This window comes from Staurois parvus, unplaced genomic scaffold, assembly GCF_062004578.1.
Source record: "Staurois parvus isolate SC_StPar_1 unplaced genomic scaffold, SC_StPar_1.0 ptg002160l, whole genome shotgun sequence".
Classification (NCBI taxonomy): Eukaryota; Metazoa; Chordata; class Amphibia; order Anura; family Ranidae; genus Staurois; species Staurois parvus.
This window is the reverse complement of record NW_028319956.1, coordinates 17,002-161,180: the sequence shown is the minus strand read 5'-3', so window position 1 is coordinate 161,180 and position 144,179 is coordinate 17,002. Positions and strand designations below refer to the sequence as shown.

The following is a 144,179-nucleotide window of genomic DNA, read 5'->3' as shown; positions in this document are numbered from 1 at the left end:
CGGGCACTTCTACCCCCTTCCTGCCTACAGGACACTTCTACCCCCTTCCTGCCTACCGGACACTTCTACCCCCTTCCTGCCTACCGGGCACTTCTACCCCCTTCCTGTCTACCGGGCACTTCTACCCCCTTCCTGCCTACCGACACTTCTACCCCCTTCCTGCCTACCGGGCACTTCTACCCCCTTCCTGCCTACCGGGCACTTCTACCCCCTTCCTGTCTACCGGGCACTTCTACCCCCTTCCTGCCTACAGGACACTTCTACCCCCTTCCTGCCTACCGGGCACTTCTACCCCCTTCCTGCCTACAGGGCACTTCTACCCCCTTCCTGCCTACCGGGCACTTCTACCCCCTTCCTGTCTACCGGGCACTTCTACCCCCTTCCTGCCTACAGGACACTTCTACCCCCTTCCTGCCTACAGGACACTTCTACCCCCTTCCTGCCTACAGGACACTTCTACCCCCTTCCTGCCTACCGGACACTTCTACCCCCTTCCTGCCTACCGGACACTTCTACCCCCTTCCTGCCTACCGGGCACTTCTACCCCCTTCCTGTCTAGGCCAATTTCCAGCTTTCAGCGCTGTCAGGCATCACTGATGGGCACTGATAGGTGGGACTGATGTGCACTGATGAGGAGGCACTGATGGGCATTGACAGGCATCACTGATGGGCACTGACAGGCAAAACTCATATATGGCACTGATAGGTGGCACTGATAGGCAGCACTGATAGGTGGCACTGATTGGCAGCACTGATAGGCAGCACTGACTGGCATTGATAGGTGGCACTGAAAAGGCAGCTCAGATGGGCACTGATATGTGGCATTGATGGACACTGACAGGTGGCACTGCTGGGGCTACACTGAACATCAGGGCACACTGATCATGAGTGCCCTGATGATCAGTGTAGATGTCCCCTCTGAGGAATGCCGAACACCGTCTCTCCTCTCCTCTGTCAGCGTGACAACTCGTGGGGAGAGAAATGCAGATAACTGGCATTTCCTTATTTACATGCAATCAGCTGTGATTGATCACATGACCAAGCCGACGTCTTCGACTCTTTACGTTGACCGGTGATCCGCTGTACCCTAGGAACACAGCGCACCACCGATCGCTGCGCACCCCCGGATCCTTGCATGCGCGGTCAGAGAGGGAGGACGTCATATGACGTCCTCCCAGAACAAGAAAAGCGCCTTGCGCCCGTCATTTCCTTATATGGCTTGCGGGAGGCGGTTAAAGTAACTTCAGACCAGGCTCAGGAAACAGTTAATGAACTTTATAAAACTTTCGTAGTGCAAATACGTAGTGTTAACAGTACAGTTCAATGGATCTCGTCCCTAACTTACCACTCTAGTCTGTGGCTGCCCAGGCATACCTTGTATGGTCTTACATTAGGACTAGAGATGAGCGAATTTCTCAAAAATTCGATTCGGCTGATTCGGCGAATTCCAGTATGAAATTCGATTCGATGCGAATTAATTCGCTACGAATTTAACTTATTAAAAGGGTTTCTAGGCTTCAGAGAGCCTTTAAATTAGTGCAGAACACTGTACCTTTAATTTAAATGCCCTTGGAGATGAAAACAAATGGAAACAAATACATACAATGTTTCAACCGCTGTATGGAGTGAGTGTCCCAGAACTGTTAGAAATAGTCTATTTCTGACAGTTCTATGACATTCCCTCCATACAGCGGTTTCAACCACTGTATGGAGTGAATGTCCCAGAACTGTCATAAATAGTCTATTTCTGAAAGTTATGGGACATTCACTCCATACAGCGGTTTCAACCGCTGTATGGAGGGAATGTCATAGAACTGTCAGAAATAGACTATTTCTAACAGTTCTGGGACACTCACTCCATACAGTGGTTGAAACATTGTATGTATTTGTTTCCATAAATGGATCCATTTATGGAAACAAATAGATACAATGTTTCAACCGCTGTATGGAAGGAATGTCCCAGAACTGTCAGAAATAGTCTATTTCTGACAGTTCTGGGACATTCCCTCCATACAGCTGTTTCCGGCAAAAAGTGTATGTGCAGAGTTCCTCTATTCTGCAGATACACTTAGAGGAGCTCTGCAGATACACTTTTTGCCGGCTTGGAATTAATCTTATTTTCATCCTACTTCTTCTTCTTCTTCTTCATCCTCATCCTCTTCTTCTTCTTCTGAGGATGAGGATGAGGATGAAGAAGAAGAAGAAGAAGAAGAAGTAGGATGAAAATAAGATTAATTCCAAGCCGGCAAAAAGTGTATCTGCAGAGCTCCTCTAAGTGTATCTGCAGAATAGAGGAACTCTGCACATACACTTTTTGCCGGAAACAGCTGTATGGAGGGAATGTCCCAGAACTGTCAGAAATAGACTATTTCTGACAGTTCTGGGACATTCCTTCCATACAGCGGTTGAAACATTGTATCTATTTGTTTCCATAAATGGATCCATTTATGGAAACAAATACATACAATGTTTCAACCACTGTATGGAGTGAGTGTCCCAGAACTGTTAGAAATAGTCTATTTCTGACAGTTCTATGACATTCCCTCCATACAGCGGTTTCCGGCAAAAAGTGTATGTGCAGAGCTCCTCTAAGTGTATCTGCAGAGCTCCTCTAAGTGTATCTGCAGAATAGAGGAACTCTGCACATACACTTTTTGCCGGCTTGGAATTATTCTTATTTTCATCCTACTTCTTCTTCTTCTTCTTCATCCTCATCCTCTTCTTCTTCTTCTGAGGATGAGGATGAAGAAGAAGAAGAAGTAGGATGAAAATAAGAATAATTCCAAGCCGGCAAAAAGTGTATGTGCAGAGTTCCTCTATTTCTGACAGTTCTCTGACAGCTTCTTCACATGTACAGCGGTTGAAACATCTGTATCCTAAATGGAAACTAATAGATACAATGTTTCAACCGCTAAACATGTGTTCCTTCTGTCAGAGAACTGTCAGAAATAGCGGAGCTCACTGCAGGGACACTTTTGCCGGCTGATCGGGAAATATTCGATTCGTGCACCCGAAGTAGGCAAAATTTCGGATTCGACGCGAATCGAATATTTCCTGAAATTCGACTCGAATTCCGGTTCGCCTGGTTCGATTCGCTCATCTCTAATTAGGACAGCATAGATGAGGGGTTCTCATTAGAGACTATCGGCTCATTTGGATTTGCTGTTGGTGGGACAAAAAATCTGGAAGTTGAGCTGCATTTGTACTTCCCCTATCCGCCTGTAGGCAGGTGCAGTCTGCTTTCTTTGCTGTTGATAGCGCCCGATCGGAGCGGTATCACAGCCTGGAGAGGAAGTCAAGGGAAACTCATTTTCTCTGTGGTTTCCTGGTCCCTGGAGGCAGCATTCCGGTTGGCTACATTGCATCCAAGTGATCTTTGGCAGCCATCTTTGGGTCAGCAGAGTCTTTATAAGTCCCTACCTTCAGGTTTTGGCGCAGTGTTTAGAAGAGGGAAAGAGCACCCGCCTGTCAGGGAAAGTGATAGCAGCAGGCAGAGGTTCCTGACAAGTAGGGACAGCCTATGGACTCACAAGCCTGTATTGTAGCTTCCCTCTTGAGGGCCACTTTCTGCCCTCTGAAGACAGATGCTGCTGGTGCATCGTTACCCGCTGTCCCACTGCCAAGAACTGAACTGTGAGTGCGGCGCTCTCCCGCTGGAGTTGTTTGTAGTTGGTATTCTCTGCAAAACAAGTCCTGAGTTTATATGCAACCTAACTCTATGTCTTTATTGCCACCGCATCCCGACGCACCCTCCCCACACCCCCCTCTTAAAGTGATTGTGAACCTCAGACATGAAATATGAACAAAGCACATCCCTCTCTAGTGTATATTTGTCTCAGTCCATAGCACTAGGTATCATTTCTGTCTGCTGCCTCTGCTATCTGCATAAGTCACTTCTGACCCTAAGGAATAAAATGGTGACAGGGGAGGGAGCTGCAGCACACAGCCTATGATTGACAGTCTCTGCTTCGTTCCTGTGTGCGGTGTAAACGGGGTGTGTCCCTTCCCTCCAATCGGCTCTCACTGAGCTCTGCAGAGTGTAATTTCAGTTCCCCGCCCCTCTGCTTTCTTGGGTGCAGGCACAACCCTTCTGTGCTCCCAATCCAAGGTACTGATAAATACGAACTGATATCAGCTCCTCCAAACTCCTTCAGTATGACAACCTATGAAACATTTCATATGTCATGCCACTTGTGGTCAAATATAAGCGTTTGGAGGCGCTTGTAGGCAGCTTCAGTCTCCTCCTTCACTGTTGGTGGCGCCCGACCAAAGCGGCATTATAGCCTGGAGAGGAAGTCATGGGGAAACTTGGGTTCTCTGTGGTTTCCTGGTTCCTGGAGACAGTGTTCCAGTTGGAGATGATGAATCTAGGTGACCCTTAGTGGCCATCTTGGGTCAGCAGAGTCTTTTTCGGCGCCTTGAAAAAGTATTCATACCCCTTGAAATTTTCCACATTTTGTCATGTTACAACCAAAAACATAAATGTATTTATTGGATTGGATGTGATGGACCGACACAAAGTGGCACATAATTGTGAAGTGGAAGGAAAATGAGAAATGGTTTCCATTATTTGTGACCCATAAATCTGTGAAGAGTGTGGCGGCATTTGTATTCAGCCACCCGGAGTCAATACTTTGTAGGACCCTCAATTCCAGCTGCAAGTCTTTTTGGGGATGTCTCTTTGCACATCTAGAGAGGGACATTTCTGCCCATTCTTCTTTGCAGAATCCCTCAAGCTCTGTCAGATTGGATAGAGAGCATCTGGGAACAGCAGTTTTCAGGTCTGGCCACAGATTCTCCATTGGATTTGGGTCTGGACTGTGACTGCGCCATTCTAACACATGAAGATGCTTTGATCGGAACCATTCCATTGTAGCTCTGGCTGGATGTTTCGGGTCGTTGTCCTGCTGGAAGGGGAACCTCCGCCCCGGTCTCAAGTCTTCTGCAGAGTCTAACAGGTTTTCTTCTAAGATTGCCCTGTATTTGGCTCCAGCCATCTTCCCATCAACTCTGACCAGCTTCCCTGTCCCTGCTGAAGAAAAGCATCCCCACCACATGATGCTGCCACCACCATGTTTCACGGTGGGGATGGTGAGTTTAGGGTGATGTGCAGTGTTAGTTTTCCCCCACACATAGCATTTTTCTTTTAGGACAAAAAGTTCAAGTTTGGTCTTCTCTGACCAGAGCCCCTTCTTCCACATGTTTGCTGTGTCCCCCACATGGCTTCTCACAAACTGCAAACGGGACTTCTTATGGCTTTCCTCCAACAATGGCTTTCTTCTTGTCACTCTTCCATAAAGGCCAGATTTGTGGAGTGCACGACTAATAGTTGTCCTGTGGACAGATTCTACCTCCTGAGCTGTGGATCTCTGCAGCTCCTCCAGAGTTCCCATGGGCCTCTTGGCTGCTTCTCTGATGAATGCTCTCCTTGCCCGGCCAGTCAGTTTAGGTGGATGGCCATGTCTTGGAAGGTTTTCAGTTGTGCTGTACTCTTTCCATTTTCGGTTGATGGATTGAACAGTGCTGCATGAGATATTCAAAGCTTGGGAGGTTGTTTTATAACCTAACCCTGCTTTAAACTTCTCCACAACTTTATCCCTGACCTATCTGGTGTGTTTCTTGGCCTTCATGATGCTGTTTGTTCACTAATGTCCTCCAACAAACCTCTGAGGGCTTCGCAGAACAGCTGGATTTATACTGAGATCACATGACACACAGGGGGACTCTGTTTACTAATTAGGTGACTTCTGAAGGCATTTGGTTCCACTAGATTTTAGTGAGGGGTATCAGAGTAAAGGGGGCTGAATACAAATGCCACCACACTTTTCACATATTTATTTGTAAAATATTGTGAAAACCATTTCTCATTTTCCTTCCACTTCACAATTATGTGCCACTTTGTGTTGATCGATCACATCCAATCCCAATAAAATACATTGACGGTTTTGGTTGTCACATGACAACATGGGGAAAATCTCAAGGGGTAGGAATACTTTTTCAAGGCACTGTAAGTCTCTCCTCCCCAGGTTTTGGCATTATGTGTCAGTAAAAATACCTCCCCCTTCCCTCTTCTCCCAGAACAGATCCACCACTCTGCTGAAATCCCCCCTCCATGCACAAATCTTTGCCCCCCATCCCCCTCTCAGCTCAAATCCTCTCTTTCTCCAAATTCCCCCAGCACAAATCTCATTCCCCCCAAAAAAATCATCCCTCCTAGCACAGATCCTCTACCCCTCAAATTTCCCCTCCAAGTACACAGCCCCCCCCCCCCCCAGCATGAATCCCCACCCCCAAATTCCTCCCCAGCATGAATACAACCAATCATCCTCACTAGCACAATTCCCCCCATCATATCACCTCTTCTAGCACAACCTCCCCCCCAATCCGCTCTCCTAGCACAAATCTCTTCCCCTTTTCCCCTTCAACACAAATTGTTACCCCCTGCCACTCCCCACATTTTCCCTCCCAATACGAATCCCCTCCCACATCACATGATACCACAGTGCCCAGAACAGCAGTCCCTCCTGCCCCCCCCCCCCCCTTGTCCCAGTCCTGCACACTGGTACTGACTTTTCTGGTATAGCACTCACCCCCAGAGGGGCCGGTAAGAATAGACAGGTTCTCTGTAAGTAGTACAGGAGCATTCAGCCACAGACACGGCTCCAGGCAAACCAATAATACAGGCTCAGTCAATGTGACGTCTTTTAGAATTTATTGCTGAATAGCTTGAAACAAGAGGGGATCAGGGATCAGGATACCCCAAATGATAGCAAAAATCACTGGAGGACAGCTTTTCACCAATCTTCTCTAAATTGATATCCTACAGGAAAGTCCTAACCCAGCTCCTACTTGCAGTGTCCCAGGAGCCATACACCACTCAGCTTCCAACTGGAGATCCTCAGTGACGGAGGTAAAAGATTCTTCTCCAGACCAGGACTTTTAGCAGTGCCTCCAGCCCTGATCCTTTACCAGTCTTCCCCTAGGCCCTCAGCTCCTTAGGAGGCTCAGACTGTAGCAAAGATCCTCCTTTGCAATCTTCTCCAAGTCCTCAACCTATCTCCTCCTGAGGCCCAGACTGCAATCCCTGACTCAGTAATGGTGTCTCCAGTGGCAGCATCCCCAAGAGAAGACAAGCCGGCGGAGGCAGTGTGATGCTTTGGGCAATGTTCTGCTGGGAAACCTTGGGTCCTGCCATTCACGTGGATGTTACTTTACACGTACCACCTACCTAAACATTGTTGGTGACCAAGTATACCCCTTCATGGTATTCTCTGATGGCAGTAGCCTCTTTCAGCAGGATAATGCTCCCTGCCACACTGCAAACATGGTTCAATAATAGTTTGAGGAACACAACAATAAGTTTGAGATGTGGATTTGGCCTCCAGAGTCTCTAATTTCTCCTTCCCAGCACCACTACGCAGCCAATGCCGGCTTTGAGTGGTTTTCCTGCCCCTCCCCCTCATACCTGAGGGACTGGAGCCTTTACAAATGAGTGGAGAGGACTGGATCCTGTGCCTGTTCACCCACATCAGTAAGAGGGGTCAGACCTGCACCCGAGCCTGCTAGAGCTGCCTTCAGATACTGAGTTTGAGAGAGAGATAGTCACTGCGCCTTCAGGATTGGAGCTGAGAGACCTTGGCCTGTGTGAGGGACTAAGATCTGATCGCTGGGGACTGCTGATTTCCAACCCCTTGGGACCAGACTAGCTGCCTGCCAGGAGTTGGAGAGCTGAACTACACATCCTAAACACCAGCCACTCACTGTTAGTCCAAATACAGACTTCTATTTACAGTAACAACCAATCTCCTATCGTACAGCCACATTAGTAAAGAGACAGTGCACCGCCTACGGAAAGGCCCCACCGAAAGCGAACCAACATTAATTACTAGGTGCCAAGAACATTATACCACCTCTAGGGTTATACTAGAAATGCATACACCCACCCGCTGTTGGAGTTGTATGCAAAAGGTATACACCAGGACTAGAGATGAGCGAATCGAACTTGGCGAAGTGGAATTCGTTTTGAATTTTAGGAAAAATTCGATTCGCACCGAATCCGAAAATTAACAAACTTCGGATGCGCGAATCAAAATTTTTCCTAAAATGGCGGCGACATGTGCGGCGACGGAGCGGGGATCTCTGGGAAGGCGCGCAGACAAGGCGCGCTGACCCATTATGCATTCATTCATGACATGTGATCGCATTAGCCAATCAGCAGCCAGCCAGCCAGCACTGTGTAATGGTCGAGCTATAAATTGCGGCCATTTTAGAATTCTGCATTAGCCTCCAGTCATTCAAGAGAGGCAGAGCTGTCTGTATTCAGGGAGAGAGTTAGGGCCACAGAATCGTTACTTAGGGACACAGAATCGTTACTTAGGGACACAGAACCGTTACTTAGGGACACAGAACCGTTACTTAGGGCCACAGAACCGTTACTTAGGGCCACAGAAACGTTACTTAGGGACACAGAACCGTTACTTAGGGCCACAGAATCGTTACTTAGGGCCACAGAACCGTTACTTAGGGCCACAGAAACGTTACTTAGGAACACAGAACCGTTACTTAGGGCCACAGAACCGTTACTTAGGGCCACAAAACCGTTACTTAGGGACACAAAATTGTTACTTAGGGACACAGAACCGTTACTTAGGGCCACAGAATCGTTACTTAGGGCCACAGAACCGTTACTTAGGGCCACAGAACCGTTACTTAGGGACACAGAATTGTTACTTAGGGACACAGAATTGTTACTTAGGGACACAGAATTGTTACTCAGGGACAGACACAGAATTGTTACTGAGGGAAACAGAATTGTTACTGAGGGACACAGAATTGTTACTGAGGGACACAGAATTGTTACTCAGGGACACAGAATTGTTACTCAGGGACAGACACAGAATTGTTACTGAGGGACACAGAATTGTTACTGAGGGACACAGAATTGTTACTCAGGGACACAGAATTGTTACTCAGGGACACAGAATTGTTACTCAGGGACAGACACAGAATTGTTACTGAGGGACACAGAATTGTTACTGAGGGACACAGAATTGTTACTCAGGGACACAGAATTGTTACTCAGGGACACAGAATTGTTACTGAGGGACACAGAATTGTTACTCAGGGACACAGAATTGTTAGTCAGGGACAGACACAGAATTGTTACTGAGGGACACAGAATTGTTACTGAGGGACACAGAATTGTTACTCAGGGACAGACACAGAATTGTTACTCAGGGACAGACACAGAATTGTTACTGAGGGACACAGAATTGTTACTGAGGGACACAGAATTGTTACTGAGGGACACAGAATTGTTACTCAGGGACAGACACAGAATTGTTACTGAGGGACACAGAATTGTTACTGAGGGACACAGAATTGTTACTCAGGGACACAGAATTGTTACTCAGGGACACAGAATTGTTACTCAGGGACAGACACAGAATTGTTACTGAGGGACACAGAATTGTTACTCAGGGACACAGAATTGTTACTCAGGGACACAGAATTGTTACTGAGGGACACAGAATTGTTACTCAGGGACACAGAATTGTTACTCAGGGACAGACACAGAATTGTTACTGAGGGACACAGAATTGTTACTGAGGGACACAGAATTGTTACTCAGGGACACAGAATTGTTACTCAGGGACAGACACAGAATTGTTACTGAGGGACACAGAATTGTTACTGAGGGACACAGAATTGTTACTGAGGGACACAGAATTGTTACTCATGGACACAGAATTTTTTCTGAGGGACACAGAATTGTTACTCAGGGACACAGAATTGTTACTCAGGGACAGACACAGAATTGTTACTGAGGGACACAGAATTGTTACTGAGGGACACAGAATTGTTACTGAGGGACACAGAATTGTTACTCAGGGACAGACACAGAATTGTTACTCAGGGACAGACACAGAATTGTTACTGAGGGACACAGAATTGTTACTGAGGGACACAGAATTGTTACTGAGGAACACAGAATTGTTACTCAGGGACAGACACAGAATTGTTACTGAGGGCCACAGAATTGTTACTCAGGGACAGACACAGAATTGTTACTGAGGGACACAGAATTGTTACTCAGGGACACAGAATTGTTACTCAAGGACAGACACAGAATTGTTACTGAGGGACACAGAATTGTTACTGAGGGACACAGAATTGTTACTGAGGGACACAGAATTGTTACTCAGGGACACAGAATTGATACTCAGGGACACAGAATTGTTACTCAGGGACAGACACAGAATTGTTACTGAGGGACACAGAATTGTTACTGAGGGACACAGAATTGTTACTGAGGGACACAGAATTGTTACTCAGGGACAGACACAGAATTGTTACTGAGGGACACAGAATTGTTACTGAGGGACACAGAATTGTTACTGAGGGACACAGAATTGTTACTCAGGGACACAGAATTGTTACTCAGGGACACAGAATTGTTGCTCAGGGACAGACACAGAATTGTTACTGAGGGACACAGAATTGTTACTGAGGGACACAGAATTGTTACTCAGGTACACAGAATTGTTACTCAGGGACACAGAATCGTTTAATTAAAGAGTATGTCAGACAACACGCAGAGGAGTGGCAGAGGAGGCCATGTTTTAGGAGCGAGCAGACGTGGCAGCAGAGGAAGGGGTGGAGGCAGCACTAGTCGCAGCCAGAGGCCAGTGCTCCTGGTGTCATCCAGCGGTCGTGTCTCCACCGACAACCCTGCCGTCATCGATTGGTTGGCTCGGTCGTCTTCATCTTCCCAGGTCACCTCTGACACCTACAGCCAACGGTCGGTGGGTACGTCAGACACAACCGTTAGTTGGCATGGCCCGGGAGCAAGCCCACTGAAATCACGTGTCCTCTACCTGCCCCTGTCCTTTGGTGTTCCCTCACCAAGCGAAGTATCGCATGCTGTGGGCTCAGCCCCACTGTACAGTGAGGAAGAGCTAACAGAGGGCGGTCAGGAACGGGGGGAGACATCCGCCTCTTCAGCAGCCAGGCGAAGAAGTACTGGCGAGGAGAGTGGCTCGGTAGCCGGTCTAGAGACAGGTCTGTCTCCTGACCCACATGCAGCCGAGGGGGCTAGTAGTGAGGCGGAGACCCTAATTGATGATGAGGAGGTTGATCGCACTTGGCAGCCTCGTCGTCATCAGGCTATTTCTTCCGCATCATCAGGAGAAGAGGGTGCCAGCTTGGCAGCGAGCAAAACAGTCGGTGGGTTGCCCAGGAGGCAGCAGGGTCGCAGCAGTGTCAGTGGAGGCAAACGGCCACGGAGTAGAGCACCAGCTCCACTGCAGCCTACCACCACGGCCAGTAGTGGTGCCGGTGTGCACGGAGGAAGCAGCAGTCAGCCAGTGAGGAGTATCGGGGGCAAAGTTTCCTACTCGGCGGTGTGGCAATTTTTTGTCAAGCCGCCCGAGGAAGTAAACGTAGCCGTATGTTGACTATGTGGCCAGAAAGTCAAGCGTGGCCAGGGGGCCCATGTTGGGACTACAGCGTTGCGGCAGCATATGCAGCGTCGCCATTTGGTGGCCTGGGAAAACCGTGATAAAGATACGGCGGTTCTGCCTGCCCCAGCCCCCGCTCCGTTACTTGCTCCGTCACCCGACGTCAATCGCCCTCTATCAGCCAGTCAAGGCTCCAACACCTCTGCTGAGGGGAGTTGTCGCTCGTTGGCATCTTCCGCTCGTTCTGATGCTCCTTCTCCTGCTACTCCTCTTCACGGATTCCGTCAGCAGTCTTTCTTGGAATCCGTTTCCAAGAGACAACAGTTTGCGAGCACGCACCCGACGGTGCAAAAGCTGAACGTCCTCCTGTCCAAGTTGCTGGTGCTGCAGTCCCTCCCTTTCCAAGTGGTGGACTCAGCACCTTTCCGAGAAATGATGGCTTGTGCCGCGCCGCGGTGGAGAGTGCCAAGCCGTCATTTCTTCGCCAAAAAGGCAGTGCCAGCCCTGCATTCACATGTAGAAGAGATGGTGGGCCAGTCTTTGAGCATGTCGGTCTCTGCCAAAGTGCACGGCAGCGCCGACGTGTGGAGCTGTAACTACGGTCAGGGACAGTACATGTCATTTACGGCCCACTGGGTGAACGTGGTGCCGGCACAGCCGCACCAGCAACTTGGACAGGTCACGCCGCTTTTGCCTCCACGTTTGCACGTCCTTGGTCCGGCAAAGATGTCCGCCTCTACCACCTCTTCTTCCGCCGTGTCCTCAGCCGCCACCCCCGTGCCAAGTCCCATTACCCGACCGGCATATCACATGTGCAGGGCGCAACGGTGTCACGCTGTGCTGCACCTGGTATGCCTTGGCGAACGTAGTCACACAGGGGAGGAACTTCTGAGTGTAATGAACAGAGAAATCGACAGATGGCTGTCTCCGCGCAAACTGAAAATCGGAACCATGTTGACCGACAACGGAAAGAACATGGTGTCTGCTCTGCGTCAAGGAAGGTTGTGCCATGCGCCATGCATGGCTCACGTGTTCAATCTGGTTGTCAAGCGGTTCCTAAAATCCACCATCCCACTGCAAGACATCCTTAAAATGTCACGTAAACTTTGCATGCATTTCAGCCATTCCTACAGCGCAAAGCACACCCTCCTTGAGCTGCAGCGGCAGAACGGAATTCCACAGCATCGCCTGATCTGCGACGTTGCAACAAGGTGGAATTCAACCCTACACATGTTAGACCGCCTTTACGAACAGCGAAAGGCCATCACCGATTTCCTGATGTTACAAGCGGATAAAGGTACTCCCCTGTGTAACTTCGATGTCAGCCATTGGCAGCTCATGCGTGACACCTGCCGCTTGCTCAGGCCCTTTGAGGAGGCCACGCTATTCGTGAGTCGGCAGGACTATGGGATGAACGACGTCATTCCTCTGTTGCACGTCCTGGAACAAATGCTGTTAACAATGGCTGGTCAGGGTGCGGTAGACGTGGCGCACAGATCTCAACGCCACATGACCCCTGTGGGGGCAGGACAGGAAGAAGAGGAGGAGGTAGAGGAGGACATTTGTGCTCAGGAATTATTGAGTGAAATGGGTGGTTTTTCCACTCAGCGGACAGGAGTGGAGGAGCAGGAGCATCTGGTAGAGGAGGAGGAGGAGACAGAGGACCCAGACGCACCGTGGCAGTATGCTGTGGAGATGGAGGCAGGGAGTCCCTCGCATTCCTTGGCACAAATGGCCCATAGCATGCTCGGTTGCTTGCGTAGCGACAGCCGAATAATAACCATCAGACAGAGGGATGACTTTTGGCTGTCCACCTTGTTGGACCCTCGCTACCGTTGAAAAATGGTGGCCTTTTTCACACCTGCTGAGAGGGAGGCCAAAATAACGTACTATAAAAACCACCTATGTAGTCAGTTGGTCTCTGCCTTTCTGCGCCAACGTCCATCCTCAGACACTGTGGGCCCTGTGCGCTCGCGTTCCGCTGCCATGGCAGCAGGGGAGGGGTGGGGTGGTAGGAGCAGTGGCAGCTCCACCAGCAGCGGCTGCCTCAGTCTGCAGTCGATGATGAGTAGCTTTCTTCACCAGCGCAGTGAGGAAACTACTAACCAGCCGCAGCAGCAGCAGCAGCATCAGGTGGACCTGGAGCAGGACCTCAAACAACAGGCTTGGGCCTACTTGGACAGCACCCTGCCATCCGAGGTAGACAATCCCCTTGACTACTGGGCAACGAAACTTGACCTTTGGCCCCAACTAGCTGAATTTGCCCTTGAAAGGCTGTCATGCCCGGCCAGTAGCGTAGCATCGGAGCGCGTGTTTAGTGCGGCAGGAGGTATTGTAACTCCGCGGAGGACACGACTGTCCACCCAAAGTGTGGAGAGACTCACGTTTGTGAAAATGAATCAGGCGTGGATTAGTCTGGATTTCAAACCACCAGTTCCTGACACAACTGACTAAATCCACCATGAATCATGCCCCAAACATGTTAACTCTGCCATGTGCCACTTTCAGGTCTCCTCACACTGCTGGTGTGTTCCATTTTGTCATAGGGTGCTGGCAGATTACAGGCCTCCCATTGCTGCTGCCAGGCCCGTAATCTGCCATGGGCCCCCGTACCGCCTCCTCATGCTGCTGCCAGGTCCACAGTCTCTCATGGGCCCCTGTACCGCCTCCTCATGCTGCTGCCAGGTACAGAGTGTCTAACTGGTCCCTGTACGGCCTCCCATTGCTGCTGTCTCCATCGCCACACTCTGCCATGTGCCACTTTCAGGTCTCCTCACACTGCTGGTGTGTTCCATTTTGTCATAGGGTGCTGGCAGATTACGGGCCTCCTATAGCTGCTGCCAGGCCCCTAATCTGCCATGGGCCCTTGTACCGCCTCCTCATGCTGCTTCCAGGTCCAGAGTCTCTCATGGGTCCCTGTACGGCCTCCCATTGCTGCTGCCTCTATCGCCACACTCTGCCATATGCCACTTTCAGGTCTCCTCACACTGCTGGTGTGTTCCATTTTGTCATAGGGTGCTGGCAGATTACGGGCCTCCCATTGCTGCTGCCAGGCCTGTAATCTGCCATGGGCCCCTGTACCGCCTCCTCATGCTGCTGCCAAGTCCAGAGTCTCTCATGGGTCCCTGTACGGCCTCCCATTGCTGCTGCCTCCATCGCCACACTCTGCCATGTGCCACTTTCAGGTCTCCTCACACTGCTGGTGTGTTCCATTTTGTCATAGGGTGCTGGCAGATTAAGGGCCTCCCATTGCTGCTGCCAGGCCCGTAATCTGCCATGGGCCCCCGTACCGCCTCCTCATGCTGCTGCCAGGTCCAGAGTCTCTCATGGGTCCCTGTACGGCCTCCCATTGCTGCTGCCTCCATCGCCACACTCTGCCATGTGCCACTTTCAGGTCTCCTCATACTGCTGGTGTGTTCCATTTTGTCATAGGGTGCTGGCAGATTACGGGCCTCCCATTGCTGCTGCCAGGCCCGTAATCTGCCATGGGCCCCTGTACCACCTCCTCATGCTGCTGCCAGGTCCAGAGTCTCTCATGGGTCCCTGTACGGCCTCCCATTGCTGATGCCTCCATCGCCACACTCTGCCATGTGCCACTTTCAGGTCTCCTCACACTGCTGGTGTGTTCCATTTTGTCATAGGGTGCTGGCAGATTACGGGCCTCCCATTGCTGCTGCCAGGCCTGTAATCTGCCATGGGCCCCTGTACCGCCTCCTCATGCTGCTGCCAGGTACAGAGTGTCTAATGGGTCCCTGTACGGCCTCCCATTGCTGCTGTCTCCATCGCCACACTCTGCCATGTGCCACTTTCAGGTCTCCTCACACTGCTGGTGTGTTCCATTTTGTCATAGGGTGCTGGCAGATTACGGGCCTCCCATTGCTGCTGCCAGGTCCAGAGTCTCTCATGGGTCCCTGTACGGCCTCCCATTGCTGCTGTCTCCATCGCCACACTCTGCCATGTGCCACTTTCAGGTCTCCTCACACTGCTGGTGTGTTCCATTTTGTCATAGGGTGCTGGCAGATTACGGGCCTCCCATTGCTGCTGCCAGGCCCGTAATCTGCTATGGGCCCCCGTACCGACTCCTCATGCTGTGACGTTGCAACAAGGTGGAATTCAACCCTACATATGTTAACCGCCTTTACGAACAGTGAAAGGCCATCACCGATTTCCTGATGTTACAAGCGGATAAAGGTACTCCCCTGTGTAACTTAGATGTCAGCCATTGGCAGCTCATGCGTGACACCTGCCGCTTGCTCAGGCCCTTTGAGGAGGCCACGCTATTCGTGAGTCGGCAGGACTATGGGATGAACGACGTCATTCCTCTGTTGCACGTCCTGGAACAAATGCTGTTAACAATGGCTGGTCAGGGTGCGGTAGACGTGGCGCACAGATCTCAACGCCACATGACCCCTGTGGGGGCAGGACAGGAAGAAGAGGAGGAGGTAGAGGAGGACATTGGTGCTCAGGAATTATTGAGTGAAATGGGTGGTTTTTCCACTCAGCGGACAGGAGTGGAGGAGCACGAGCATCTGGTAGAGGAGGAGGAGGAGGAGACAGAGGACCCAGACGCACCGTGGCAGTATGCTGTGGAGATGGAGGCAGGGAGTCCCTCGCATTCCTTGGCACAAATGGCCCATAGCATGCTCGGTTGCTTGCGTAGCGACAGCCGAATAATAACCATCAGACAGAGGGATGACTTTTGGCTGTCCACCTTGTTGGACCCTCGCTACCGTTCAAAAATGGTGGCCTTTTTCACACCTGCTGAGAGGGAGGCCAAAATAACGTACTATAAAAACCACCTATGTAGTCAGTTGGTCTCTGCCTTTCTGCACCAACGTCCATCCTCAGACACTGTGGGCCCTGTGCGCTCGCGTTCCGCTGCCATGGCAGCAGGGGAGGGGTGGGGTGGTAGGAGCAGTGGCAGCTCCACCAGCAGCGGCTGCCTCAGTCTGCAGTTGATGATGAGTAGCTTTCTTCACCAGCGCAGTGAGGAAACTACTAACCAGCCGCAGCAGCAGCAGCATCAGGTGGACCTGGAGCAGGACCTCAAACAACAGGCTCGGGCCTACTTGGACAGCACCCTGCCAACCGAGGTAGACAATCCCCTTGACTACTGGGCAACGAAACTTGACCTTTGGCCCCAACTAGCTGAATTTGCCCTTGAAAGGCTGTCATGCCCGGCCAGTAGCGTGGCATCGGAGCGCGTGTTTAGTGCGGCAGGAGGTATTGTAACTCCGCGGAGGACACGACTGTCCACCCAAAGTGTGGAGAGACTCACGTTTGTGAAAATGAATCAGGCGTGGATTAGTCTGGATTTCAAACCACCAGTTCCTGACACAACTGACTAAATCCGCCATGAATCATGCCCCAAACATGTTATTATTTTTAACATAGGCCTCTGTATGGCCTTCAATTTAAGCTGCTTACGCTTCGCCACTCTGCCATGGGCCCCTGTACCGCCTCTTCTTGCTGCTGCCAGGTCCAGAGTGTCTCATGGGTCCCTGTACGGCCTCCCATTGCTGCTGACTTCATCGCCACACTCTGCCATGTGCCACTTTCAGGTCTCCTTACACTGTTGGTGGGTTCCATTTTGTCATAGGGTGCTGGCAGATTACGGGCCTCCCATTGCTGCTGCCAGGCCCGTAATCTGTCATGGGCCCCTGTACCACCTCCTCATGCTGCTGCCAGGCCCGTAATCTGTCATGGGTCCCTGTACCGCCTCCTCATGCTGCTGCCAGGTCCAGAGTGTGTCATGGGTCCCTGTACGGCCTCCCATTGCTGCTGTCTCCATCGCCACACTCTGCCATGTGCCACTTTCAGGTCTCCTCACACTGCTGGTGGGTTCCATTTTGTCATAGGGTGCTGTATGGCCTCCCATTGCTGCTGCCTCCACCGCCACACTGTGGCTCCACACTCTGGTTTTGGCCCCGTGACTGCCCAAATGAGTGAAGTGTGCGGTGATTCTAAGATCGACGGCACTCATCTGCATGTCATACTGACTGACAGTATTATTTCTCTTCCCCAGCAGACTCCAAGGGCATTTAAATTAAAGGTACAGTGTTCTGCACTAATATAAAGGCTCTCTGAAGCCTAGAAACACCTTTTTATAAGTTAAATTCGCAGCGAATATATTCGCATCGAATCGAATTTATTCCTCGAATTCGCTGAATCAGCCGAATCGAATTTTTGAATACTTCGCTCATCTCTAACCAGGACCCTTCAGATTTTCCTTAACTGGCTAAGGTTGTTTAGAGACTCTAGTTACCCGGTTGTAGGTTAATTTAGTCTTGCTATAACCCATCAGTGCCAGTTAGTGAGTACTAGACCATTTCACCCTTTATAGTACTCCTAAGTCTGTGTAGCTACCTGTTTATTTATTTACCATTTTGTTTGTTTGCTTTAATGCATTTAGTTAGTTATCCCCAAGCTCTTTGGTGGCTTTATTCCTGTGTATTCTTAGAGTGGTAGCCTACTAGCCCTTAAGTCCATAGGTGTAAAGGACTTTGAATCTAAGACCAAGCGTGTCAGTGGGGACCGAGTGATAAAGAGAGTCGGCAGAACAGAGGACCCATCATCACCAGCGGCTCTTGCAGAGGTAAGTGCTGCATATACAGTTTTCAGGGCTGTGAAAAAGTATTTACCCCTCCCTGATTTTTTTTTTTTGCGTATTTGTCACACTTAAATGATTCAGATCATCAACAAATTTTAATATTACACAACGATAACCCAGGTAAATACAAAATGCAGTTTTTAAATGATGATTTCATTTATTAATCAAAAAAGCTGTCCAAACTTGCCTGGCTCTGTGTGAAAAAGTAATTGCCCTTAACCTAAGAACTGGTTGGTCCACCCTTGGTGGCAATAACTGCGATCCAGCGTTTGCGATAACCGGCGATGAGTCTTTCCCATCACTGTGGAGGAATTTCGGCCCGCTCTTCTTTGCAGAGTTGTTTTCATTCAGCCACATTGGAGGGTTTTCCAGCCTGTTTAAGGTCATGCCACAGCATCTCAATCAGATTTAAGTCCGGACTTTGACTAGGCCACTCCAAAACCTCATTTTGTTTTTTTTGAGGTGGACTTGTTGGTGTGTTTCAGATCATTGTCCTGCTGCATAACCCAAGAGGCCAGGAACTGAAGGCCGGACATTCTCCTTCGGGATTTTCTGGTAGAGCGCAGAATTCACAGTTCCATCAATTATGGCAAGTCGTCCAGATCCTGAACCCAGGCCATCACACTACCACCATCATGTATCACAGTTGATGTTCTTTTTATGAAATGCTATGTTAGTTTTACATCAGTTTAATGGGACGCACACCTTCCAAAAAGTTCAACTTTTGTCTCATCAGTCCACAGAATATTTGCCCAAAAGTCTTGAGGATAATCAAGGTGTCTTTTAGCAAATGTAATACGAGCTTTTGTGTTCTTTTTGGTCAGCAGTGGCCTTGGCCAAACTCTCCCATGGCGGCCATGTTTGCCCCAACTCTTATTGTTGAATCATAAACACCGAGCTTACCTGAGGCAAGTGAGGCCTGCAGTTTTTTTATGTCCTGGGTTCTTTTATGACTTCCTGGATGAGTCATCGTTGTGCTCTTGGAGTAATTTTGGTAAACAGGTCAGTTCTGGGAAGGTTCAGCACTGTTCCAAGTTTTTTCCATGTGTGCATCATGGCTCTCACCGTGGTTTGCTGGAGTCCCAAAGCCTTGGAAATGGCTTTGTAACCCTTTCCAGACTGATACATGTCAAAGACTTTGATTTTCATCTGTTTTTGAATTTCCTTAGATGGCGGCATGATGTGTTGCTTTTTGAGATCTTTTTGGCTACGTTCTCATTAGCTTTGTCAGCAGGCTTCAGACAGGCGTTTGGGAAGTGTTTTTAACGCTCCTCAAATGCCTATGAAAATTCTGCACATGGCAGCACACAGTGCTGTTCACACTAAAGCGTTAGCGTTGCGTCACGGCAAAAATTAACGCCTCATGTTGAGTCAGGAGGAGTTGAAGCCTCCCATTCAAGTCTATGGTTCCGCTCTTCAAACGCCTGGCAGGCGGTTGTGAGGCGGTTGCGAGGCGTTTGCGGAGCGTTAATACAATTTAACTTCATTATAGGCATTTGTGGTGCGGTTTTAACGCTTGGCAAATGCCTATCAACCGCCTCAAAACCGCGCATAGGGCATTTGGGGAGCGTTTGAAGAGCATTACAAACGCTTCCCAAATGCCTGTAACGCCTGTCTAACGCTATAGGGGCATTTGGCAAGAGTTAGAAATAAAGTCAAGTGTGAACGAGCCCTTAGAGTGCTTCACTTTGTTAGACAGCTTCTATTTAAGAGATTTCTTGATTCAACAGGTCTGGCAGTAATCAGGTCTGGGGTGTGGCAAATTAAATTTAACTCAGCTTTCTAAAAAGTGTGGTTAATCACAGTTCATTTATGATTTAGCAAGGAATGGGGAGGGGGATGGGGTTATCTTTGTGTAATAAATGTGATGATCTGAATCATTTAAGTGTTACGAATATGTAAAAAAAAAATCAGGAAAGGGGCAAATACTTTTTCACAGCACTTTAAATACACACACACACACATACATACTGTATATTTTTTTTTTGGCAGTTTATATTTTTCATGTTTTTTGCCATTTTGTAATAGGATGTTAATTATTGGCTTTGCACATTATATTGAAGTGGATGCGTTGAGTTTTCTATGTGAAATTAATTAAATTCAGAAACACCGTACTGTGGAGGATACAGCCGTCCACGTTGTAGACTCTTCATCACCCTTAGTTATCTTTTACCGTTAGTGCAATTCTTTTCCTTGCACCTTCTTCTCTCCTATACAATGAATAGTTTATTCCCTCTACAAGAAGAATATTAACAGATAAGAGTCTGGAGGACTATTTGTACAAAGCCTGGTTGCCAAGAAGCCAAGAGCACAAACCTAGCAATTCCGGTGATGTACAACAAAGGGGGCAAAGCGCTTTAATATTTAAGCACGGGAAGGGATTGTACTTCTAAGGATATAAGTGTATTGTTGCGAATTTATCTGTAATTACATTTTGTAAAGAATTGATGAACTGTTACTTTGCAATTAGAGTGCCTTGTGTTTCTCACGTGCGAGTGCTTCATGCAGAGAGCTATACCGAGCCGATACCAGATTCATCGGCACGGCGTACGGTGCATGCTGAGATCTTCAGCCTAGATTATGAGAACTTGTACTTTTCCATGTGAGATCTGGCTAGCCATAGACCCATAGACAACAAATTACTGTATTCCTTTCACTGCCAGGTCCATATGTCTGACCTGACGGCAGGGGGTTTTGCACAGGTCAGCTCTCCTCCCCTCCTTTTTGCTAACCCGGAAAGCGTGTTTAACATAATTTACGGGCATATGTTATATGAGAATAATGATGGAACATGTATTTTATATGGAAAATGAATAAATATTTAAATAAAAAAAAAAATACAAGGAAAAGAAAGGAAAGGCAAGACACGGCAAGGCAATACAAGGAAAAGAAAGGAAAGGCAAGACACGGCAAGGCAAGGCAATACAAGGAAAAGAAAGGCAAGGCATGGCAATACAAGGAAAATAAAGGCAAGGCAAGGTAACACAAGGAAAAGAAAGGCAAGGCAATACAAGGAAAATAAAGGCAAGGCAATACAAGGAAAAGAAAGGCAAGGCAAGGCAATACAAGGAAAAGAAAGGCAAGGCACGGTAACACAAGGAAAAGAAAGGCAAGGCAATACAAGGAAAAGAAAGGAAAGGCAAGACACGGCAAGGCAATACAAGGAAAAGAAAGGAAAGGCAAGACACGGCAAGGCAAGGCAATACAAGGAAAAGAAAGGCAAGGCACGGTAACACAAGGAAAAGAAAGGCAAGGCAATACAAGGAAAAGAAAGGAAAGGCAAGACACGGCAAGGCAAGGCAATACAAGGAAAAGAAAGGCAAGGCAATACAAGGAAAAGAAAGGCAAGGCAAGACACGGCAAGGCAAGGCAATACAAGGAAAAGAAAGGCAAGGCAATACAACGAAAAGAAAGGCAAGGCAATACAAGGAAAAGAAAGGCAAGGCAATACAAGGAAAAGAAAGGCAAGGCAATACAAGGAAAAGAAAGGCAACGCAAGACACGGCAAGGCGATACAAGGAAAAGAAAGGCAAGGCAATACAAGGAAAAGAAAGGCAAGACAAGGCAATACAAGGGAAAGAAAGGCAAGGCAATAGAAGGAAAAGAAAGGCAAGGAAATACAAACAAAAGAAAGTCAAGGCCAGGCAGTACAAGGAAAAGGAAGGCAAGGCACGGCAATACAAGGAAAGGAAAGGCACGGCAATACAAGGAAAAGAAAAGAAAGGCAAGGCAATAGAAGGAAAAGAAAGGCAAGACACTGCAAGGCAATAGAAGGAAAAGAAAGGCAAGGCAATAGAAGGAAAAGAAAGGCAAGGAAATACAAAGAAAAGAAAGTCAAGGCACGGCAGTCCAAGGAAAAGAAAGGCATGGCAATGCACAGCAATACAAGGAAAATAAAGGAAAGGCAAGGCACGACAATACAAGGAAAAGAAAGGCAAGGCACGGCAATACAAGGAAAAGAAAGGAAAGGCAAGGCACTGCAATACAAGGGAAAGAAAGGCAAGGCACTGCAATACAAGGAAAAGAAAGGAAAGGCAAGACACGGCAAGGCATGGCATTACAAGGAAAATAAAGGAAAGGCAAGACACGGCAAGGCATGGCAATACAAGGAAAAGAAAGGCAAGGCACAGCAATACAAGGAAAAAAAAGGAAAGGCAAGGCACGGCAATACAAGGAAAAGAAAGGCAAGGCACTGCAATACAAGGAAAGGAAAGGCAAGACACGGCAAGGCATGGCAATACAAGGAAAAGAAAGGCAAGGCATGGCAAGGCACGGCAGTACAAGGAAAAGAAAGGCAAGGCACAGCAATACAAGGAAAATAAAGGAAAGGCAAGGCACGGCAATACAAGGAAAAAAAAGGAAAAGCAAGGCACGGCAATACAAGGAAAAGAAAGGCATGGCATGGCAATACAAGAAAAAAAAGGAAAGGCAAGGCACGGCAATACAAGGAAAAGAAAGGAAAGGCAAGACATGGCAATACAAGGAAAAAGGCAAGGCACGGCAATACAAGGAAAAGAAAGGCAAGGCACGGCAATACAAGGAAAAGAAAGGAAAGGCAAGGCACTGCAATACAAGGAAAAGAAAGGCAAGGCACAGCAATACAAGGAAAAGAAAGGCAAGGCACGGCAATACAACGAAAAGAAAGGAAAGGCAAGGCACTGCAATACAAGGAAAAGAAAGGCAAGGCAATACAAGGAAAAGAAAGGAAAGGCAAGACACGGCAAGGCATGGCAATACAAGGAAAAGAAAGGAAAGGCAAGACACAGCAATACAAGGAAAAGAAAGGCAAGGCATGGCAATACAAGGAAAATAAAGGAAAGGCAAGGCACGGCAATACAAGGAAAAGAAAGGAAAGGCAATACAAGGAAAAGAAAGGAAAGGCAAGACACAGCAATACAAGGAAAAGAAAGGCAAGGCACAGCAATACAAGGAAAAGAAAGGCAAGGCACGGCAATACAAGGAAAAGAAAGGAAAGGCAAGGCACTGCAATACAAGGAAAAGAAAGGCAAGGCACTGCAATACAAGGAAAAGAAAGGCAAGGCAATACAAGGAAAAGAAAGGAAAGGCAAGACACGGCAAGGCATGGCAATACAAGGAAAAGAAAGGAAAGGCAAGGCACAGCAATACAAGGAAAATAAAGGAAAGGCAATACAAGGAAAAGAAAGGAAAGGCAAGGCACTGCAATACAAGGAAAAGAAAGGAAAGGCAAGGCAATACAAGGAAAGGAGAGGCAAGGCACGGCAATACAAGGAAAATAAAGGAAAGGCAATACAAGGAAAGGAAAGGCAAGGCACGGCAATACAAGGAAAGGAAAGGAAAGGCATGTCAAGGTATGGCAATACAAGGAAAAGAGCCCTAGTAGTATCTGCTTTCATTTTAACACACTGCATGCAGGGGGTTGTGGCCTGTCCATAGCGGCGTGGGAGAGCACAATGTAGATGCTCTCCGATACCTCTGACTCAAACCTCCCCTGATCTCTATGCTCTAGACCCGCCGTTGAGTAACTACCTTCCCGGGACCTACCTGTGAGAGAGGTGGCCGGGGCTCTGGTGGTGAGGGGGTGGCCCTGCGGGATGAAAGCGGGTTCGGCTGTCATTCTCCCCGAGCCCTGCAGCTGTGATCCCGGAAGGAGTGTCGGGTTTCCGGGGAAACAGAACAACGAGGCGGAACCACGTGGGTAGCCGTAAGGGAGCACTGGAAGGAGGAGAAGCCGGACGGCGTCCAGAGGAGAGAGAGAGAGAAGCGGTCTGTTCCCCAGATTACTCCCTAGTCCGTTCCTTGGAGTATCCGGAGGGATGAGGAACTTGACGTCCTGCCTGAGCCCTAGTTGAACGAACTGAGATACCCCAAGGAACCCCCCTAGGGTAGGAAAAACTATTTGGAGAGACTAAGACAGCAGCCTGGAGCGCCTCGCAGGAAAAATAAGAGAGAGGAGGGTGAGTGAAAGCGGCTCTGAATAATTGTATAATGCTTGGTATGGCATACCAAGCATTATACAATTGCTTGGTATGCCATACCAAGCAATTGGTATGGCATACCAAGCAATGTAGGTTCCAAAGGTATGTAAAGAAGATTAAATTAAATGACCCTAGAAATGGAAATGAAAGATCAAGCGGACAATTAAATAGTGGGTCAAATCCGGGTCCCTAATGTCTATTTAGAGTCTTTACCTGGTGTCTATAGAGGAGGTCAGAAGATATGAAGAATAAAAGTGTTAAAGGAAGTGGGCCCAAGGGAGCCCAATCCGGTTCGATCAAAAAGTATGCGTCTAAGGGGAACGCGACCCTAGAAAGACCCCTGGGAATAAATGAAAAGAGCGAATTGCAAATTAGCTTGGAAAAAAGTCCTAGACTATCCCTAGGAATGGACAATAGCAGTCAACACATGTTAGAAAATATATGGAGGGACGAGAACATGAAAGGGAATTGCAAGTGCCAAACAAGAAAGAGATGGCAGAAATGTGGAAAAGTCAATAAAGCAAGAAATAGCAATGATACGGAATGATCTTGGGCAATTATTAAGCAGAGTGGAAGAAACGGAGGAAAAACTTAAAAATCATGCCCAAGATATCTCAGAACTTAAGAAACGGACACTGGAAATCAGGAAAGATCAAAAAAAATTGCTCTACAAAATAGAGGTTCAAGAAAATAGGGATAGAAGGAATAATCTCAGGATGCGAGGAGTCCCAGAGAGTTCACAGGGGGAGGACTTTAAAGGGTTAATGAGTAAAATCTTAATCTCCATAATGGACAGACCTGCTTCAGAAATGTTTAAATTGGACGGTGCATTTAGAATAGGAAAAGTCCAACAAAGAAATGGTAGAGAAAGATCGAGAGACATAATTATCCAATTTAATAGGCAGAGTGATAAAGAAGAGATTTGGAAGAAAATTAAGGGAAGAACAAGTATCAAGTATGAAGAAATAAATATTCAAATTTTTGCGGAGACATTATAGAGAAAGAGATCTTTAAAACCCCTGGTAGATCAGCTGAGAAAACAGAATGTGCATTATAGATGGCGAGCTTAATTGGATGGAAAAATGGACTTATGGCTATTCTGAGATTTCCTGAGGACTTAAGAGACTTTTGTGATAGACTTGACTTACAGAGAATAAAGATACCAGGGTGGGATGAGGAAGAAGGAGATATAGAGGTTATGGGGAAAGAGGACTGGCAGCTAGTGGGAGGGGGAAGGTAGGGAGGGGAGTGGAGGAGAAGAGTGAGGTGTTTTCTTTTTTTTTCTTTTTTTTCCCTCCTTCTCTCTCCCTTTTCCTCTCTCCCTCTCTCTCTCTCTACTATGGTTTCTCTGTCCGAATGCTGTTCTTATTTTTAAGTGCCTGTGAGAGGTCACTGAATTAGATAGAGGGAGAGGGGAGGTTGGGTAAAGGGGAGCCGTATATGGACGGAGTTCAACCCCAAGGTTTTAAATCAAAGGTGGGTTTTGGCCCACAAATGATTAGTAGGCAAACTTTAAGCCTAAAAAGGGGGAGGGCAGGGGTCGTGAGGAGGATGGAGGGGTGGGTGTGGGTGGGCTGGGTGGGAGGGGGGTGTGAGGAGAGGGAGGAGGGTGCGGAGGGTGGTCGGGAAGGGAGCAACAAGGGAGGATGGGTAGGAAGGAAGGGGGAGGGGGTATTAAAACTAACACTCTGCATAAGGAAGGGATGTACAAGGGAATTGAGGGAGGAAAAGAGGAGAAAAAGGTACAAGAAATATGGAAGAGCTACGGTTTATAACATATAATGTAAAAGGGTTGAATTGTCCTGGGAAAAGATTTAAGTTATGCAAGAAGTTGCAACACAGAGAAGCTTCGGTGGTCTTTTTGCAGGAGACACATCTTGAGATTAAGTCAAATATTAAGTTGAACTCTAGAAACTATCCAACATGGTTTTATGCAGATTCCCCAATTAAGAGAGCAAAGGGGGTAGCAATAGGGTTTGCAAAAAACATAAGGCTTGATCTTGAGGAAAGAGTAATAGATCCACAGGGGAGATTTTTGTTTTTGAGAGGTAGGTTGCTAGAAATGGAATGTACAATTGCGAATATTTATTTCCCAAATAAGAGATCGGCGCTATACTTGAAAGGTGTTTTGAGAAAATTGATGGCCTTTAAAAAGGGGTCTTTGATAGTGGCAGGGGACTTGAATTTTTGTATGGACCCACAAATAGATACGACCTCTCTTGTGCAGCGAGAGGGGGGTAGGTCTCTGAGAACTTTAAAGAAGGTGATGCACGAGTGCCAACTGGTGGATATTTGGAGAATAGTGCATGGAAAAGAGAGAGACTATACCTTCTTCTCTAATGCACACGAGATGTACTCAAGATTGGACTATATATTGGTGAAGCATCAACTTATTGAGATGGTGGCTAAAGTAGAGATAGAGGCAATGTCTCTCTCGGACCATCCCCCTGTTACATTGAAATTAAGGTGGAGGAGGCAGCGGACAGGCGGTATTGGATGGAAGTTGAGGCTCTTCTTCTGGATCCGGAGATTGATCAGAAGATTAGGGAAGAGATTGAAAGATTTTTTCAGGAGAATGAGACAGGGGAAGTGTCAGTAGCCACAGTATGGGAGTCCCACAAGGCCTACATAAGAGGTATACTGATTGCATCCGGGGCAAAAAAGAAGAGGGAAAGAAGAGAGAAACTTACAGGGCTGTTAAAAGAAACATTTGAACTGGAGCAGATAAATAAAAACAGATTAACAAAAGAGATAACACAGAGGATAACAAAAAAGAAAGAAGAACTAGAGATACTGATGGAAGAGGAGAGGAGAAGAGTTTTTAATAAAGTCGCAAGTGAGAGATATAGATGGGGAGATAGACCAGGAAAATATTTAATGAGAGCCTTGAGGAAAAAGAAAAACAGAAATTATATAGAAAAAATAAGAAACCCCAAGGGAGAAATGGTTTATTCTACTAAAGAGATCGCCAAGGTGTTTGAGGAATATTATGGCAAGTTGTTTAATATTATGTCCCAGGATTCAATAAATAAAAGTGGAAATGTGAGCAGAGAAAAAAGAGGGATATATTTAAAAAACGCTGGACTACCGAAGTTAAGAACAATTGAACTCCCTAGATTTAGAAATTACGCAGGAGGAAATAAACATAGCATTAAAAAGTACCATGACGGGGAAAAGCCCAGGCCCAGATGGTTATACTGTGAGGTAATATAAAAAATATAGTGAATTGTTAATACCGAAATTGAAGAAATATATGAACGCTTTAGTTGGGGAGATGGAGATGAGGCAAGAATCTTTACAGGCCCATGTGGTGCTTATTCAAAAGGAAGGGAAGGATGCTTCTCAGTGTTCTAGTTATAGACCAATCTCACTTTTGAACATAGACACTAAGTTAAATGCAAAGGTTTTAGCGAATAGGTTGAAAGATTTAATGCCAGAATGGATCCAGTTAGACCAAGTGGGATTTGTACCAGGGAGGGAGGGTAGAGACAATGGGTTGAGAACTCTGTTGCTTATCCAGAAAGCTAGGAAGGGGAAAACTCCAGCGGTGGTGCTTTCAATCGAGGCTGAAAAGGTATTCGTTAGAGTAAATTGGGGCTTTATAATGGACACACTGTAGACCCTAAGACTGGGACCTAGAATGAGAGAGTGGATAGGAAAATTGTATACAGAGCCCTCCGCGGTTATTTTGGTTAACGGAGAGATGTCGGAACCTATTGGAATGTCAAATAGAACAAGACAGGGATGCCCACTGTCCCCATTGTTGTATGTATTGTCATTGGAACCTTTACTGGCAACAATTAGGAAAAATATGGATATAAAAGGAATACAGATAGGAAGAATTAAAAATAAAGTGGCTGCCTTTGCGGACGATTTTTTGTTCTATGTGGGAAATCCTAGGATAACACTCCCAAATTTAATGAAGAGCTTAAAGGATTATGGGGAGTTATCAAATTTGAAATTTAACCCAACAAAAACTGAGATCTTAAATGTAAATCTTCCAAGTAGCGAAAAAGAGAGAATGCAAAAAATTTCCTTTTATATGGAAAGATAGAGAGATAAAATATTTAGGGGTTAACCACTTGAGCTCCAGAGGATTTACCCCCCTTAATGACCACGCCTCTTTTTGCTACTCGGCGCTGCACTATCTCAACTGATAATTGCGCGGTCATGCAATGCTGCACCCAAACGAAATTTACGTCCTTTTTTTCACACAAATAGAGATTTCTTACGGTGGTATTTGATCACCTGTGCGCTTTTTATTTTTCATGCTATAAACAAAAAAAGGCCAAAAATTTTGAAGAAAAACAATATTTTTTACTTTCAGCTATAAAAAATATATAGTAAACTCAAAGTTGGTTATAAATTTAGGCCAAAATGTATTCTGCTCCATGTTTTTGGTAAAAAAATCCCAATAAGTGTATATTGATTGCTTTGTGTGGAAGTTATAGCGTCTACAAACTATGATATAAATACTGCAATTTACGTCATTTTTCTGCTATACAGCGCTGCACTAGTTTAACGGACAATTGCGCGGTCATGCAATATGGTATATAAATGAAACTTACATCCTTTTTTTCCCCACTAATTGAGCTTTCATTTGGTGGTATTTGATTGCCTGTGCGGTTTTTATTTTTTGCGCTATAAAAAAAAAGGCTGACAATTTTGAGGAAAAAAAAACAATATTTTGGACTTTTTGCTATAAAACATGTCCAGTAAAAAAAAAATGCAAAAATCAAATTTAGTCATAAATGTCTGCCAAAATGTATTCTGCGACATGTCTTTGCTAAAAAAAAAAACAATACGTGTAAATTATTTGGTTTACGTGAAAGTTATAGCGTTTACAAATGGCGGGAAAGATACTTGGATTTTTAGGTTTTTTTTTATACTAATAATGGCGGCGATCAGGGAATTATGGCAGCGACCAGCGACTAATGGCGGGACTGCGGGACTGTAGCGGACATTCTGACATTGGGGGGTACTGACTTGGGGTCACTGACATCCCCAAAAACACTAATACAGTGATCAGTGCAAAAAAAAAAACACTGACACTGTACTAATGGCACTGGGGAGGAAGGGGTTAACTTTATTTTGCAGGTAAGGGTTATCTGTGTGAGGGGGAGTGTTTTACTAGGGGGCGGGGTGTGTACTGCACGGGACACCGCTGATTGAGAGAGAGAAACTCCTCTTTCTCGATCAGCTCGTCCTCGAGCTGTCAGGGAAATGACAGACAGCACAGCTACTGCAGCTGTGCTCTCTGTCACTGTTTGCTGCCGATCACCGGGAAACAGCCGGTAAGGACCGGCTGTGACCCGGCGACTGACATCCACGGCGGTGATCGGCGGGACAGATAGGGCGGCGGCCCGCCTCACGCGCGCCCCCTATCTGTTTACAAAACACACATTTTAAAATGTGGTTTGGCCTGCCCGTGCCGCCCTGCCGCTGTATTTCTACAGTGGCAGGGCGGCAAGTGGTTAAACTCACTGCTTCACATACGAACTTGTATAAATTAAATTATATCTCTCTTTTAAATGAGATTAGGGAGGAACTAAAGAAATTAGGAGGAGGTAACCCGTCTTGCATACGGCGCATAAATCTGATAAAAATGGTAATTGTACCTAAAATCCTATATACATTTCAGATGATCCCAATTAGACTTCCGGAGGTTTTTTTTAAGGTAATTAAAAAGATGTTAACAAGATATATATGGTAACAATGGTTCGCTTAATTGGGACAATCTCTGGGATAAAGATAGAACTGGATCCAGAGATGTGTCTTTTACATAGTACAGAACTATCTGTCAGGAATGGACTGGCCAGCAATGGTGGGACTCGCCTGCCTTATGGGCTGCAGTACCGGGGCTGGCCAGCGGGTGCTCCCAGCAATCAGAGACTCAACCTTGCAGCCAGTCAAACACCTGAAACTGCTTACACTGGTGTATTTAAGGGATGGCCAGACCTGCAGACTCTGCCTTGGTGTGTGTTTTTCCTGGGCCCTGTATCCTGTTCCTGCATCCTGTTCCTGTTCCTGTCTTGTTGCTGACCCTGCCTGATCTGACCTCTGCTGACTTCTCCTGCTCTGACCCCGGCTCGTTCCTGACCATCCCTCTGCCTGACCCTCTGTACCACTCTGCCCGCTACCTGCTGAACCTGGCTTGTGACCCCGACCATTCTCCGCTTGCTCCCCTTGTACCTACCTGCCCGATTGATATTGACCCGGCCTGCCTGACGACGCTTGCATTGTATGTACTGTTATCTGTGGGTGGTTGGTTGGTTCGTTTGCACTGTGTTATGTTTTAGTATTGCACTGCGTTTATGTTTGTATTGTTAGTGTTAATAAATTACATTGTTTATAACATATCTGAAGCCTGCGTTTCCCTGCGTCAGTCACACACCTCTGGTCATACCCTGGAGCCCTGACATTACACCAAGGCCAATCCTGACCAGAAGTGGCTGCACAGGGAAGCCATCTTGGTTTGTTGCTGGGAAGGATGGATCTTGATGAGGTTGTGTATTTATATCTGCTAGTGTTTGATGACAGGGAGTATGCTTATCAAACTCTGAAGGAGTATACCCGGGATGAACTGCTAGAATGTATACGGATCGCTCATGTTCTAGTAGATCAGGGCACAGAATTCTCTGAGGTGCAGCCATTGATTCAGGTTTGTGCTGAGTTGGCTTCATCTGGTGCCCCCGAATGCAGGGATGAATTTTTGCCGCCATTTAGTGCCGACCAGGTAGAGTCCCTGGTGTGGTTATTAGAGGATGATGTGGATTGCTTCTTGGAGCATTATGCTGCATGTTCACCACAGGTACTAAGAGATTGTATAAACGCAGTGCAGTCTTTGACCAGACAGGCTTTGTGTAAGCTCAGCTTTGTTCAACCCATACTGCAGACATGGACAGACTTGTTGCACCCAGCCTCAGTCAGCTTACAAAAACCCAGTCCTGCTTCTAATCTATTTCCTCAAAGCTCTATTCCTGCATTCCCAACAGCTCCTCCAGTTACAGCCCAGTATACCCTGCTATCTACCCCATGTCAGTACCCTGTTCCCACTCGCTGCACCTATCCTGCCTTTAACCCTGTAAAAAAGCCCTCTGTAGCAACTGTTCCCTCCCCTGTTCCATCCTCCAGCTCTTCTCTGCCTCCAGCTGCTCCATTCGTTTGCAGACCTGCGTTTACTTGCAGTGCTCCAGTAGTTAAAACCAGAAAAAAGCGAAAATTCTTTCCAACCAGTACCATCCTGCCAGTATCCAATCCGGTGAGCCTGCTGTCTGAGAACCTGCCTTCCATGGTTCAGCCTGAAGCCTCTACTCAGCCTGAAGCCTCTACTCAGCCTGATGCCTGTACTCAGCCTGATGCCTCTACTCAGCCTGATGCCTGTACGCAGCCTGATGCCTCTACCCAGCATGATGAACTGATCCAGCCTGATGATCCTATTAGGCCAGTTGACTCGATGCCCGCTGTTGATCCAGACGATCCGGTACCTGATCCGGTGCCCGCTGTCGTGCCAGTTGACTCAGAGCCCGCTGTCGTGCCTGGTGACTCGGTGCCCACTGCCTTGCCAGATGACGCGGTGCCCGCTGGCGAGCCAAATGACCTGATGCCTGGTGACCCAGTGCCCGCTGTCATACCTGGTGACCCGATGCCCGCTGTCGAGCCAGACGATCCAATGCCTGGTGACCCGGTGCCCACTGCCTTGCCATATGACGCGGTGCCCGCTGGCAAGCCAAATGACCTGATGCCTGGTGACCCAGTGCCCGCTGTCATACCTGGTGACCCGATGCCCGCTGTCGAGCCAGACAATCCGGTACCTGATGACCCGATGCCCGCTGTCGTGCCAATTGAGTCAGAGCCCACTGTCGTGCCTGGTGACCCGGTGCCTGTCGCTCCGCCTGGGGGTCCGGCGCCCGCCGCTCCGCCTGGGGGCCCGAGACCTGTCGTTCCGCCTGGGGGCCCGAGACCTGTCGCTCCGCCTGGGGACCCGAGACCTGTCGCTCCGCCTGGGGGCCCGAGACCTGTCTCTCCGCCTGGGGGTTCGGCGCCCGCCGCTCCGCCTGGGGGCCCGAGACCTGTCGCTCCGCCTGGGGGTCCGGCGCCCGCCGCTCCGCCTGGGGGCCCGAGACCTGTCGCTCCGCCTGGGGGTCCGGCGCCCGCCGCTCCGCCTGGGGGCCCGATGCCTGTCGCTTCGCCTGGGGGTCCGGCGCCCGACGCTTCGCCTGGGGGCCCGATGCCTGTCGCCCCGCCTGGGGGCCCGATGCCTGTCGCCCCGCCTAAGGGCCCGATGCCTGTCGCCCCGCCTGGGGGCCCGGTGCCTGTCGCCCTGTCTGGGGGCCTGGTGCCTGTCGCCCCGCCTGGGGGCCCGGTACCTGCTGCTCCGCCTGGGGGCCTGGTGCCTGCTGCTCTGCCTGGGGGCCCGGGACCTGCTGCTCTGCCTGGGGGCCCGGGGCCTGCTGCTCCGCCTGGTGGCCCGCTGCCTGCTGCTCCGCCTGGTGGCCCGCTGCCTGCTGCTTCGCCTGGTGATCCGATGTGCCTCTGCCCGGAGTCCTGCCCGATGTGCCTCTGCCGGGAGTCCTGCCCGATGTGCCTCTGCCCGGAGTCCTGCCCGATGTGCCTCTGCCCGGAGTCCTGCCCGATGTGCCTCTGCCCGGAGTCCTGCCCGATGTGCCTCTGCCCGGAGTCCAGCCCGATGTGCCTCTGCCCGGAGTCCAGCCCGATGTGCCTCTGCCCGGAGTCCAGCCCGATGTGCCTCTGCCCGGAGTCCAGCCCGATGTGCCTCTGCCCGGAGTCAAGCCCGATGTGCCGCTGCCCGGAGTCCAGCCCGATGTGCCGCTGCCCGGAGTCCAGCCCGATGTGCCGCTGCCCGGAGTCCAGCCCGATGTGCCGCTGCCCGGTGTGCCGCTGCCCGATGTGCCTCTGCCCGGAGTTCTGCCCGATGTGCCTCTGCCCAGTGTGCTGCTACCCGGAGTCCTGCCCGGTGTACCAGTCTTTGATATCCCGCCAGTTACCAGACCCGGGCGGTGGAACATTTTGCCTAGCTAGGGCTGTTTGGAGCGTCCTGAGGTCGCTCCTTGAGGGGGGGGTACTGTCAGGAATGGACTGGCCAGCAATGGTGGGACTCGCCTGCCTTATGGGCTGCAGTACCCGGGGCTGGCCAGCGGGTGCTCCCAGCAATCAGAGACTCAACCTTGCAGCCAGCTAAACACCTGAAACTGCTTACACTGGTGTATTTAAGGGATGGCCAGACCTGCAGACTCTGCCTTGGTGTGTGTTTTTCCTGGGCCCTGTATCCTGTTCCTGCATCCTGTTCCTGTTCCTGTCTTGTTGCTGACCCTGCCTGATCTGACCTCTGCTGACTTCTCCTGCTCTGACCCCGGCTCGTTCCTGACCATCCCTCTGCCTGACCCTCTGTACCACTCTGCCCGCTACCTGCTGAACCTGGCTTGTGACCCCGACCATTCTCCGCCTGCTCCCCTTGTACCTACCTGCCCAATTGATATTGACCCGGCCTGCCTGACGACGCTTGCACTGTATGTACTGTTATCTGTGGGTGGTTTGGTTTGGTTCGTTTGCACTGTGTTTATGTTTTAGTATTGCACTGCGTTTTGTATTGTTAGTATTAATAAATTATATTGTTTATAACATATCTGAAGCCTGCGTTTCCCTGCATCAGTTCACATACCTCTGGTCATACCCAGAGCCCTGACAGCAGGAATTGAGAACACTTAAGGATTTGAAACAAGACAAAAGGGAACTTTTTAGTAAGATAGATGAGTGGAGATATCACCAATTGAAACACTTTGTGGGGAGTCTCCCGAAACCTTTGAGATTGAGAAAGGATTGGAACATGTTTGAGAGGTTGTTGGAATCACATGGAGATGGGAAACGGAGCACGGCAAAAGTTTATAAAATTCTCACTGAGTTAGATACACATACAAAGCCAATGTACATAGCAAAATGGGAAAGGGATTTGGGAATAGAGATAGATGGAGACAAACAGAGGGAAATATATAGATTAACACATGAGAACGTAAGCATGAGAGAGGTGGAGGTAAACTATAAGTGTTTAACAAGATGGCACATTGCACCGAACGTAGAATATAAGATGAGTGGGGAGAATGCCCCAGAGTGTTGGCGGGGGTGTGGAAAGATAGGTACGTTATATCACATATGGTGGGAGTGCCCAAAGATTCAAGGATTTTGGGAAACAATGGTTCGCTTAATTGGGACAATCTCTGGGATAAAGATAGAACTGGATCCAGAGATGTGTGTTTTACATAGTACAGAACTATCAGTGAACAAATATAAGGATTCGGGTATATGGTGTTATCTAAAGGCAGCAAAGGGTCTGATACCTACATTTTGGCATAGTTCAGAGGTGCAGAGAGAAGAGGATTGGGTGGAAAGAGTGAATCAGATATGTAGAATGGAGAAATTGTATTATATGGTTTTTTTTGTGGGGGGGAGGGGTAGGTATTCAGGGTGGGTGGGGGTGTTAGATTAGGGTAGGGGGGTAAGGGGGAATAACGATAGAAAGAGATATAATTGATGGTTATGTATGTTATATGAGAATAATGATGGAACATGTATTTTATATGGAAAATTAATAAATATTTAAATTAAAAAAAAAAATACAAGGAAAGGCAAGTCACGGCAAGGCAAGGCAATACAAGGAAAAGAAAGGAAAGGCAAGACACGGCAAGGCATGGCAATACAAGGAAAAGAAAGGCAAGGCAAGGCAATACAAGGAAAAGAAAGGTAAGGCAAGATGCAGCAAGGCAAGGCGATACAAGGAAAAGAAAGGCAAGGCAAGGCAATACAAGGAAAAGAAAGGAAAGGCATTACAAGGAAAAGAAAGGCAATACAAGAAAAAGAAAGGAAAGGCAAGACACGGCAAGGCATGGCAATACAAGGAAAAGAAAGGCAAGGCACAGCAATACAAGGAAAAGAAAGGCAAGGCAAGGCAATACAAGGAAAAGAAAGGCAAGGCAAGGCAATACAAGGAAAAGAAAGGCATGGCATGGCAATACAAGGAAAAGAAAGTCAACGCAAGACATGGCAAGGCAAGGCAATACAAAGGAAAAGAAAGGCAAGGCAAGGCAATACAAGGAAAAGAAAGGAAAGGCAAGACACGGCAAGGCAATACAAGGAAAATAAAGACAGGGCAATACAAGGGAAAGAAATGCAATGCGGGAAATGTTTGCCAGCCCCATCTACATAAATTAAGTTCAGCTTATGGGGAAGTTGCAGACAGGGGTTAGTCCTGGTCACCATGTTTCTTTCTTGAGTGCTTCTTTTACAAGTGTTTTTGCAGTTTTACTGCTGCTTCTATCACTTTCTCATCATCATGCCTTCTCTGCTCTTTCGCAGGTAAATGTCTGTGTGCAATATCCATTTGTACTTATCCACCGGTAAAAAATATACGTCACTGTTGACGAAACATGTTGGGTGGAGCCAGAGTGTGTGACGCCATTACATAACCAGAATGTGGCGGCCATCTTATTGGTTGAAAACAAGTCTTTTTTTGGATATGGTGACATGTTGTTTTAACCATTATATGATGTATGTGTATTACTACATTTGAGGCATTAAAAATCTGATAATTACTGCACTGTGAGGATTTCATTTTCCTTTTAAACTGGATTCTCCTCTATGAGGATAATACTTACTTAGGTCCATCCATAAGCTTTGTATTGAAGAACAGGACCCTTAAGGATTGTATACAAGCCCATTGTTCGTTTCCAGGAAGCACACAGCACATATTGACCTTTCTATTTGGGGGTGAATATTATCTGGTAAGAGGCAGCGTGATTGGTGTTGGTGAAGGATTTTTTCCTCTTGGTGGTTTCCTGGGAACCCGTCGGATATCCGTTGGGTCTTGATTGATGAACTTTTTCTACATACAAAAATGCTTTGGATTGGACGTTTTGTTATATCAAGAATTTTTTAAAAAGTTTGTTTTCAGCGCTGCACTTTTTGTATATACTTATCCATCTGTACCATCTCCATGCCAAGCATGGCTGCTAAATGCACAGTGGCTAATTGGTTAGCACTTCCACCCGGCAGTACTAGGGTTGTTGGTTTGAATCCCAACCATGGCACCACCTGCCTGGAGTTTGCATGTTCTCCCTGTGCCTGCGTGGGTTTCCTCCCACACTCCAAAGACATGCTGGTATGTTAATTGGCTCCTGTCTAAATTGTCCCTAGTATGTGTATGTATGAATGTAAGTTAGGGACCTTAGATTGTACGCTCCTCGGGGGCGGGGACTGATGTGAATGTACAACATATATGTAAAGCGCTGTGTAAATTGATGGTGCTATATAAGTACCTGAAATAAATAAATAAATTGCCACTGCTATGGTAAATGTCTGCGTGCAATATCCCTAAACTTGTCTATATACTTGATGATTCTTGAATCCAAGAATCAATCACCTTTTATGACTTTGGCCTGTGTCTGTGGCTGATCTGTTTTTTTCTTTCCCCTTCCCCTTCCATTCAAGCGTCTGTAATCAGATTCTAATTTCAGTGTTGTCGCAGTTTCCCCTTCCCCTTTCCCCTTCCCCTTCCATTCAAGCGTCTGTAATCAGATTCTAATTTCAGTGTTGTCGCAGTTTTTCGTTAAACCGCAGCTGCGGTTTAACGAAAGCAGGATAACTAATGCTGCCTGAAGGTGCAACAAGAACTCGGCTCCACTCTGGAAGGACGGAAAACAAATCAACATTTGATTTTTCCTTTCCTATGACGTCTGATTCCCACAATATGCTCCCTCTACTCTTCCTTTTCACATGAGTGTTCTCTGTCCTCAAATTGGCTTCTACATATCACCCTCACTCCTACCCTCTCCATTTTACTCTACCCATCATCTCTTTCAAATACTGAACCCACATGCTGACACAAACACCAAGGCAGTGAAATATGTACGTTCATATACATCCCGCTCCCATCTTACTCTCCTCACCCTCCTACTTCTCCTAATCTCTGGGAAGATTTCTCCCAGTGGCCCACCATTTTCTAACCACCCAGCACGCACACTCCGCTCCTCACAAGATCTCCTTCTCTCTAGTTCCCTGGTCTCCTCCTCCCGTGCCCGCCTCCAGGACTTCTCCAGGGTGTCACCCATCCTCTGGAACTCCCTGCCCCAACCCATCAGATTATCACCTACTCTCCTCTCCTTAAGGCGCACCCTGAAAACCCACCTCTTCAGGGAAGCCTACCCCACCCCTTGCTAACTTGCTGATCTCCTCCACTCTTCCTACCACTCCATCCCCCACAGCTATCTCCTCCTGTGCCACCATCCCCTCCCTCCTAGATTGTAAGCTCCAAGAGCAGGGCCCTCGATCCCCTCATGTTTTGCATTGTATTGGTATTGTTCTGTCACATGTTCTGTCCCCCTTTGTAATGTACAGCGCTGAGCGAACTATTGGCGCTTTATAAATACTGTATAATAATAATAATAACTGCAAACCCCATATCCGTCACCCTTCCTCCTCTGGCAACAGTTTCACTTCTGTCCCCCTGCTCTCAAAAACCAGCCTCCCAATCTCATGTGCCCTCTGGAATGCCAGGTCAGTCTGTACCAAGCTCACATCTGTTCATGACCTTTTTATCTCCCAACACTTTAACATACTTGCCATGACTGAGACTTGGCTTCAAGATTCTGACTCGGCCTCTCCTGCTGCCCTCTCCCATGGTGGCCTCCACTGGGCTCACTCACTCAGACTGAGTGGGTGGAAAGGTGGTGGAGTTGGATTCCTTCTATTCCCACAGAGGACCTTCCAAGTCCTTCCTACCCCTCCCTCTCTATCCCCCCCTTCTTTCGAGACGCACTTTATTCGTTTGTTTTCTCCAATTTCTCTGAGGATTGCAGTGATTCATCGGCCTCCTAGACCGGTATCACACTTTTTTGATGATTACTCTGCCTGACTACCCTTATTTGTCTCTTCTGAAATACCCACTATCATTCTTGGAGACTCTAACATCTCTGTTAATGTTATACCTCCCAGCTTCTGCTCATCTTCTCAATGTAACCTCATCTTTTGACCTAATGAAATGGACACACACTTCCACTCACTCCAATGGTAATACCAATGACCTTGTAGGCTCCCATCTCTGCACTCCTGGCAACCTTACCAACACCCCTTTCCTCTCTCTGATTACAACCTCATCACTTTCACAGCATCCTTGTCTTCAACCACTTATCCCTCTAAGCAGCAAATGATTACTTGTAGAAACCTTCACCACTTTAACCCTTTACTTCTCTGTTCTGCTACTGACCACCTCTGACAAAATATCTCCTCTTTCCTGTCCTAACCTGGCCACCTCTGCCTACAACAGTTCACTCTCATCCTCACTGGATGCACTTGCTCCTCTAACTACACGAAGAATCAGGCCTTGATCATTACAACCTTGGCAAACTGACAACACAAGAAATCTCAAGAGACATAGTCGTGCTCTTGAACGACTGTGGCGTAAAACCAAATCCCTTCAGGACTTCACCCTATATAAATCCGCCCTCCTAAAATACCATTCCTCCCTCCATGCTGCCAAACAAACCTACTTTGTCTCTCTTATTAACCTTGTCATCCAGTCCTCGTCGGCTCTTCGCTACCTTTAACTCTCTGCTTTGTCCTCCACCTCCTCACTCCCACTGCCCAAAATATTGCCAATCACTTCAAGGACAAGATTGATGTAATACGTGAGGACACATCCACTTTACAGATATCTTCCCCACTTAACATACCTTGTCCAACAGCAGAGTCAACACTTTCCTCTTTTGACCCGGCTACTACTGAGTGTACCAAACTGCTCTCTGATGCCCACTCAACCAATTGTCCCCTGGATCTTGTTCCCTCATAACTACCACGGTCATCTTCTTGTGGTGGTTTATGTAAGGATTTATTCTACTCGTAAAGGGCGTGTCCCTTTCCCTTAGATGAAATATTACAGTGCCTCCAGCCGTTAAAATACGGCAAATATTTAGTAAACCAATAATTTGGACACCTTGATAATTTGATCACCACTTATTATTAGACCTTGAATTCTTTTAGCCAGTATGATTTCGTACCATACACACAAAATTTGCCTTATAATAGATAAATATAAAAATTTATTTATGTACAAAAATTATATATATATTAACACAAAACGCAAAAGACTGGTGATGAATGAATATTAATACACACGGTCAAAGATATACTATACCAATATCATACACAATAATAATATTTCTAAATAATGAAATAATATAACAATCTTCTAAATGATAATGATATTTAAAAATTAACTTTATTAATAACTAATAATTTAGAGTATCTCAGAGGTTATATTCTCACAAACCGTGGCCATAGGATTGGAAGAAGATATTCTCTGATAAATTATACTCTAATTATTAATATTTAATAATTCAAGAAATGTGAAAAATTTGTAATATGACACCAAACAATTTTAGCAGTAATACAGGATCTCTCTCTATATATATATAACCACCCAATACAGCTGTGATACACTAAGGTAATTCTTATTACTCTACACAACAGATAAAATATGCAATGCAAAATTAAATGGACAGTCTCACCACACCCGGAATTCAGACTATGAAACTTTCCAGTGGATTCAGCTGGCAATGGAACGCCTTCAGAATGATGCCACAGGGGCAAGTGATAGATATGTAGTATAGTAGAGATTCAGAGGTTTAGAAGTTTAGGAGAAAGTTTTTTAAAAGTTTGAAAGGATGGAAGAGGGGTTATTCAGCAGAGTTGTCTCTTCAGATGTCTTCAGATTTTCTTCTAGTGAGGTTTTTCTTAATGAGGTTTTTTTTTTTCAAATAAGGTGCATGGGTTTTTATACCAACTAAACTATTGTTCTAAAATACCCTCCCACCAGGCTTCTTGATTGGCTAGTTGAGAAATGTGTGTACATAAGCTATTTCTCACCTGCCTGCCAGGTGGCAGTCTTGTACCATAGAACAATTTGAGTATTGATGATGACTCATACCTCGGGTGAAACTCCAGGTGATTGTAGGTATTAAATATACGTCTTATCCAGATATATATAGTTGATCATACCTATAATGTTCTAAATAAGAACCATGGAATATATGTGTATATTCGGTTATTCATCTCCCTGAGATACAAGCCTGTGTGAAAGCATTTGTTTCCTGATAAGACATACAACTGATGCTAACTCACAATATATCTTACTTTTCATCATCTCAATACTCAAGTTAGTGATATACAATTCCCATTGCTGAATATTTTGTGGTGTGTGAAACAGATTTTTTATAACATCCATTTGATAGTATGTTTTTTAGTAATATCTCTGTGGGTAGATATATTCAATTCTTAGCCTTAAATGTCCTGAATTCAACCTTTGTTCCAGAATCAAACATTCCCATAGGTGGGAAAGGCCCTCTGTTTACCTGGCTATTGTGTTGGAGTCAGAGTAAACAGACATTTATACTTTCAACCTTAGTGGATAATAGCATATTGTGATAGTTCGAGAGGTTTGTTGTTTCATTACACTTTGCAAAGTTCCGTGCGAGCTCTCAGACAGTCAGTTTGGTTCCTCTATTGTCATGTCTAGACCTTGTATATGTTTACCTGCCATCGAAGTCTAAATAATGGTGTTTGACCACCTGTAGAAATTCAAATAGTATATTGTCTCTTAGGGAAAAAAAAAAATCCCTTCACCCATCATTTACATTTCTTAACTGAATGGTCATTCGACTTTTCAACCAAGACAAGTTAACCCTTAACATACGGCTAGGCTGGGTTGCTGTCAGATAAAGTCATGTTTTTGATACATAATTTCAAAAGGTCCACAACATTCTTCTTCCTATCCTATTGTCTTTCACTCACATCTTCAATCTCTCCCTTTCTACAGGAACCTTCTCCTCCCCTCTAAAGCATGCAAAGATCACTCCCATAGTTAAAAAGTCCACACTGGACCCCAGCAACCTGAAGAACTTAAGACCCATCTCCCTGCTTCCATTCACCTCTAAACTTTTAGACCGTTTAGTCTACAACCATCTTAGCTCCTACCTCACTGAAAACAACCTTCTTGACCCCTTACAATCTGGCTTTTTCTTGCAGCACTCTACAGAAACTGCCCTACTAAAACTCACTAATGATTTACTAACTGCTAAAACCAATGGCCACTACTCCATACGCATCTTAACCGATGACCACTACTCCATACTCATCCCAACCAATGGCCACTACTCCGTACTCATCCTAACCAATGGCCACTACTCCGTACTCATCCCAACCAATGGCCACTACTCCGTACTCATCCTAACCAATGGCCACTACTCCATACTCATCCCAACCAATGGCCGCTACTCCGTACTCATCCCAACCGATGGCCACTACTCCGTACTCATCCCAACCAATGGCCACTACTCCATACTCATCCCAACCAATGGCCACTACTCCGTACTCATCCCGACCAATGGCCACTACTCCGTACTCATCCCAACTACTCCGTACTCATCCCAACCGATGGCCACTACTCCGTACTCATCCTAACCGATGGCCACTACTCCGTAATCATCCCAACCGATGGCAACTACTCCGTACTCATCCTAACCGATGGCAACTACTCCGTACTCATCCCAACCGATGACCACTACTCCGTACTCATCCTAACCAATGGCCACTACTCTATAGTCATCCCAACCAATGGCCACTACTCCGTACTCATCCCAACCGATTGGTCACTACTCCGTACTCATCCTAACCAATGGCCACTACTCTGTACTCATCCCAACCAATGGCCACTAGTCCGTACTCATCCCAACCAATGGCCACCTCTCCGTACTCATCCCAACCGATGGCCACTACTCCGTACTCATTCTAACCAATGGCCACTACTCCTTACTCATCCTAACCAATGGCCACTACTCCATACTCATCCTAACCAATGGCCACTACTCCATAATTTTACTACTAGACCTCTCTGCGCCCTTTGATAATGTTGACCACCTGGTCCTTCTCAATAAACTCCATTGCCCTAGTCTCGGAGATTCAGCTCTCTCCTGGTTCTCCTACTTGTCACAGTGCTTCTTCAGTGTTACCTATAACTCTGTCTCCTCCTCTCCACTTCCTCTTTCTGTAGGGATCCCCCAAGGCTCTGTTCTTGAACCCCTTCTCTTCTCTATCTGCACCTCATCTCTTGATCACCTTATAACCTCCCATTGCTTCCAATACCATCTTGATGCCAATGACACCCAAATCTAGCTCTCTACTCCTCACCTCACTCCTTCAGTCTCCTCTCACATTACCAAAAACGAAATCTCTCTAAAACTGAGCTGATAATTCTCTTCCACACTCGTGCCCTCCTCCATGACTTTTCCATCAAGATCAATAATACAATTATCAGTCCCTTCCCTCAAGCCAGGGTACTAGGTATAATCCAATCCTTTGGGCCCCAAATCCAATCACTGTCAAAAGCTTGTAGACTTCACCTCTGCAACATCTCTAAAATTCGCCCCTTTTTAACTAATGAAACCACCAAGCTACTTGTTCACTCCCTTGTTATCTCTTGCTTTGACTATTGCAACTCCTTTCTCGTTGGCCGACCTCTCCATAAGCTGTCCCCTCTTCAGTCTATCATGAATGCTGCTGCCAGGATCATCCACCTTACCAACTGCTCAGTGTCTGCCACCCCTCTCTGCCAATCCGTCCACTGACCTCCACTCAGTGTCCTCCACCCCTCTCTGCCAATTCCTCCACTCAGTGTCTGCCATCCCTCTCTGCCAATCCGTCCACTGACCTCCACTCAGTGTCCTCCACCCCTCTCTGCCAATTCCTCCACTCAGTGTCTGCCACCCCTCTCTGCCAATCCGTCCACTTCCACTCAGTGTCCTCCACCCCTCTCTGCCAATCCGTCCACTGACCTCCACTCAGTGTCCTCCACCCCTCTCTGCCAATCCCTCCACTCAGTGTCTGCCACCCCTCTCTGCCAATCCGTCCACTGACCTCCACTCAGTGTCCTCCACCCCTCTCTGCCAATCCCTCCACTGACCTCCACTCAGTGTCCTCCACCCCTCTCTTTCAATCCCTCCACTGACTTCCCATTGCCAAGTGAATTCTATTCAAAATACTAACAACATACAAAGCCATCCACAACTCTGCCCCCAGCTACATCACCAATCTTGTCTCCAAATATAAACCAGACCGTCCTCTCCGCTCCTCTCATGATCTCTAGCCCTCAAGCTCCCTTGTCTACTCCTCCCATGCTTGTCTCCAAGACTTTGCCAGAGCCTCTGACATCCTCTGGAGCTCTCTACCTCAGTCTGTCCGGCTATCCCATACTTTGGCTGCCTTTAGGTGATCCCTGAAAACTCATCTCTTCTGGGAAGCCTATCACACCTCCAATTAATCTTTTATCACTTACATCAGCTCATCCCCCCACAGTTATAACCTTTTGTACCACTTGCCCCGCCCTATTAGAGTGTAAACTCCTTTGAGCCGGGCCCTGTTAATCCTCTTGTTTTATTGTAATGTAGCTGTACTGTCTCCCTTTAAATTGTAAAGCATTGTGCAGACTGTTGGTGCTATGTAAGTCCTGTATAATAAGGAGGAAAGAAAGAAAGGAGGAAAGAAAGAAATGAGGAAAGAAAGAAAGAAAGGAGGGAGGAAAGAAAGAAAAGAAAGAAAGGAGGGAGGAAAGAAAGGAGGAGAGAAAGAAAGGAGGGAGGAAAGAAAGAAAGGAGGAAAGAAAGGAGGGAGGAAAGAAAGGAGGAAAGAAAGGAGGAGAGAAAGAAAGGAGGGAGGAAAGAAAGAAAGAAAGCAGGAAAGAAAGGAGGGAGGAAAGAAAGGAGCAAAGAAAGAAATGAAGAAAGAAAGGAGGAAAGAAAGAAAAGAGGAAAGAAAGAAAGGAGGAAAGAAAGAAAGGAGGGAGGAAAGAAAGAAAGGAGGGAGGAAAGAAAGGAGGGAGGATAGAAAGAAAGAAACTTACCCCACAGTACTCACTGGAAGGTAGGAGGAAAATGGGACGGGGAGACTTGATGGATGGACCTTTCCTCTTCTCCCTGGGCTTCACACTTTCTGCCCACACAGTGTGGACACTGGAGGAGAGGGAGGGGAGTGAGGAGGAGGAGCAGAAGCAGCTCTTTCGCTTCTCCTGCTTGCGCCGGGGGGGGGGGGGGGAAACTGTCGGCACTGGTTCTGGGCTGTGAGAGAGAAACTCTCTCAGCTTAGAGCCCTGCAGCCAATGGGGATGGGGGGAAGAGCACCATATCTCCATGTTCATCCTGCCCGCTTCTCCTCTTCACCCTCCTGCAGGCATTCAGTGACTGCAGAAAAAACATGGAGAGATGGATTCCTCTATATGTAGCCGCCCCACCACTCCTCCTATCCAGACATACAACATGGGACTCCCGCATGGAAGAAAAATATATTTTAAATACAGTATATTTTAACAGTATTCTTCCCAAATAAACTGACATGTATTTGAAATACTAAAATTTTGGCCATATTCAATATATTTAAAAAAATAAAAAAATAATAATAATTAAGAAAATTTATATATATATATATATATATATATATATATATATATATATATACATACATACACATACTGTATGCTGAAATGTGTTTTTTATACATTGCAAAATATATGAAAAATATTTTTAAAAATACATTTTCAAATATACTATGTCTTTAAAAATGCAGTTAATCTACATTTTTGGAATGCATTTACAAATATATGTAAAAATATATGTTAAAATGACTTTTTTTATATGTTAAAAAAATCTAAAGTATATTTTTAAAAAATATATATTTTCATATATTTTGTAATATATATATATATATATATATATATATTTTGAAATATATTGAATTTGAATACAGACAAAATTGTAGTTATTTCTTCTCATTATTACTTGGACTTTTATCTGAAAATCTGAAGACTATATTTAAAAAAATATTTTTCATATATTTTGTATTATATGTAAAGAACGCATTTTAATATATATATATATATATATATATATATGAGGGGCGGACTGACCATGTGGGCACTCAAGCACTGCCCGAGGGCCCAGGGCCAGTAGGGGGCCCTGTGAGATGCCCCTAATACCTTTCATAGTTTTTTTTGGGTGTGGTTTGAGTGTGGGCAAGGACCCATGATCCCCTATTGCCCGGGGGCCCCATTCTCATTCCGCCCCTGAGATATATATATATATATTAAAATATATTTTAAAATATATTTTTAAATATATTGAATACGGCCATAATTGCAGTATTTCAAATATATATCAATATATTTGGGAAGAATATTTTAAAAATATATTTAAAATATATTTTTCTTCCATGTGAGCAGGGTTACAATTATGACCTCAATGACCGTTGTAGACACACCCCTGCTTCTGGGTCCCCTACTCAGCTTCCCCACACATGGAAGAATGTATTGTACATGAGATTAGATTCAGTGGAGCACAGAGGAGACATCCGGGGTCTTTTAGACCCCGGATGTCTCATTAAAGAGATCCTGCCACATAGGGTTTTTGTCCCCTATGTGATGAAAAATAAAAGTTAATGGTAAAATTTTTTTATAAATTAAAAAAAAAAATGTAAAACCCAATCACCAAAAAATTTTGAGCCCCCATCCCCCACATATAAGCACATACAAATGTAAACGCACATATTGGGGCGCCTATGCATGAAACCGTTGATTATGATACACGTTACATATTGCTGCATATGCCGGAGTGAGAGAAATGATTCTAAACTGATGACCTATAGGAGGCTTTTAAAGCTTTGCCTATAGAAAATATAGGGTACTGAAGCTTGGTGCAATTTCAAGGGGCGCACACAAATTTAAGGTTTGACATGTTGGGTATCTATTTACTCGGTGCAAACTTGTCTTTCATATTTTACCAAAAATTTGGTAATTTTTTTGCATTTGTGTGCCCTGAAATTAACTTTGTGGGTGTTTTTTTTACTGAAATGATGCCTTTTTTAAACCTTTGTGGTAAAAAGGATCAGGGCCCTCCTATCCCTCTTGTATTGAACTGTATGGTTGATGTACTGTCTCCCGTTATATTGTAAAGTGCTGAGCAAACTGTTGGTGCCATAAATCCTGTATAATAATAATAATAATAATAAAATCCTGTATAATAATAATAATAATAATAATAATAATAATAAATCCTGTATAATAATAATAATAAATCCTGTATAATAATAATAATAATAAAATCCTGTATAATAATAATAACAAATGCTGTATAATAATAATAATAATAAATCCTGTATAATAATAATAATAAAATCCTGTATAATAATAATAATATTGTGTCCCCCCCAGTCTTTGCTTTTGCTGTCTTATCTCTACTCTAATCTTAGTCTTATAACCATTACTGTGTACATTTGCGTGTTTCTTTCTGTTTTTTTTTTTCTCCCCCTTTCAACATCTCTTCTAACATTCTGCTAAAACTTTGTGAAATAGTTCTGCCTGGACCCTGAAGAAGGGGACACTCCCCGAAAACTTGTCCTCAAAAGTGTATGTTAGTGCAAATAAAAAAGTATCAAGTCAGTACTCAATTGTTTCTGTCGCAAATGCACTAATATGGCTACAATCACCTCAATAAAAAATTTAAATTACCACAAAATTATTCTCTAGGGTGTTCTGAAAATACAGTATATAATGTTTTAGGTGTTTTATGTAATCTTCAGGCCTAAATTAATATTCTAATCATGTGTTCAAAAAGTGCAAATATGTCTATGGCAACAAAAGGGTTAAATAATGGATTGGTGGTGTTGGAACCTTGTAATAAAACTAGGAGGTCAATTAATCCAATGTTCCCTGTGCAGATATGGGAAACGTTCACACAATCAGGACAAAAAATTGCTATAGTTTCTCTAATATGTGTAGTTCCTGTTTCAAGAACCTCTTACCTCAGGTAAGGATAGCTGAAGGAACATCCCAGAAATATTGGGTTTTTCCTCTTCTTCTCTCTTTTCACCAGTTTGGTGCAGCTATCCTTTTTCTTACTCTGTTCTGGGTACTGAATTCCGGATAATTTGTTCTCTGCAGGTTCATCCTCTGGAGCTTGAGTTTGGAGCCATATAATTGCGGTCTGCTTTTGGGATCAGTTCAGCGAATGATCATTGTGACGGGAGTGACTTTGGGTAGGGGGCCCATGGAACACAGCTCCCTTTGGAAAGGTGGGGAGACCCCTGTCTCAGCTCCCCATATCCCTATTATATGTAAGTCACCCTGTGCCTGTTAGTGGTACAGGGTGAAATGTTCTAATATTGGTGTGGGGGGTTGTTCATTGTTTACTGCCATGTGGTCCCATTGTTCTATTGTGCGTCTTGCTTGGGAGCAAACTATTATGGGATGTATGTGTTTGTGTATTGGCTTGGTGGGGGGTGTTTCCAGCAGCCCTCCTGATAGGACTGCCTGCTGATGTGTTTCTTGTTACTGGGTGTATATTGCCCCGCCCTGCATTTATATCTTGTGTCTGTGTAAAAATTAGAGCAGTCTATTTCCTGATTTATTTCAAGTCTGGTGGTCTCTAGTCTCGTATGGCCAGCGGTGGTTTCCGTGGATCTGTGTTCAGAAAGGGAAGCGAGAGTCTAACGGAAATACCCAAGTGCAGTCGGGGTCCGGTTCCGTTACATTCATCCACTCAATATTGGGGGACAGCTCGGTCCTTTTTGGAGCCATAAAGCGTCCAGATCTACACCTTGGGTTTTTGGGATTCATATTGCGCCGTTTTACCCTTCCAAAATTGAGGGTCCATTTGGTCTGGTAAGAGGCAGAATTTTTGGGTGTTTGGTGTTGGTTGATTTTTTTCTAATTTTCCTGATCAAATTTGAAGCATATATGACATTATTGATGTCCCAATGAAAAGGGATTTATTTTCATCTTCATCACATGTGAATTGGACTTTTATTTTTATTTGATTATTGATATTTGAAGCACCGCACCCTTATGTTTTTATTAACAGATAACATTGTAAGAGGGTACCTGGCACCACCTGCCTCGCCTGACGTGCACCAAACCGATGATGCAAAGCTGGGTGTTGTTTCACCATTCGCTTGATATACATGACCATTCTGGGCACTAGGGAACCCAATGGGGTCTGTAAGGGAATCCCGGTGAGACGATTGGGAAATAGAAGTGCGCATGCGCAAAGAAATGCACACGCATGGTGTAGATTGGTGCCAGACGGACTATTTACAGTAAAAGGTACCTCTGCCTGTACTGAGTGCTGACTGGTCTTCAGCTGTTCCCCGTTTCCTGCTTGTTCCTGTGTGATTTCCTTGTTGCTGACCAGGCTTGTTCCTGACCTGACCCTGATTACTCTCCTGCTTGATACTGGTTCCTGACTTCGGCTCTGCTCCTGACTTAGGCTTGCTTATGATTTGGTACCTCGCTGTCCGCCCATTGATGACCCCGGCTATTCCTATGACATTGCTCCTGTCTCCCATCCCAGCTTCCTGCCTTGCTCTGGTGCACACCTGGTGACCTACCATACCAGCTCTGCATATTACTACTGTTCCTGAATCGGAGGTTCATCAGTCTTGCAAAGTCTCCAGCTGCAAGAGCTGCAAACAACATCTGCTGGCGCTATTGTCCCCCTGGTCCCTAGACACCCTCTGTTCCACTTCCAGTGGGGTCAGGGCTAGTGACACAAGTGAGGCCGACCTCGTCATTTCAGTCTCCAATCAGGTACGTGACAGGGTCATTCTCTACACTGGGTTCTGGTGGCCATTTGGGTGCAGCCGTGATATCACATTCGGGGAACATAGGGCCACATGGGAAACACAGAGGAGCCAGCACACAACATGTAGTTGATGAAGGAACACAAGGCTGCATTGTGAGGAGCAGGGTTGTTTTCCCCATATCCTAACACTTTACCCCCTTGGGACAGAGAAGCTAGGTGCTTTTTGAAAAGGACGTTGATAAGCACGTGACCAATGGAGAGTGTACTTGCTCTAAACATGGAGCTGCGCAGTTGTTTGGAAACCAATGCAAGAAGCCTTTTCTATCGCCTTCAAAAGAGGGCCTTAACTGTCACCAATTATTTGCACTCTGTGCGTAGTTACTTGTTCAAGTAAACGTTTCAAGCAACCTTTGTCTCTGCTCGTAAAGTTTGACAATGTGAAAAAGGAGAAGCTCAGCTGGGTGAGGAAGTAGGTGGGAACTGTTAAAAATGCCTTCTTATCAATGGAATTAGACAGTCAATACCTAGGGACTAGGGGACATTGAGATCGGCTCAGCTGGGAAACTGGTGGTGGCCAGGAGAAGAAGGCTTGGTGGTGGTGGTGGTGATTCCCTCATCTACCTATAGCTTTTGAGCCTTGTATTCAGACTTGTCCTGTAACCACAGAATTTGAGGCCCCTAGCAACTCAGTCATGAACCACAAAAAGTGTGAATTTCCAAACAAGTCTGTAGGCCGAAGAGAATGAACCTGAGCAATGGGAGAGGTTTCTGACCTTCTTTACTGGTAGGCCTTGGCACAGGAACCGGCTTAACAAACCTTGGTCTTTAGGGGGCACTCTTGCAACAACATAAAGCATAAATTGAGCTTTAGTGCCCTTTATATTGCTTGTCAGTGGACCATAAATACTCGAAATGTCAGTGAGAGATAAAAATACCCCAATATTAAAAAAAATTAACAGATTAAGTAGTAAGAAAAATTCCCCCATTAAAATGGTCAATGAAGGAAAAAAATGTCCTGGTTTGGTGGGTCACTCTCAGGGTATCCCCTTTAAAGGAGAAATGGTGGGCACCCTGGAGAACCCCAACCCAAATAACCTCAGTCAAGACTGGTTCTAATTATTTTATAGTAGTGCAATTACACAGTAAATACCTGGGGAGTAAGGACATTGAGAGTGGTTTGGTTGGGAAACTGGTGGTGACCAGGAGAAGGTGGCTTGATGGTAGTGATGATTCCCTCATATGCATCTTGTATCCTGTTACCCTGTGGTATTTGGGCTGGGTATTTGGAACTGTTTTGTAACAACAGAATTTGAGGCCCCTAGCAACTCTGTCATGAGTTTCCTAACAAGCCTGTAGGCCAAACAGACTGAACCCGAGCAGTGGGAGAAGTTTCTGACCTTCTTTACTGGTAGGCCTTGGCAAGGGACCTGGCTTAACAACCCTTGGCCTAAAGGGGGCACACTTACTACAGCATAATGTATAAATTGAGCTTTCAGGAGTCTTAGTGCCCTTTGTATTGCTGACATTGTTGGCCAAACAATTAGGGTTGCCACCTCATCTCTTGAAAACTGAACACATATTAATTACACAGGTTCTGTGGCTGATTAAAGTGGTAACTAAACTGACTTAGTGCATTATCTGCAATATATAAGCCCCAGAACCCGTGTGATTAATATGTGTTCGGTTTTGAAGGGATGAGATAGAAACCCTACAATGCCTGTATCCTAATTTCCCCAAAGGCAACACAGAAAGCAATGTAAACCTGTTGGGAGGCTCAAAGCCTCCTATTGTAGGCTCCAGTTATAGGGCAACTCCTCCCAGCAGGGCGAGAACAGGGGGAGGGGGGGTCAGTTTAGGAGGGACAGCTGCCCTGGATGTCTTTATGTGTTGGGGGAAGGGGGGGCACCAAGATGTAGCAGCCTGTAAAGTACACAACTGAGCTGAGAGCTTACCCTCACCCCTTCTATCTTTTACTAACCTGCTCTACTGCCTGGGGGCTGCATGACCCAGCAGGAGGAGCTCCAGCAGAGGAGCTGTGATGTCTCCAGTGGTGAGGTCCATTGTGTGATAGGGCATCTCCTCCCAGCAGGGCCGGAATGGGGGGAGGGAGGTCAGGTCAGGAGGGGCAGCTTCCCTGGGTGTCTTTATGTGTTGGGGGAAGGGGGGGCACCAAGAGGCAACACCCTGTAAAGTACACAACTGAGCTGAGAGCTTACCCTCACCCCTTCTATCTTTTACTAACCTGCTCTACTGCATGGGGGCTGCACTACCTAGCAAGAGGAGCTCCAGCAGAAGAGCTGTGATGTCTCCAGTGGTGAGGTCCATTGTGTGCACAGTAGCATACTTGGGCAGGGATGCACAGCGCTGGGATAAGGTCATCCAACATCCGGAGCAAAGATACCGAACTGTGCCACAACCCCCCCCCCCTTCTGTTCATGATGTGCAAGTGTAGGGCATCCTACACCCAGAAATCCCTCACTTGTCAAAACCACTGTCACTGTCACTACTCTTGTTAGGCTTGTAACAGGAGGAAGGTTCCCCCATCCCTACAGTAAACCATTTCGCCCAGGGCAGCTCCCCTCCTGCCCACCCCTTGTCCTGGCCCTGGGGGTGCATTCTACACTGAGTGCCAGCACTCTGGCATTGTAATACTAGTATCATAAATCCCAGATGCAGGGAGTACCCACATCAGGGGGAGAGGGGGGTGCGGGGTCACAATTCGGCATCTTCGCCCTGGACATTGGATGGCCTTATCCCGGCACTGCCTTCCTGTTTAAGGATAACAACATACAGTATCTCCCAGAAGTGAGTCCCCCCTCCCCCGGACTGTATACAATGTGTATATATATATATATATACAGTATCTCCCAGAAGTGAGTCCCCCCTCCCCCGGACTGTATACAATGTGTATATATATACATATATATAAAGTATCTCCCAGAAGTGAGTCCACCCCTCCCCCGGACTGTATACAATGTGTATATATATATATATATATATACACAATATCTCCCAGAAGTGTCCCCCCCCTCCTCCGGACTGTATACAATGTGTATATACAGTTGCAAGAAAAAGTATGTGAACCCCTTGGGATTACGTGGAGTTTTGCATGAATTGGGCATAAAATGTGCTCTGAACGTCATCTAAGTCACAACAATAGAAGAACACAGTCTAATGAACATAATACTACACAAACATTTGATGTTGCCATGGTTTAATTGCACATAACATGTAAACATTCACAGTGCAGGGAGGAAAAAGTATGTGAGGCCCTAGCTTAATGACTTCTCCCAGAGCTAATTGGAGCCAGGAGTGAGCCAACCTTGACTCCAATCAGTGTGATGATATTGGATGTGTTGCTGACAGCTGTCCTGCCCTTAAAAAACACACACCTGTTTTGGGTTTACTGGTTTCAAGAAGCACTCTCTGATGTGAACCATGCCTCGCAGAAAAGAGCTCTCAGAAGACCTACGATCAAGAATTGTTGACTTGCATGAAGCTGGAAAGGGTTACAAAAGTATCTCCAAAAGCCTTGATGTTCATGTGTCCACGGTAAGACAGACTGTCTACAAATGGAGAAAGTTTAGCACTGGTGCTACTCTCCCTAGGCGTGGTCGTCCTGTAAAAATGACTGCAAGAGCCCAGCGCAGAATACTGCATGAGGTAAAGAAGAATCCCAGAGTGTCAGCTAAAGACCTACAGAAATCTCTGGCACATGCTAACATTTTTGTTGACACGTCTACAATAAGGAAAACATTAAACAAGAATGGAGTACATGGGAGGACACCACGGAGGAAGCCGTTGCTGTCCAAAAAGAAGATTGCAGCACGTTTGAAGTTTGCAAAAGAGCACCTGGATGTTCCACAGCACTACTGGCAAAATATACTGCGGACAGATGAAACCAAGATTGAGTTGTTTGGGAAGAACACACAACACTATGTGTGGAGAAAAAAAGGCACAGCACACCGACATCAAAACCTCATCCCCACTGTGAAACATGGCGGAGGGAGCATCATGGTTTGGGGCTGCTTTGCTGCCTCAGGGCCTGGACGGATTGTTGTCATTGATGGGAAAATGAATTCCAGAGTTTATCAAGACATTTTGCAGGAAAACGTACGACCATCTGTCTGCCAAATGAAGCTCAACAGAGGATGGGTGATGCAACAGGACAATGACCCAAAGCATACAAGTCATTCAACAAAACAATGGCTGCAACAGCACAGAATACACCTTCTGCAGTGGCCCAGTCAGAGTCCTGACCTCAACCCGATTGAAATGCTGTGGCATGACCTTAAGAGAGCGATTCACACCAGACATCCCAAGAATATTGCTACACTGAAACAGTTTTGTGAAGAGGAGTGATCCAAAATGACTCCAGATCGTTGTGCAGGTCTGATCTGCAACTACAGGAAACGTTTGGTTGAGGTTATTGCTGCCAAAGGAGGGTCAACCAGTTATTAAGTCCAAAGGTTCACATACTTTTTCCTCCCTGCACTGTGAATGTTTACATGTTATGTGCAATTAAACCATGGCAACATCTAATGCTTGTGTAGTATTATGTTCAGCAGACTGTGTTTTTCTATTGTTGTGACTTAGATGTCGTTCACAGCACATTTTATGCCCAATTCATGCAAAACTCCACGTAATCCCAAGGGGTTCACATACTTTTTCTTGCAACTGTATATATATATATATGTAATATATATATATATAAAGTATCTCCCAGAAGTGAGTCCACCCCTCCCCCCGACTGTATGCAATGTGTATATATATATATATATACAGTATCTCCCAGAAGTGAGTCCCTCCCTCCCCCGGATATATAGTATCTCCCAGAAGTGAGCCCCCCCTTCACATTTGTGTCAATATTTGATTCTCTCTTTTCATGTGACAACACTGAAGAAATGACACTTTGCTACAATGTGACGTAGTCAGTGTACAGCTTGTATAACATGGAAATTTGCTGTCCCCTCAAAATAACTCAACACACCGCCATTAATGTCTAAACCGCTGGCAACAAAAGTGAGTCCACCCCTAAGTGACAAGGTCCAAATTGGGCCCAAAGTGTCAATATTTTGTGTGGCCGCCATTATTTTCCAGCACTGCCTTAACCCTCTTGGGCATGGAGGTCACCAGAACTTCACAGGTTGCCACTGGAGTCCTCTTCCACTCCTCCATGACGACATCACGGAGCTGGTGGATGTTAGAGACCTTGCGCTCCTCCACCTTCCATTTGAGGATGCCCCTCATTTACAAAAATGTGAGGGGTGTACTCACTTCTGTGAGATACTGAACATACAGAAACCAACAGAGTGCATAAGCCAAGGGGTGACAATAAAATCAAAGATACAATCCAAGATCAAATAATTCACACAAGACCAGTTTATTTTTGCAACTTTTATTCTTCAAATTTCATTTATATTTTTGTTCTATGAAAAGCAATCATTTCAGAAAATGGAAAGCTGATATTCACAATAATTGATTGCAGATGGACAGTTAATTAGCACACAACTGCAGCAATGTCTTTAGGTATTAAGATGAGATCATTTGTATTTTGGCTTATGCCATATTGACTGATTCCTACCCATGTGGATCTGCAACCCGTGAAATGTCTCTCTGGCAGCAAAAAAGATTTACAAATAGTAGCAGCCCTTGTGCTAATAATAAGTTAAAATGGTTTCCCACCTCCAACCCTTGAAAATAGTTTCACCGTCCATAGAGAGAAGGACTTCCTTATTAGAAGGCACAATTGTTTATCACTAATCTTCTTCTACATTCTTTGGGATCCTACAGAGAATTGGTCCTTGCAGGATGGGTACATAGAAGTCCAGGCATCCAGGGTTGAGCTGTCTGCCATTTTGTTGCAATAAATTCAAATGTTAATGACCATCATCCTACGAGCAGTTATTTTGCCTTTTGTAAGCTCACAGTCGGGCAATCTGATGTTCTTCACCTGTTGTGGAACCAAGATCTTCCATTATTCTATATGGGATAGCATTAAACGACCTTGCCATTAAAACATTGTTATTAAAGCTTTGTTACCTTGAAATACAGCCCCCAACAACACCGCTCTGATGCTGTAAATCAACACTCAAAGTTCACTGTGACTTGAGGTCAGAGTGTAGGCAGGTGCAATCAAGTTCCTCCACTGTAGGTGGCGCTTATACGGAGTGGCAACGCAGCTAGAGAGGGAAGTCAAGAGAAACTTGTTTTCTCCATGATTTCTTTGGTTCCCTGGAGTAGCGTTATGGTTGATTATGGTGCATTCAGGTTACCCTGGATGCCATAGACCATCGTGACCACGCAGAGTCTTTTCAAGTCCCTGCTCCCAGGTTTTGGTGAACATTAGCAAAAAGGCTACTGTAGGGAGAGCATACCCATCTGTCACGGACAGCATTAGTGGAAGAGAGAGGTTCCAGAGGATTAGGAACAGCTCATGGTGAATGTCTTCACCTCAGAAAACTCCCTTTTGGGTTGGACTGGCAAGGCCGCATTCCACCCCCTCCCTTGGCAAGCACTGTCTTCGGTTTGGGCCTACTACCACTTAATCTCTACTGTATTGGCTGTAAGTCCTGGTGAGGTGACTTCCACGCTGGGCTGCTGTAATGTTTGCAAGTTCTTCAATACATTGGTTACTGCACTCCAGGCTTCTGTGTGTTTTCTACCACTTCATGCTTCACCTACCCCACAAGAGGAAGGAACCAGTGAGACCTGAGGATGGTCTAGGAAATCAACACTACCTGAAGTGTCAGCATCCCAGTGAACTTCGGGAGACCTACCCCACAAGAGGAAGGAACCAGTGAGACCTGAGGATGATCTAGGAGATCAACGCTACCTGAAGTGTCAGCATCCCAGTGAACTTCAGGAGACCTACCCCACATGAGGAAGGAACCAGTGAGACCCGAGGATGGTCTAGGAGATCAACACTACCTGAAGTGTCAGCATCCCAGTGAACTTCGAGAGACCTACCCCACAAGAGGAAGGAACCAGTGAGACCCGAGGATGGTCTAGGAGATCAACACTACCTGAAGTGTCAGCATCCCAGTGAACTTCGAGAGACCTACCCCACAAGAGGAAGGAACCAGTGAGACCCGAGGATGGTCTAGGAGATCAACACTACCTGAAGTGTCAGCATCCCAGTGAACTTCGGGAGACCTACCCCACAAGAGGAAGGAAACAGTGAGACCAGAGGATGGTCTAGGAGATCAACACTACCTGAAGTGTCAGCATCCCAGTGAACTTCGAGAGACCTACCCCACAAGAGGAAGGAACCAATGAGACCTGAGGATGGTATAGGAGATCAACACTACCTGAAGTGTAAGCATCCCAGTGAACTTCAGGAGACAATTTCACTGCATCACAGCAGTGCAGCGGGAATAGTGAATATTCACTGCCTTCTTTCACAGGTAATAAAGCTTTTAATAATGATGCAGATTTAGAAAAATATAGCCCTTTACATGCTCTAAGTCTAGGGCTATTAGAGCTGAAGTGTAGGTATAGCGATTTTTACATAGTTACATTGGACTAGCTTGGATCAATATAAGTATAGTCATTTCATACCTGTGGGATTCCTCTAAAAACTGGAAATCCCTGAAGTAGACATTGTTACTACACCGCTACTACTGTGATCCAGACAAGGTTGCTCACTTGACAAGGGCACTATTCACGAAAAACGTTGCATTTACTCAATATACGCAAAGTCTCTGAATGAGATGAAGAAGGGAAGCAGTGATGTCACAATCTCCTCCTCGTTCAGTGACAGAACACTTTGCATGTTTTGATAAAATGCAAAGTGTGCTCTGAATGGTGCTTGTTCTGAGCAAGTGACCTCCTGTGTTCAGTAAGCAGCAAGGCAGCCACTTAGCACAGGACCCGAAAGCTAGTAGAGATCACTGTAGTAGCAGTGCCTACCTTTCTCAGGTCACGAGAGACAAGAGTAGTTTCAGGAATGACCCTGGTTGCTTGTCTTTCCAGTAAAGTCTGGCCAAAGGAATACTGACCTTCCTACGAAATTATTGAATTCAGCCCCACGAGGCTCAATTCCAAAAGACATGGTTTGAGATGTTTGGTCTGAAGCAAGTGGCCTGTGTGACACAGAGATCTCAACCCTATTGGAAAACTTTGAGATAATTTGATATGCTGACTGTGGGCCAAGTCCACCCATCCACAGACCCTTTTATTCTCAATGGGCACACATTTCCTCAGACACACACTTCAAAATCTTGTGGAAAGCCTTTCCAGAAGAGTGAAATCTGTTATCGGTAGGGATCAGCTTGGGTTTGACTTAGGCTTGGCCAAAACCCATGCCGAACTCAGAAGGAAGCTGTTAGTGCTGGACCAATCAGGTCCATTACTGATAGCTTCCTTCCTTCATCATAGACCTAAAAACCCATGCCGAACCCAGAAGGAAGCTGTTAGGGTTGGGTCAATCAGGTCCACCACTGATAGCTTCCTTCCTTCATCATAGACCTAAAAACCCATGCCGAACCCAGAAGGAAGCTGTTAGTGCTCGGTCAATCAGGTCCACCACTGATAGCTTCCTTCCTTCATCATAGACCTAAAAACCCATGCCGAACCCAGAAGGAAGCTGTTAGTGCTCGGTCAATCAGGTCCACCACTTATAGCTTCCTTCCTTCATCATAGACCTAAAAACCCATGCCGAACCCAGAAGGAAGCTGTTAGTGCTCGGTCAATCAGGTCCACCACTGATAGCTTCCTTCCTTCATCATAGACCTAAAAACCCATGCCGAACCCAGAAGGAAGCTGTTAGTGCTCTGGGTCAATCAGGTCCACCACTGATAGCTTCCTTCCTTCATCATAGACCTAATAAGTTGGCCACCATGTGACCACAATAGGTCAGTGATGTCATGAGCATCCCCACCCTTTTGTGTACATGCAACTGCAGGGCGAGGAATGCCTTGGACTCTGATTGGCACTGACTGTCTTGAGCTGAAAGGGTTCTTTTGGGTGAGGCAGAACATACAGTAGGTTTGGATTGAGCCCAAGCCAAACCCAGGCCCTACGCTAATGTCCAAAGGCTCATAAAGATGTGATGGTCAGGTGTTCAAAAAACCATTGGCCAAATAGTGTATTTGAACCTCTTGCTAAACCTTCACAGTATTGAGCTAAAGTCTCTTATTGGGACTTGTAGGTCACAGCATGGATGAAGAGTCAAATATTTCCTCTCTGTGTTACGTGAATGAAATGAATGGCTTTGGGTACAGGGTATTGAGTGATTAGGACATCAGAGCATCACGCTGACCGCCACACAGTTGTTGGTGGGAATGATTTTACGTTTAAAGGTGAACATCTTCTTGAGCTCACTGCGGAAACGGTCATGAAGCCAGGCATACAAGAAGGGGTTGCAGCAAGAGGAACTCATGGCGAACCAATGACATAGGAGCTGAATAAGCAGGAAATAATGTTTGTTGATGAGGTTGATGTCAATGTCCCGAATGATGTTGAAGACGTGAATGGGAAGCCAACAGATCCCAAAGGCTGTCACCACCAGCACGATGAGCCTGAAGATCTTCCTCTTCCGCAGTCTATCAAACTCTGCCTGGCTCTGAGTAGGATGGCCAGGGACCACTCTGTTCTTCAGCTTGACGGAGATGCAAATATACGACAGGGATACCGCGGACAAGGGCAGGATGTACGTGATGATCAAGGTGCTATAGGCATAGGCCAGCCTCTCTGTCTCTTTGTCAAACCAAAATTCTTCACAAATGGCGAAGCCTTGCTGCTGGAACTCTATGTGGTAAGTATGAGCAATGGCTGGCCCAACTAAGGCAAAGGACAGGAGCCAGATCCCCCCCAGCACGTAGATACAGGTCGTCACAGATATTCTCTTCTTTAAAGGGTGCACTGTTGCATAGTACCTAGCGAGAAACAAAACAGGACACATAATTAGTCTTCAAGTAGCCGCGGTGATGATGCACTTACATGGGCTTTTGAATTGTCTCCTGTTACCTTAATTACTGCTTAGAGTAATGTAGCTGCTAACAAAGAAGGATCGCGGTTATATGTTTGTTACGTGTTTCTTTCACCCACCGCACAGCTGTGGCATAGTAATGTTGTCTGCAGGTTTGACAGAGGACGTCTGTTATGTCTAATTAATGTTTTGTGGTAATGACTGCCTTAATGAGGAAAGATTGGCCTTTTTGCAGGAGAATTAGGAATACTGCCCAGAATAAAATTAGATGTGGATAAACAGAATAGATACTTTTATTTAGGAATATTGAAAAGATTTAAAGTGGTACTGTCAAGGGTGTCCGGCCACCCCTCCACTCCCCGCATTCTTCCACTTCTCCATATTTCTGCGTGCGGGGGGGGTCATGTATCCTGAGCCCATCACATGGCATACAGTGAGATGGGCAGCATAAACCCCTACTGCAGCCGGCATGTGGATTCTATCCTGCTGGCCACAGACTCCCTCCCCCAAGCACCATAGCTCTGGTGGGCATGGCATGCTGTCCTTCCCGCACTGCCAGATACAAAGAGCTTGTAGGTGGGACCAGGGGTGGACTGACAACTCATGGGGCCCCGGAGCAATAGGGGATCATGGGGCCCCTGTGTCCTTCCCCAATCTCAAAAAGGCCCATGAAAAATATACCATGGGCATCTCATGGGGCCCCCCACTGACCCCGGCCCTCGTGCAGTGCCTGAGTTTCCCAATGGTCTGTCCACCCCTGGGTGGGACCCATCCCAGGGTGAGACCCAGTTCTTAATGATATACAGTGAAGGACATAAGTATATAAGGTAAGCCCTGCACCCTTTGAGAATGTGCATCGCACGAAACGCGTCAGGGCTACAGCACATGGACATCTAGCCACCACATGTGGCCAACTATATTTATGGTCAGTAGCATCTTTTATTTTACCCTATTTTGAGAATAAACTTGTTTCAATACAACATTACACTATGTGGCGTCCCTTATTGGGCTCTCTTTGAGAGCACCACCTTCCACAGTGCCTGGTTGGACCAAGGGGAATTCTGACGCCCATACTGAACCATGGTAATTGTTGATTACGGTGAGACGGAGGATGATGTAGAGTGCGACCTGACCAGAACCCTGTTGACTGAGATGTTTTGAAGATTATATATATCTCTCTACATGCGTATTTTATATGCACTTCTGGTGAGTGCGCAATCTATTTGTTTTAAGGACCTTTACCTCTGAACTGCAACACATCCCTTACAGCAATTGACATGGGAATTTGGACTATTGTGTACTTTGACATTATTAACTGAATAGCGGATTGCATTTTATTTTTATTTTTCACTTTTTCTCTTTTTCTGCCTTTGCTTATACGCTTAGGGCATTTACATCGAGTACTTATTTGATGTTTTCATAATTCTAGCGCTGCACTGATCCCTCTCTTTTTTCCATTGTTTACTGAAAGGTTGGTTGGTTACCTTTTTTTGGTGTTCTAGCGGCTCATATAGACACATTTGCGTAGCGCTCGCTTTTCCATTTTACACCTTAAGTATTTTCTCCCCGGCTGATGCTGAATGTTCGCCCCTCACACAGAAATGATCGGTCTAACAATGGAATGTTCGCCCCTCACACAGAAATGATCGGTCTAACAATGGAATGTTCGGTGTAACACTGAGAGACAGAATAGCAACAAAAAATTCAGCAGAAATGCATCTACCAAATGATGACTGATCTGCATGTTCATGAGGGAAAGAAGGATTTGATCCCCTTCACAAAACATGACTTAGTACTTGGTGGCCAATCCCTTGTTGGCAATCACAGAGGTCAGACGTTTCCTGGAGTTGGCCACCAGGTTTGCACACATCTCAGGAGGGATTTTGGCCCACTCCTCTTGGCAGATCCTCTCCAAGTCATTAAGGTTTGGTGGCTGACGTTTGGCAACTCGAACTTTCAGCTCCCTCCACAGATTTTCAATCGGATGAAGGTCTGGAGACTGGCTAGGCCACTCCAGGACCTTAATGTGCTTCTTCTTGAGCCGCTCCTTTGTTGCCTTGGCCGTGTGTTTTGGGTCATTGTCATGCTGGAACACCCATCCACCACCCATTTTCAATGCCCTGGCTGAGGATCATCAGCAAAGGATCAAATACTTATTTCCTTCACTGTAGGTATCTTGTATATTGTAAATAGAATAGCAGTTATGAATAATAACAGTATTTGTAGGCACTGAGCAGCTGGAGTTTACAAAGTGTTAATAGAAACAACACCTCTCAGGGACCCAGATCAAGGGTGGGTGGACCAGTTATGGAAGTTCGTCCACCAAATGGATCAAAGGTTGTGCAGCTCTTAACAAGGCTGGGGAAGCCTGACCAGTACTGAAAAGTGAAACAAAATGCGCACCAACCTTGCATGTTAGCTCAATACAAGACTTGATTTTCTTAAAATGAGATACAGTGAAGGAAATGTGTATTTGCTCCCCGGCTGATGTTGAATGTTCGCCCCTCACACAGAAACGATCGGTCTAACAATGGAATGTTCGCCCCTCACACAGAAATGATCGGTCTAACAATGGAATGTTCGGTGTAACACTGAGAGACAGAATACAACAACAAATTCAGCAGAAATGCGTCTAACAAATGATGACTGATCTGCATGTTCATGAGGGAAAGAAGGATTGGATCCCCTATCATTCAGCAGGATTTCTGGCTCCCAGGTGTCTCTCATACAGGTAACAAGCTGAGATTAGAAGCAGTCTCTTAAAGGGAGTGCTGCTAATCTCATTGTGTTACCTGTATAAAAGACACCTGTCCACAGGAGCCATCAAACCATCAGATTCCAAACTCTCCACCATGGCAAAGACCAAAGAGCTGTCCAAGGAGGTCAGGGACAAGATGGTAGACCTACACAAGGCTGGACTGGGCTACCAAACTATGGCCAAGCAGCTTGGTGAGAAGGTGACAACAGTTGGTGCAATCATTCACAAATGGAAGAAACACAAAACAAGTGTCATTCTCCCTAGGTCTGGTGCACCATGCAAGATCTCCCCTCGTGGAGTGTCAATGATCATGAGAACAGTGAGGAATCATCCCAGAACTACACGTGAGGATCTTGTCAATGATCTCCAGGCAGCTGGGACCACAGTCACCAAGAAAACAATTGGTAACACACTACGCCGACAAGGACTGAAATCCTGCAGTGCCCGCAAGGTCCCTCTGCTCAAGAAAGCACATGTCCAGGCCTGTCTGAAGTCTGCCACTGAACATCTGAATGATGCAGAGGAGGACTGGTGGGAAGTGTTGTGGTCAGATGAGACCAAAATCGAGCTCTTTGGCATCAACTCAACTCGCCGTGTTTGGAGAAGGAGGAGCCTATAACCCCAAGAACATCATCCCAACTGTCAAACATGGTGGTGGAAACATTCTGCTTTGGGGGTGTTTTTCTGCTAAGGGGACAGGACAACTGCACCACATCAAAGGGACGATGGACGGGGCAATGTACCATCAAATCCTGGGTGAGAACCTTCTTCCCTCAGCCAGGGCATTGAAAATGGGTGGTGGATGGGTGTTCCAGCCTGACAATGACCCAAAACACACGGCCAAGGCAACAAAGGAGCGGCTCAAGAAGAAGCACATTAAGGTCCTGGAGTGGCCTAGCCAGTCTCCACACCTTCATCCAATTGAAAATCTGTGGAGGGAGCTGAAAGTTCGAGTTGCCAAACGTCAGCCACCAAACCTTAATGACTTTATATTCTAAAATATATTCTTCAGATTTTTTTTAACATATACAAAAGTTATTTTAACATATATTTTTACATATATTTGTAAATGCATTCCAAAAATGTAGATTTGTATTTTCAAAGACATGCAGTATATTTGAAAATGTATTTTTAAAAATATTTTTCATATATTTTGTAATAAAAACTAATTTCAACATGCAGTGTATATATATATATGGAATATGGCCAAAATTGTAGCATTTCAAATATATGTCAATATATTTGGGAAGAATATTTTTAAAATATATTTCAATTATATTTTTCTTCCATGGGGGTTGGGAAGAAGTCCAGTGTGAACAAGTCCTTAGGATTCCCATTAGGAAAAATACCCCAATATGTCTTTCAGGAATGGTTCCACGTATTGTAGCGGGTTGTGTGAATCACAAGGGCAACCTAACAGATTTCTTTGGTAACCAATTATTTTTTGTATTTTTTTGCAGACCGATCAAGCTGACATGGGCAGCAGATCGGGACACTGCAACCTAAAGGCATGCAGGGCGCCACAGTTAAATGATATACTTTGTGTGAATTACTGCGGGAAATGCCAGCGATGTTTACGAACGTTCCCGTACCGCCACACAAAATGAGATGCTTGACATTTATGTAACGTTAGGCTGAAGCCGGTTCCTCTGTACTAGTTGCTGTTTTCAGGGAAAAGGACTCAGCAAAATGACCGTAATTTCCCTCTCTGGCTGGTGCAGAGACTTGCCTGATAGAAATCATCTCTACATACCAAATTCTGTTCCCGTAATTGCTTTGAACTTTCAAATATTTATTCATTTATCCTTTGACACGAAGCAGCCGCTCCCTTGTTCAGTGCTTCTGTCCAAGTCATCATTTAGACAGGCGCCGGCCTCTACAAAGCTTCAATGAAAAGCTGCCACTTTGGTGGGTGTCAGCAAACGGTTATCCTTTATTGGGGACAGTGACATACAGCCAGGCCTGGACTGGCCAGACGGCTCATCGGGCATTTGCCTGGTGGGCCGGGGCCGCCTGCATAGGATTTCTCCGTTCCTTTATGTGCCGCCAGGCCACATCTCCTATCCAGCTCCTCAATCACCTGCCCCCCCCATCTTCTCAAGCGCCGCCCCCCCCTCCATCTTCTTCAGCGCCCCCCTCATCTCTTCTTTCTTTCTCTCTCCTTTCTTTTTCTTTCTTTCTTTCTTTCTTTCTTTCCTTCCTTCCTTCCTGTACATCTCTTGTTCTTTCCCTCTCTCTCTCTCTGTCTCCCTTTTCCCCTCCTTCTTTCCCACCTTCCTTCTCTCACTTTGTCTCCTGTGCCTCTCCTTCCTTTCTTTCTTTCCCTCCTTCTATATGTCTCTTTTTTTCTCTCTCTCTCTTTCCCCTTTTTCCCACCTTCTTTCTTTCTCTATTTCCTTCTTTCTTTCCTTCTGTCTTTCTCTCTTTCTTTATTTTTCTCCTACAAAAAATTAAAAAAAATAATAAAAAAATAAATTGTAAAAAATTAAATAAAAACCTACAGACACTAGTGGCGGAACTACCAGGGTCGCAAAGGTTGCTATTGCGACCAGGCCCTGGCATCCCTCCACCGGGCTCCGAGTACAGGGTCCCCAGGCTTTGGGCTGCTCAGTTCAAAGTGCCCAGGCCTATTTTTTGTCTCAGTCCAGTCTTGCATACAGCATTCACTATATCCGCTCTCCCCGGACCCCGCATTCACTATATCCGCTCTCCCCGGACCCCGCATTCCCTATATCCGCTCTCCCCGGACCCCGCATTCACTATATCCGCTGTCCCCGGACCCTGAAGTCACCATATCCGCTCTCCCCGGACCCCGCATTCACTATATCCGCTCTCTCCGGACCCCGCATTCACTATATCTGCTCTCCCGGACCCCGCATTCACTATATCCGCTCTCCCCGGACCCCGCATTCACTATATCCGCTCTCCCCGGACCCCGCATTCACTATATCCGCTCTCCCCGGACCCCTCATTCACTATATCCGCTCTCCCTGGACCCCGCATTCATTATATCCGCTCTCCCCGGACCCCGCATTCACTATATCCGCTCTCCCCGGACCCCGCATTCACTATATCCGCTCTCCCCGGACCCCGCATTCACTATATCCGCTCTCCCCGGACCCCGCATTCACTATATCCGCTCTCCTCGGACCCAGCATTCACTATATCCGCTCTCCCCGGACCCAGCATTCACTATATCCGCTCTCCCCGGACCCCGCATTCACTATATCCGCTCTCCCCGGACCCCGCATTCACTATATCCGCCCTCTCCCCGGACCCCGCATTCACTACGTCCGCTCTCCCTGGACCCTGCATTCACTATATCCGCTCTCCCCGGACCCCGCATTCACTATATCCGCTCTCCCCGGACCCCGCATTCACTATATCCGCTCTCTAGACCCTTCATTCACTATATCCGGTCTCCCCGGACCCCGCATTCACTATATCCGCTCTCCCCGGACCCCGCATTCACTATATCCGCTCTCCCCGGACCCCGCATTCACTATATCCGCTCTGCCTGGACCCCGCATTCACTATATCCGCTCTGCCTGGACCCCGCATTCACTATATCCGCTCTCCCCGGACCCCGCATTCACTATATCTGCTCTCCCCGGACCCCGCATTCACTATATCCGCTCTCCCCGGACCCCGCATTCACTATATCCGCTCTCCCCGGACCCCGCATTCACTATATCCGCTCTCCCCGGACACCGCATTCATTATATCTGGTCTCCCCGGACCCCGCATTCACTATATCCGCTCTCCCCGGACCCCGCATTCACTATATCTGGTCTCCCACAGTACACAGAACATGGAAATTAAATGGTTTTAGTAAATATAAACTGCTAAACACCTTTTCTAATCAGCAATATACAGCAGTCTTGTGACTTCTATCAGTGTTCAGCAGAGCACTGATTAAAACTTGTAGGAGGAGATTTCTTTCTGCACTAGGAGGATGCAGAACCCCTGACCTCTGTTTAGACAGTGCTGATTGGCCCTGTGCTGATCACATGCACTCTCCCAAGAAAAAAAAAAACACTTTAGAAATACACACTAAACGGAGCATGTGTAGAATGGCTATGTTTCAGTATGTCTTATCAAGAGATAAGATGAGGACATTTGAACAAGGGGAGGATAATAGAAGACAGGAGCAAACGGTCTTTTTACACAATGCAGAGGATTAACCCCTTAGATACCACAGTGAGTATAACAAGCATGCTTTACTGCATATATAGACTGATTTTACTGTTGTGGGTTTAGTAACACTTTAATCGTGCCTTCACGGAGCTAACACATTTCAGCCAATCAGGCCTTAATCATGGCTCCATGGAGCCAATGAGTTTCGGTTGATCAGGCCTTAGTCATGGCTTCATGGAGCCAACACATTTCAGGCAATCAGGCCTTAATCATGGCTCCATGGAGCCAATGAGTTTCGGTTGATCAGGCCTTAGTCATGGCTCCATGGAGCCAACACATTTTGGCCAATCAGGCCTTAATCATGGCTCCATGGAGCCAATGAGTTTTGGCTGATCCATGATTGAGATCCGATCAGTTGAAACGCGTTGCTTTTTCCTGGCGGCATAGCACCCTTCCAGATAGTTGCTAGTTAGGTTAGGTAAATTTAGTTCTTTAGCTCCTCTGTCATCAGTGAAGCAGCTTGTGATTGTGTTTGCTCTGAATTTCATTTGCTGAGGGTTTGTCTGCTCCCCCCCTCATTTTCTGGAGAGTTCTGGAAAATAGTGGGCTGGGAGAGTCAAAGTGACTGTATGAATATTTATGTGGTCCCAGCCAATCCCTGGGGAAGGGTGCTCAGTAGGTGGCTAGGAGGAAGTATAAATAATCTGAAGTCTGGAGCAGAGGGCTCCTTGTCCATAATAATAGTTCCCAGCCTGACGGGCTCAAAACAACAAATAATGGAGCGCTCCTAGCCCTGTGGAATTCAATAAAAAGTCACAAGCCCAGGAACAGATAAAATCAAAATTCACTTTAATGTTAAAAAGCATGACATGCAGGAGTGCCCAAACTGATACATCACCAAGCCAGTGGAGAGGAGAAACACATATTCCCAGAAGCTGGAGGATGACTAGGAACCTCAGGACTGTGGAAGGAGTGTGTGGATGGAGGCCGCCAGGATCACTGAGAGGAAGCGTTCGCGGGAAGTCATGTGTCTGGATGTGATCTTATACACCTAGTGAAAGACCACCCAAACAACGGCTGGTGAGGACCAACTGAAAGCCTAGGAGAGCAGTCAAACCATGTCAAACCATAGAAGAGAAGCTGGTCATCATGATAACATGTTTAAGGGGCTTGCCCCTTCCTCAGAATATGTAGCAAGAAGTGGCAAGTCCCTGAAACATGTTATCTTGATTAGATTGGAAGGAGGCATCTGAATATCCAAGGAAATCGTGAGTACAGACCTGAGTGTAGGATCCTGGTGAATGTTTGCTGCTACTATCTCTTGGGCATCGGTGCCAGAGCTTGCTAAACTGGGACGGTTCTTATAGTGTCTCAAGAGTTACACATTCCTTTAGTTGCTACTGGAGGGACTGAAATAAGAAGTCCTCTAGTTATTGCAGTGTGTTACTGGAGTATCCCACAGATCCGTGCACCCTATCCAAGTTCAGCTTACACCCGTAGACTGTTAATTGAGCCAGAAGAGTGACTGTTACTGTGTGCCAGGCTGCCCCTGCGCTAATGGTTCTGAGTGTAGTAGTGCTGCAACTGGCCTCTTTCCTTCTCTTCCCTTACCCCCACTCTGTCCCTCTTTCCCCCTCTTTTCTCTCTCCTTATTGCCCTGTTCATGAATGGTCTTACTCTTCTCTCCTATGTCCAGTTCCATAAGGCTGAAGCACCAGTCTCATAGAGCTACTAGGCCTCATGCATACACAATGGGGAGCTGGCTACGAGCCTTCAGGGAGTCACAATCAGCTCCAATATCCAAGATGGGCACAGAATTGGGCAAAGAAAAATCCACAACTGGGCAAAGAATGGACTCCAGGGAAGAGACTGCTGGTCTCCAATGTCTGGTGAAAGCTTGTCCGCCTCTGTTTGGGCAAAGCTTACTGCACCCCTATGGGGAATCTGGAGATAGTATTTGCTAATGCCTGAATTACCTGCTGAGGTCGCTGATCACACTGTTGCAGCAGTAGCCTCCCTGGAGGTATTCCTGAGTGTAGGTCGGGGTAAAGTTTCAGTACCACACGCGGTAACCCCCCCAAGCTACACTCGGGCTTACCATGCGGCGCTGCTCCGCGATTCTTCGGTCACTTACCTTGTCCTGCGCTCCCGCGATGTCCCTCCTGCAGTGTCCCCGGCCATCTCCTCCCGGCTGATGCCGCATCCGTCTTCCGGGTTCTGTTCCCTGCGACGTCGGGACGTACGGGGGATGGAACTGGCGGGAAATTTTAAAATGATAAAAAGTGACATTCACTAAATCCACTAAAATCACATAGTATAACATTCCTGTATCAAACCATTTCACATACATTGTGTCCCGAGTGCTTTGTCCGGCGCCCTGCCTGCATTTTTACTGTTCTTTCTGCCTGGAAACTGAGAAACGTCCATGGCGTCCAAAAAGCGTCCCTTTAGGTCAGACGCGGTTTTAGAGCGGCTAGAGAACAGCGATAGTAAATCAGAACCACTTGCAGAATTGAGTGATAATGATTGGTGGGGGAAATTCCTCATCAGACACTGAAATCGATTCTGCAACTGAGCTCAGTGATGTGCGAACTTGGCGCTCTATTTCACATTTCAGTGTTTTTGGTTTGATTATATTATTGAATTAAATGTATTATTATTATATTAATTTTTTTTATGATTATTTATTAAATTATAATTTATGATTTCGTGTTTAAAGTTTTATCCTCCCCGGGATGTTTACTAGACTCTTGTCCGGACAGATTTCAGTGAGTTATTCCTAAAAATTACAGGCCGACAATAAAAAACGCCAAATTTCCATGCAAAATAATGGTACCGCTTTCAGCACCAAAAATCTGAAATAATCATACTGTCAGGGAGGTTAAATCGGTACTCCTTCTTAGAAGCAACTCTACCCCACGTGCCTGGTCACCTCTTTAGTCTACACAACACAGTTCTGATGTTCTCTCTGTCATGGAAATATTGTATTTACAGGTTGAACTTTAAATGTGTCATATATTAATGTTATTCATATGTCTCTCGTGTGGCTTAATTAGAGCTCTGAAGGCTGCAATTGGGCCATGCGCATGTACAATGTATGTATTACAGTACTCAGCTCGGTAATGGATGAGATGGCAGATCTGCGCTTATAGACCGGCGTGTATACACCACGGCATTGGATGCGAATGCCGCTGGCGGTAGGCCGCGGGCCTGTATTCAGATATCAGCAGCATAGTACCACATGGACTTCGTATGGCCAGGCGCCAGGTAGTGCGAACTCCGCGTGTAGGCTCATGTATATCTTACAAACTACTACCGACCTGAAACTGTATCTGGATGGATGTGTTTTAATAAAGATCGTATCGGGCCCATTGAGATACAGACTGACACTGTTTAATCTAAGGGATGCTTGTACAGAGAATGTACATACTACTAGGAGCTGATAGGATATGGGAAGTTTGCTCTCCTCAGAGAGCTCATAGGGGGAGGGGAGGACTGGTGTAACTGGCACCCAGTATAGATAAGAGGAAAGGCTACGCTCCAATTGGAATGTATATTCTGTGTATAGACACTCCCCATGCATTGTTCTGTGGGAGGGGATTGACCTGACTCATGTGGGGGGCGTGTGTGTGCTTTGAATAAAACCGGATGCTGGGGTTGAAGCCAGTCTCTATGTGAATTCCAACAGCAACCTGAGAGTGTCGCCTGATCATTCCTGGGTAACGGGAGCTCCATTTCCCCACATCTCAACAGAGCTAAACCAGTTGGGAGCGCAGGAATCGTGGAGTTTAGCTGCAGTCGCGGTAAGCGAAGTTCGCACAGCTTTATGGGGGATTTCTGCGCATCCAACTGCGAGTACTCACGGTAAGGAAAAATTTGTTCAAAGCGAATTTCCAAGACATCTCCATGCTCTGGACTTCCACACAAATTCTCCCTCTATTGATCTCTATTGATACAGCATTTCTGGCCATTTGACTTTGGCCTAACACTATGCTTGGATACTAGGAAGCCATTCTTACTCTTCATCTCACTTTCTGTTACCCCTGAGGGCTCATTCTCCATCTCCTGGGACATGCAGGCATGTGATCCTCAGGGTGCCTCGTGCCGCAACATCAGACCCAGTATGTGGGGTACTGATTGTTAGGGAAGGAGCCAAGCTCATAAGCTCCTTCATTACCAGGGCACCGGAGCCATGTCACCAAACTTCCTGCCTGTCTGGATGCTTTAGCACCTAACCCTGATCCACTTGTCATAAGTATTGGTATTGCAGCTTCAGTTGAATAGCTTTCTTGCATCTCAGACATGGACGCAGCTTCTCTTCCAACTTTCCTCATCCCCGTCTTCTAAGCCCTAGTACTTTGATACACCATACATGCACCCCTTTAAAATAACTTCAGACCAGGCAGAGCAAACAGAAACTTCCAAAGCTTTACTGGAGCTTCATCCACATTACAAACTGATCATCAAAATACTCTTCATACACAAATTCCCTTGCTTTGCCCATTCTAACTTCAGGCTGCCCCATCTCCTACCTCTACAAAGTAATTCAAGTCTAATTTTCAAAGTCCACCTTTAAGGTAGGTCCGTTTTTGATACCCTGATTGGGTACCCGCCAAAAAGGGAGCTGAAAACAGGAATGAATCAGATGGTTCTGCAGTCCCTCACAGGGTTGCCACCACTTGGATTTATAGCTCTGCCGCCTTCCCTGCTATAAATACCTGGGAGCCAACAACATTATTAGCTACCTCCATTAATGATCATCCCTTTTTTAAGGTCGTTGTTTATTTCTGAGATATAGGAGATATAGCTATAATGCAATGTTCATGATTTATGTGGTTTCCAGTTTTTTCTTTATAATCTTCTCTGGTATTTTCTCTCTTTTTGGATTATATATACCATCTTTGGGCCTATTATTCACCTATCGGGTGTTGGGACTACTGCGCGCACGGCGTCACCCTGGACGACCATGTCATTCTCTTCCTTTATTGTCTTTTTGGTGATGGTGAGGTTTTTCTTTCCATTATTGTCTTGTCTTACAATGTTCATTCATCCGTGTATTTTACTGCAATAAATGGTTTATATATGTCTATTAAAAGCTGCAGTTTGACCTTTTTTTGGACCTGCTTGACCTAGGGGCTCTTTGCCCCTGGTTTTTGTCTTTTATTCTCATTAACCAACAATATTAACCCTTACCTAACCTCCAAGTAGCCTGGTGATAGACCCAATCATATAGCACACAGTTTACACAGAACAACACGAGGAAGAACCTACATAGAGCATAACCCCAAGTAGGCACCTGCCTACACTCGCATATATAGCAAACTCAAGAATCAAACCATACTCTATAAAGGTCAAACCATGAAGTTTAATCAATGTAGTTGGCTCCCGACCCATTCCCCACCATAAGCCACGCCCCTCTAATATGTTTCACACTGATTGGGCTTATTCATAGAGATAGGGCAGGGACTGTGTTGGAAGCCAACTGTATAGATTAAACATCATGATGTGACCTTTATGGAGTGTGGCTTTGTTTCTTATTTCTTTCTCTTCTCTAAGATTTGTCCCATTTCTGTTCCTGTAATTATCCCTACTGTTGGTTCTAGGCCCGGGTCATAGCTCCCTGACTCAACAAGCGTCCTGAATGCATTCCATTGGTGAACGTATTCAAGATACTCCCCACTCAGAATTTCCCTGTAAGATCCAATTATATGCAGTGCCCCCTCTATAGCCTGTTGTGCAGGTATTGAGTACTTTAGTCTGCTCAGTGTTTCATAGGCCGCTGGTCTGATTATGTCCCCCTGCATTCTAGACGAATTTAGAATCACAGTGGGAGGAAAGACAAAAAAGCAGACTGAATATATATGGGGGGGTACAGCCAATCTAATGGTGTGACCAGTAGGTGGCCGGAGAGCCCATAAATACTCTGAGGCCTGGGGCAGATGTGTGTGGGTCCTAGGTCCAGTCCTGCTAGAACAGTCCTTAGCCTAAGGGGGCTCTGCCCATCATGGCAGTCTGCTGGAACGCTGCTTGAGGGTCATCGAGGTCCCAGTTACAGGATAGCTTGAGGGACCTATTTCAAAGTCTGGTCGGGGGACTTTCCTCTGATAGAAAAGTCAGTACCTTGCAGAAGTTGAAGGAGGGTATCCAGCTGACCTGTGATATTGTGAGCTTAATTCTCCCTCAATGGAGAGTGCCTGGTGGATATCAGAAGGCAACCAATGATCCAGTGGCATTGTGAGTGCTGACCTGAACTTGGGAAGTAGTTTTGAGCGGCTTTTATTCAGAGCTAGCTTGGCTTTTTTTGGAAGTATTGCAAGTATAAGATATCCCAGGATGCACTGGGAAACCAACTAACAGTTCATGTGTATGAGAGTGTCTGGTGTAGACATCTCATCTGGTGTGCAACATGGAGCAGCAGGAAGGTGAGCGAGATCCGGAATGGAGAGGAGCAACTAGCAGACGGCACACGTGGTGTGCAACATGGGAACACTATAGCGGAAATTCTGCAAAGACCGGAGAGAGAGGACTGAGTGGCGGAAAATCAGCAGAGCTGGGGACCAGAGCAGGAGAAACTACTAGATATCACATGTAGTGCGCAGCATGGGAGCAATATAGTTTGAGGTGAGCAGGGACTGGAGAGAGAGGAGGATTAGCAAACCAGAGTGTCAGCAGAGCTAGGGGTTACTATGGAGCAAGGGATCAGGAAAGCTGGGGGTTACTACTGAGCAGGGAATCAGCAGAGCTGGGGGTTACTACTGAGCAGGGGATCAGCAGAGCTAGGGGTACTACTGAGTAGGGAATCAGCAGAGCTAGGGGTACTACTGAGCAGGGGATCAGCAGAGCTGGGGGTTACTGCTGAGCAGGGGATCAGCAGAGCTGGGGATTACTGCTGAGCAGGGGATCAGCAGAGCTAGGGGTACTACTGAGTGGGAGATCAGCTGAGTTGGGGGTTCTACTGGGTCCCTTTAAAACAAACAGTTAACATACACAGGGCATTTACCATTCTTCATTAAAGCTTCAAAAAAGCATCACTGAATGATCACCGAAACATTGCCAAAGCATCAAAAACACATCAAAAAAGCATGCTGAAGTGGTAGGCACTTTAATGCGTGTTAGTCGAAGCAAGTGTAAATGATCCCGTATTGAACTCGAGAGAAGGAGTAAATACTGTGTGCCTGGCTGGGTTTGCACTAAATTCGGGGGAAGTAATCCACTATTAGTGGCTTCTTTGGGGGTGCGCTACATATATTGTTTTTTCTAGCTTGACGTTATAAGGAATTGTTACACAAATATCACTCTAGACCAAGCAAAGTTTTTACTGCGATTTGTACTTGTAATATGATTGGCAATTTATTCAACATAAATCTTAGGATCTGTGACAAGGAAATGTCCTATCTAGCTTGGTGCCGACACTCCCCCCCCCCCCCCCCTTGCATGAAATGATTGATGGGAAATTTCACAGTGTACCAAGATCAGACTTGATGGACATTAATTGGAAGATCCATGTTGACTTTACGATGTCAGGAGGTCTTGTCTGACTCCTTTATCATTTGTGTCCCAGAATGCCAAACCACTGACTGTTATATCAGCACTCATCCAAGTCCACTTTAATTTGAAACAGGGGTCTCTAAATATTATTGGGCTGAAAAAAAAAAATCAGTTTTGTAAATAAATGCGTCCCTTTGGATTGGGGTCCCTTACTTAAGGGTCCCCATCAGAGTCCATTTAAGAGTTCCTCTCAGGCCTCCGTATGTGTCATCGGGTGAGCAGCTGTCCAGTGGGATGCTGCTGTCCTGGATGACCTCTGTGGCCTTCTTTAGTGAGGGTGGTGCTCATAAAAAGCCCTGGCTCACTGCAGGTGGCGTGCATTTTGCACAGGGTTAAGTTAGGGATGGGAACCTGTAGGATAAGGGAGAGTGTGCCTAGCGTAGGAAAAGGCTCCAGAGGAGGAGGGACAGTATAGGGACTGTTTGAGAATACTGTGAGGAACCTTTCTGCTTCTAGTGTCTTGTTGCATACTGCCTGCAGGCGCGCCCTATGCCAGGTGCTGTAGGTTCTCAAGATTCGCTCTTCACAAGTACTGCAAGATGTTTCTGACAATTGAAGCCCCTGCATAAATGTTGTCACAGAGTGGTTGGAACGTTCTGGTCAATATACTTCCTTTAAAATGGGACCTCCATGTGTCATTCTTTCCCTCTTGGGTGACTTCCACCTGGCCTCCCTCCCATCTACATAAGGATGCTACATCTTTCACCTAATATAGCCACACTGCAATATGGCACATCTCAATTACATTGACCTAATTTGTGGGTATATTAGGTCAAATGCCCTACCAGCAGTTGGTTGGACTAGTGCTAACAGCTTCTTTACGGGTTCGGACAAGCATGAGTCAATCCCAATTGATTGAATTGATTGGGCAAACCCAATCTTATCTCTTTAGGAAATTAGGAGCTCACTGGATTTCTGGCATAGTTGAGGAACTATGGGTCTAACCATGCCTCTGCCTTTGGAAAGCATGCTTCTGGCTGTCAGTGTCTTGCAATGTCTCATGGGTCTTGCAGTTCCTCAACAGCTGGAGGGCCTTAGTTTGAAGACCCCTGATGTAAGGTTTTGGCTTGGCCCAAATGAACTAATTACTCCGCTACCTACAGTATACAGAGCGGTGTTTTGGAAGCGAGATGGGGAATTCCCGGCACAAAAACTGCTGCTCAGCCATTCACAGGAAGCCTTGTATTTTCATCAATGAGTACAAAGCTTCCTCTGATTGGCTGAATTACATAGTTCCATAGTTAGTCTGGCTGAAAAAAGACAAAAGTCCATCCAGTTCAACCATAGAAAAAAAAAAAAAAAGTTATAATCCTCCACCCACAGTTGATCTAGAGCAGTGGTTCTTAACCTGGGTTCGATCGAACCCCAGGGGTTCGGTGAGTCAGTCTCGCGGGTTCGGCGGAGGTGAAGACCCACACCCGACTCATATGATTCGTGATGACATGCCCCGCTTGTCCATCATTGGCTGCAGGTGGTCACGCAACATCGCTTAGCCCAGTGGTTGGCAAGCCGCGGCTCGCGAGCCACATGCGGCTCTTTACACGCTTTAATGCGGCTCTTGTGTGGCGGGAGCCCGCTCCCCTCCCTCCTCTCGGGCGGCAGGGACTCTGCAGCGTGATCAAAAAAAAAAAACAGCCAGGGCAGCGCGCTCAAATGCAATGATTGGCCAGTCTCGCTGCCACTCACATCCTGATAGCCAGGAGCTAGGCTCCTCTCACAGTCCGCCCTGAAGACCGGAACGGCGCGGGAATACGGCGAGAGGAACGCGCGGAGCAAAGGTACGTGAATTGACACAGGGGGGACTTGGCTTACTACTTGCTACTTACTTACTACTACTATATGGGGGATGAATTACTATGGGGGATGAATTATTTTGGGGGATGAATTACTATATGGGGGATGAATTACTATATGGGGGATGAATTACTATGGGGGATGAATTACTATATGGGGGATGAATTACTATGGGGGATGAATTACTATATGGGGGATGAATTACTATATGGGGGATGAATTACTATGGGGGATGAATTACTATATGGGGGATGAATTACTATATGGGGGATGAATTACTATGGGGGATTAATTACTATATGGGGGATGAATTACTATATGGGGGATGAATTACTATATGGGGGATGAATTACTATGGGGGATGAATTACTATGGGGGATGAATTACTATATGGGGGATGAATTACTATATGGGGGATGAATTACTATATGGGGGATGAATTACTATGGGGGATGAATTACTATATGGGGAATGAATTACTATGGGGGATGAATTACTATATGGGGGATGAATTACTATGGGGGGTGAATTACTATATGGGGGATGAATTACTATGGGGGATGAATTACTATATGGGGGATGAATTACTATATGGGGGATGAATTACTATGGGGGATGAATTACTATGGGGGATGTATTACTATGGGGGATGAATTACTATATGGGGGATGAATTACTATGGGGGATGAATTACTATGGGGGATGAATTACTATGGGGGATGTATTACTCTATGGGGGATGAATTACTATGGGGGATGAATTACTATATGGGGGATGAATTACTATGGGGGATTGTCAAGGTCCTACCTTTTCCCTGAGGTTATGTTACTCCATGTGCTGGCGTCCATCTTGGATTCTGCTGTGCATGGTGGGAATCCTTTTATGCCTTCAGGTCTCTGAGGTCCACCCCCCAGAGGGGCGTGGCTGCTGACATATAAGCCTGTGGCCCGCACATGCTCTTTGCACTTGTGTCTTGTGTCTTGGTGTTGCTATTACTCTGTTCTGACTCTCGTGACTCTCCTGGTATCTGATTCGGCTTGTGACTTGACTATTCTTTGTATTCTCCTTTGATCTGACCCTCTGTTGCTGAACCCGGCTCGTGACCTGTGATTCTCGTCTGCTGTCCTGTACTGTTTTGTCCTGTTGTTGTTGACCCTGGCCTGTCTGACTACTCTTTTGTCTCTTCCACCAGCTACACGCCATTGGCGGCGGCCATTACCGCAGCTGAGGTGTCTCAGGGGCCGCGACCTGGTTCCTGGCTGCGTCAAGTCCATCCCCACCATCAGGGGCCCTGGTGAAGGGCAGCCTGGGACTTAGACTCCGTGCCCTGAGGGACTTCGGTCTGTGGGTGGTGGTTGTCGTCAGCCAGTGCGTTACATTGTTAGGCCTGCCTGTCCGTTCCTCGGCTCCTGCCCTGACAGGGATGAATTACTATATGGGGGATGAATTACTATATGGGGGATGAATTACTATATGGGGGATGAATTACTATGGGGGATGAATTACTATATGGGGGATGAATTACTATGGGGGATGAATTACTATGGGGGATGAATTACTATATGGGGGGATGAATTACTATGGGGGATGAATTACTATAGGGGATGAATTACTATATGGGGGATGAATTACTATGGGGGATGAATTACTATGGGGGATGAATTACTATATGGGGGATGAATTACTATAGGGGATGAATTACTATATGGGGGATGAATTACTATGGGGGATGAATTACTATGGGGGATGAATTACTATATGGGGGATGAATTACTATAGGGGGGATGAATTACTATAGGGGGGATGAATTACTATGGGGGATGAATTACTATATGGGGGATGAATTACTATAGGGGGGATGAATTACTATATGGGGGATGAATTACTATGGGGGATGAATTACTATAAAACAGTGGTTCTTAACCTGGGTTCGATCGAACCCCAGGGGTTCAGTGAGTCAGTCTCGCGGGTTCGGCAGAGGTGAAGACTCACACCCGACTCATATGATTCGTGCAGTAAATATTCATTATTATGTTTTTGTTTTTGTGTGAAAATCATGTTTTAATGGTTTTGTTCTTTGTTCTTAACGGTTTTGTTCATTTTGAGCACCTATGTATAAATATATACCTAAATATATACCTATGTTTTGAATTTTAAAAATCATATTTTATTTTTCCAATTAAGAAGGGTTCGGTGAATGCGCATATGAAACTGGTGGGGTTCAGTACCTCCAACAAGGTTAAGAACCACTGATCTAGAGGAAGGCAAAAAACCCAGCAAAGCACGATCCAATATGAGTTGGAGTTCATGATGTCATCAGCCCAATTCTCTGCCTCAGCCAATCAGAGGAAGCTTTGTATTAATTCATAGATTGCAACACTTCTCAGAATGGTTGAACATAGATCAGCCCAACTTGTTTTTGTTCCTGCAGTGAGACGGGAAGGTCTCATCTTGGACCTGGAGATCAGCTTCAAAATGTTCATGTATTGCACAGATGTACGGAGTATGTTTTTTTCTTTTGCCTTGAGACATACACTTCAGTTATGGTGGAGACCATCATTAATAGCAAGAAAATAAGATGGCAAACTCTAGTGGTCTGCTCTTTGCTGATGGATGTAATACCTTCGTCGGAACTCTAGTTAGTTGCCTTGCTGTAGATATCTCTCACCTTGACTATTCCAACTCCCTCCTCGCTGGCCAACCTCTACACAGACTATACCCCTTCAGCTCATCCTGAATGTTGCTGCCAGACTCATCACCACTCAGTGTCCTCCATCCCTCTCTACCAATCCCTCCACTGGCCTCCACTCAGTGTCCTCCATCCCTCTCTACCAATCCCTCCACTGACCTCCACTCAGTGTCCTCCACCCCTCTCTGCCAATCCCTCCACTGACCCCCACTCAGTGTCCTCCAGCCCTCTCTGCCAATCCCTCCACTGACCCCCACTCAGTGTCCTTCACCTCTCTCTGCCAATCCCTCCACTGACCTCCACTCAGTGTCCTCATCCCTCTCTACCAATCCCTCCACTGACCTCCACTCAGTGCCTTCCATCCCTCTCTGCCAATCCCTCCACTGACCCCCACTCAGTGTCCTCCACCCCTCTCTGCCAAACCCTCCACTGCCTCCAATCACCCAAAGACAACATACAAAGCCATCCACAACTCTGCCCAAAGCTACATCACTAACCTCATCTCAAAATATCATCCAAACTGTCCTCTCTGCTTCTCTCAAGACCTCCTGCTCTCTATCTCCCTTATCACCTCCTCCCATGCTCAGCTCTAGGACTTCTCCAGAACCTCCCCTGTCCACTGGAACTACCCACCCCAATCTGTCCAGAACCTCTCTCATCCTCTTGAACTCCCTACCCCTATCTATCCAGAGCCTCTCCAATCCTCCTGAACTCTCCACCCCAATTGGTCCAGAGGCCCTCCCATTCTTTGGAACTCTGTACCCCAATCTGTTCAGAACCTCTCTTGTCCTCTGGAACTCCCTACCCCAATCTGTCCAGAGCCTCTCTTATCCTCTGGAACTCCAAACCCCAATCTATCCAGAGCCTCTCTCATCCTCTGGAACTCCCTACACCAGTCTCTCTAGAGACTCTTTCTCCTTCTGAAACTCCATACCCCAATCTCTCCAGAGCCTCTCCCATCTTCTGAAACTCTGTACCCCAATCTGGCCAGAACCTCTCCCATCCTCCAGAACCCACTACCTCAATCTCTCCAGAGCCTCTTCCATCCTATAGAGCTCCCTACCTCAAGCTCTCTAAAGTCTCACCCTTCTTCTGAAACTCCCTACTCAATCTCTCCAGAGCTTCGCCCATCCTCTAGAACTGCCTACCCCAATCTGCTCAGAGCCTCTCTCATACTCATGAACTGTCTGCCCCAATTGGTACAGAGCCCCTCCCATTCTTTGTAACTCTCTACCCTAATCTGTTCAGAAACTCTCATGTCCTTTGGAAATCCCTACTCCAATATATCCAGAGCCTCTCCTGTCCTCTGGAATTCCAAACCCCAATCTGTCCAGAGCCTCTCCTATCCTTTGAAACTCTGGCACCTTTCCCATCCCTACATCAGCCTCTCTAGAGACTCTCCCTTCCTCTGAAACTCCATACCCTAATCTCTCCAGAGCCTCTCCCATTCTCTGGAGCCCCCAAATCCAATCTCTCCAGACCCTGTCCCATCCTCTGAAACTCTACCCCATACTGGCCAGAGCCTCTCACATCCTCTAGAACTCCCTACCTCAATCTCTCTAGAGCTCCTCCCTTCTAAAACTCACTACCCCAATCTGTCCAGAGCCTCTACCGACCTCTGAAACTCCCCAATCTGTTTAGAGCATCACCTATCCTCAAGAACTCCCTATCCTAATCTGTCCAGCCATCTCTTACTCTGCCCATCTTTAGGTGATCCCTGAAAACTCATCTCTTCAGGGAAGCCTATCTCACCGCCACTCAATCATTTCTTTTTCTTTCTCCATCAAATCCCCCCTACAATTATTAAATATATATCTATATAATATTATATAATATCTATCTATCTATATATATATATATATATATATATAGTGGGGTAAAAAAGTATTTAGTCCCCACCAATTGTGCAAGTTCTCCCACTTAAAAAGATGAGAGAGGCCTGAAATTGGCATCATAGGTAGACCTCAACTATGAGAGACAAAATGAGAAAACAAATCCAGACAATCACATTGGCTGATCTGGAAAGAATTTATTTGCAAATTATGGTGGAAAATAAGTATTTGGTCACCTACAAAGAAGCAAGATTTCTGGCTCTCACAGACCTGTACCTTCTTCTTTAAGAGGCTCCTCTGTCCTGCACTCATTACCTGTATCAATGGCACCTGTTTGAACTTGTTATCAGTATAAAAGACACCTGTCCACAACCTCAAACAGTCACACTCCAAACTCCACTATGGTGAAGACCAAAGAGCTGTCGAAGGACACCAGAAACAAAATTGTAGACCTGCACCAGGCTGGGAAGACTGAATCTGCAATAGGCAAGCAGCTTGGTGTGAACAAATCAACTGTGGGAGCAATAATTAGAAAATGGAAGACATACAAGGCCACTGATAATCTCCCTCGATCTGGGGCTCCACGCAAGATCTCACCCCGTGGGGTCAAAATGATCACAAGAACGGTGAGCAAAAATCCCAGGACCACACGGGGGGACCTAGTGAATGACCTGCAGAGAGCTGGGACCAACGTAACAAAGGCTACCATCAGTAACACACTACGCCGCCAGGGACTCAGATCCTGCAGTGCCAGACGTGTCCCCCTGCTTAAGCCAGTACATGTCCGGGCCCGTCTGAAGTTTGCTAGAGAGCATTTGGATGATTCAGAAAAGGATTGGGAGAATGTCATATCGTCAGATGAAACCAAAATAGAACTGTTTGGTAGAAACACAACTCGTCGTGTTTGGAGGAGAAAGAATGCTGAGTTGCATCCAAAGAACACCATACCTACTGTGAAGCATGGGGGTGGCAACATCATGCTTTGGAGCTGTTTCTCCACAAAGGGACCAGGACGACTGATCCATGTACAGGACAGAATGAATGAGGCCATGTATCGTGAGATTTTGAGTGCAAACCTCCTTCCATCAACAAGGGCATTGATAATGAAACTTGCTGGGTCCAGCATGACAATGATCCCAAACATACCGCCCGGGAAATAAAGGAGTGGCTTCGTAAGAAGCATTTCAAGGTCCTGGAGTGGCCTAGCCAGTCTCCAGATCTCAACCCCATAGAAAACCTTTGGAGGGAGTTGAAAGTCCGTGTTGCCCAGCAACAGCCCCAAAACATTACTGCTCTAGAGGAGATCTGCATGGAGGATGGGCCAACATACCAGCAACAGTGTGTGCCAACCTTGTGAAGACTTCCAGGAAACGTCTGACCTCTGTCATTGCCAACAAAGGATATATAACAAAGTATTGACATGAACTTTTCATATTCACCAAATACTTATTTTCCACCATAATTTGCAAATAAATTCTTTCCAGATCAGCCAATGTGATTGTCTGGATTTGTTTTCTCATTTTGTCTCTCATAGTTGAGGTCTCCCTATGATGCCAATTACAGGCCTCTCTCATCTCTGTAATTGGGAGAACTTGCACAATTGGTGGTGACTGAATACTTTTTTGCCCCACTGTATATATAACATCAATTGTCCTTCCCTTTAGATTTTACGTTCTCAGGTGCAGGACCCTCTTGTATTGAATTGGATGGTAACTCTGCCTTCTCTCTTTATTTTGCTAAGCTCTGTGCAAATTGATGACATTAAATAAATCCTGGATAATTATTATTATTATTGTATAATAATAATTGTATAATAATAATTGGATAATGATAATAATAATAATAATAACAACATTTAAATAAAGCACAGATTAGTTTATCTTCTACAAAACCCATTAATCCTCCTCTACCAATCTGGAGAAAAACACATCTTCAGCCAATTTCTTCCGATTGATTTTCGGATGGCGGGTTCAGGCGGTGTGTAGATAAGCAACAGCTGCACTCTGTTATACAAGGCAGTGACTTTCCATTTGCTTTTTGTACAAAGTAATCAATGTTTTTATGTAATTGGTCTGAAAACATCCCCGCTCCAGCGGAGACATCAGACTGGCCGCTCCAAACCCATCAATAACCTGCAGAAGTCAGTACACCGGGCTGGGGAACATAATACACTGATTCCAAAAAATTAAAGGAGGACTTTTTAATCAGAGTCTAGCATCAAGTCAGTGAAACTCCTGGGATATGGATCTGGTCAGGTAAATAGCAGAGGAGGTTGTTCATCAGTTTCAGCTGCTTTGGTGTTCATGAAATTAACAACAGGTGCACTAGATGGGCAGCAATGAGATGATCCCCAAAACAGGAATGATTTTACAGGTGGAGGCCACTGACATTTTTTTCCCTACTCATCTTTTTTGACTGTTTTTCACTCATTTTGCATTTGGCCGGGGTCAGGGTCACTACTGGTAGCATGAGGCCATACCTGGACCCTACAGAGGTGGCACAGGCAGTCCAACTCCTCCAGGATGGCACATCAATACGTGGCATTGCCAGGTTTGCTGTGTCTGCCAGCACAGTCTCAAGAGCATGGAGGAGATTCCAGGAGACAGGCAGTTCCTCTAGGAGAGCTGGACAGGGTCGTAGAAGGTCCTTAACCCATCAGCAGGACCGGTATCTGCTCCTTTGTGCAAGGAGGAACAGGATGAGCCTTGCCAGAGCCCTACAAAATGACCTCCAGCCACTGGTGTGAATGTCTCTGACCAAACAATCAGAAACAGACTTCATGAGGGTGGCCTGAGGGCCCGACGTCCTCTAGTGGGCCCTGTGCTCACTGCCCGGCACCATAGGGCTCGACTGGCATTTGCCATTGAACACCAGAATTGGTAGGTCCACCACTGGCGCCCTGTACTTTTCACAGATGAGAGCAGGTTCACCCTGAGCACATGTGACAGATGTAAAAGGGTCTGGAGAAGCCGTGGAGAACGTTCTGCTGCCTGTAACATGGTTCAGCATGACCGTTTTGGTGGTGGGTCAGTGATGGTCTGGGGAGGCATATCCATGGAGGGATGCACAGACCTCTACAGGCTAGACAATGGACCCTGACTGCCATTAGGTATCGGAATGAAATCCTTGGACCCATTATCAGACCCTACACTGGTGCAGTGGGTCCTGGGTTACTCCTGGTGCGGTGGGTCCTGGGTTCCTCCTGGTGCATGACAATGCCGACCTCATATGGGGAGAGTATGCAGGCATTTCCTGGCCCCCACGCTCGCCTGACCTAAATCCAATAGAACACCTTTGGGATATCATGTTTTGGTCCATCCGACGCCGCCAAGGTGCACTTCAGACTGTCCAGGACACCATCCGTGGTCTCATTAGGAGCCTCCCCCGACGTTGTCAGGCATGCATACAAGCACGTGGGGGCCATACAAACTACTGAGGACCATTCTGAGTTGCTGCAATGACATTTCAGCCAAATGGACTCGCCTGCAGCATCATTTCTTCACTTTAATTTTCGGGGTGTCTTTGAATTCAGTCCTCTGTAGGCCGATCATTTTCATTTCCATCAAACGATGGGGCGTCCTTACATTCCTCACCCATCCCCCGTCCATGTCAGTATAGAGATCCAGCAGGAGATTCCTCCCCATTGGGATCTGATGGGTTTTCAAAGAGTTCCTTTAAATTTTTTTGAGCCGTGTAAGATAAACCATGGAGGGCTATTTACTAAGAAAATAGAAATGTGCAAGAAAACAACATAAACAATCTGCCAGTTTTTTGATTGATCTGAAGAAGGCAGAAAAGAATGTTTGCAAAAATTGTTGTAGTGTGCTCTGTTACTTATATATCCATTAATATGGCAGAATTATCAACACTGGAGCAAATAGAAGCCAACATGTAAGTGCATGCAATAAATGTCTTCAGCGCAGCAGAACGCAACACAAACCGCGCCCTGCCAGCACTGCTGTGTGAATAGAGCTTAAAGTGGCATTAAAGTGTTACTAAACCCCAAACCCCGCATTCACTATATCCGCTCTCCCCGGACCCCGCATTCACTATATCCGCCCTCCCCGGACCCCGCATTCACTATATTCACTCTCCCCGGACCCCGCATTCACTATATCCGCTCTCCCCGGACCCCGCATTCACTATATCCGCTCTCCCTGGACCCCGCATTCACTATATCCGCTCTCCCTGGACCCCGCATTTACTATATCCGCTCCCCCCGGACCCCGCATTCACTATATCCACTCTCCCCGGACCCCGCATTTACTATATCCGCTCCCCCCGGACCCTGCATTCACTATATCCGCTCCCCCCGGACCCCGCATTCACTATATCCGCTCTCCCCGGACCCCTCATTCACTATATCCGCTCTCCCCGGACCCCGCATTCACTATATCCGCTCTCCCCTGACCCCTCATTCACTATATCCGCTCCCCCCGGACCCCGCATTCACTATGTCCGCTCTCCCCGGACCCCGCATTCACTATATCCGCTCTCCCCGGACCCCGCATTCACTATATCCGCTCTCCCCGGACCCCGCATTCACTATATCCGCTCTCCCCGGACCCCGCATTCACTATATCCGCTCTCCCCGGACCCCGCATTCACTATATCCGCTCTCCCAGGACCCCGCATTCACTATATCCGCTCTCCCTGGACCCTGCATTCACTATATCCGCTCTCCCTGGACCCCACATTCACTAAATCCGCTCTCCCAGGACCCCACATTCACTAAATCCGCTCTCCCTGGACCCCACATTCTCTATATCCGCTCTCCCCGGACCCCGCATTCACTATATCCGCTCTCCCCGGACCCTGCATTCACTATATCCGCTCTCCCTGGACCCCACATTCTCTATATCTGCTCTCCCTGGACCCCGCATTCACTATATCCGCTCTCCCTGGACCCCGCATTCACTATATCCGCTCTCCCCGGACCCTGCATTCACTATATCCGCTCTCCCTGGACCCCGCATTCACTATATCCGCTCTCCCCGGACCCCACATTCTCTATATCTGGTCTCCCCGGACCCCGCATTCACTATATCCGCTCTCCCTGGACCCCGCATTCACTATATCCACTCTCCCCGGACCTTGCATTCACTATATCTGGTCTCCCCGGACCCTGCATTCATTATGCCCGCTCTCCCAGGACCCCACATTCACTAAATCCGCTCTCCCTGGACCCCACATTCTCTATATCCGCTCTCCCCGGACCCCGCATTCACTATATCCACTCTCCCCGGACCCTGCATTCACTATATCCGCTCTCCCTGGACCCCACATTCTCTATATCTGCTCTCCCTGGACCCCGCATTCACTATATCCGCTCTCCCTGGACCCCGCATTCACTATATCCGCTCTCCCTGGACCCCGCATTCACTATATCCGCTCTCCCCGGACCCTGCATTCACTATATCCGCTCTCCCCGGACCCCACATTCTCTATATCTGCTCTCCCTGGACCCCACATTCACTATATCTGGGCTCCCCGGACCCCGCATTCACTATATCCGCACTCCCTGGACCCCGCATTCACTATATCCACTCTCCCCGGACCTTGCATTCACTATATCTGGTCTCCCCGGACCCCGCATTCACTATATCCGCTCTCCCCGGACCCCGCATTCACTATATCCACTCTCCCCGGACCCCGCATTCACTATATCCGCTCTCCCCGGACCCCGCATTCACTATATCCGCTCTCCCTGGACCCTGCATTCATTATGCCCGCTCTCCCTGGACCCCGCATTCACTAGACCCGCTCTCCCAGGACCCCACATTCACTAAATCCGCTCTCCCTGGACCCCACATTCTCTATATCCGCTCTCCCCGGACCCCGCATTCACTATATCCGCTCTCCCCGGACCCTGCATTCACTATATCCGCTCTCCCTGGACCCCGCATTCACTATATCCGCTCTCCCCGGCCCCCGCATTCACTATATCCGCTCTCCCCGGACCCCGCATTCACTATACCCGCTCTCCCCGGACCCTGCATTCACTATATCCGCTCTCCCTGGACCCCACATTTTCTATATCTGCTCTCCCTAGACCCCACATTCACTATATCTGGTCTCCCCGGACCCCGCATTCACTATATCCGCTCTCCCTGGACCCCGCATTCACTATATCCGCTCTCCCCGGACCTTGCATTCACTATATCTGGTCTCCCCGGACCCCGCATTCACTATATCCGCTCTCCCTGGACCCCGTATTCACTATATCCGCTCTCCCCGGACCTTGCATTCACTATATCCGCTCTCCCTGGACCCCGCATTCACTATATCCGCTCTCCCCGGACCTTGCATTCACTATATCTGGTCTCCCCGGACCGCTACTGGAGGTATGTGGAAGTCTGTCTATCAGATGTACACTGTAACGGAACCGGCCCCAGACTGCACTTGGGTACTTCTATTAGAATACCGCTTCCCCGTCTGAACACTGACAACAGACACCACAGCCGACCATACAAGACGAGACGACACCAGTCTTGAAGTAATTCAGAAGGTAGACTAGTTTATTTGAACACAGATATATACACTCAGGGGACAATCCCCCCTCCCTGCATAATGACACAGGCAATCTACATTTAGTAACAAGAGACACACAGGTATTCAAACTTCACACCAGCAGACAGTCCCATCAGGAGGGCTGCTAGAGACACCCCCCACCAAGCAAATATACATAAACACATACATCCCATAATAGTTTGCTCCCAATCCAGACACACAATAGAACAATGGGATACAGCCCCATAACACCAAACAATCCACAACCCCCCACCCCACCTATACATGTCTACACAATCAGGGGCGGACTGACAACTCATGGGGCCTCCGGGCAATAGGGGATCATGGGGCCCCTGTGTCCTTGCCCAAACTCAAAAAAGCCTATGAAAAAGGTACCAGGGGCATCTCATGGGGCCCCCTACTGACCCCGGGCCCTCGGGCAGTGCCCGAGTTTCGAAATGGTCAGTCTGCCCCTGTACACAATATTAGGACAGATCACCCTGTACCCCTAACAGGCACAGGGTGACTTACACATAATAGGGATATGGAGAGCTGAGACAGGGGTCTCCCCAGCTCTCCAAAGTGGGCTGGGTTCCATGGGCCCCCCACCCAAAGTGACCCCTGTCACATACACATACTCTCATTGGCTGTAGATACCATTGGCTGTGTGTAAAATCAGCTGCTGTCAGGTCCTTATAATGTACAGACCTGGCAGGGAAAGGGTTAAGCCCAAAGTCAAAAATGTCATATATTGCATACATAGCTACATAGTTAGTCTGGCTGAAAAAAGACAAAAGTCCATCCAGTTCAACCATTAAAAGAAAAAAAGTTATAATCCTACACCCACAGTGGATCCAGAGGAAGGCAAAAAACCCAGCAAAGCACGATCCAATCTGCTCCTGCAGGGGAAAGAGAGGCAATCGGATATTCCCTGGATCAACTAATCAGTAGATGTGGCGGCTGCATGTTAGATTTTTTAGGCTTTTTCCCCCTTCTATTCTCACCTAGTGATCTGGCCAGTAACACACCTCCTGTATTGGAGAGCCCCCACTCTGGAGGAAGGAGCACAGGGGGCACCTTTGAACAGCAGCATTGTCAGTCTGGGGGGGGGGGGGGAGTGCCAGTTGGACTAGCAGATTTTAATGGACCTGAGTGTTTACTTTTGAAATTGAAATGTCAGAAGTGAAATTTCATTACATGAAGATTTAGCCTTCAGCTGTATCTCACTTCTGTATAATTCAGTGTTTTCTCCAGGTTACAATATCTACCCGCTCTATAATTCATCAGTGTCAGGAGTCCGGGGATTCCCTCCAGAAGGTCAGACCGAGTAATCTAAAGCGTCTTTAGAAACGGCAAACGGCAAATCTCTCCGTATTTCTCTTCATCCTCCACCTTATCCTTCATGGGCACCAATACTTATCGTCACATCTCGTTACTACAGAAACAGAAACTGAGCCACAAAATTAACCACTTTAACACCGGGACAATTCTGACACTTCTCACATACACATATTGCCAAAAGTATTGGCCCCGCCCTCCCAATCATGTGATTCAGGTGTTCCAATCCCCTCCATATCATGTGATTCAGGTGTTCCAATCCCCTCCCAATCATGTGATTCAGGTGTTCCAATCCCCTCCCAATCATGTGATTCAGGTGTTCCAATCCCCTCCATATCATGTGATTCAGGTGTTCCAATCCCCTCCCAATCATGTGATTCAGTTGTTCCAATCCCATCCCAATCATGTGATTCAGTTGTTCCAATCCCCTCCATATCATGTGATTCAGGTGTTCCAATCCCCTCCTAATCATGTGATTCAGGTGCTCCAATCCCCTCCATGGACACAGGTGTATACAATCCAGCCCCTAGGCATGCAGACTGCTTCTACATACATTGGTGAACGAATGGGTCATTCTCAGGAGCTCCGTGACTCCAAGCGTGGTCCCGTGATAGGTGGCCACCTGGGCAATAAGTCCATCCGTGACATTTCCTGGCTACTAAATATTCCACGCTCAACTGTTAGTGGGATTATAACAAAGTGGAAGCCACTGGGAACAACAGCAACTCAGCCACCAAGTGGTAGGCCACGTCACATGACAGAGCGGGGTCAGCGCATGCTGAAGAGTACAGTGCACAGAAGTCGCCAACTGTCTACAGAGTCAATAGCTAAAGCGTCGGATGCCATGGTGTAAAGCACGCCACCACTGGACTCTAGAGCAGAGGAGACATGTTCTCTGGAGTGACCAATCACACTTCTCTGTCTGGTAATCTGATGGACATGTCTGGGTTTGGCTGTTGCCAGGAGAACGGTACTTTCCTGACTGCATTGTGCCAAGTGTAAAGTTTGGTGGAGGGGGGATTAAGGTGTGGCGCTGCTTTTCAGGGATTGGGCTTGGCCCCCTAGTTCCAGTGAAGGGAATTCTTAAGGTGACATTTTGGACAATTTCATGCTCCCAACTCCCAAAAGTTTGGAGATGGCCCCTTCCTGTTCCAACATGACTGCCCACCAGTGCACAAGGCAAGGTCCACAGAGACATGGAGGAGCCAGTTTGGGGTGGAGGAACTTGACTGTCCTGCACAGAGTCCTGACCTCAACCCCATAGAACACCTTTGGGATGAATTAGAGCAGAGACTGTGAGCCAGGCCTCCTCCCCCGACATCAGTGCCTGACCTGACAAATGTTCTTCTGGAAGAATGGTCCAACCTTCCCATAGACACCCTGGGTTGATGGTGTCGGCAGAATCAAGGAGAGACATGCGATAAGTGCCAGGGCAAAAGGAGCAGCAGCCATCTTTCCACACATAACCACAAAGAATTTTTCATCAGATGGAAGGACCAGGAATTCGGGGACCACCACCCCACCTAGTCTCCCCCTAATTCTACCAGCATGTAAGAATTTGAAAAATACTGTAAGGGATGTTGGTGCCAAGCTGTCCGACCTCAACAACATCTAAGTAGCAAACAATGTCCACAGGCGTTAGGAGATGGCCACCCGCCTAACATTGAGTAGGTCCCCCTTTTGCCACCAAAACAGCCCTGACCCACCCAGGCATGGTAATGCAGTTTTGGATTTTTTCTGCATACCTGCTGCAGGCTAACCACTTAACAGAAATAATGAGGATGACAGCCCAGAGACAGGTTCTCTTTAACACTGGCTACATCTATTCATTTATGTTTTCAATATTCTAGAAAAGAGATAATCATTATTATTATTAATCCTTTTGGCTACGGGAAAAAAATGGCCGGCGTTGTGGACTCTTCATCCTGAATAGCTGGCGCTCACTCAGATCGCTGTTACCGGGATATTGAATTCCACGTCTATTCAGGGCAGAAACCCGCCATTTGTAGGAGTCGGACTCCAGCCAGAGCCACATGAGGGCATTTAGTGTATCGAATACAATTCTCCAGGTCTTCTCTATGGTCTGTGGAGGCCGTTAAAGGATAATAAAATACAAGCTGTTGTGGATCAAAGCAAACGTGTCTTTTGGGTGAAGGGGTGAGATTTGGGTTCGGGTCAAATACGAGCGACCTGAGCCCAGCCAGTCCGCCGTTCTGTGAACATACTGGCCCTAATCTGCCAATTTGCTGCCAATAATCCCTGATGGCTGTAATGTAAACAAATAGCCGGGGATCCCGTATGACACCATTGACCATATTTTCCATATCTAGTCAATGACACCTTTCAGCAACCTTGGTGCGCTGTACTTATTACTGCAGTGCCAGGGAAATAATGTCAGTTGGCAGGTCAGTTGGGTCATTGTGATTGATGGGGATTTCCACTGCTGGGTGGAGTAACTGGTGATGGATTTACATTGGGGGACATTATTTATGTGTTTTTCCTGTGTTGTGTGCAGACTTTCTGTACTTTATACCCCTGCACTCATTCACCTGGGAGGGGGCTGACATCTGGGGGTGCCCTTAATAATAAGAGGGCTTACAGATTCCTATAAGTCTTCCTATATATTTTTTGGGGGTGTGTGAATGAAGGGAATATGCCCTTGGGAATGTGGGAATGATGGGGATGAACGGAATGGTGCGTGAATGATGGCAATGATGTATTAATGATGGAAATGGTTTGGGAATGATAAGATTCATGTGTAAATGATGGGAATGGTGTGGAGAAAGTGGGAATGGTGTGGGGATGATGGGAATGGTGTGTGAATGAGGGGAATGGTGTGTGAACTATGGGAATGGTGTGTGAATGATGGGAATGGTGTGGCAATGATGGGAACGGTGTGGCAATGATGGGAACGGTGTGGGGATTATGGGAATGGTGTGAGAATGATGGGAATGGTGTGTGAATGATGGGAAAGGTGTGGGGACAATGGGAATGGTGTGGGGATGAAGGGAATGGTGTGTGAATGATGGGAATGGTGTGGGGACAATGAGAATGGTGTGTGAATGATGGAAATGGTGTGGGGACAATGGGAATGGTGTGGGGATGATGCGAACAGTGTGGCAATGATGGGAATGGTGTGGGAATTATGGGAATGTTGTAGGAATGATAGGAATGGTGTGGCAATGATGGGAATGATGTGTGTATGATGGGAATGGTGTGTGAATTATGGGAATGGTGTGGCAATGATGGGAATGGTGTGAGAATGATGGGAATGGTGTGGCAATGATGGGAATGGTGTGAGAATGATGGGAATGGTGTGGCAATGATGGGAACAGTGTGTAAATGATGGGAATGGTGTGTGAATGATGGGAATGGTGTGGCAATGATGGGAATGGTGTGAGAATGATGGGAATGGTGTGGGGATGATGGGAAAGATGTGTGAAGTATGGGAATGGTGTAGGAATGATTTGAATGGTGTGGCAATGATGGGAATGGTGTAGGAATGATGGGAATGGTGTGGGAATGATGGGAATGGTATGGGAATGGTGTGGGGACAATGGGAATGGTGTGTGAATGATGGAAATGGTGTGGGGACAATGGGAATGGTGTGTGAATGATGGAAATGGTGTGGGGACAATGGGAATGGTGTGAGGATGAAGGGAATGGTGTGTCAATGATGGGAATGGTGTGGGGACAATGGGAATGGTGTGAGGATGAAGGGAATGGTGTGTCAATGATGGGAATGGTGTGGGGACAATGGGAATGGTGTGGAGATGATGCGAACAGTGTGGCAATGATGGGAATGGTGTGGGAATTATGGGAATGTTGTAGGAATGATAGGAATGGTGTGGCAATGATGGGAATGATGTGTGTATGATGGGAATGGTGTGTGAATTATGGGAATGGTGTGGCAATAATGGGAATGATGTGAGAATGATGGGAATGGTGTGGCAATGATGGGAATGGTGTGAGAATGATGGGAATGGTGTGGCAATGATGGGAACAGTGTGTAAATGATGGGAATGGTGTGTGAATGATGGGAATGGTGTGGGGATGAAGGGAATAGTGTGTGAATGATGGTAAATGTGTGAGGACAATGGGAATGGTGTGGCAATGATGGGAATGGTGTGGCAATGATGGGAATGGTGTGGAAATTATGGGAATGGTGTGGGAATTATGGGAATGGTGTGGGAATTATGGGAATGGTGCGGGAATTATGGGAATGTTGTAGGAATGATAGGAATGGTGTGGCAATGATTTGAATCATGTGTGAATGATGGGAATGGTGTGGCAATGATGGGAATGGTGTGAGAATGATGGGAATGGTGTGGGGATGATGGGAAAGATGTGTGAACTATGGGAATGGTGTAGGAATGATTTGAATGGTGTGGCAATGATGGGGATGGTGTAGGAATGATGGGAATGGTGTGGGAATGATGGGAATGGTATGGGAATGGTGTGGGAATTATGGGAATGGTGTGGGGATGATGGGAATGGTGTGGGAATGATGGGAATGGTAAGGTAATGGTGTGGAAATTATGGGAATGGTGTGGGGATGATGGGAATAGTGTGTGAATGATGGAAATGGTGTGGGGACAATGGGAATGGTGTGGGAATGATGGGAATGGTGAAGAGATGATGGGAATGGTGTGTGAATGATGGGAATGGTGTGGCAATGAAGGGAATGGTGTGGGAATGATGGGAATGGTGTGGGGATGATGGGAATGATGAGTGAACTATGGGAATGGTGTAGGAATAATTTGAATGATGTGGCAATGATGGGAATGGTGTGGGGACAATGGGAATGGTGTGTGAATGATGGAAATGGTGTGGGGACAATGGGAATGGTGTGAGGATGAAGGGAATGGTGTGTCAATGATGGGAATGGTGTGGGGACAATGGGAATGGTGTGGGGATGATGCGAACAGTGTGGCAATGATGGGAATGGTGTGGGAATTATGGGAATGTTGTAGGAATGATAGGAATGGTGTGTGTATGATGGGAATGGTGTGTGAATTATGGGAATGTTGTGGCAATGATGGGAATGGTGTGAGAATGATGGGAATGGTGTGGCAATGATGGGAACAGTGTGTGAATGATGGGAATGGTGTGGGGATGAAGGGAATGGTGTGTGAATGATGGTAAATGTGTGAGGACAATGGGAATGGTGTGGCAATGATGGGAATGGTGTGGCAATGATGGGAATGGTGTGGGAATGATGGGAATGGTGTGGGAATGATGGGAATGGTATGGGAATGGTGTTGGATGATGGGAATGGTGTGGGGATGATGGGAATGGTGTGTAAATGATGGGAATGGTGTGTGAATGATGGGATTGGTGTGTGAATGATGGGAATGGTGTGGGGACAATGGGAATGGTGTGGGAGTGATGGGAATGGTGTGAACATTTCCTTGATTTATGCACATTTTCTTCCCATACTCCTCGGATTTTTACCAACATTGTATTTGTAGGAAATTGGAAAACATTGTGAACATTGAGAATGTACGCGGCCAGTGTTTTCCATTGCAGGGAATATTGAACGGTTGTATTATGTGACGCTCATGTGGTTGCCCCCAATTTTCTACAATGTGAGATAAAGACGAGGCACGCTGTTCTTGCTTTTCTACCGCTGATTCCCGCTCACGGAGTAAAATAAGTGAAACAAATGACATTTCTCCCCATGGTTTTGTTTACCTTTACCTCGACCTTTGTGTTTTATACCTAGTGCTATCTCTGCAAAGAATACAGAACAATATCCTTTTGTATGGATATGATGATGTTACTATTATGGGTAGTGGTGTCGCTCCAACAAATGACAGAGCTTTACATAATGTACATACACATCAGTTCCTGCCCTCAAAGAGCTTACAATCTAATGCCGTTGTCACACATACAGTACTACACAGGTGTCAATTAAAACCCCACTTGTAAACCCTAACTGGATGACCTTTTGGTTGGCTAAAGCACTGTGTAGCATAATCAACTGCCATTTTTATCTTTTAAAAATTACTGTAGTGGAGTCCTTCTTTACTCACCTTGTTCAAAAGTGGGTGGAGGCCCCATTCATTCTCACTCCCACAATCCCCAGGACTCTTGGACACTCCCAGGGGATTATTGTGATGGGAGTCACTTTGGGTGGGGGGCCCATGGAACACACAGCTCACTTTGGAGAGGTGGGGAGACCCCTGTCTCAGCTCCCCATATCCCTCTTATGTGTAAGTCACCCTGTGCCTGTTAGGGGTACAGGGTGATCTGACCTAATATTGGGGTGGGGGGTTGTGGATTGTTTAATGCCATGTGGTACATCCTATTGTTCTATTGTGTGTCTTGGTTGGGAGCAAACTATTATGGGATATATTTATTTATGTGTATTGGCTTGGTGGGGGGATGTCTCCAGCAGCCCTCCCTCCTGATGGGACTGTCTGCTGGTGTGTCTCTTGTTACTAAAGGTAGATTGCCCCGCCCTGTGTCATTATGCAGGGAGGGGGGGTTGTTTCCTTGAATGTATATATCTTGTATCTGTGCTAAAATAAAGTAGTCTACTTCCTGGTTTACTTCAAGACTGGTGTCCTCTAGTCTTGTATGGTCGGCTGTGGTGTCTGTGGTCGGTGTTCAGATGGGGAAGCGGTGTTCTAACGGAAGTACCCAAGTGCAGTCCAGGGTCCGGTTTCGTTACAATTATAATTTCAATTTTCCAATCTAAGTTGCTCAGAGAGACCACTCCTGATGGGACAGCAATACTGCCACCAGGTGGGGGTCCTCCTTCATTTTTCCCAGCATACAGGCCACCAGGTGAGAGCACAACAGCATGCAGCTTTATCTCAAGTCATTGCAATGGGCCCTGTGCTAGCTGACCCCGAATCCAGTGGGGTGAACCTGTATCCTCAGCCTGTAGGCAGGTGCAGTTAGCTACTTTGCCAGTAGGTGGCTCTGTACCACAATAGTGTCTGGTTACAGAGGAGAGTGTCACCAGGTGTTAGGCCCCTTATAGGTAGAGCCATCCTACAGGGATGTCAGGGATGATCCGAGCACATACTGTATATAAGTCAGGTGGGGAGGAGCACACACACTCTTGGGGTATGAGAGCTAAACACCCCACACCTATGTGGATGGAACCAGCTCACGTAGGACCTGCACCGGGCAGGAGCCAGCTGTAGTCTTTCTGTCCCTTATGGAGGTGTGGGCTGGGGTGGATTGCAAAAAGGCCTTTTAGGCCAGGTCAGAGATCCCTGTGTGAGGCTGTTTCCCTGGAGGGTCTCTGGGAGAGATGTACCCATTTAGGAGGTGTATACAGAGAGCCCAGTCCTGTGAGTACTAATGACCCTGGGCAGAGGAGAGACTTTAAGGGAGATGACTGCTGAGGTGCGGCACATGCTTTCACCTGTGACTACTGCGGACCCTTCACTAAATGTTATTGGCTGTATTGTCAAGTGACTCCAGAATGTATGCCCTTGTGATGTGACTGTTATGCCATTCCCTGAATATCACCACTAAAGTGCCGCAAAACTACCTTTATGTGTGGACATTCCATCCTTTGTGGATGTAAAGGTCAACGGCTCGGAATTTCATGTGATGCCTCTGACAAGGAATGGGGCACAATATGGCAGAGGGTGAAGCCTCAGCAGGAGGGACAGGACAGGTGCGGGGGTAGGGATTTGTGCTTTAGCCAATCACAAAGCTCCTCTTACAAGCCACCTCTTTGTACAACCAATCATGGGACTCCTGCTGCTACCTGGACATCCAGACCAGCGACTCCTTCCGCCGTCCTTCTGTGGAGTCTGTCTGGAGATCTCTGCGGCCGACCACCTGGGCTACCAGCTAAAGCCGGACTCCTTGTGAGAAAGTGTGTTTGCACTTGACTGAACTATACTGGGCCTTGGATGGACTAACAGATTTAGATAGACTTGACTAACAAATCAAAGCTGAACTCCAACTAACACTTTATAATCAGTTACAGTCACAGGTTTTTCTTTTTGCTTTTTGGATAAAGGTTTTATAAAATGAACAAAAGCTGATCATTGTAAGCATCCCTGTCAGTGGTAAATGGTTTGTCTCAACCCTCTAATTGACACTTTTGCTGGACAGCTTGGTCTGTTCTCAGGCAGGATCACCTGGTGAAATAAAGGAAAGGCAACCTAAAAAAGAAAACAAATGGAGCCATCACATCTAGGGATCGGAAAGCTGCATTATATTACATTTCTGTTAAGGGGTTTGTAACGGAACCGACCCAGACTGCGCTGAGTACTTCCGTTAGACTACCGCTTCCCCGTCCGGACACCGACAACAGACACCACAGCCGACCATACAAGACTAGACGACACCAATCTTGAAGTAAACCAGGAGGTAGACTCATTTATTTGAACACAGATACAAGATATATACACTTAGGGGGCAATCCCCCCTCCCTGCATAATGACACAGGGTGGGGCAATCTACATTTAGTAACAAGAGACACACAGATATTCAAACTTCACACCAGCAGACAGTCCCATCAGGAGGGAGGGCTGCTGGAGACACCCCCCCACTAAGCTAATACACATAACATTAAACAATCCACAACCCCCCACCCCACCTATCTCCTAAACATGTCTACAGTCTGAGACAAAGCCCACACAATATTAGGACAGATCACTCTGTACCGCTAACAGGCATAGGGTGACTTACACATAATAGGGATACGGGGAGCTGAGACCTCTCCAAAGTGAGCTGGGTTCCATGGGCCCCCCCACCCAAAGTGACTCCCGTCACAGGGTTTAATACATCTTTAACCACTTCCTTTATAAATGGCCTAAGCTTGACGTGGTTATACCAAGATTCATGGTTGAGACAACCATGATCCCGGTATTGCTGTTTTCAGCCGACGATTCCCCACACAGTAAAAGTGATCGGTTTCATGAACAGAAGCCATTACTGGCTTGTGAAAGCATCTGATAAAACTGATCTCAGCTTGGTCAGATGCTTTGGAGGTCAGAGGGGAGATAGACCCCAGATCTCTCCATAAAGAGGACCAGTCAGTGCTCAAGTTATCACAAGGAATGTTGTCCATTCTTGGTGATAGCAATAAAGTTAATAAAAATAATAAAGGTACAGTGTTTAAAAAAAAAAATAATTAAATTAAATAAATAAATACATTTGAATGTAAACCCCCCCCACACACACTTACACACAAATGCAAGGCTTTTAAATCATCACCTATGGAGATTTTTAGGTACCATAGTTTGGCGATATTCCGCAGCACATACGCCATTTTAAAGCGCGACATGTTAGGTATCTATTTACTTGGTGTAACATCATCTTTTATATTTGCAGCACCCTCCTAGATAGCTAGGAGGCGCTAGATTCTACATTTTTAGATGGAGTAGCAGCCTGTGGAGATCAGACCTCAAAGGAAGGTCAAATTTCGGTCAGAGCTGAGGGGTTCTGCAGGCCAGCTCTCTGGGACTTTCCCCTACTCCAGAGTTTTGGAGAAAATTCTAGAAGCAGTGGGAGGGAGTGAGGAATGGCTTGTCTGCCCTCTTGAGGGATCCTGACTAATCCCCAACAGGAGGCTTGGCATGGGGTCAGGACAGCCCTTAAGAGTGACAGAGTCTGATCAGCAGCAGGAAAGCTGGGGTGGAAGATGGAGAAGTAAGAAGTTGGAGAGCGGGAGCCTCAGAAGAGGCCTAGATGGAGAGGGGCTCACCTACAAGCAGGGAAGCTTGGAAGGAGGAAAGCTCAGGACTTCATCAGCCTCCAGAGTGGGGACCACCTACGCAGCAGGGAAGGAGCGGACCAGCAGAAGGCCTGAGAGCCACCACCAACCCATCAACTCATAAGAGAAGGACTGAATGAGTAAACTTACACCCCCAGGGCTAGTAAGGGGAAGGAGCACTCTGGTGGCAAACTGGATTAGCTACTACCTGGGACTGTCTTCTCTTAAAGTGACAGGCACTGGATCCCCTGCCCAGGGATTCACCCAGAACAGCTGGATAGCGGAGAATCTGGGGTCTGGGTTGGTACTACAGGAGATGCTGCCTAGTTCTCCAGAAGAGAATTTTTGCTGTAAGAACTTGTATATAGTTCCAGGAAGTTTGTCCTTTGTTTCCACTCCCTTGGGCATCCCATACACCCCTTACCCCATCCACGTTTAAATTCTGCTAAAATAAATCCAAAAACCAAGCTCACGGACCGGTTACTGTCTCCTGGATGCAACTCTGAATGGAAAATGCGTGTTGCCTGGCTGTGCAGGACTATAGGGGGACCCAGATCTCTAGCGACTCCTGAGGGGGCAGTGCTATATATTTTACCAAACAATTGGGTATTATATTGTGTTTATGCATAATAAAATTCACTGAAGTGCATTTTTTCCTAAAAAAATTTGTGTTTAAAAAAACACTGCACAAATATTGTGTGAGATAAAAATATGCAACAGCCACCATTTTATTTGCTAGGGCCTCTGCTAAAAAATATATATATATAATGTTCGGGGGGTTCTAAGTAGTTTTCTAGCAAAGAAATATAAAGAAAAAATGTTGTTGCGCTCCCATACACAGTACCTACATATTAAATACACTCAAATGGCATAATTAATGCATGGATGTAATACATCTCTAATATTCTCTAATGTATGAGATATACACATCAAAAAAAGGACAATCTCATATTATTATTATTATTATACAATATTTATAAAGCGCCAATAGTTGGCTCAGCGCTGTACATTACAAAGGGGGGACAGAACATGTGACAGAACAATACCAATACAATGCAAAACATGAGGGGATCGAGGGCCCTGATCCTTGGAGCTTACAATCTAGGAGGGAGGGGATGGTGGCACAGGAGGAGATAGCTGTGGGGGATGGAGTGGTAGGAAGAGTGGAGGAGGTCGGCAAGTTAGCAGGGGGTGGGGTAGGCTTCCCTGAAGAGATGGGTTTTCAGGGTGCGCCTAAAGGAGAGGAGAGTAGGTGATAATCTGATGGGTTGGGGCAGGGAGTTCCAGAGGATGGGTGACACCCTGGAGAAGTCCTGGAGGCGGGCATGGAAGGAGGAGACCAGGGAACTAGAGAGAAGGAGGTCTTTTGAGGAGCGGAGTGTGCGTGTTGGGTGGTACTTGGATATTAGGTCGGTGATGTAGTTCGGGGCAGTATGGTGGCGGCTTTGTACGTCAGTGTTAGGATTTTGAATTTGATCCGTTGGGCAATCGGAAGCCAGTGGAGGGATTGGCAGAGGGGGGTGGAGGACACTGAGTGGAGGCCAGTGGAGGGATTGGCAGAGGGGGGTGGAGGACACTGAGTGGAGGCCAGTGGAGGGATTGGCAGAGGGGGGTGGAGGACACTGAATGGAGGTCAGTGGAGGGATTGGCAGAGGGGGGTGGAGGACACTGAGTGGAGGTCAGTGGGGGGTTGGCAGAGGGGGGTGGAGGACTGAGTGGAGGTCAGTGGAGGGATTGGCAGAGGGGGGTGGAGGACACTGAGTGGAGGTCAGTGGGCGGTTGGCAGAGGGGGGTGGAGGACACTGAGTGGAGGTCAGTGGAGGGATTGGCAGAGGGGGGTGGAGGACACTGAGTGGAGGCCAGTGGAGGGATTGGCAGAGAGGGGTGGAGGACACTGAGTGGAGGCCAGTGGAGGGATTGGCAGAGGGGGGTGGAGGACACTGAGTGGAGGCCAGTGGAGGGAGTGGCAGAGGGGGGTGGAGGAGATGGAGCGGTTGGAAAGGTGAATGAGTCTGGCAGCCGTATTCAGGATGGACTGAAGCGGGGATAGCCAGCGGTGAGGCAGGCCAGTAAGGCCAGGCCAGGCTCATATGATAATTTGTAAGAATATATACATATATAAAGGAAAAATACACATCAAACACTAAAGAAAATGGTGAGACAATGTACATGCGTCCCCTTATTAAGGGCAAAAGTGACATAAATCACAAATAAAGAGTGATAAATAAATGATATAAAATATGCCTAAAAAAGTGGCGTGAAAAAGGGCTCACAACGTGAATAATACCTATAAATATATACGGTGAGACTGACTGTCAGGATCAAAAACCTGACTCAAGACAAGACTTTCAGACCACACAAAGTCCTTCCACATAAATGTGTTTCAAAAATGTGATAAATGACCAGAATAAACAATTATAAATAATGTGCTCAAGTCCCTAATTGGGACTTATTTGTGTTAACACAAACACATCAAAAAGTGCCACAAAGTAAATAACACAATGTGCTGCAAACTATATAAAATACTCTACTAAGCCACAAAATAGGTGCCACCAAAAAATAACAACAATAAACAGCAAATGTCCCCATGTGAAATCTTCAAACAGCTGAATAAAGTGAAAAATTCAGTGATACAGGAGATACAGGTGTAAAAAGTGGGATCCATCACCGGCTGGACTGCCCCCTCACCTTCATGTAGCGACCCCAAGGGGCCAATAAGCCTTCAAAATATAAGATACAGCAATACGGCCAATCAGCAGGTATCGATCCTGAGGAAGTCACGTGATACGTGACGCAATGCGTCGGACGATACAAAGAGACGTGGTGACGTCACTTCCGGCGTGGGCGCCATTTTGGTATCACTCTTTTTATTTGTGATTTATGTCACTTTTGCCCTTAACCCCCCTGGCGGTATTCCTGAGTGTAGCTCGGGGTTAATTATCAGTGCCAAAAGCGGTAACCCCCCCCCCCCCGAGCTACACCCGGGATTACCATGCAGAGTTGCTCAAGGATTCCCAGCTGCACTTACCTTGTCCTGCGCTCCCGCGATGTCCCCCCTGCAGTGTTCCCTGTAATGTCCTCCGGCTGATGCCGGCATCTGTCTTCCGGGTTCCGCCCCATGCGACGTCGGGACGTACGGGGGACGGAACTGGTGGGAAATTTTAAAAAGTGACATTCACTAAATACAGTAAAATCACATCGTATTCCATTCCTGTATCAAACCATTTCACATACATTTTGTCCCGAGTGCTTTGTCCGGCGCCCTGCCTGCATTTTTACTGTTCTTTCTGCCTGGAAACTGAGAAACGTCCATGGCGTCCAAAAAGCGTCCCTTTAGGTCAGACGCGGTTTTAGACCGGCTAGAGAACAGCGATAGTAAATCAGAACCACTTGCAGAATTGAGTGATAATGATTGGTGGGGGAAATTCCTCATCAGACACTGAAAACGATTCTGCGACTGAGCTCAGCGATGTGCCAACTTGGCGCTCTATTTCACATTTCAGTGTTTTTGGTTTGATTATATTATTGAATTACCGTATTTTTTGCTGAATTAGACGCACTTTTGTCAGTGTGTCTTATGGAGCGAATGTAAAGCGGCCGGTCCAGTATTTCTGCCGCCACGTCAGAATATCGGGCCGGCCGCTCAGCTCTTCTCTCCTGCAGGACCTCACCTGTTCCTCGCTCCAGCACTGCAGTCTTCCCGCGGTGGCTTCTGTGACAGCCGGGTGCCCACTGCGCATGCGCGAGAAGCGCTGTGCTTTGTGAATGGTCCGGTGTCTTCTGGGACACGTGACAGGTCCTAGAAGGCTTCGGGCCATTCACAAAGCGTAGCGCTTCTCGCGCATGCGCAGTGGGCACCGGGCTGTCACAGAAGCCACCGCGGGAAGAAGGAAGGACAAATCCGCGGAAGTGGGAGCGGATACCTGTCAAATTCAGGTACCCGCTCCCCCTCTCTCCCCAAAGGTCTGCAGTACTATGTCCACAGTCTCTGGTCATCCCCTGTACTGTGTCCGCAGTCTCTGGTCATCTCCTGTACTGTCCGCAGTCTCTGGTCATCCCCTGTACTGTCCGCAGTCTCTGGTCATCTCCTGTACCGTGTCCGCAGTCTCTGGTCATCCCCTGTACTATGTCCGCAGTCTCTGGTCATCCCCTGTACTATGTCCGCAGTCTCTGGTCATCTCCTGTACTATGTCCGCAGTCTCTGGTCATCTCCTGTACTATGTCCGCAGTCTCTGGTCATCTTCTGTACTGTGTCCGCAGTCTCTGGTCATCCCCTGTACTGTGTCCGCAGTCTCTGGTCATCCCCTGTACTGTGTCCGCAGTCTCTGGTCATCCCCTGTACTGTGTCCGCAGTCTCTGGCCATCTCCTGTACTGTATCCGCAGTCTCTGGTCATCCCCTGTACTGTCCGCAGTCTCTGGTCATCTCCTGTACTGTGTCCGCAGTCTCTGGTCATCCCCTGTACTATGTCCGCACTCTCTGGTCATCTCCTGTACTATGTCTGCGGTCTCTGGTCATCCCCTGTACTATGTCCGCAGTCTCTGGTCATCTCCTGTACTGTGTCCGCAGTCTCTGGTCATCTCCTGTACCTTGTCCGCAGTCTCTGGTCATCTCCTGTACTGTGTCCGCAGTCTCTGGTCATCTCCTGTACTGTGTCCGCAGTCTCTGGTCATCTCCTGTACTATGTCCGCAGTCTCTGGTCATCCCCTGTACTGTGTCCGCAGTCTCTGGTCATCTCCTGTACTGTGTCCGCAGTCTCTGGTCATCCCCTGTACTGTGTCCGCAGTCTCTGGTCATTACCTGTACTGTGTCCGCAGTCTCTGGTCATCCCCTGTACTGTGTCCGCAGTCTCTGGTCATCTCCTGTACTGTGTCCGCAGTCTCTGGTCATCCCCTGTACTGTGTCCACAGTCTCTGGTCATATCCTGTACTGTGTCCGCAGTCTCTGGTCATCCCCTGTACTATGTCCGCAGTCTCTGGTCATATCCTGTACTGTGTCCGCAGTCTCTGGTCATCCCTGTACTGTCCGCAGTCTCTGGTCATCTCCTGTACTGTGTCCGCAGTCTCTGGTCATCTCCTGTACTGTGTCCGCAGTCTCTGGTCATCTCCTGTACTGTCCGCAGTCTCTGGTCATCCCTGTACTGTCCGCAGTCTCTGGTCATCCCTGTACTGTGTCCGCAGTCTCTGGTCATCCCTGTACTGTGTCCGCAGTCTCTGGTCATCTCCTGTACTGTGTCCGCAGTCTCTGGTCATCCCTGTACTGTGTCCGCAGTCTCTGGTCATCTCCTGTACTGTGTCCGCAGTCTCTGGTCATCTCCTGTACTGTGTCCGCAGTCTCTGGTCATATCCTGTACTGTGTCCGCAGTCTCTGGTCATCTCCTGTACTGTGTCCGCAGTCTCTGGTCATCCCCTGTACTGTGTCCGCAGTCTCTGGTCATCTCCTGTACTGTGTCCGCAGTCTCTGGTCATCCCTGTACTGTGTCTGCAGTCCATTGGTTCAGAATATTTTTTTTTCTTGTTTTCCTCCTTGCGTCTTATGGAGTGAAAAATACAGTAAATGTATTATTATTATATTATTAGTTTTTTATGATAATTTATTAAATTATAATTTATGATTTTGTGTTTCAGATTGTATCCTACCCGGGATGTTTACTAGACTCTTGTTCGGACAGATTTCAGGGAGTTATTCCTAAAAATTACAGGCCTACAATAAAAAAAATACATATTTCCATGCAAAAAAAAGTACCGCTTTGAGCACAGAAATATGGAGATAATCAGACCGCTAGGGAGGTTAATGAAGGGACGCATGTACATTGTCTCACCATTTTCTTTAGTGTTTGATGTCTATTTTTCCTTTATATATGTATATATTCTTGCAAATGATCACATGAGATTGTCCTTTTTTTAATGTGTATATTTCATTATTATTATTATTATTATTATTACATCGAGTTTATATAGCGCCAAAGGGTTTGCTCAGCGCTGTACAATAGAGGGGGGGACAATACATGAAACAGAACAGCAACTACAAACAGTACACGAGGGGTAAGAGGGCCCTACTCTTTCGAGCTTACAATCTAGGAGGGAGGGGGTAGTGGCACAGGAGGAAGTGGCTGTGGGGGATGGAGTGGTAGGAGGAATGAAGTTGAACGGCAGTTAGGTGAGGGTGGGGTAGGCTTCCCTGAAGAGGTGGGTTTTCAGGGAGCGCCTGAAGGTGAGGAGGGTAGGTGACAGTCTGATGGATTGGGGTAGTGAGTTCCAGAGGATGGGGGAGGACCTGGAGAAGTCTTTCAGACGTGCGTGTGAGGAGGAGACCAGGGAGCAAGATAGAAGGAGGTCCTGTGAAGAGCGAAGGGTACGGGTAGGGTGGTATTTGGGAATCAGGTTGGTGAGGTAGTTAGGGGCAGTGTTGTGAATGGCTTTGTAGGTCAGAGTGAGTAGTTTGAATTTGATGCGTTGGGCAATCGGGAGCCAGTGGAGGGATTGGCAGAGGGGGGTGGAGCCAGTGGAGGGAGAGGCAGAGGGGGGTGGAGCCAGTGGAGGGATAGGCAGAGGGGGTGGAGCCAGTGGAGGGAGAGGCAGAGGGGGGTGGAGCCAGTGGAGGGAGAGGCAGAGGGGGGTGGCAGAGGTGGAGCGGTTGGTGAGGTGGATGAGTCTAGCCACTGAGTTCAGGATGGTCTGAAGCGGGGAGAGTTTGCACTGGGGTAGGCCGGTGAGGAGGGAGTTGCAGTAGTCCAGGCGTGAGATAATCAGGGAGTGTACAAGTAGTTTAGCGGTGTCTGGGGTGAGGAAGGAGCGTATCTTGGCGATGTTCCGGAGGTGGAGCCTGCATGTGTTTGTAAGTGATTTGACATGAGGTTGGAAGGAGAGGTTAGATTCCAGAATGACGCCAAGGACTTTGGCTTGCGGGGCGGGAATGATGGTGGCGTTGTTGGTGGTGATGGATAGGATGGGGGGGGGAGACGAGAAGCTCAGTTTTGGAGAGGTTAAGCTTGAGGAAATGGAGCGACATCCAGTCTGAGATGTCGTTTAGGAGGTGGGTGATGCGGGCGGCGAATGTGGGGGTGAGGTGGGGGGTGGAGAGGTAGATTTGAGTGTCATCAGCGTAGAGGTGATAATTGATTAGAGATTATTAGAGATTATTACATCCATGCATTAATTATGCCATTTGAGTGTATTTAATAAGTAGGTACTGTGTATTCAATGTATTCAGGTGTATAGCCAGGCGATAGCAGGTTCCTGATTTGAATTTTATTCCATCTGGGTAGCGCAGGTGGTCCACATACTACATTTCTATCAAACAAAATGCTGATTTTTTTACCTGTAGAAGAGAAATGTCAGAATTGGCCCGTACTGGAATCGGTTATTGGCCCAGTAACTTGTCTAAAGTCTTCCCGGCCATGACCAGTGTGCTTTGTGATCCCACTCAGGGTCAGGACAAGGGGTGGGCAGGAGGGACGACTGCCCCGAGTGAATAGTTTAGTGCAGGGATGGGGGCACCCTGTGCTGAGTTTCTTCTGTTACAAGGCTGACAGGAGTTGTACCAGTGGCATCACTACTCCTGTCAGCCCAGCAATGGGAGAAGCAAGGAGAGAACCAAGAAGAGGTGCCTACCACCTACGCGGATCCTCTAACCACTTGCCGCCCTGCCACTGTATATATACGTGTGCAGGGCGGTACTGGGGCGCAAAAGCACGTTGTAAAACGGGCACCGCGCTCCCAACGTTTTCACCGGCAGGGGGGGCGCACGCTCGCTCCCGCCGACCCGCGGGTGACACCATTCGATCACGGAGGGATCAATCATTCGATTTCAGCCAGTGATGTCTGGCTGAAATCAGATGATCGGTCCCTGTCCTGTCCTGTGTTGACATTTACACAGGACAGGATATGATGTCATTCTCCTCTGCCTGGACACATTCCGTTCCAGACAGAGAAGAAGACATAGAAACAGTGAGTAAAACAGCACATACCCACAGTTAGAACACTCTAGGACACATTTAACCCCCTGATCGCCCCCCCCCCAGTTAACCCCTTCACTGCCCTGTCACCAGTGTCACTGATCAGTGAACCGATTTTTACTGATCACTGTATCAGTGTCGCTGGCGACTTCCGATAATGTTAGCGCCCCTCCCAGATAGCACCAGTTTGCCCGCTAGTACACCAGTAATCCCATTAAACCCCTTAATCTCCCCCCCCCAGTTAACCCCTTCACTGCCCTGTCACCAGTGTCACTGATCAGTGGACCAATTTTTACTGATCACGGTATCAGTGTCGCTGGCGACTTCCGATAGTGTTAGCGCCCCTCCCAGATAGCGCCAGATTGCCCGCTAATACACCAGTAATCCCATCTAACCCCTTGATCGTCCCCCACCCTCCCCCCAGTTAACCCCTTCACTGCCCTGTCACCAGTGTCATTGATTACAGTGAACAGATTTTTACTGATCACTGTATTAGTGTCACTGGTGACTTCCGATAGTGTTAGCGCCCTCCTAGATAGTGCCAGTTTGCCCGCTAATGCACAGGATTTTTTTCACCAAAAACATGTAGCAGAATACATTTTGGCTTAAATTTATAACTAACTTTGAGTTTACGATATATTTTTTATAGCTGAAAGTAGAAAATATTGTTTTTTTTCAAAATTTTCGTGTTTTTTTTGTTTATAGCGCAAAAAATAAAAAGCACACAGGTGATCAAATACCACCAAAAGAAAGTTCTATTTGTGTAAAAAAAAGGACGTAAATTTTGTTTGGGTGCAGCATTGCATGACCGCGCAATTATCATTTGAATTAGTGCAGCGCCAAACAGCAAAAAAAGGCGTGGTCATTAAGGGGGGTAAATCCTCAGGAGCTCAAGTGGCTAAGCCGCACATCATGAATGGGAGAAGCAAGGAGAGAACCAAGAAGAGGTGCCTACCACCTACGCGGATCCTCTAAGCCCGCACATCATGAATGGGAGAGGGGGAACAGTTTGGCATGTTTGCCCTGGGCACTGGACGACCTTATTCCGGCACTGATCCCACTTTTCCCAAGGCTCAGTTTCAATGGGCACATAGTGAACAAGAACTGTAAATAAAACAGACTTGACCCGGGCTTGATGTGATGAAACTACGTCTACGGAGAACACAGAGATCGCCAATTGGAAAAGCGAATGGCAGTGCAAGTGACTCAATACAGTTCATCGTCTTTAGTCCTCCGGGAAATCAGAGTCTCATTTTTACAGACAGTCCCATTGGTCCTCCTAGACTGGTAACACATTGTTTATTTTCTCCTCAACATCTGTAGACTTCCATGCGGATGATTTAAAATGAATGTCGGAATACTAATGGGCCGGTCTTGACGTCGATTCCATTTTCTATATATTGTGCTCAGACAGAAGCCGGTCCTGGGAAATGGTCTAAAGTGAACGCCATTAGCGGAGAATAATGCAGAAGAATTCGAATGAATGAAGCAAACGTACGATAATTGGAAGATGGGAAAAGCTTTCAGCAAACTACGCCGAACCGTTGGATTACTTCTCAGTAATGGCCAATTATCTTCCAAGGAAATTATTTTTTAATATCCAGAATAATGCAGGCTGTATCTAAACAGTTGTCCTTCCCGTAACATGTTAGGTTTCTCTTTCTGTAGAAGGTGTTCATTAAACTGATTGTAAACCTCAGACATGAAATATGAACAAAGCATATCCCTCTATAGTGTGCACTTGTCTCAGTCCAGAGCGCTAAGTGTCATTTCTCTATTGTAACGGGACCGACCCAGACTGCACTTGGGTATTTCCGTTAGAATACCGCTTCCCCGTCCGAACACCAACCACAGACACCACCGCTGACCATACAAGACTAGATGACACCAGTCTTGAAGTAAACCAGGAAGTGGACTCGTTTATTTGAACACAGATACAAGATATATACACTCAGGGGACAATCCCCCCTCCCTGCATAATGACACAGGGCGGGGCAATCTACATTTAGTATCAAGAGACACTCCAGCAGACAGTCCCATCAGGAGGGAGGGCTGCTGGAGACACTCCCCCAGCAAGCCAATACACAAACATCCTATAATAGTTTGCTCCCAAGCAAGACACACAATAGAACAATGGGATGCCACCTACATGGCACTAAACAATCCACACACCCCCCCCCTCCAATATTTTTCTGCTAAGGGGACAGGACAACTGCACCGCATCAAAGGGACGATGGACGGGGCAATGTAACATCAAATCTTGGGTGAGAACCTTTTTCCCTCAGCCAGGGCATTGAAAATGGGTGGTGGATGGGTGTTCCAGCATGACAATGACCCAAAACGCACGGCCAAGGCAACAAAGGAGCGGCTCAAGAAGAAGCACATTAAGGTCCTGGAGTGGCCTAGCCAGTCTCCAGACCTTCATCCGATTGAAAATCTATGGAGGAGCTGAGAGTTCGAGTTGCCAAATGTCAGCCACCAAACCTTAATGACTTGTGCATTTTTGCTGCGTTTTCAATGCATTTCAGGATTGGTTCACACCAATGCGTTTTGTCCATTTTGCAGTGCGTTTTGCGTTTTTGCATGCACATTTTGAGGCTTTTTTAAATTTTTTTTGGCCAACTTGTTGCTGGGCAGATTAAAAACGCAAAACACCTCCAAAACACAACACGCATGTTTTTGATGCGTTTTCAATGCATTTTAGGCCTAGTTCACACCAATGTAGTTTGCGTTTTGTCTTTTTTGCAGTGCATTTTGCATTTTTGCATGTGCATCTTGGATGCGTTTTTTGAGGCTTTTTTTTTTTTTTTCGCTAACTTGTTGCCGGGCAGATTAGAAAAAAACACAAAAAGCATCAAAAACATGTCAAACTCATGAAAAACAAACAAACAAACGCACTAAATGCGTTTTCTGTAGCATCTCCATTGAAGTCTATTGAACCAAAAACACAACATTTTGCATTTAAAAAGGACCAGACCCTTTCCAAAAACGCAGTAACTCCAAAAAGCATAGCTGTGAACATGTCCCATAGGAAACCATGTTAAATAGATTGCAGTGCATTTCAATGCATCGGTGTGAACGAGGCCTCAATGGGGAAGGGGGGGTGTGCGTTTCTGTTGCAGCACGCAGGATTTTGAACACCGCCAGGGAAGCGCAACACACTATTGTGAAGGCATGCAATGAATTTAAAGGGATGCATTTTTCTTGAGCTTTTTGTGCACCTTTTTTTTTTTTGGCAAAAGCATTTCAAAAACTGCTCAGTGTGAAAGCATCCTGCTGGCCGAAAAGTGCTGAAAATAAATTCAGATTCATTTAAATTTATGAGATTAAGTAAAAAGTCAAATATAATATAATTACTATAAAAAAAAATATAAAAAAAAAAATATTAAAAAAAAAAAAAACGATTTTGGTCCCGAATTTTCATTTCTGCGCATCACTTCTATAAAGCAGCCTAAGTAGGAATCATCGTCTTGTATCACTTTTCTAGCTTACTGTATTTATTGCAATATGTTTCCATTTTGACCTCAAATTAATTTTCAAATTCGGATAATTTGTTTCATTAACCCCTTGACGCCAACATCACACCAGGGGCGGACTGACAACCCATGGGGCCCCCGGGCAATAGGGGATCATGGGGCCCCTGTGTCCTCCCCCAAACTCAAACTACACCCACAAAAGCCTATGAAAGGTACCAGGGGGCATCTTATGGGGCCGTTAGTAAAAGATATATTTAGAGGTTCAAATATAAATGACTGTATCACCCAATATATGGCTTCCATCCAGTAGCCAAAACATATGCAGACCAAAAAAGAGATTTGTGAAAAGAGATTCACAGGAAAGTGGCTACATTATGGACAGAATGCGATACTCAGAAAAAAAAAATAAAAATTTCTGAGTATCGCATTCTGTCCATAATGTAGCCACTTTCCTGTGAATCTCTTTTCACAAATCTCTTTTTTGGTCTGCATCTTATGGGGCCCCCTACTGACCCCGAGTGCCCGGATGGTCAGTCCGCCCCTGCGTCACACAAATATGCGGCCTCACAGAGCTGGGCTTTTTTTCCCGTGAGATGTCACTGAGAGCCCCGGGGCCCGGTATAACAATCGGGATCCTGGACTCCCGATTCCGGGTCACATGATTCCTGTGATAGCCTCTGATTGGCTATCACAGCGATCAGTCACTTCACAGCCCGGTCCCCTTGTTTTTTTTTCGCACAATGAATGGAGTAGAGAGAAACAATGTATCTCTCTAATTCCTGGAAAAAAAGTTTGCTAATAAATAAATATTAAGAAATAAAATAAAAATAAAGAAAAAATACCCAGATCAAGGGTTGATCTAGTTCAGTGCCAGGGTTAGTGTTTGGGTCAAGGTCAGGGTCAAAGGTCAAAATCAAAAGGTCAGGGTCAAAGGTCAGAATTTTTTTTTTTTTTTTGGTATTAGTGTCAGTGTGTTTTAGGTAAACAAAAAAACAAAAAACAAAATGCACACTATTGTTTCTGGGCTGTACTACGTGTACAATCAACAGATAACATACACATAGATGGTATCGCTGCGATCGTCAAGAGCTGGAGAATTTAATTTGGGTTGTTCTTTGGCGGTAGGTTATGGTAGTAACAAGAAACACGCAGCTAAATTTAAAAAAATTTTTTTTTTTTTACTATTTTGGTCCAGTTTTCCTTTGATAGTAAAAAAAATCAGGAGATATCCATTAACATTTACCACCAAATGAAAGCCCAATTTGTCCTGAAAAAACGCGGTATAATCCACCTGGATGTACGAAGTCGTTGTGATGATACGGCCGGTTTTACTAACACAGGTCAACATTGCAAAATTGTGCTTAGGCATTTAGATTTGTTTTACCCTCAGGAGTTAAAATGTATTTCACATTCGTTGAAATTTCTTACTGTCATGATTTGGAAATTCAGATACATCCAAATCTCAGAATCACGAAAATTTCATTGGAATTTCCATTGGTAACGACACAACTGGCACACGTCTAAGAAGCGTCTGTCCCTCAGGTTACTGCAGATGATGGGAGGACATTGTTTTCTCGCAGCAATAAGAAGTAATAAATCTTTCGGAGATGTGGTTAGGTGGGGGAATTAAATCTAAGAAGGTCAATGTACCTCCAAAGTGCAGCCCCGGTGCATTATCTTCTGGGCAGACGATCATAATGAAAAATAAATGAAGGTCATACACACTTCATAGAACCAATTTCTCTGGGGAAAAGCAATTTCGAAGCTGCTACATATATACAGCAATAGGAATGGGACCTCGATATGGTGACTGAGGGCGATGGCTGGGAGAAAGCCATTATCGAGACTCATAAGTGTCCTACAAGGCCCAAGGATCGTATCTAGAAGGTCTACCATGGTACCAGGATCTACTGCCACTCATGCTATTCTTCCATTGGCTTTATTTGATATTGCAGGGCCTGGAATCAGGCAACGCGCTTCACATTTTATGGAACTGTACATTTATGTTTTTCGGGGGATAAAATTGTATTGATTTACTAAAAAAAAGTAAAAAAAATTTTTTGTAAATGCTTTGCAATTCCAAATAATGTTTCATTTTACTTGTATCAATTTAGCTATCAAACAGGACATCTGAAGGTCCCATAGGGCACCATTGATGACAGCCACATCAACCACACCCTCACCACCATCTGCACCAGAAACTCCCCCTTCCATCAGCGTTGTGCCTGCACCTCCCCTTCACCGCCACTGTGCCTGAAACCTCCCCACCACTTCATGCCCAACCCACCGCACTCTCACCACTGCAGCCAACCTCTATTCTTCTCCACTGCCACCACACCTGTTGTCCAACCCCCACTCTCACCACCATAGTCAACCTCCCAGTCAATTTAGCTACTGAACAGGACATCTGAAGGTCCCGTAGGGCACCATTCAAGACAGCCACGTCAACCACACCTTCACCACCATCTGCACCAGAAACTCACCCTTCCATCAGCGTTGTGCTTGTACCTGCCCTTCACCGCCACTATGCCTGAAACCTCTCCACCACTTCATGCTCAACCCACCGTGCTCTCACCACCATAACCAACCTCCCAGTCACCATTCACCCCTCCAGTGTTCCTTTTTTACCTTGTGAAGCCTTTATTACTCACCTAAATCTGCACGTCCCTCGCTTGCTCTACTCTCCAAGTGTCCATATCACGTAGGTACCATACACAAGAGTCCCATCAACCACAACCTCACCACAATCTGCTCCCCTTCACTGCCACTATGCCTGAAACCTCCCCACCACTTCATACCCAACCCACCGCGCTCTCACCACTGTAGCCAACTTCTATTCTTCTCCACCGCCACCACACCTGTTTTCCAACCCCCACTCTCACCACCATAGCCAACCTCTATTCTTCTCCACCGCCACCACACCTGTTGTCCAACCCCCACTCTCACCACCATAGCCAACCTCTATTCTTCTCCACCGCCACCACACCTGTTGTCCAACCCCCACTCTCACCACCATAGCCAACCTCCCAGTCACCATTCACCCCTCCAGTGTACCGTTTTTACCCTGGGAAGCCTCTATTACTCACCTAAATCTGCATGTCCCTCACTTGCTCTACTTTCCAAGTGTCCGGAGTGGTAATTGAGCATGTAGTCTGTGCCATCCAGTCCCAGCCATTCATTTCATTGCTAACATCCTCCTACTCTGGATCCTGCAGGGACCTTGACTCTGGACAGCCAATAGGATATGTCCATATCACGTAGGCACCATACACGAGAGTCCCGTCAACTACAACCTCACCACCAACTGCACCAGAAACTACCCCTTCCATCAGCGTTGTGCCTGCACCTCCCCTTCACCGCTACTATACCTGAAACCTCCCCACCACTTCATGCCAAACCCACCGCACTCTCACCACTGTAGCCAACCTCTATTCTTCTCCACCGCCACCACACCTGTTGTCCAACCCCCACTCTCACCACCGTAGCCCACCTCTATTCTTCTCCACCGCCACCACACCTGTTGTCCAACCCCCACTCATACACTCACTTTACCTGACCCCCATCCACCCCCTCCCTGTTCTCCTGCAAGCTATCACTTCATCCACCAACTCATGCCATAGTGTTGCCCATCACTCTACCAATGCACCCTCCAGGGCTCGCCGCCATTGCAGCGACATGTCCTTCTGAATTCAGCTCATTCATTGAACAAAAATGCAGCAAAAATGCAATACGTGCTTTTTCTACAGCATTTCCACTGAAGTCTATAGAACCAAAAACACAACTTTTTGCATTCAAAAAAGTCCCCGACCCTTTCCAGAAAATTCACCAGGTGAAAATGCACAGGTGTGAATGTGTCCCATAGGAAATCATGGTAAATTGACTGTATTGCATTTCTGGAAAACGCAAAACGCTGCAGAAAACGCTTCGGTGTGACTCTGGGGTAAACCAGTAACCTGTAAAGACATATGTCAGGTTCACACTGAAGCGTTTTGCAGAAAAGCAGTAAAGTGCATTTAATATGATTTCTTATGGGACAGGTTCTCCAACTCCAACACCAAGAATAGGGCACTATTCCGCCCCCGAATGCCAAAAGATTTAATTATTTCAGGTACTTATATAGCACTGCGCTTTACATATATATTGTACATTCACATCAGTCCCCGCCCCCGAGGAGCGTACAATCTAAGGTCCCTAATTCACATTCATTACATACACATACTAGGGACAATTTAGACCGGAGCAAATTATCCTACCAGCATTTGGGAGGAAACCGGAGTACCTGGAGGAAACCCACGCAGGCACAGGGAGAACATGCAAACTCCAGGCAGGTAGTACCATGGTTGGGATTCAAACCAACGACCCGAGTACTGCCAGGCCGGAGTGCTAAGCGTTTAGCCTCTGTGCTGCCCATAGATGAAATGTTTACTCTCAATGATGCTGGACAATATCTACTCCCGATGGCCACAGTCCGGCCCCCCTAAAGTCTGAGAACCAGGAAACTGGCCCTTTGTTTAGAAAGTCTGGAGACCCCTGATATACATTATTAGAAACATATTGCTGCACTAGACAGAACTAAAAGACACAACCCACAGGGAAGAAAAATATATTTTAAATATATTTTTTAAATATTCTTCCAAAATATATTGATATATAATTGAAATACTACAATTTTGGCCGTATTCAATATATTTCTATAAATATATATATATATATATATACTGCATGTTGAAATAGGTTTTTATTACAAAATATATGAAAAATATTTTTCATATATTTTGTAATATATAAAAATCGCATTTCAACATGCAGTATATATATATGTACATATTATTATTATTATACAGGATTTATATAGCGCCAAAAAGTTCGCTCAGCGCTGTACATTATAGTGGGGGACAGAACATGAGACAATACAGTAACAATACAATACACGAGGGGTTCGAGGGCCCTGCTCCTTGGAGCTTACAATCTAGGAGGGAGGGGAAAGTGGTACAGGAGGAGATAGCTGTGGTGGATGGAGTGGTAGGAGGAGTGGAGGAGATCGGCTGTTAGGTGAGGGTGGGGTAGGCTTCCCTGAAGAGATGGGTTTTCAGGGTGCGCCTGAAGGAGAGGAGAGTAGGTGACAGTCTGATGGATTGGGGTAGTGAGTTCCAGTTGTTGTAGTTATTTCTTCTCATTACTACTTGGACTGTTATATATTTAAAAAAAAAATAAAAAATATATATATATATACTGTATGTTAAAATGCATTTTTATTACAAAATATTTTTAAAAATATATTTTCAAATATACTGTAAGTCTTTAAAAATTAATTTAACCACTTGCCCTCCTGAGGATTTACCCCCCTTAATGACCAGGCCTCTTTTTGCTACTCGGCGCTGCACTAATTCAACTGATAATTGCGCGGTCATGCAACGCTGCACCCAAACGAAATTTACGTCCTTTTTTTCACACAAATAGAGCTTTCTTTCGGTGGTATTTGATCACCTGTGCGCTTTTTATTTTTCACGCTATAAACAAAAAAAGGCCAAAAATTTTGAAGAAAAACAATATTTTTTATTTTCAGCTATAAAAAATTTATAGTAAACTCAAAGTTGGTTATAAATTTAGGCCAAAATGTCTCCCGCTCCATGTTTTTGGTAAAAAAAATCCCAATAAATGTATATTGATTGCTTTGTGTGGAAGTTATAGCGTCTACAAACTATGGGATAGATACTGCAATTTACGCCATTTTTTTGCTATACAGCGCTGCGCTAGTTTAATGGACAATTGCGCGGTCATGCAATACGGTACATAAATGAAATTTACATCCTTTTTTCCCCACAAATTGAGCTTTCTTTCGGTGGTATTTGATCACCTGTGCGGTTTTTATTTTTTGCGCTATAAAAAAAAACACTGACAATTTTGAGGAAAAAAAACAATATTTTGGACTTTTTGCTATAAAACATGTCCAGTAAAAAAAAAATGCAAAAATCAAATTTAGTCATAAATTTCTGCCAAAATGCATTCTGCAACATGTCTTTGCTAAAAAAAACCCAATATGTGTAAATTAATTGGTTTACATGAAAGTTATAGCGTCTACAAATGGCGGGAAAGATACTGGGATTTTTAAGGGTTTTTTTATACTAATAATGGCGGTGATCAGCGAATTATGGCAGCGACCAGCAACTTATGGCGGGACTGCGGGACTGCGGCGGACATTCTGACATTGGGGGGTACTGACTTGGGGTCACTGACATCCCCAAAAACACTAATACAGTGATCAGTGCAAAAAAAAAACACTGACACTGTACTAATGGCACTGGGGAGGAAGGGGTTAACTTTATTTTGCAGGGAAGGGTTATAGGAGTGAGGGGAGTGTTTTACTAGGGGGCAGGGCGGGGGCGTGTACTGGGCGGGACAAGGCTGATCGAGAAAGAGAAACTCTTCTGTCTCGATCAGCTCGTCCTCAAGCTGAGAAGGAAGTGACAGACAGCACAGCTACTGCAGCTGTGCTCTCTGTCACTGTTTGCCGCCGATCGCCGGGACATCGCCGCTAAGGAGCAGCTGTGACCCGGCGACTGACATCTGCGGCAGTGATCCGCAGGACAAATAGGGCGGCGGCGCGCCTCACGCGCTCCCCCTATTTGTTTACAAAACACACGTCTTAAAACGTGGTTTTGCCTTTGAGTGCCGCCCTGCCGCCATATATGTACAGTGGCAGGGCGGCAAGTGGTTAATCCACATTTTTGGAATGCATTTACAAATATATGTTAAAATTACTTTTATATATGTTAAAAAAAAAAATCTGAAGAATATATTTTAAAAAATATATATATATTTAAAAAAATATTTTTCATATATTTTGTAATACCGTATTTGCCGGCGTATAAGACGACCCCCTACTTTTCCTGTTAAAATATAGGGTTTGAGCTATACTCGCCGTATAAGACTACCCCTCTTCCAATGCACACCAAATAAAAATGAAAAAACATCAGATTTGATTTCAATATGGTATGGTATTTCAGTATGGTATTCCAATGATGGGGCACTATTCCATCCACTGACACCAATGATGGGGCACTATTCCTCCCACTGACACCAATGATGGGGCACTATTCCTCCCACTGACACCAATGATGGGGCACTATTCCTCCCACTGACACCAATGATGGGGCACTATTCCTCCCACTGACACCAATGATGGGGCACTATTCCTCCCACTGACACCAATGATGGGGCACTATTCCTCCCACTGACACCAATGATGGGGCACTATTCCTCCCACTGACACCAATGATGGGGCACTATTCCTCCCACTGACACCAATGATGGGGCACTATTCCTCCCACTGACACCAATGATGGGGCACTATTCCTCCCACTGACACCAATGATGAGGCACTATTCCTCCCACTGACACCAATGATGGGGCACTATTCCTCCCACTGACACCAATGATGGAGCACTATTCCTCCCACTGACACCAATGATGGGGCACTATTCCATCCACTGACACCAATGATGGGGAACTATTCCTCCCACTGACACCAATGATGGGACACTATTCCTCCCACTGACACCAATGATGGGGAACTATTCCTCCCACTGACACCAATGATGGGGCACTATTCCTCCCACTGACACCAATGATGGGGCACTATTCCTCCCACTGATACCAATGATGGGGCACTATTCCTCCCACTGACACCAATGATGGTACCCCATCAGTAGTGTCAGTGTGTGAGGAATAGTGTCCCATCATTAGTGTCAGTGGGAGGAATAGTGTCCCATCATTGGTGTCAGTGGGAGGAATAGTGCCCCATCATTGGTGTCAGTGGGAGGAATAGTGTCCCATCATTGGTGTCAGTGGGAGGAATAGTGTCCCATCATTGGTATCAGTGGGAGGAATAGTGCCCCATCATTGGTGTCAGTGGGAGGAATAGTGTCCCATCATTGGTGTCAGTGGGGAGAAAAGTGCCCCATCATTGGTGTCAGTGGGGGAGGAATAGTGCCCCATCATTGGTGTCAGTGGGGGAGGAATAGTGCCCCATCATTGGTGTCAGTGGGGAGAATAGTGCCCCATCATTGGTGTCAGTGGGGAGAATAGTGCCCCATCATTGGTGTCAGTGGGGGAGGAATAGTGCCCCATCATTGGTGTCAGTGGGAGGAATAGTGTCCCATCATTGGTATCAGTGGGGAGAATAGTGCCCCATCATTGGTGTCAGTGGGGGAGAATAGTGCCCCATCATTGGTGTCAGTGGGGAGAATAGTGCCCCATCATTGGTGTCAGTGGGGGAGGAATAGTGCCCCATCATTGGTGTCAGTGGGGGAGAATAGTGCCCCATCATTGGTGTCAGTGGGAGGAATAGTGCCCCATCATTGGTGTCAGTGGGAGAGGAATAGTGCCCCATCATTGGTATCAGTGGGGAGAATAGTGCCCCATCATTGGTGTCACTGGGGGAGGAATAGTGCCCCATCATTGGTATCAGTGGGGAGAATAGTGCCCCATCATTGGTGTCACTGGGGGAGGAATAGTGCCCCATCGTTAGTGTCAGTGGGGGAGAGGAGCGGCTGCTCATTCTTTCAGTTCGGCCGCTTGATTTTCGCGGGGCCATTTGGCTACGCCTCCTCGCCGGTGATTGGTCGCCTGTGTGCGCTGGCGCCCAATCACCGGTGAGGAGGTGGAGCCGAGCGGCCGCGCGACCATCGAGCGGCCAAACTAAAAGAAGGAGCAGCCGCGCTTCCTGGACCGGATCGTCGTGGGACCGGGACCGGAGCCAGGTAAGGTACAGCAGCCCCTCTGCCCACCCCTGTACTTAGTGTCCGTTGGAGGACACCGCCCCTCGAAAAAGTGCCGCCCTGACACCGGCTCGCCGTATACCGGCGTATAAGACGACCCCCGACTTTTTAGAAGATTTTCATGGGTTGAAAAGTCGTCTTATACGCAGGCAAATACGGTATATAAAAATCGCATTTCAACATGCAGTATATATATATATGTAGAAAACAGCCAAAATTGTAGTTATTTCTTCTCATCTTTACTTGGACTGTTATATATTTAAAAACATATTTATATATATATATATATATATATTATATATACATACAGTTGTGACCAAAATTATTCAACCCCCAATGCTGTAAAGGGGTTTAGGGACTATAGTGTACATTTGGAATTGTATTCAGAATCAAATCCTACAAGGACGTTGTAACTACCCAAATGCAACTAAAATGACATCAATTGTTTATGTAATACAGTAGTAAATGGTTCTTATGTGGTTTCTTCATTGCCACAATTATTCAACCCCTTAAAGACTACCACTCTGAAGAACAGAGGTTCATACAGGTGCTTTCCATCAGGTATTGAAAACACCTGTGGATGTCACCGAGCAGCAATCAAGCATAATAAGCACCAATTAGGCAGCTTTAAAATGACTGTGATACTCAGCTCCTTCTAGACATTTACTGGTGTGGTTACAAACATGGTGAAGGCAAGAGAATGGTCCAGGAAGACAAGAGAAGAGGTGATTTCTCTTCACAGGAAGGGCAATGGCTATAAGAAGATTGCAAAGATGTTAAACATACCAAGAGACACCTTAGGAAGCATCATTCGCAAATTCAAGGCAAAGGGCACTGTTGAAACGCTACCTGGTCGTGGCAGAAAGAAGATGCTGACTTCGACTGCTGTGCGCTACCTGAAGCGTAGAGTGGAGAGAAGTCCCCGTGTGACTGCTGAGGAACTGAGAAAAGATTTGTCAGATGTGGGTACAGAAGTTTCAGCCCAGACAATAAGACGCACACTGCGTAATGAAGGCCTCCGTGCCAGAACTCCCAGGCGTACCCCCTTGCTGTCTCCAAAGAATAAGAAGAGTCGACTGCAGTATGCCAAAAGCCATGTGGACAAACCACAAAAGTTGTGGGATAGTGTTCTGTGGACTGATGAAACAAAATTAGAACTGTTTGGGCCCATGGATCAACGCTATGTTTGGAGGAGGAAGAACAAGGCCTATGATGAAAAGAACACCTTGCCTACTGTGAAGCATGGTGGAGGGTCAATCATGCTTTGGGGCTGTTTTGCTTCTGCAGGTACAGGGAAGCTTCAGCGTGTGCAAGGTACCATGAATTCTCTTCAGTACCAGGAGATATTGGATGGAAACGTGATGCAGTCCGTCACACACCTGAGGCTTGGGAGACGTTGGACCTTTCAACAGGACAATGATCCCAAGCATACCTCCAAGTCCACTAGAGCATGGTTGCAGAGGAAAGGCTGGAACATTTTGGAGTGGCCATCGCAGTCACCAGACTTAAATCCGATTGAGAACCTCTGGTGGGACTTAAAGAAAGCAGTTGCAGTGCGCAAGCCTAAGAATGTGACTGAACTGGAGGCCTTTGCCCATGAAGAATGGGCGAAGATACCCGTAGATCGCTGCAAGACACTTGTGTCAAGCTATGCTTCACGTTTAAAAGCTGTTATAACTGTAAAAGGATGCTGTACTAAGTACTAAGATTGAATGTCACTTGGGGGCTGAATAAAACTGATAATGCTGTGAGCACAGAAAAGACATTTGTGGTTATTTCATTATAACTGTTATGTTATATTTGTCTGACCTACAAGTACCTCTTTAATGTAAATGTAAGCAAGATGACTGAATGATCAAAAGCAATGTCAAACTGGCCAAAACACTCAATTTCAGTGGGGGTTGAATAATTTTGGTCACAACTGTATATATGTATGTATACTGTATGTTGAAAGGCGTTTTTATTACAAAATATTTGTAAAAATACATTTCAAATATACTGTAAGTCTTAAAAATCCATTTAATCTACATTTTTGGAATGCATTTACAAATATATGTAAAAATATATGTTAAAAAGACTTTTATATATGCTAAAAAAATCTGAAGAATATATTTAAAAAAATATATATATATTTTAAAAAATATTTTTCATATATTTTGTAATATATAAAAAACGCATTTCAATATGTAGTGTGTGTATATATATATATATATATATATATTGTAAAGCGCTGAGCAAACTGTTGGCGCTATATAAATCCTGTATAATAATAATAATATATATATTTAAATATATTTTGCATTATATTGAATACAGCCAAATTTGTAGTTATTTCTTCTCATTATTACTTGGATTTTTATGTTTTTTTATTTTTTATTTGATTTTGATGTGATAAATATATTTTTATTTTTCGTTGGCATAGCATTTCATTTTGATGTGATACATATATACTGCACATTGAATGCGTTTTTTATATATTACAAAATATATGAAAAATATTTTTAAGAAAATATATATTTTTTTAATATATTTTTGAGATTTTTTTTAACATATATAAAAGTCATTTTTACATATATTTTTACATATATTTGTAAATGCATTCCAAAAATTACCTTTATTTTTAAAGACATACAGTATATTTGAAAATTTATGTTCATATATTTTCTAAGAAAGACACATTTCAACATACAGTATATATATATATTTATTTTTTTTAAATATATTGAATATAGCCAAAATTTTAGTTTTTCAAATATATGTCAATATATTTGGGAAGAATATTTTAAAAATATATTTCAAATATATTTTTCTTCCATGTGGGAATGCACATCAAAATGCAAATTACAAATATATATATATATATATAAAATGCCAAGTAATACTGAGAAGAAATAAGAGTTCCAATATATGTGGTAACATGTAGAGATGAATATGTCTCACCCCGTCCTCTTTAGATCAAAGAGGACCACCAAAGAAGCAACGGACACTTACCGGATTGAGTGGACTCATAATGAAAAGAGTCAGGAGAGGAGGGAGTCAGAGCGGATCTGCGTACCGCTCAATTGCTTCTCCGTATCTTAATTTGGAATCTCCTCCTCCATTCACCTCAAACTTATCTCACATGTATAATAAATAAATGTAGGAAAACACGTCCAATGCGTTTCATCAAAGGTGACGTCATCGGGGGCACGGTCTATTTTAATAATTATAATAATTTGTATACAATTCAAATTTTTTTTCTGCCAGCTGCTTTTTATTTTTTTCTGTATACCTGTGCGACTTCAATCCGTAGTCCAAATTTATGGTATATCTTAGGAAGGGGGCGCGGGTCTTCATCCTTGCCCCGGGTGCTGGACGAATCCATCCCGGTATCGGTTATAGGTGGATTTGAAACACTTTATGAATACTAAGTCAGGTACAACACGTCTTATTTTAAGCACTTCCAGTCCGGACACTTTCACCCCCTTCCAGTCCGGACACTTTCACCCCCTTCCAGTCCGGACACTTTCACCCCCTTCCAGTCCGGACACTTTCACCCCCTTCCAGTACGAACACTTTCCCCCCCTTCCAGTCTGGACACTTTCCCCCCCTTCCAGTCCGGACACTTTCACCCCCTTCCAGTCCGGACACTTTCACCCCCTTCCAGTCCGGACACTTTCACCCCCTTCCAGTCCAGACACTTTCCCCCCTTGCAGTCCGGACACTTTCCCCCCCTTCCAGTCCGGACGCTTTCCCCCCTTCCAGCCCGGATGCTTTCCCCCCTTCCAGTCCGGACACTTTCACCCCCTTCCAGTCCAAACACTTTCACCCCCTTCCAGTCCGGACACTTTCCCCCCCTTCCAGTCCGGACGCTTTCCCCTCTTCCAGTCCGGACACTTCCCCCCTTCCAGTCCGGACACTTTCACCCCCTTCCAGTCCAAACACTTTCACCCCCTTCCAGTCCGGACACTTTCCCCCCCTTCCAGTCCGGATGCTTTCCCCCCTTCCAGCCCAGACGCTTTCCCCCCTTCCAGTCCGGACACTTTCACTCCCTTCTAGTCCGGACACTTCCCCCCTTCCAGTCCGGACACTTTCACCCCCTTCCAGTCCGGACACTTTCACCCCCTTCCAGTCCGGACGCTTTCACCCCCTTCCAGTCCGGACACTTTCACCCCCTTCCAGTCCGGACACTTTCACCCCCTTCCAGTCCGGACAATTTCCCCCCCCCCAGTCCGGACACTTTCACCCCCTTCCAGTCCGGACACATTCCCCCCCTTCCAGTACGGACAATTTCCTCCCCTTCCAGTCCGGACACTTTCCCCCCCTTCCAGTCCGGACACTTTCCCCCCCTTCCAGTCCGGACACTTTCCCCCCCTTCCAGTCCGGACGCTTTCCCCCCCTTCCAGTCCGGACACTTTCACCCCTTCCAGTCCAGACACTTTCACCCCCTTCTAGTCCGGACACTTCCCCCCCTTCCAGTCCAGACGCTTTCACCCCCTTCCAGTCCGGACATTTCACCCCCTTCCAGTCCGGACGCTTTCACCCCCTTCCAGTCCGGACGCTTTCACCCCCTTCCAGTCCGGACCCTTTTACCCCCTTCCAGTACGGACACTTCCCCCCCTTCCAGTCCGGACACTTTCCCCCCCTTCCAGTCCGGACAATTTCCCCCCCTTCCATTCCGGACACTTTCCCCCCCTTCCAGTCCGGACAATTTCCCCCCCTTCCAGTCCGGACAATTTCCCCCCCTTCCTGTCCAGGCCAATTTTCAGCTTTCAGCGCTATCACACTTTGAATGACAATTGCGCTGTCATGCAACACTGTACCAAGATTAATTCTTTAGCATTTTTTTTGGACAGATAAAGATTTATTTTGGTGGTATTTATTCACAGCTGGGATTTTTATTTTTTTATATAAACAAAAACGTCGAAACATTTTGAAAAGTGTTTTTTGCAAATAAATAGTATTTCATCATAAATCTTGGCCAAAATTTATTCAGTTATCTTTTTAGTAAAATAAAATAACCCAAGTTAGTTTATAACCAAAAATTATAATTTTTATTTTAATTTTTTACATTTTTATTTTATTTTTTTTATATTATTATTTATGTTTTTTTTTTTTAACATATTGTCACCCTAGCAGTACAGCGTCGCCATAGTGACACTGTACTACTTGTGGGGGGCGATGAAGATTTTTTTTTTTACACTGATTGCTTTTACACCGAAAAAGGCTGTAAAAGCAATCATTTCTCCTTCTCTCTGGCTGCATTCTTGCAGCCATTGAGAAATACTGTGTGAGCTGTGATTGGTCACAGCTTGCCACATGGTACAAGGCTGTTGTGAATAGCCCTGTTCCATGTGACCTCTGTGATCATTCATAGATTTCACACGTAGCAAGCAATGATGTCAGAAGTGACATCTTGCTTACTACTCTGCATGTGATCACTGATTGGCCAATCAGTGATCACATGATCGACCCCTCGCACAGAGGTCACGTACGATGATTGGTGTTCCGCTGTGTCCGGAGGACACAGTGGGCACCGGATCGCACCCCATTCAGCAACCTCCTGGAGACAAGTGAGCATTGTTTTAGTAAATGATTAACAATCTGACAACTCTTACCCAACCAGGTGTGATAGCTTTTTACTCGTGGTCAAATATTTTTTTTGCGGGGGAGGGGTCAGGCGACTTTATATGCTTGGGTGTCATTTTAATTTTTTACAGTTAAAAATGATTTTTTTTTTTTACAGAATAGAAAAGAACAGAATAAAAAAAAGTAGAACAAATATAGCCATTTTCTGAAATTCAAATTCCAAATTCCAATTTCGAACCCATTTGAAAATAATGAATATCCGAAACGAATCCGAATAGACAAAAGAAATTCCTAAAAAGGAAACATTGTAACTTAACAAACGAATCCAAAACAAAACAAATGTTTCCATCGTGCACATCTCTATCTACCAGCATGCCAGATTTTGGGAAATATCCTATGCACAGTGGCGTCCCGACGCAGGTGCGGGGGGTGCGCACTGCACCGGGTGACACTGACCGCACGGGGGGTGACACCGGACCTAGACTCCGATCCATTATGCTCAATCCGCAGATCCGATCCATCCTGCGGGGATCGTCAGCTTTCTTTACAACTTACCTTTTTGTGGAGCGGGTCCAGTGTCACCCCGTATAGGTTGATCCCCGCAGAATGGATGGGATCTGCGGATTGGGGAGGATAACGGATCGGACACCCATCCATTATGCTTAATCTGCAGATCCGAAACCATCCTGCGGGGATCTTCGGCCAGATTGTCATGCCCGTTATGGATCCAATAATCAATTTTTAGTCAAATACTGATGTAGCGCCCTCTAGTGAAGATAGTTTATTCGGTGTAGCTAGAGTCTTGCTAGAAGCTTTGGCTTAGACCAGTGTTTCTCAACTCCAGTCCTCATGGACCCCCAACAGGTCATGTTTTCAGGATTTCCATTATTTTGCACAGGTGATTTGATCAGTTTCACTGCCTTAGTAATTACCACAGCTGTTTCATCTGAGGGAAATCCTGAAAACATGACCTGTTGGGGGTCCATGAGGACTGGAGTTGAGAAACACTGGCTTAGACAGAGTGTTACTTCTGGTAAGGCTGGAGGGCTCCGCAGGTCAGTCCTCTGGTATCTCCCCCTGCTCTAGAAGCTTGGAGAAGTTTCTAGAAGTCAGTAGGCAGAGGTGAAGGAGTGTCAAGGTCCTACCCAGGGGCGGACTGACAACTTATGGGGCCCCCGGGCAATAGGGGATCATGGGGCCCCTGTGTCCTTGCCCAAACTCAAAAAAGCCTATGAAAAAGGTACCAGAGGCATCTCATGGGGCCCCCTACTGAGCCCGGGCCCTCGGGCAGTGCCCGAGTCTCCAAATGGTCAGTCCGCCCCTGGTCCTACCTTTCCTCAGAGATTGTGTTGCTCCATGTGCTGGCATCCATCTTAAGTTCCTGCAAAGCATGGTGGGAGCCTTTATGCTTTCAGGCCTCTGCGGCTCCTCCTCCAGAAGGGTGTGGCTGATCACATTTAAGCCTGCTGTCTGCAGTTGCTCTTTGCATTTGTGTGCTGTATGTTCCCTTGCAGCAAGCTCTTGTTCTGTTCTCGTTGCTCTCCTGGTAACCGACTCGGCTTGGACAAGACTATTCTCTGCTTTATCCCATTACCTGACCTCCCGTTGCTGAACCCGGCCCGTAACCGGAGTATTCTTGTCTACCGTCTTGTACTGTTTGCTCTGTTGTTATCGACCCGGCCTGTCCGACCACGCTATACGTTTTCCATCTAGCTCTTACCAGCTGTACGCCATTGGCGGCAGTCGTTACCGCAGCTGGGGTTACTCGAGGGCCGCGACCTGGTCTCAGGCTGCATCAAGTCCATCCCCACCATCAGGGGCCCTGGTGAAGGGCAACCTGGGGCTTAGACTCCGCGCCCTGAGGGACTCTGGTCTGTGAACAGCGGCTGTCGTCAGTCGCTGCGTGACCTTACCATTAGGCCTGCCTGCCCATGGCACCGCTCCTGCCCTGACAAGGAGCTGATCCACATATTTATGGGAGTCTGACCAATCCCAGGCAGGAGGCCTAGCAGTGCGGCAGGCTGGCCCATAAATATGAAAGAGCCTGGCCAGCAAGGGGAGCCGGGTGGAAGATGGAGGACTGAAGTGCTGCTGTGTAGCCTGGGAGAGGGGGTTCTTCCTCCAGGCTGGAGGTTGGAGGAAGCTGAAGCAGGAGCTCCACTATGGAGGGACAGCCTGCAAAGCGTGGAAAAGAACCAGCCCAGCGGAAGGCCAGAAAGCAGTTCTATCCATAGCTGCAGGACAAGGACAGTGTGAGGACCTCTACACCCCCAGGCCTATAAAGGAGAAGTCTGCTGGATGCAAGTTCTTGGCAAGTCTTCAGGGGACAGTCTAATGCTTGCCCAATCCTTTGTCCTGAGACCATATTTTTGAGACCAGACATATATCGCATTTTATAGATCAGCCTACCCATGTTTCATCTTTCCATGCATAGCCTTTGGTTTTATTGACTTTCAGCAAATTTCTGTTTATTCGCCGCAAGATAAAAAGAAAAGGAAAAGTTACCTGTCTACTGCAATGGCCGTCAAGGTGAAGACCGACACGTACACGGTTACCGGTTGTATTAGGAACACAAAGTAACACATAAACTTTCCGAACACCCAACCCTGGGAGTTGAAGGCATAGGCAAGGGTGAAGGGCACGCATGTGGCGCACATGAGCATGTCGGAAAAGGCCAGGTTTCCGATAAAGAAGTTGGTGACGTTGTGCATCTTTTTGGTTCTCCAAATCACGTAGAGGAGAAGGTAGTTCCCAAATATGCCGATCAGTACCACCAGTGCGTAGCATGGGATGATGACAGGCTTGTACGACTGGATCAGCTGGACGCCAGTGAACTCCGAGCTCGAGTTTGAGCTGTTGAGTTTGACTCTGTAGATGGTTAGATTGGCTGGTCCATAGCTTCTGCCCCCACTGTTCTCCATGTTCTCAATCCAGTCTTCAAAGCCACTTAATATTCCACCGGAGCGCCATTATGAAGAGCTTAAGTGCAGAGTGTTGGAAACCTGAGACTGGAGCTGCGAAAAACTGAAATAAAGCCAGAACTTTAACTATGTGTGGCATCAGGTTGAACCAGAAATGGACAGATATATTCCCCCTCTACACGAGGTCAGGGGTAATGTTGTGATAGTTACTGCAGGTGATAAGTCCATAAAATTTTGAAGAGTGTTGTCTAAATTTCCAATAATAGCTCTACATCCATTGGCTTTTGAGGACAAAACCAAGTCTTTCCACCATATAGGAAACCAGATGATCACTCGGCTTTGGAGGTTGGGTGGAAACACAGTTTAGCCCCCAAGACATGCATTGTTGTATCACCAGATAGTCCTCTCCTCTCCATGAATACGTGGCTTGGAGATCCAGTTTTTCACCATCACCCGTTGATGTGACTTCTGTTCTGTAGGAGGATTGTTCTTCCTAAGCAAAGGAGAGACACGTTACTGATGTAAAGGAGATCTCAGGTCACGGCACACACTTTCATTTTATACCATCGGCATTGTAATAACAACACAAACAATAGTTATATCCAGATGCAGGAACTCCTCCTTTCCGGGTCACCTCTTGTCTCCGCCCCTACCCACCTCCGAGCACCGGTTCCTTGGTTCCAACCCCTTTCCACCTCCCAGTACCGCCCCTTTAGAGGATATAGTGCCAAGAAGTCATTTGTATGAAATTTGTTATTGATAACAAGAAAAGCAGTAAAAATAGATCCCCTGCAGCCTGCAACAATACACCCCCCCACAACAATAGATCCCCCAGCAACAACACCCCCCCACAACAATAGATCCCCCCAGCAACAGTGGACCCCCCACAACAATAGATACCCACCAGAAACAGTGGACTCTCCGCAACAATAGACATCCCCCAGCAACACTGGACCAACCACAACAATAAGCCCCCCCAAGGAACAATAGATACCCCCAGCAAAAATGGACCGCCCCGTAACAAAATACCCCCAGCAACAATAGACCTATGGTAGCAACAAAAGATCTCCCGCAACAGTAGACCTCCCCTAACAACACTGGACCACCCACAACCATAGCCCCCAGGAACAATAGATCCCCCAGCAACACTGGGCCACCCACAACAATAGACCCCCCCAGGAAAAATAGATCCCCCTAGCAACAATGGACCCCCCACAACAATAGACACCCACCAGCAACAGTGGACCCCCCACAACAATAGATACTCACCAGAAACAGTGGACTCTCTGCAACAATAAACCTCCCCCAGCAACATGGACCACCCACAACAATAGACACCCCCAGGAACAATAGATCCCCCCAGCAACAATGGACCACCCGCAACAAAATACCCCCAGCAACAATAGACCTATGGTAGTAACAAAAGATCTCCCACAACAATAGAGTCTCTGCGACAATAGACCTCCCCAGCAACACTGAACCACCCACAACAATAGCCCCCCCATTAACAATAGATCCCCCCACCAACAATAGACCCCCACCAGTAGAGGCAGACTGACCATTCGAGTACTCGGGCACTGCCCGAGGGCCCAGGGTCAGTAGGGGGCCCCATGAAATGCCTCTGGTACCTTTTATAGGCTTTTTTGGGTGTGCTTTGAGTGTGGGCAAGGACACAGGGGCCCCATGATCTTCTAATGCCCGGGGGCCCCATGAGTTGTCAGTCCGCCCCTGCCCACCAGTAACAGTGGACCCCCAGCAACAATAGACCTATGGTAGTAACAAAAGACTCTCTGCAACAATAGACCTCCCCCAGCAACACTGGACCACCCACAACAATATATCCCCCCCATTAACAATAGATCCCCCCAGCAACAATAGACCCCCCACAACAATAGACACCCACCAGTAACAGTGGACCCCCCGCAACAATAGATACCCACCAGAAACAGTGGACTCTCCGCCACAATAGACCTTCCCCAGCAACACTGGACCACCCACAACAAAATACCCCCAGCATCAATAGACCCCTCCCTCAACAGTAGAATCCTCCTCACAACAATTGTCCCACCCCCAGCAACAACAGATTCCCCACCAACAGCAATAGCCCCCCCCCCCTTCCCGCAAAAAAAGATCTCTTCCAGCAGCCACCATCAATATATTCTGTAGCACCCTTTTCCATTACATAGTTCAGTTCCCACTGAAAAAAATCCCTGGTTTTATCTGACAATCCAGTATGAGATTACCTGAAAAATCTCCTTTCATTCTGTGAGCGCTGCCTGTCTGTGGGCCACCAATTTCCACAACTTCCCACATGGAAGAAAAATATATTTTAAATATATTTTAAAAATATTCTTCCCAAATATATTGACCTATATTTGAAATCCTACAATCTTGGCCATATTCAGTATATTTCAAAATACTGCAGGTTGAAATGCGTTTTTTTATATATATTACAAAATATATGAAAAATATTTTTAAAAATATATATTTATTAAATATATTCTTCAGATTTTTTTAACATATAAAAAAAGTCATTTTAACATATATTTTTACATATATTTGTAAATGCATTCCAAAAAGTGTAGATTAAATGAATTTTTAAAGACATGCAGTATGTTTGAAAATGTATTTTAAAAATATTTTCATATATTTTGTAATAAAAACGCATTTCAACATACAGTGTGTATATATAAATATATATATATATATATATATATATATTTTTTTTTTTTTAATTATTGAAATATATTGAATATGGCCAAAATTGGAGCATTTCAAATATATGGCAATATATTTGGGAAGAATATTTTTATATATGTAAAAATATATGTTAAAATGTTTTTTTTGTATGTTAAAAAAAATCTGAAGAATATATTTTAAAATATATTTTTCATATATTATGTAATATATAAAAATGCATTTCAACATACAGTATGTATATATATATATAGTTACATAGTTAGTCTGGCTGGAAGAAGACAAAAGTCCATCCAGTTCAACCATAATGTATATATATATATATATTGAATACGGCCAAAATTGTAGTATTTCAAATATATGTGAATATATTTGGGAAGAATATTTTTACAATATATTTAAAATATATTTTTCTTCCATGTGGGTTCCTGGACTCCCAGCATTCTTTGCATCTCCTCCTCCAATTCTAAGGACTACATATTAAATGGTATCTTGCTGATTCCTGTCCTGACTCCGCCTCCTGAAACTCCTCCTCTCAGCACAACCTTCATTACAGAGAACCCCAACCCCTCTCCTGCCATTTATTCCACACAATATCTATCATGTCATCTGCTGGTATATCATAAAGTAGTCTCAAGTTGGAGAGGTGATGTCACATTTCCAATGTGTTTTGCCGGGTGGGCTTCTGCTGGGGTTCAAAACACCGGGGGAGTTCCCACATGGAAGAAAAATATATTTGAAATATATTTTAAAAATATTCTTCCCAAATATATTGACATATATTTGAAATGCTACAATTTTGGCCATATTCAATATATTTCAAAATATATTTCAATAAAAGACAAGAGGAACACGACATTTGAAGCCCATGTCCAGGATCCGTCTGTGTGTGATGGCTCTTGATGCACTGACTCCAGCACTCAGTCCACTCCTTGTGAAAGTCCCCAACACTTTTGAATGGCCTCTCCATTCTTCCTCCATACTCGGGGTCCTTGGTTTCCAAATGAGATGCAAAAGTTGCTCTCATCAGAAAAGAGGACTTTGGACCACTGAGCAGCAGACCAGGTCTGTTTTTCTTTAGCCCAGGTAAGACGCTTCTGACATTGTTTGTCGTTCAGGAGCAGCTTGACAAGAGGAATACGACATTTGAAGCCCATGTCCAGGATCCGTCTGTGTGTGGTGGCTCTTGATGCACTGACTCCAGCCTCAGTCCACTCCTTGTGAAAGTCCCCAACACTTTTGAATGGCCTTTTCCTGACAATCCTCTCCAGGCTGCGGTCATCCCTGCTGCTTGTGCACCTTTTTCTTCCACACTTTTCCCTTCCACATAACTTTCTATTAATGTGCTTTGATACAGCACTTTGGGAACATCCAACTTCTTCTGCAATTCCCTTTTGAGGCTTTCCCTCCTTATGGAGGGTGTCAGTGATGGTGTCAGGTCAGCAGTCTTTCCCATGATTGTGATTCCTACTGAACCAGACTGAGAGACCATTTAAAGGCTCAGGAACCCTTTGCAGGTGTTATGGCTGAATGAGCTGATTAGAGTGGGACACTTTGAGCCGAGATTATTCCACCTTTTCACAATATTCTCATTTTCTGAGATTGTGGATTTGGGGTTTTCATGAGCTGTAAGCCATAATCATCACAATGATGACAAATCACGGCTTGAACTATCTTGCTTTGCATGTAATGAGTCTCATATATTAGTTTCACCTTTTAAGTTGCTGCACTGAAATAAATCAACTTTTGCACCAGATTCTCATTTTTCGAGTTTCACCTGTATATATGTTAAATGACTTTTTATATGTTAAAAACAATCTGAAGAATATATTTTAAAAAATGTACATATTTTTAAAAATATATTTTTTAAAATATATTCTTCAATATATAGAAATATATTGAATACGGCCAAAATTGTAGCATTTCAATTATATGTCAATATATTTTGGAAGAATATATTTTAAATTTATTTCAAATATATTTTTCTTCCATGTGGGTTTGGAGGTAAAAATAGCCGAATGATATTCATTTTTGTCCAACTGACACAAAACAAATGCACATGCAGATTCATTGGGTCAATGGCTATGCAATTTTTTTTTTTTTTATTAAATCGACACCAAATGGTTTATTTGGACATTTCCATCATACACTCTTGTGCCTGCTATTGACATCGTCTCTTCTGTTCCCTGTTTGGATCTTTAGCTCAGTAAAGATATTTGTTTGAATCTTCACATATCTCCGGGATTTCTTTAAAAATGTTGAATTATTTGCTGGGCAGCTCTCGGGGTAAAGTCAATAATCCGTCAGTTATAGCCGCATTTCTGCGAATACGTTAAAGCAAAGCAAAGAAAGGATGAATGCTGAGCGCAAGGCGAAGAGAATTCAAATCTTCTCGTTCCTCCAGGGAAATGTGGAAGATCTGAAGGACGGGGAGACCTGCTGGTGGCCCCAAAGTCAGTCAGAGTGGCTTAGTCAATATTTATATCCTCTGAAGCAGAATTCGGGATGGTGCCGGAAACACTTGAAACAAAAGCTCCAGGAGGACATTATTATTATTATACAGGATTTATGGTGCCAACAGTGTGCACAGCGCTGTACAATATAAGGGGGGCGGTACAATTACAATACATTTCAGTACAGAAGGAATAGGAGGGCCCGGCTCGTGGAGCTTACAATCTAAAGGAAGGGGGAGGTGATACAAAAGGTGATAGCTGCGGTGGATAATCTGGTAGAGGTGATTCAAGTACAGTTCTTAGGTGGGGGTGGGGTCGGCTTCCCTGAAGAAGTGAGTTTTCAAAGATCGCCTAAAGGCAGACAGGGTGGGGGCTGACCACACATGCTGGGGTAGGGAGTTCCAGAGGATGGGAGAGGCTCTGGAGAAGTCCTGGCGGTGAGTGTGGGAGGAGGTGATGAGGGAGCTAGAGAGGAGGATATCATGGGAGGAGCGGAGCGGGCGATTTGGGCGATATCTGTGGATGAGGTCGGTGATGTAGCTGGGGCAGTGTTGTGGATGGCTTTGTAAGCTGTGGTTAGTATTTTGAATTTTATACGGTGGGTTAGTGGAAGCCAGAGGAGGGATTGGCAGAGAGGGGTGGAGGACACTGAGTGGAGACCAGTGAAGGGATTGGTAGAGGGGGATGGAGGACACTGAGTGGAGGCCAGTGGAGGGATTGGTAGAGGGGGGTGGAGGACACTGAATGGAGGTCAGTGGAGAGATTGGCAGAGAGGGGTGGAGGACACTGAATGGAGGTCAGTGGAGAGATTGGCAGAGAGGGGTGGAGGACACTGAGTGGAGGCCAGTGGAGGGATTGGTAGAGAGGGGTGGAGGACACTGAATGGAGGTCAGTGGAGGGATTGGTAGAGGGGGTGGAGGACACTGAATGGAGGTCAGTGGAGGGAATGGCAGAGAGGGGTGGAGGACACTAAGTGAAGGTCAGTGGAGGGATTGGTAGAGAAGGGTGGAGGACACTGAGTGGAGGTCAGTGGAGGGAATGGCAGAGAGGGGTGGAGGACACTGAATGGAGGTCAATGGAGGGATTGGTAGAGAGGGGTGGAGGACACTGAGTGGAGGTCAGTGGACGGATTGGCAGAGAGGGGTGGAGGACACTGAGTGGAGGCCAGTGGAGGGATTGGCAAAGAGGGGTGGAGGACACTGAATGGAGGTCAATGGAGGGATTGGTAGAGAGGGGTGGAGGACACTGTGTGGAGGCCAGTGGAGGGATTGGCAGAGAGGGGTGGAGGACACTGAGTGGAGGCCAGTGGAGGGATTGGCAGAGAGGGGTGGAGGACACTGAGTGGAGGCCAGTGGAGGGATTGGCAGAGAGTTGCAGCAGTTGCTGATTGGTTGGTAAGGTGTATGAGTCTAGCAGCACCATTCATAATAGACTGAGGGGGGGGGGGGGGGCGTACCTCTGGAATGACATTCGGTACATTATGGAGGATCTCCGCCATCTTTCAAAGCATTTCATGAATCCATAAGTCCCCTTTATCAGACTAGGAGGGGGCAGGGAACAGAAATGTGTATTGTACCGGCACTGTGCACAGGCGGAATCACTTTCATACTGTTTTCTGTAATGGAAAATGAATCCATATCCCCGAGGACACGTATGTAAGAACCATGAACATCCATGATCTCCTATTCATCCCCCCATGAAGGAGAAGACATGGTGGACATCTACCATCAGATGGAAAGTCAGGGTTACAGATTCAGGAAAGTGTTTAGTTGCTGCTTCCTGCAAAGCCGGCCAGGCAAAGCCAACGATCGCTTTCTATTTACATAGATTTTGGGGGAGATTTACTAAAACTGGAGATCTTAGAACGCGGTGCAGCTCGGCCACGGGAGCCAATCACCTTCTAACTTCTGGTACAATCATTTTCATTCGATTTTCTCTTTTTTTCTTGTTTGAAAATATAACAAGTTACAAACATTTAGAACAGAAGGTCCCACGTAGGGGACTGGATGTCAGAAATACAATACAACATAAACAGATAAACCTTCAACAAAAGAGTGTCCCAACCAGAGCAACACGAACCGGAGTGACATACCCAGCAGAGGTAAATCGTGGCAGAGAGGTAAATCGCAGCAGAGGTAGATCATGACAGAGAGGTAAATCGTGGTGCAGAGAGGTAAATCATGGCAGAGAGGTAAATCGCAGCAGAGGTAGATCGTGGCAGAGAGGTAAATCACAGCGCAAAGGTAAATTGTGGTGCAGAGGTAAATCATGACAGAGAGATAAATCATGGTGCAGAGGTAAATCGTGGTACAGAGAGGTAAATCATGGTGCAGAGGTAAATCGTGGCAGAGAGGTAAAATGTGGCAGAGGGGTAAATCGTGGCAGAGAGGTAAAACGTGGCAGAGGGGTAAATCGTGGCAGAGAGGTAAAACGTGGCAGAGGGGTAAATCGTGGCAGAGAGGTTAGTCGTGGCGCAGAGGTAAATCACGGCGGAGAGGTGAATCGTGGCAGAGAGGTAAATCGTGGCAGAGAGGTAAATCATGGTGGAGAGGTAAATCGTGGCACAGAGGTAAATCGTGGCACAGAGGTAAATCGTGGCAGAGAGGTAAATCGTGGCAGAGAGGTAAATCGTGGCAGAGAGGTAAATCACGGTGGAGAGGTAAATCGTGGCAGAGAGGTAAATCGTGGCAGAGAGGTAAATCACGGTGGAGAGGTAAATCGTGGCACAGAGGTAAATCGTGGCAGAGAGGTAAATCGTGGCGGAGAGGTAAATCATGGCAGAGAGGTAAATCATGGCGGAGAGGTAAATCGTGGCAGAGAGGTAAATTGTGGTGCAGAGGTAAATCATGAGGGGTAAATCGTGGTGCAGAGAGGAAAATCGTGGCAGAGAAGAAAACCATGGCGGAGGGCTGTGGGGAAGTACGGCGGGGGGATAACATAGCTGAAGATCAAGGAGGATAGAAGTACAGTTAGAAAAACGAGTTAAGAAGAAAAAAATATCAGAGATATGAGAACCTGAGGGCGAGGACCCCCCTTAAAAGCAGTAGGAACCCAAGCTGTATTCGGGAAGTGAGGGGTGAGCATAAGACCACCAAGGGTTCCAAATTTTCAGGAACCGAGGATGAGAATTAGAGATGAGCGAAGTATTCAAAAATTCGATTCGACTGATTCGGCGAATTCGTGGAAAAATTTCGATTCGAGTCGAATATATTCGCTGTGAATTTAACTTAAAAAAGGGTGTTTCTAGGCTTCAGAGAGCCTTTATATTAGTGCAGAACACTGTACCTTTAATTTAAATGCCCTTGGAGTCTGCTGGGGAAGAGAAATAATACTGTCAGTCAGTATGACATGCAGATGAGTGCCGTCGATCTTAGAATCACCGCACACTTTACTCATTTGGGCAGTCACGGGGCCAAAACCAGAGTGTGGAGCCACAGTGTGGCGGTGGAGGCAGCAGCAATGGGAGGCCATACAGCACCCTATGACAAAAATGGAAACCACCAGCAGTGTGAGGAGACCTGAAAGTGGCACATGGCAGAGTGTGGCGATGGAGACAGCAGCAATGGGAGGCCGTACAGGGACCCATGAAACACTCTGGACCTGGCAGCAGCATGAGGAGGCAGTACAGGGGCCCATGACAGATTACGGGCCTGGCAGCAGCATGAGGAGTCGGTACGGGGGCCCATGGCAGATTACGGGCCTGGCAGCAGCAATGGGAGGCCGTACAGGGACCCATGACACACTCTGGACCTGGCAGCAGCATGAGGAGTCGGTACGGGGGCCCATGACACACTCTGGACCTGGCAGCAGCATGAGGAGGCGGTACAGGGGAGCATGACAGATTACGAGCCTGGCAGCAGCAACTTGGACAGGAGGACGTTCAGCTTCTGCACCGTCTGGTGCGTGCTCGCAAACTGTTGTCTCTTGGAAACGGATTCCAAGAAAGACTGCTGACGGAATCCGTGAAGAGGAGTAGCAGGAGAAGGAGCATCTGAACGAGCGGAATATGCCAACAAGCGACAACAGGGGCCCATGACAGATTACGGGCCTGGCAGCAGCATGAGGAGTCGGTACGGGGGCCCATGGCAGATTAGGGGCCTGGCAGCAGCTATGGGAGGCCCGTAATCTGCCAGCACCCTATGACAAAAAATGGAACCCTCCAGCAGTGTGAGGAGACCTGAAAGTGGCACATGGCAGAGTGTGGCGATGGAGACAGCAGCAATGGGAGGCCGTACAGGGACCCATGAGAGACTCTGGACCTGGCAGCAGCATGAGGAGGCAGTATAGGGGCCCATGGCAGATTAGGGGCCTGGCAGCAGCTATGGGAGGCCCGTAATCTGCCAGCACCCTATGACAAAAAATGGAACACACCAGCAGTGTGAGGAGACCTGAAAGTGGCACATGGCAGAGTGTGGCGATGGAGACAGCAGCAATGGGAGGCCGTACAGGGATCCATGAGAGACTCTGGACCTGGCAGCAGCATGAGGAGGCGGTATAGGGGCCCATGGCAGATTAGGGGCCTGGCAGCAGCTATAGGAGGCCCGTAATCTGCCAGCACCCTATGTCAAAAAATTCAACACACCAGCAGTGTGAGGAGACCTGAAAGTGGCACATGGCAGAGTGTGGCGATGGAGACAGCAGCAATGGGAGGCCGTACAGGGACCCATGACAGACTCTGGACTTGGCAGCAGCATGAGGAGGTGGTATATAGGGGCCTATGGCAGATTAGGGGCCTGGCAGCAGCTATAGGAGGCCCGTAATCTGCCAGCACCCTATGTCAAAAAATTCAACACACCAGCAGTGTGTGAGGAGACCTGAAAGTGGCACATGGCAGAGTGTGGCGATGGAGACAGCAGCAATGGGAGGCCGTACAGGGACCCATGACAGACTCTGGACTTGGCAGCAGCATGAGGAGGCGGTATATAGGGGCCTATGGCAGATTAGGGGCCTGGCAGCAGCTATAGGAGGCCCGTAATCTGCCAGCACCCTATGTCAAAAAATTCAACACACCAGCAGTGTGAGGAGACCTGAAAGTGGCACATGGCAGAGTGTGGCGATGGAGACAGCAGCAATGGGAGGCCGTACAGGGACCCATGAGAGACTCTGGACCTGGCAGCAGCATGAGGAGGCGGTATATAGGGGCCTATGGCAGATTAGGGGCCTGGCAGCAGCTATAGGAGGCCCGTAATCTGCCAGCACCCTATGTCAAAAAATTCAACACACCAGCAGTGTGTGAGGAGACCTGAAAGTGGCACATGGCAGAGTGTGGCGATGGAGACAGCAGCAATGGGAGGCCGTACAGGGACCCATGAGAGACTCTGGACCTGGCAGCAGCATGAGGAGGCGGTATATAGGGGCCTATGGCAGATTAGGGGCCTGGCAGCAGCTATAGGAGGCCCATAATCTGCCAGCACCCTATGTCAAAAAATTCAACACACCAGCAGTGTGAGGAGACCTGAAAGTGGCACATGGCAGAGTGTGGCGATGGAGACAGCAGCAATGGGAGGCCGTACAGGGACCCATGAAAGACTCTGGACCTGGCAGCAGCATGAGGAGGCGGTATATAGGGGCCTATGGCAGATTAGGGGCCTGGCAGCAGCTATAGGAGGCCCGTAATCTGCCAGCACCCTATGTCAAAAAATTGAACACACCAGCAGTGTGTGAGGAGACCTGAAAGTGGCACATGGCAGAGTGTGGCGATGGAGACAGCAGCAATGGGAGGCCGTACAGGGACCCATGAGAGACTCTGGACCTGGCAGCACCATGAGGAGGCGGTATATAGGGGCCTATGGCAGATTAGGGGCCTGGCAGCAGCTATAGGAGGCCCGTAATCTGCCAGCACCCTATGTCAAAAAATTCAACACACCAGCAGTGTGAGGAGACCTGAAAGTGGCACATGGCAGAGTGTGGCGATGGAGACAGCAGCAATGGGAGGCCGTACAGGGACCCATGAGAGACTCTGGACCTGGCAGCAGCATGAGGAGGCGGTATATAGGGGCCTATGGCAGATTAGGGGCCTGGCAGCAGCTATAGGAGGCCCGTAATCTGCCAGCACCCTATGTCAAAAAATTCAACACACCAGCAGTGTGTGAGGAGACCTGAAAGTGGCACATGGCAGAGTGTGGCGATGGAGACAGCAGCAATGGGAGGCCGTACAGGGACCCATGAGAGACTCTGGACCTGGCAGCAGCATGAGGAGGCGGTATATAGGGGCCTATGGCAGATTAGGGGCCTGGCAGCAGCTATAGGAGGCCCATAATCTGCCAGCACCCTATGTCAAAAAATTCAACACACCAGCAGTGTGAGGAGACCTGAAAGTGGCACATGGCAGAGTGTGGCGATGGAGACAGCAGCAATGGGAGGCCGTACAGGGACCCATGAAAGACTCTGGACCTGGCAGCAGCATGAGGAGGCGGTATATAGGGGCCTATGGCAGATTAGGGGCCTGGCAGCAGCTATAGGAGGCCCGTAATCTGCCAGCACCCTATGTCAAAAAATTGAACACACCAGCAGTGTGTGAGGAGACCTGAAAGTGGCACATGGCAGAGTGTGGCGATGGAGACAGCAGCAATGGGAGGCCGTACAGGGACCCATGAGAGACTCTGGACCTGGCAGCAGCATGAGGAGGCGGTATATAGGGGCCTATGGCAGATTAGGGGCCTGGCAGCAGCTATAGGAGGCCCGTAATCTGCCAGCACCCTATGTCAAAAAATTCAACACACCAGCAGTGTGAGGAGACCTGAAAGTGGCACATGGCAGAGTGTGGCGATGGAGACAGCAGCAATGGGAGGCCGTACAGGGACCCATGAGAGACTCTGGACCTGGCAGCAGCATGAGGAGGCGGTATATAGGGGCCTATGGCAGATTAGGGGCCTGGCAGCAGCTATGGGAGGCCCGTAATCTGCCAGCACCCTATGTCAAAAAATTCAACACACCAGCAGTGTGAGGAGACCTGAAAGTGGCACATGGCAGAGTGTGGCGATGGAGACAGCAGCAATGGGAGGCCGTACAGGGACCCATGAGAGACTCTGGACCTGGCAGCAGCATGAGGAGGCGGTATATAGGGGCCTATGGCAGATTAGGGGCCTGGCAGCAGCTATAGGAGGCCCGTAATCTGCCAGCACCCTATGTCAAAAAATTCAACACACCAGCAGTGTGTGAGGAGACCTGAAAGTGGCACATGGCAGAGTGTGGCGATGGAGACAGCAGCAATGGGAGGCCGTACAGGGACCCATGACAGACTCTGGACTTGGCAGCAGCATGAGGAGGCGGTATATAGGGGCCCATGGCAGATTAGGGGCCTGGCAGCAGCTATGGGAGGCCCGTAATCTGCCAGCACCCTATGTCAAAAAATTAAACACACCAGCAGTGTGTGAGGTGACCTGAAAGTGGCACATGGCAGAGTGTGGCGATGGAGACAGCAGCAATGGGAGGCCGTACAGGGACCCATGACAGACTCTGGACTTGGCAGCAGCATGAGGAGGCGGTATATAGGGGCCTATGGCAGATTAGGGGCCTGGCAGCAGCTATGGGAGGCCCGTAATCTGCCAGCACCCTATGTCAAAAAATGGAACACACCAGCAGTGTGAGGAGACCTGAAAGTGGCACATGGCATAAGAGACTGTGGACCTGGCAGCAGCATGAGGAGGCGGTATAGGGGCCCATGGCAGATTAGGGGCCTGGCAGCAGCTATGGGAGGCCCGTAATCTGCCAGCACCCTATGACAAAAAATGGAACACACCAGCAGTGTGTGAGGAGACCTGAAAGTGGCACATGTTTGAGGCATGATTCATGGCGGATTTAGTCAGTTGTGTCAGGAACTGGTGGTTTGAAATCCAGACTAATCCACGCCTGATTCATTTTCACAAACGTGAGTCTCTCCACACTTTGGGTGGACAGTCGTGTCCTCCGCGGAGTTACAATACCTCCTGCCGCACTAAACACGCGCTCCGATGCCACGCTACTGGCCGGGCATGACAGCCTTTCAAGGGCAAATTCAGCTAGTTGGGGCCAAAGGTCAAGTTTCGTTGACCAGTAGTCAAGGGGATTGTCTACCTCGGTTGGCAGGGTGCTGTCCAAGTAGGCCCAAGCCTGTTGTTTGAGGTCCTGCTCCAGGTCCACCTGATGCTGCTGCTGCTGCTGCTGCGGCTGGTTAGTAGTTTCCTCACTGCGCTGGTGAAGAAAGCTACTCATCATCGACTGCAGACTGAGGCAGCCGCTGCTGGTGGAGCTGCCACTGCTCCTACCACCCCACCCCTCCCCTGCTGCCATGGCAGCGGAACGCGAGCGCACAGGGCCCACAGTGTCTGAGGATGGACGTTGGCGCACAAAGGCAGAGACCAACTGACTACATAGGTGGTTTTTATAGTACGTTATTTTGGCCTCCCTCTCAGCAGGTGTGAAAAAGGCCACCATTTTTGAACGGTAGCGAGGGTCCAACAAGGTGGACAGCCAAAAGTCATCCCTCTGTCTGATGGTTATTATTCGGCTGTCGCTACGCAAGCAAGCGAGCATGCTATGGGCCATTTGTGCCAAGGAATGCGAGGGACTCCCTGCCTCCATCTCCACAGCATACTGCCACGGTGCGTCTGGGTCCTCTGTCTCCTCTTCCTCCTCCTCTACCAGATGCTCCTGCTCCTCCACTCCTGTCCGCTGAGTGGAAAAACCACCCATTTCACTCAATAATTCCTGAGCACCAATGTACTCCTCTACCTCCTCCTCTTCTTCCTGTCCTGCCCCCACAGGGGTCATGTGGCGTTGAGATCTGTGCGCCACGTCTACCGCACCCTGACCAGCCATTGTTAACAGCATTTGTTCCAGGACGTGCAACAGAGGAATGACGTCATTCATCCCATAGTCCTGCCGACTCACGAATAGCGTGGCCTCCTCAAAGGGCCTGAGCAAGCGCAGGTGTCACGCATGAGCTGCCAATGGCTGACATCTAAGTTACACAGGGAGTACCTTTATCCGCTTTTAACATCAGGAAATCTGTGATGGCCTTTTGCTGTTCGTAAAGGCGGTCTAACATATGTAGGGTTGAATTCCACCTTGTTGCAACGTCACAGCATGAGGAGTCGGTATAGGGGCCCATGGCAGATTAGGGGCCTGGCAGCAGCTATAGGAGGCCCGTAATCTGCCAGCACCCTATGACAAAAAATGGAACACACCAGCAGTGTGAGGAGACCTGAAAGTGGCACATGGTAGAGTGTGGCGATGGAGACAGCAGCAATGGGAGGCCGTACAGGGACCCATGACAGACTCTGGACTTGGCAGCAGCATGAGGAGGCGGTATATAGGGGCCCATGGCAGATTAGGGGCCTGGCAGCAGCTATAGGAGGCCCGTAATCTGCCAGCACCCTATGTCAAAAAATTCAACACACCAGCAGTGTGAGGAGACCTGAAAGTGGCACATGGCAGAGTGTGGCGATGGAGACAGCAGCAATGGGAGGCCGTACAGGGACCCATGACAGACTCTGGACTTGGCAGCAGCATGAGGAGGCGGTATATAGGGGCCCATGGCAGATTAGGGGCCTGGCAGCAGCTATAGGAGGCCCGTAATCTGCCAGCACCCTATGTCAAAAAATTCAACACACCAGCAGTGTGTGAGGAGACCTGAAAGTGGCACATGGCAGAGTGTGGCGATGGAGACAGCAGCAATGGGAGGCCGTACAGGGACCCATGACAGACTCTGGACTTGGCAGCAGCATGAGGAGGCGGTATATAGGGGCCTATGGCAGATTAGGGGCCTGGCAGCAGCTATAGGAGGCCCGTAATCTGCCAGCACCCTATGTCAAAAAATTCAACACACCAGCAGTGTGAGGAGACCTGAAAGTGGCACATGGCAGAGTGTGGCGATGGAGACAGCAGCAATGGGAGGCCGTACAGGGACCCATGAGAGACTCTGGACCTGGCAGCAGCATGAGGAGGCGGTATATAGGGGCCTATGGCAGATTAGGGCCTGGCAGCAGCTATAGGAGGGCCCGTAATCTGCCAGCACCCTATGTCAAAAAATTCAACACACCAGCAGTGTGAGGAGACCTGAAAGTGGCACATGGCAGAGTGTGGCGATGGAGACAGCAGCAATGGGAGGCCGTACAGGGACCCATGAGAGACTCTGGACTTGGCAGCAGCATGAGGAGGCGGTATATAGGGGCCTATGGCAGATTAGGGGCCTGGCAGCAGCTATAGGAGGCCCATAATCTGCCAGCACCCTATGTCAAAAAATTCAACACACCAGCAGTGTGAGGAGACCTGAAAGTGGCACATGGCAGAGTGTGGCGATGGAGACAGCAGCAATGGGAGGCCGTACAGGGACCCATGAGAGACTCTGGACCTGGCAGCAGCATGAGGAGGCGGTATATAGGGGCCTATGGCAGATTAGGGGCCTGGCAGCAGCTATAGGAGGCCCGTAATCTGCCAGCACCCTATGTCAAAAAATTGAACACACCAGCAGTGTGTGAGGAGACTGAAAGTGGCACATGGCAGAGTGTGGCGATGGAGACAGCAGCAATGGGAGGCCGTACAGGGACCCATGAGAGACTCTGGACCTGGCAGCAGCATGAGGAGGCGGTATATAGGGGCCTATGGCAGATTAGGGGCCTGGCAGCAGCTATAGGAGGCCCGTAATCTGCCAGCACCCTATGTCAAAAAATTCAACACACCAGCAGTGTGAGGAGACCTGAAAGTGGCACATGGCAGAGTGTGGCGATGGAGACAGCAGCAATGGGAGGCCGTACAGGGACCCATGAGAGACTCTGGACCTGGCAGCAGCATGAGGAGGCGGTATATAGGGGCCTATGGCAGATTAGGGGCCTGGCAGCAGCTATAGGAGGCCCGTAATCTGCAGCACCCTATGTCAAAAAATTGAACACACCAGCAGTGTGTGAGGAGACCTGAAAGTGGCACATGGCAGAGTGTGGCGATGGAGACAGCAGCAATGGGAGGCCTTACAGGGACCCATGAGAGACTCTGGACCTGGCAGCAGCATGAGGAGGCGGTATATAGGGGCCTATGGCAGATTAGGGGCCTGGCAGCAGCTATAGGAGGCCCGTAATCTGCCAGCACCCTATGTCAAAAAATTCAACACACCAGCAGTGTGAGGAGACCTGAAAGTGGCACATGGCAGAGTGTGGCGATGGAGACAGCAGCAATGGGAGGCCGTACAGGGACCCATGACAGACTCTGGACTTGGCAGCAGCATGAGGAGGCGGTATATAGGGGCCCATGGCAGATTAGGGGCCTGGCAGCAGCTATGGGAGGCCCGTAATCTGCCAGCACCCTATGTCAAAAAATTCAACACACCAGCAGTGTGTGAGGAGACCTGAAAGTGGCACATGGCAGAGTGTGGCGATGGAGACAGCAGCAATGGGAGGCCGTACAGGGACCCATGAGAGACTCTGGACCTGGCAGCAGCATGAGGAGGCGGTATATAGGGGCCTATGGCAGATTAGGGCCTGGCAGCAGCTATAGGAGGCCCGTAATCTGCCAGCACCCTATGTCAAAAAATTCAACACACCAGCAGTGTGTGAGGAGACCTGAAAGTGGCACATGGCAGAGTGTGGCGATGGAGACAGCAGCAATGGGAGGCCGTACAGGGACCCATGACAGACTCTGGACTTGGCAGCAGCATGAGGAGGCGGTATATAGGGGCCCATGGCAGATTAGGGGCCTGGCAGCAGCTATGGGAGGCCCGTAATCTGCCAGCACCCTATGTCAAAAAATTAAACACACCAGCAGTGTGTGAGGAGACCTGAAAGTGGCACATGGCAGAGTGTGGCGATGGAGACAGCAGCAATGGGAGGCCGTACAGGGACCCATGAGAGACTCTGGACCTGGCAGCAGCATGAGGAGGCGGTATATAGGGGCCTATGGCAGATTAGGGGCCTGGCAGCAGCTATAAGAGGCCCGTAATCTGCCAGCACCCTATGTCAAAAAATTGAACACACCAGCAGTGTGTGAGGAGACCTGAAAGTGGCACATGGCAGAGTGTGGCGATGGAGACAGCAGCAATGGGAGGCCGTACAGGGACCCATGAGAGACTCTGGACCTGGCAGCAGCATGAGGAGGCGGTATATAGGGGCCTATGGCAGATTAGGGGCCTGGCAGCAGCTATAGGAGGCCCGTAATCTGCCAGCACCCTATGTCAAAAAATTCAACACACCAGCAGTGTGAGGAGACCTGAAAGTGGCACATGGCAGAGTGTGGCGATGGAGACAGCAGCAATGGGAGGCCGTACAGGGACCCATGAGAGACTCTGGACCTGGCAGCAGCATGAGGAGGCGGTATATAGGGGCCTATGGCAGATTAGGGGCCTGGCAGCAGCTATAGGAGGCCCGTAATCTGCCAGCACCCCTATGTCAAAAATTCAACACACCAGCAGTGTGAGGAGACCTGAAAGTGGCACATGGCAGAGTGTGGCGATGGAGACAGCAGCAATGGGAGGCCGTACAGGGACCCATGAGAGACTCTGGACCTGGCAGCAGCATGAGGAGGCGGTATATAGGGGCCTATGGCAGATTAGGGGCCTGGCAGCAGCTATAGGAGGCCCGTAATCTGCCAGCACCCTATGTCAAAAAATTGAACACACCAGCAGTGTGTGAGGAGACCTGAAAGTGGCACATGGCAGAGTGTGGCGATGGAGACAGCAGCAATGGGAGGCCGTACAGGGACCCATGAGAGACTCTGGACCTGGCAGCAGCATGAGGAGGCGGTATATAGGGGCCTATGGCAGATTAGGGGCCTGGCAGCAGCTATAGGAGGCCCGTAATCTGCCAGCACCCTATGTCAAAAAATTCAACACACCAGCAGTGTGAGGAGACCTGAAAGTGGCACATGGCAGAGTGTGGCGATGGAGACAGCAGCAATGGGAGGCCGTACAGGGACCCATGAGAGACTCTGGACCTGGCAGCAGCATGAGGAGGCGGTATATAGGGGCCTATGGCAGATTAGGGGCCTGGCAGCAGCTATAGGAGGCCCGTAATCTGCCAGCACCCTATGTCAAAAAATTGAACACACCAGCAGTGTGTGAGGAGACCTGAAAGTGGCACATGGCAGAGTGTGGCGATGGAGACAGCAGCAATGGGAGGCCGTACAGGGACCCATGAGAGACTCTGGACCTGGCAGCAGCATGAGGAGGCGGTATATAGGGGCCTATGGCAGATTAGGGGCCTGGCAGCAGCTATAGGAGGCCCGTAATCTGCCAGCACCCTATGTCAAAAAATTCAACACACCAGCAGTGTGAGGAGACCTGAAAGTGGCACATGGCAGAGTGTGGCGATGGAGACAGCAGCAATGGGAGGCCGTACAGGGACCCATGACAGACTCTGGACTTGGCAGCAGCATGAGGAGGCGGTATATAGGGGCCCATGGCAGATTAGGGGCCTGGCAGC

General features: G+C 47.0%; 1 protein-coding gene across 1 annotated transcript; it reads right to left on the bottom strand.

Moving 5' to 3' along the window:
- Window positions 1-54,094: 54,094 nt before the first annotated feature.
- Window positions 54,095-126,128, bottom strand: LOC149432321 (prolactin-releasing peptide receptor-like). The gene is made up of 2 exons (XM_089665247.1): window positions 125,226-126,128; window positions 54,095-58,590 (listed from the first exon to the last, which is right to left on the bottom strand). The coding sequence occupies exons 1-2, from the start codon at window positions 125,639-125,641 to the stop codon at window positions 57,957-57,959; spliced, it is 1,050 nt and encodes a 349-aa protein (XP_089521373.1). The 5' UTR covers window positions 125,642-126,128; the 3' UTR covers window positions 54,095-57,956.
- Between the last annotated feature and the right edge of the window lie 18,051 nt (window positions 126,129-144,179).

Bases quoted from the DNA above. Each gene is read 5' to 3' on its own strand.
- LOC149432321 (XM_089665247.1), bottom strand. From the start codon at position 125,641: ATGGAGAACAGTGGGGGCAGAAGCTATGGACCAGCCAATCTAACCATC. The intron at 58,591-125,225 runs GTAACTTTTCCT...GTTTCTCGCTAG, and splicing joins ACGGCCATTGCAGTAGACAG to GTACTATGCAACAGTGCACC.